The sequence below is a fragment of the Taudactylus pleione genome, unplaced genomic scaffold (genome assembly GCF_031769625.1).
Source record: "Taudactylus pleione unplaced genomic scaffold, aTauple2 ptg000329l, whole genome shotgun sequence".
Taxonomy (NCBI): domain Eukaryota; kingdom Metazoa; phylum Chordata; class Amphibia; order Anura; family Myobatrachidae; genus Taudactylus; species Taudactylus pleione.
This window is the reverse complement of record NW_028284730.1, coordinates 2,099,307-2,243,485: the sequence shown is the minus strand read 5'-3', so window position 1 is coordinate 2,243,485 and position 144,179 is coordinate 2,099,307. Positions and strand designations below refer to the sequence as shown.

The following is a 144,179-nucleotide window of genomic DNA, read 5'->3' as shown; positions in this document are numbered from 1 at the left end:
TTTTAGAATCCAAAACCCGCGAGAATCCGACAGCGGGATGATGACGTTTTGCCTCGATTTCAGTTACGAGCTAGGTAGGAAAATCCGAGCCCGATTCGGTTCCCGGCATGGATCGGGGGGCTCGGGGGGTTCGGAATTCGGAAATCCGAACCCGCTCATCCCTATTTATTACCAGTTATTTCACAGCGCTTTACAGAGAATAATTAGCCATCCATATCAGTCCCTGCCCCAGTGGAGCTTACAGTCTATATTTCCTACCAAATGCTCAGAAACATACACACTAGGGTACAATTTTTTGTTTGGAGCCAATTAACCTACTAGTATATTTATGTATTGTGGGAGGAAACCCAGACAAGCACGGAGAGAATGTACAAACTCCACACAGATCAAACCCAAGACCTATTCTATGAGGCAGTAATGCTCACCACTACACCATACGTGCTGACGTGATCATCCAGCACTGCTGCACATTTACCAGCTACTGATACTACATATCAGGAGCTTCTCCAGACATGTCAGACCCTGGTGGATACACTAGATCTACCTACAGTTTGATACCAGCTGGTAGCTTTTATTTTTGGAGTCTCCACTGATGTGCAGGGACCCCCTGTGTGTGATGGCCCAGGGGTGCTAGTAATCTGGCACTGACTGCCACCTAGCTGCTCATGGCTGGGTGGAGCCAGGATCTATCTGATAGAACAATGCCTGACAGGGGTGGCTCAAGGTGTGACAGAGCCAGTGGGTGGGGGAGCGGGGCTCCGGGCGACAGCCTTGAGCTACCCCTAACTGCACAGATTACCTGTATAGTGTCCACCTAAAATCTGTCTGCAGATTGGTCGCCAGCGCGTACACACTGCAAACTGTTTGTGATACAGGGGCCTATTCATCATACCTAAACTTTCTCTGGAGGTACTTAGGTTTAGAACTCGCATGGAGTTCTACCTAATTACCGGAGGACACGGGAGGAGGCTGAGAGACACAGACTGGGAGGCTGAGAGACACAAGGTGAGGGACATAGAGGGGTAGACTGAGGAACACAGGGGGCAGGAGGCTGGAAAGACAAGAAACTGGAGTGAAGGGACAGGGGGCAGTAAGCTGGAGAGACAGGGCAGGAGGCTGGAGGGGATACAGGGGGCATTCAGCGAAGTGCAGTCAGGGTGGCAGGGGAGGCAGAGCTTCCTCTGTCATAGTCCTCATATTTGATATAAAAATGATTAGAATAATACAAAGAAGATATTTATGACGTATAAACATCTTCTTTGTTTATTGTAATCATTTTTATAGTTAACGCTCACCAGCTCTTTGGAACTCCCTGAGTCTGCAGGGAGACGAGAGATGAGGCAGCAACAGCTTAACCTCGCTTCTGTATAGTCAGACACTGCTTGCAGAGCTGGGGACGGGGCCACACCACTGGCAGTAAGCTGCACAGAAAGAGAGCTAATAAAGGCATGCCTCTGAGTATGGGGGGCGTGCCTTGAGCAATGATGGACACTTTGTATGTGTCATGTGACCACGAAGTGCACTGCAGTATTTAGAGATCAGAGCTAAGGGCCTGATTCAGAGCCGTTCGCAAGCGGCCGCTCTTTCGCTCCGAGCGATGTTCGCACATCTGCGCATGCGTATGGGTTGCAATGCGCATGCGCCAACCAGTCAGTGCGGTTGGAAATCGTGGGCTCGCAAAATAGCGAATGCCTGCTAATTTGAGTGACAGAATGAGGCGTTTGTGGGTGGTAACAGGGGAAGGTGGTTGAAAACGGGGAGTGGAGATCCGAACGCAGGCGTGCCAAACGGTCAAAACGGGCGTTTTAAGGGTGTGCATAATTAACAAAGCAGCGTCATCGACCACGTCACTTGGTTGTCTTTTAGCCTGAACTGTTCGCATGATTGCGGTAGGAAAATGCTACCACAAGCACTGCGAGCAGTTCATACGCCTTTCGATGTACTCGATTAATCTAATAAATAGCGGAGATGACGTATGATGCGAGCGGCCAGGGGGCGTCTTTACAAAATAGCGAGCGCATGTTTCGTTCGCTCGTTCAGACATAGAGGCGTCAACAGACCGCAAAGAGCGAGCGCTCTATTTAAATATCCGGCCCCTTTTTCTGAACGAGCGAGCGCAAATAGCGTCCGGCTCTGAATCAGGCCCTAAGTCAGCAGCAGCAAGAGAAGACTCAGTGATACAGGTAGGAGAATCAATGAACACTGAAGCTTAGTGTAGTGAGGGGAGAGTTACAATGAGTAGGGGGTGAGACAGACTCCCAGCACTCAGACCCATCTCAATGTGTGCCTCCCCAGCCATTGACCTCACCGCACGTGACTGGGGGCAGTAGGTGACATGGGGTACGAGTCTGGTTGAACCTCTGTTGTATGATAATGGCCACGCCTTTTTGTTTTTGGCCAACGCACATACAGTACATCTAACGCATTTTTTCTACTTGCACCACTGAAGGTACCGTAAGGTCTGGCAAGGGGTTGGAACTGAGACCACCCATTACCAAATCTCTAGTTTTGCCAGTCAAACTCCCCACAAATACGTGGCCTCAGTGGCAAATGTAAATCTCAGCCTGTGCACAAAATAGCTTGTGCACAAATGCTAGCAGTGCTCTCAGGACACAGGGCCGGTGTCACATAGGGTACATCGAGCACTAGAGTCCTCCGCTTTTCCATTCCTTATCTAAATGCCAGGGACCCCAGCAGTACAGAATATCTCACCTCTACCCGTACTGTCCCAACCTCTGTCCTCCTAACTAGCAGATGGTATGACACAAACAGCATACTACGGGCTGAATAGAGTAAGATATAGCATGTAACTGTACATCTTGGTAAACCCATGCGGTACTGCAGGTGGGGAAGATTTAAAATTTGCAGAGAAATTTAGATCTAGGAGGGGCATGTCCAACCTGACATCTAAATTGCAGTGTAATAATAAAGCTGCCAGTATGTACCCTACATGCAAAAAAACAAATGTATGTATTTGCGTCCCTTGCATTGCTACATGGTTTGTCCAGATTCACAGTTACTTGATATTTATATTCCCAAATCTGAATCAGGCCCTTAGTTTCTGTCCTAAGACACCATTCTGATATCTGTGCTTGGACCTAGCACAGCACTGTTTGGGCAGGAGATGTTACAGTTTCCTGTACCTAAAGGTCTTGGTAGACACTTAAGCTGGGTACACACTTTTGCGATCACTTGGCTGATCAGGTAAACGCTGCTGATCTGTCGAGTACTGTGAGCCCCGTACATCAGGCTTGCCGACTTATACATTTTCCTCCCCGGGAAAAGCCTGAGGAAAAGAAGCTGGTGGGCGGAGTTGGAGGCGGTGCTGTCCGGGTTAATCATTAAGCTCCACCCCCTCACATGAATTCGCAGCGAACGGCAGATATTTAAAATAGGGGTTGGGGCTAAATTACGCAATTCTCATTGCGTCATTAGGTCCTGCCCCAACGCATGGACCTGCTGATCCCCGGTAATATTCTCACCATTCTTCCCACTTCTCTAGGAAGTGGGAAGAGTGTGGAAGAAGTGCCTAGCCTTCTGGTGGGTGCTGGCGGGTTACCCGAAAATCGGGAGCCTCCCGCGACTTCCGGGAGGGTAGGCAGGTATGCCGTACATATTGAGTTAGAAATAGCTCAGTGTGTATGGGCTTTTATGGGATCAGGAGGTCCTGCAACTTTCAGAACGGCAGGTCGCATCTTATGTGCTGTTTAATATTTTAGATGCTGACCTCTCGATCCCATAGAAGCCCTTACACACTGAGCTATTTCTATCTAAGGGGCCTAATCATCAACACTAAAATATCAATGGAGGTTATTAGGTTTAGAAGTAGAACTCGCATGGAGTTCTACCTAATTACCGGTGGTATTCATCACTCCTCCTCTCCATAACTATTCAGAAAAACTGTCACTTCTGCGATGACAGCTTTTCAGAAAATAGATACTTTTCCCTGCCTGCTCTCCCTTACCGCAGCTGTAATCAGTGCTGCGCATGAGCCATTACGTTCACAAAAGCAGCACATGTGCAGCCCTGATTACAGCTGCGGTAACTCTGTGTCCGTCCGCACCCCTCCCCCACCTACCTGGCTACCAGGACCCCGACAGGCTGCATCCGCGGACTCCTACCTCCCGCCCGGCTTGCTGAAGATTTTTTTTTTTTTTAACTTTATTGTTTGTTTGTTTTTGTATTGTTTTAAAACTTAATTGTGGGGTTTTTTTTTTTTACTTTACTGTGTTCTGCCGGGAGAACACAGTGTCAGAGCAGCAGCCGGAGGAGGGACCAGGGAGCGACAGAGGGAGTAGAGGTGGACCTGCCCACGCTGACAGCAGGTAAGTATATCCCGCTGTATACCCCTGAGAGTGGCGTATAGTAACACCATCAAATTCCGAAAATACATAATTTCTGAATTTGATGAATAGCCTAATTTCTACATCTAATGTATGGGGAGTGTGGAAATTAATGCAGTCGGACTTAACCAGGAGATATCAGTGATATCTCCTGCGTTAATGAATAATAAAATAACGGTAATTAAGGAAAATGTCCTTAAAACAGTTATTTTAGCATTGATGAATAGGCTCCTCAGTGTGTACGAGGCTCAGGGGGGTCAAGCTGGCTACACAGTACTCGGCTAATCAGGAGAGCTTACCTCACCAGCCAAGTGATCGCAAAAGTGTGTACCTGGCGTATAATGTGATCTACCGATCTCGACTGTTGTGAGTCATTTAGCGGCTAAGGCTCCTGTATCAGTCCTGCATACGCACTTATACACTTGTTTACCCAGCATTAATGTCACAGTGTGACAATAAAAATAAGCGACATGACACAGGGCAATAGAACGACACGAGAGGGACAAATGTAATAGTAGCATGCAAGTGCCAAGATTTTTGTGCTTTAGCCTTAAGATTTACCTCAACATTGATGTCATATATTCACCATTTGTATCACCGCAATACACAGTATGTGTGCAGTGTGTTATTTATTTCATAAATACTGGTACAACCTGACTAGTATATACCGGACAGATGGACATGAATAATACTGAAAATACATAATACAAAATAAAGACATATATCACGCACACAACATAGCACACGCATATAATAAATGAAACCATGACACAGTGACACAAGTGACACACTGACAGACACACAAGAGGTAGTAAGAAGTGTCTGTAAAACGCTTTCCTAATCTCCCTCATTTATCTTAAGTGGCTGGGTTATTGCTGGGGGACCCCTCTCATGCGTGGCACTGTGTGTGCAGTGGGGGGGCTAGGCGGTGAGCCCCCTCTCTCCCAGAGGAAGCATCCAACAGCAGAAAAATCTCATTTTCCAACAAATAGTTTGTCAGGAACTGCAGGACCGGTCATAAATCAAACAGAGGGAGGAGGGGAGGGGTACAGAGACGGAGACAGCTTGTGTGGAGACTCAGAGAGACAGGCAACCCAAGTACAGCGAGAGAGGGGGACAACTGGCGTTCCTGCATCTCCTCTACAGGGCAGAGAGGGCTACACATTGGGATAGAAGATGCACCACATCCTTACAGAATTCATATTACAAATTTACAATTTATTATTAGACTGCTGGTAATTCTTGGTACAATATGAGAGCATATAGGATTATGATCACAACCACATAGAGAAAATACAGAGGTTCTTCTTTGTCAGAGTTTTCAACAATCTACCGATATTTCATTTCTCAACATTCCAAACTGAAGAATGTTATTTATAAATGTAGTAAATTCTATGTCACCAACCAGCACTCTGAGATCTCCTCTGGTCGTCCATTGTTTAGTACATTTCTGCCCCTCTGATAATGGCAGGACAGCAGCCAATGGACAGAGCCAATCTGTATGTACTAGACATACCTGAGAAGTTTGATATCATTTTTGTAGATGTAGATCTCATCACTATTATTTAATACAAATTGAGTAGAACTGTGGGCCTGATTCAGATCCGGACGCTAAGCCGCGATCGCTCGCTATGGGCGATTGTCACCCGTCTGCACATGCATATACGTCAAAATACGCATGCGCGAACCAGTCACTGCGCTCGTAGTATACAGACTGGACGCTACTTTGAGTGACAGCGCCATTTGTGGGTGGTAACAGGGGAAGGTACTTGTAAAAGGGGGAGTGGTGCTGTGAACGCAGGAGTGTCTGGCCATCAAAACGGCGTTTAATGGGCGTCCATAATTAGCATGGAAGCGTCATTGTACACGTCACTTGGTTGTATTTCAGCATGCACTGATCGCAGTGCTTGCGGCGGGGTAAGGTCTACCTCAAGCGCTGCGTGCAGCTCCGATGGCTCTCGATGGTACTGAATAATAATCATACACTTCCTGGAGATGACGTGTGCTAAGAAAGAAAAGTGGGCGTCATTACACCGGCGTGCGCTCACTCTGCCGCCACTCTCTAAGACATAGAGGGCGTCCTTTAGCCTGGCCGTGCGATCGCAGAATTTGCATATCCCCCCTCTGATGGCTGCGAGAGAGCGCTGCTTAGCGTCCGGGTCTGAATCGTCCCGTCTTACTTGAAAATACACCAAACCGAAATCCATGCAGCTTCAAATGAGCTCTTCGCAGAGGAAATAATTAGGAGGACCGCATATGCAGTACAGAACAATCCCACTTGAACTCATTCTTAACTGAACCATTAATTGAAAGTGAACAATTAACCCCCAATCCCCCAAATGTCTTGGATCTGATATATTCAATAGAGTCACTTCAAGACCCAAAACAAACAGGTCGTATAGTTCAGAAACAACAGTTGACCAACATTTTCTATCCTGTCTAATCAGTTCTCTGTGTGGTTTGGTAGCCCAAAATTGAAAAATAGTTTTTGAATAGTTTTCAAATATTTATCACCAACACACAAAGACAATCTATTTGTTTATTAAAAATTATTTTTATCAGGCAACCAAATAAATGGAGGGATCATGATTTCCAAAAATTTGTTTATAATTAAAAGCAGAATTCTCAAATTTCCTTTGTTGATGCGTTTTGAACATTACAAACAAAATGTAACTTTCAAACATTTAAACAATGAGGCAATGGAAGTTTGCTCACAGTGAGCATCAATGAACATACAACACCTTTTCGATACTAGTAGGCCTTTGGTAATATGACTCACCATACTTAGACATGCGCAGAAAGATAGCTTTGTGAATTAAAATTACTGGGTTCCATTTCCCCTAAATTTCCCTTTAAATGTTCTGAAACACTCCCATGATACACCCGTAATGAGTCCTACAAAGACCTACTTCTTATTACATTATGTGTAACCTGCCCGTAATAATTGCTGCAACCCTGGCCCATTAGTGCTCCTGCATCTCTTCTATTGTGAAAGAAGAACTCCACCCAAACCTAAATTTGCATTGCAACCCCACTAAAACAGTGGGGGTATGTTTTTCAGGACCTCCAACACTTGTGTGATACTGGCAGGCTGGTTAATGGTCTCTGCCAATGGTCAAATCTCCTGTTAGAAGCTTGAAAAAAAGACACTGACACCTTTTGTGAGGACACTGCCCATCTATGCACCAAGTGACACTGACAATGGGCCCAAGCCTTGAATGTCAAACCTCTACATCCGCCTCCAGAAAGGGAACTGTCCTTTGATCAGGGCTGGGGGAAGGTTTTCTCCTAAATGGTGGGGGCCAGTCCAGGACACTGAACTCCTGTCGCTCTTCTAAGTGTGGTTGGAAAGATTTACACTCCAATTTTAGTTTTGGGTGGAGTTCTTCTTTGAAGTGTGTTTCCATAGTTGTAAAAAGTAAGAAACATCACGTGATCAATAGCACAAAAATAAATAATATGAGCAAATGATCAGTGGTATTAGCCTAAAAGGACAGCCAGCCTTCCACCCCCAAATACCCCTTTCCTTTTGCTCTCTGTCACTTCTCTTGTTTCCTAATTTCCTAGACCCTCTCAGTACATTCCTTATAGTCCTATCACCTTATCCCCCTCTGCCGGCATCCTCTTCTTGTTCCCCGCCCAATCTCCTTATACGTATGGAGACTAATTCTATAACTGTGACACTTCCAGACTTGTGGGAGACTAATGTCAGTCAGCCCCTTGTGACCTTGAACAAGTTTAGAACTTTATCTCCATCTATCCCTCAGATAAAACAGGTAGCCGGCAGGGGAAATGGCCTGAAAATGTCTAACAACAATTAATACATGGTGGAAAGACAAAGAGAAAGGATGACTTGGTACCAAAGAGCTTACTATCTAATCAGATTTACCTCTGGAATTATACATCAATAAACCAGGATTGTGCAAAAAAAACAGGGCTGCAGCTTTGACACTCTTATGGTGGGTACACACTGGGCGATATTACTGAGCGACTGCACGATTACGACATCGTAATCGTGCAGTCGCTCAGTAATCGTGCACTGTTATGTCGGAAACGACCAGCGATGCGCACTCCCGCTGGTCGTTTCCGACATTGTCCATCGCCTGAACATGCAGCACAATCTGATGACCTCGTCAGGTTGCTGCATGTCAAGGAATGGGGGAGAGAGCCCGGCGCTGAACGATATCGTTAATGATATCGTTCAGCGGCTGTGCTCAATGTCATGAACGACATTGAGCACAGCCTGCCGGGGACACACTACACGATATCAATAAGGGAGCATATCGTGTAGTGTGTACCCACCATTACTGTATGTGCAGCAGACTATTGCGGGACTATGGGGTCTATTTACTAAGCAGTGTTAGGAGACAGAGTGAAAATTGATAAGGTGCCAGCCAATCAGCTCCCAACTGTCATTTTTCAAACACAGCCTGTGAGATGACAGTTGGGAGCTGATTGGCTGGCACCTTATCAATTTTCACTCTGTCTCCTAACACTGCTTAGTAAATAGACCCCTACATATTATAATTATCGGTGGCCAATAAGCCATCGATGATGAATAGGCCCCTTAGTGCACAATATCTATGACACATGGTCAGTAATGCACAGCACAGATACCATATATAAGTACTGAGCTGCATTGTTTATATATAGTAAGCAGCTCAGACCAAACAATTATATGCAGTGCGCAGCATGTCCACTATTTGACTGTATTATATTGTTCTGCGGGTTGTCTGTACCGCGAAGCCTCACATGTATTATGGTGGGACAGGGTGATACAGACTCCGCCATGTAGCGGTTATGTTATATGATTTTTTTCTATTTGGTTTATTTTATGTATATGTACTGTTTGTGTTTGATATATTGTACCTGGACTTGTGTGCGCACCGGCGGGAGCACAGCCGGAAGCTGTGCCGGAGGTCGCAGCAACATGGTGAGGGGGAGCACCTATTTAGGCTTTGTTTTTTCATTATGTATGTCTCCTGAGTAAAATGCATTGAAACGTCGATTTAATTGACTCCTGTGTCGTCTCTTCTTTCAAATCCCTGAGTGCCGCCATTATTGGTATCGTATACTATATATATGTATAAAAATATATATACATAACAGTCAGGCGGCACTCGATGTAAATATATATGTATGTGTGTGTCACGCAATATTTGATTAATTATAAATACATGATCATAACATGCTTCCAATGTGGATTTACTCTTCTCCATTACAATCTCTCTACCCTTTGTCCCTGCAAATGGTCACTGCTTGTATCCCTCTTCCATATGCTATCAGCCACAGTGTTCCCCACACTAATGTCTTCAGGCCCCTCTGGACATCTCCTTCAGACCAGAGGATCCCTGACATCAGACAGCGCCCCTAGTGGTGATATGGGAAGGGAGAAGGTTCAGGCTGTGGGAGAGGAGAGAGAAAGGAGCCTGAGAACTAGGGGGAGGCGCACAGCTCAGCTGAGGAGTCAGGATTTAATTCAATGCATCATTAACTAGTCCTCTGTATGCACTGTCCCCGATATATCATCCATGCTCAGTAAACAGCCGCCTGACACTGCATTAGCCTGGAAATGAATTCTCACTTTTATAGGGAAATTGCAAATCCGCCAAGAAGAAACAAAAGAGGAGAAGAGTGAGAGAGAATAAGAAGGGATCGCTATAGAGAGAAAGAGAGCGAGAGAGAGAGAGAGAGAGAGAGAGAGAGGCACTAGAGAGTGGAAGAGATGTAAGGAGAGAGGGGGGTTAGGACTGAATAGAGATGGAAGGTGAAAGTGAAAAAGTGAGGACTGGTAAAGAACTGGAGGCAGTAGAAACAACATGAAGAAGTGATAGAGTGAGGGAGAAGGAGAGGGGGATAATAGAAAGGGAGAGACAGGCAAGGAGAGAGAGAGGAAAGAAATGGGAAGGCAATTATCGAAATCATTAGGCGTGGAGTTTCTCCTCCGCGCGCCACAACACTTAATGTTTAACTCTTTCTTCGCTTTCAAGTTCTTCGTACAAAGGTTTTTCCCAGCTCACATTTTCCCACATACCTGCCAGCAGTGTGATCATATTTCCCCTTGGTTGTCCCACGTCATTTCCATCTGCTATAACCGGGACAGAATGAAATAATTGATGTTTAAGATATTTAAACACCAATTCATTAATCCATTCAGACCTAGTTAGTGCAATTGGGAAATAAATGGGAAATCAGGAGCAGAATAGTATCACACTGTGATGTGGCAGGCGGCCTGGCGGCTGTGCTTGTACAGATACATTGGCTTATGTTCTATTGGGCCCTGGTAGAGTGAGCTGATTTTCTTTTTTATGTTTGTTTTTGGTTTTAAGTAGTAGTGACCCGTTCGCCTACCAAGCATTTATAATGTGATACAATTTATCTTTTGCGCAGGCCAGGACTGGGGTTCAAAGAGACATGAAAGAGTATGACCTGACACAACCCTTTATTTTTGTTTTTTGTATAGACCCCTAAATCCCTACTTTTCGGCTTAATGACATTGCAGAGTTAAAGGAAAGTCTTTAGATTTAGGAAGGTTTTTACTATTTCTCTCAGGGACAGCAGTTAGGTGTTACCTGATGTTATCCCTTGTTCCCTTCATTCAGGTGTCATTTCTGACACATTGTGAAGCTCAGACAAAAGGATTTTTTTACAATGTCTGCTAATTAGTGAGATCTAATTAGTGATATCACATCCTAATAGTGGTTCCTACAAAAAGTAAAGTGAGTTCCACAGATAAGAGATCAGGCGCGGAGATAAGAATGACAAACTATATAAATGTGATGTATTGCAAAGAAAACCTCCTCATTGGGCTTTAATCTAAAAAAATGGCTTGAACCTGGCGCACGCACAGGGATACAATCGTCCAAACCTATGATTGGAAATAGTTAGTTCTGACACACAAATATTCACTGATCGCCTTATTGGTCCCTGTCAGGAGTTTCACCATTGACCCTGGCAGGTCTGCCATCAGAAATTGTGGGGCCCAGTGCTGATAAAACAGGCAGGCCCCCCCCGCAACCAAAGGGGGAATAAAAATGGGTGGAGCTACATCAGAGGGTAGGACACCAATTTGTGCGTAAGCCAGTATAAAAATTCTCAAAGTTTGTGCTGTGGTTATTATAACATGTCAATCTATCATATAAAATGTGAAACTATATGAGAGACAACTACTGTAAATTCACACACAAAACCATAATCTATACTAAATATATAGTATATATATATATATATATATATATATATATATAAGCTGGAACCACAGCATACGAAAAGGTCAGATCAACATAAATTACATTGAAAAAGCCAGACCCACATACAAAGCTAGGGAAGGCATGCTGGACTAGGAGGGGGGGAGGCACATGGCAGAGAAGGCATGCTGGACTAGGAGGGGGACATGGCAGGAAAGGCTGGCTGGCTGGCTGGACTAGGAGGGGACATGGCAGGAAAGGCTGGCTGGACTAGGAGGGGACATGGCAGGAAAGGCTGGCTGGACTAGGAGGGGGACAGGGAAGGCTGGCTGGTCTAGGAGGGGGACAGGGAAGGCTGGCTGGACTTGGGGGGAGCACAGCTGGCTGCGTATGGCACTGGCAGTAGTGCAGCAGCGCCGCGCTGTACCGGTGGCGGCATTTCAAATATGATTGGCTGCAGGTCCGTGAACTCAGACCGTCACCATAATCGTGTCGCTGGCATTGTATCAATTCTACCTGCCGCGCACTGCACCCGGGCCCCCCTCTCTCTCTGGGCCCGGGACTCGAGGCCCGGCAGGTCCCCCCTGATGGCGGCCCCGGACCCTGGCACTGCCGTAGGCAAATGCATGGGGGAGGGTGAGTCCGGTTGCCTGGTAACACCCCTCCACAGCCCACACCATGATGACCACAATATGAATAGCATATAATACTAAAGTTACATGTTTTTAAGGTCCCCTCTTTGTCACTAATGAAATAATTACCACCACCTGTTGATCTTTTAAAATGTGTGAACCACTCATGAATACATTTGTGCCCCAACTAGGAGACCATCTCTATAGGGTCAATTACTAATACTGTATAATAATATACTATCCAGTACACATAAGGAGACAAATCTGTACATATATGTCCAGAGCAGTGCAAGGTTCTTGCTCAAATGACCTGGAATGGAGCCCACATGTGAAATAAAACCACTCATCTCAGGCAGGATGGTCCTACTTCCGCATATAAGTGAATACTGTGATTGCTGGTCCTGTATAGGTCAGAATTATTACATACACTATACTTCATATGACGTATATTAGAGCTGGATAAGTGCTAATGATGCCCTCTTCATGGACTGGCCACACTTGCTTTCAAACATTTGGAAACCCCCATCCAGAAACCCTGTGTTTGCCACTGACTGTGCATGCTCCCTGGCAGATAGAAATCTATGTGAGTGCACACTCACAGACCAGTGATGACAGCAGTGAGTACAGTATCTTCTGATCATAGGAAAAATGGTTTCTTGTGCCTCGTTGATTTGCGTCTTCTTACATCTGGAGAGTGTATATAGGTGGTGAGTGCAGGCTGTGTACAGTAAAGGTGAGTTCATGTTATTGTGACACAATTAGAGTTGGACACATCCACAAACATACCCTTCAGGAGGCGTATCACTCGCGGGTGCTGGAGGGCTGATGCGACGATACACAATGCTAATGATTATTACCACAGTCAAAAACCCCTCTAATTGGTAGATAGTGTATCGACTCCTCTGGTTGATAGCACTTAGTGCCTGACTCAGATGAACGCTATGCTAAAGTTTACACAGTTTAGTGATTATCGGTGGTCTGCGCAATTGTTTGAGGGATTGACAGTCAGGGACCATTTGTGGGAGACATTGGAAAGGTGGCGACTTAAACACAGGTATGTCGCCTCTATTTTCAGGACATGTCTGCCTGCGGCTATGATTCTGTACTCAGACAAAATGGCTCCGGTGTATCAGTTCCCATGCCCCCATTCTGCACAATAATAGACTTACTCAGAAGTCCGATAATCGACTGATCTGCGACCGAGCTACGTCTTTGTGCACAGCCGCTTGGATTTGCGAAGCCGCCGGTGGCAGTCTCAATACAAATAGCAGCAGCACCGACATTTGCATATTTTTGCACAAGTACAAAATCTCGGCCGTGGCAGCATTAGTATATAACTGTGAATCAGGCACTCAGGAGCTCATTCAGACCCGCTCGCTAGATGCGTTCACTCGCACCCAGCATATACAAATCCAGCGCACGCCCAGCAAGGCAGGCGATCGCACGGCAAGGCATTAGCACAATGCAGGTAAATGCGTCTTTCTACGTTTCTTTTAATTTCCCTGCTTGGCTCTGAGTGTATGTTGTAAAGTGTAACGAAATATGCTGGTGGTATATAAATTAATGTTGGTAACACAATTAAAAAAAATGCATCCACCTCTAGATGAGTCCCATAGAATACAAGGCATTACGTACAGTAGGATGTAGTACTGTACATCACAAGCCTGACAGTCTGTAAATCCGGTTTTCTCTATTTATGAGTGCAGCTTTCATTGCAGTATTGTTTTAGTGTACGTTGTATACTGAGTACTCAAAAAGTCTCTATCCATAGGGAAAATACCATACATAGGGAAAATACCATACATAGGGAAGGAAAATTAACAGTTTTTAACAGTCATCACTTGATGTATGTGGCCGTCCGTTTCTCAGTTGCTCTGTAACAGTCCAGCCTTCTTGAATGTCTCAATAAGTTTGGAAACAGTGTTGTTCATGTGTGATGTTCATCATGTTTCCTGTTAAAAGTCCATTGCAACCTTGTGCCAGCTTCCTTATGCGGCCAACAGAAGTTCTTCTTATGACAAAGGCATTCTCTAAGGGTATCTGCGTTTTGTGAATAAAGTATTTTGTGAATAAAGTTACATTTTGATTAAAAGTTTTAATTTTCCCTATATATGGAATTTGTCACAACCAGGGCTGTCTGTGCTCAGGGGCAGCGGACTTTACCTGTCCGGACGTTATGGCGGGGTCCCGCTGGTGGAGGTGCGGGCACTTGGAGATCTGCGCTGCATGCCAGGGGGTTCCGGAGACATACTGTCCTGAATGCTTGTGGTGAGTCTGGATCAGGTTTGGCAGCACGACATGGGCGCTGACATCTTGGATTTCATCATGTGACACATTCCAGCCAATCCAGGCAGAGCATTCTGGGAGTCCTAGCAACCAAACCTGCACTTCCTCCAGGTATTTAAGGGCTGATCTGTAGTCCTTTCATTGCCAGTGCAACGTTATTCCCAGCTCATGCTGGGTGCTAGTTCTCTGTGCTCCTTAGCTGTGTTTCCAGTCCAATTTGTCGTTACGACTCTGCTTGCTTCAGTTGCCAGCTATCAGCGTTATACCTCTGTATGCAGCAGCGCTTCTCCTGGCTTTCGCTCCCAGTTGGGATCCCTGCTAAGGTCCATGACATCAGCATCCCCTCCGGCAATCCAGTTACCTATAGTCGGTACCCACGTGCCTTCCTGGGTACACGGCCATCTGAGTCACTCATAATCTAACGGGCCACTCATGAGCAGTACTCAAACCAGTGTCCTTCCAATTCCAGTAGACTGTTCATAAATCCACTCCTGATTCCACTCCGAGTCCAAGTCTGCAACCATCCTTGACAGAATTACCCTTATGTATGGAGACTTTTGGATACCACTCCGCCACCCCTTTATGTTGCACAAATTCTATGATGATGATGTTGGTTTTATGTATTAACAGTTTATTATATAGCGCAGCATATTCCGTGCTTTACACTTCGAAACAACATTAATAGAACAAAGTAAAGCTGGCCATACACTACACCAACTTTCATCCAACTAGGTGATAGTTGGAATGAATATCTGGTAACCTATGGGAGTAACTGATCATCAGCAATTTGCTCCCAAACGCCGGAAAACAGATGAAAATGGTCATTCAGACAAGTTGGTTAAATGTTTGATTTAAACTATTTGTTTAAACAACAGTTTTTGTCAGTTTTCAAGGGTTGGGAGCAAATTGCTGTTCATCATTTACTCCCATACCTTACCAGATTTACATTCCAACCGCCACCTAGTTTGATGGTTGGATGTAAGTTGGTGAGGGGGGCACAACCGCAGGTGGGGGGGTGCAGGTCCTTGTGTAATTCTGACCAGACTGGAGGGATAGACTGTCCTCTTCTACCTCTCAGCTGTTGCCAGGCCAGTGACAGGGATCCCTCATTCCAGGCTGACAGGGGCAGCACAGCCGGCAGACGGCGGTGAAGTAGGCAGACACTAGCGGCCTGTGTCCACCTACTTATGGCTCAGTTGGGGGGAAAATTCCCCCTACACTAAAACGATTAGTTGGTGAAAATCAAACATTTTTGATTTTTAACAACTGGTTGGAACGACCGATTCCTGACATTTTTCAGCGTGTGGGAGCAAATGGTTGTTGATTTTCGTTTAATCCCACAGCCTGGTTGGAACAATATTGTCCTGGTGTGTGACCAGCACAAGACAATGCAGGACAAGTACAAGGTATATAAACATTGCTGCAACAGCAGTCTTATCACTCAAATAAGCAGTAGGGTGCTAGAAGTCGAGGGTTAGGTGCCTGTTGTAAGGAGTATGATAGTATAAGTAAGGGAATGAAAAGCACATGGGGAAGAGGGCCCTGCTCATGAGATCTTACATTCTAAAGGGATGGGGCAGACAGACAGGGGTGACACAGAGGTTTAGAATGAGAGCTGGAAGACTTTGATGAAAATGTGGGTCTTGAGAGCCCGTTGAAGTTTTGTAAAGAGGTGCTTATATACATTACTGCCCTTCCTTCCTTTACACAAACACTTATAGAAACAGAGATTTCCATTTTCTGCATTCTACAGCATTATAATGGCTGCGGACTGTCCCTGATTTCAGGGAACAATGAATGTTTTACACCTCTGGGAGGAGTCCGGAGGGGAAATTATTATTATTATTAACATTTATTTATATGGCGCCACAAGTGTTCCGCAGCGCCTTACAATGTATGAAAACAAATAGGTGACCAAAGACTTACAGTGCAATACAATACAGGACAAGGACATGGATAATATACATTGCCACATTAGCGACCATAATACCCAGATAAGCAACAGAGCTTAAGCAACCAAGTGTTAGTTGCCATAGTGGGGTGTAAGAAGTAGATGAAAGTAAACAAAGGAGAAGCACAAGAGGGTAGAGGACCCTGCTCGTAAGAGCTTACATTCTAAAAGGGTAAGGCAGACATACAGGTGTGACACAGATGGGGTAGACGGGGAGGATATACTCACGGCCAGGTCACCAAGTTCCAGCTGATGAGAGTATCCAGGATATGACTCCAGATCGCACTTTGTTACTATTGCAGTTAATTCTGAAAATTTTATCAGCTCAGCTCCTATTATTTCAATACATAGCTTTAAGAGATGCAGGCGACAGTTGATGGGTGCGAGTTCTTTGGGTCATCATGCCCCGTCTTCTCACAGTGCAATGCCTTATATCACAGGTCTATGGAGAGAAGGCAGTACCAAAGTGATGCGATTCTCTGAGAGCATGCCCAGTGTGAAAACATGCATCCATACTTGCCTACCCTCCCGATTTGGCCGGGAGCCTCCCGATTTTCGGGTGCCGCTCCCGGGCCTCCCGGGAAGGCAGGCAAGCCTCCCGCAAGCCGCCATCCCTCCCTAACCCCTGCAGAGTTACTAGGGAAACCCCCGCAACGGGGAGGCCCGGTGACGCGATTCGCGCTGAATCGTGTACTCCGGCATTGTGATGAGGGGGCGGAGCCGCGATGACGCGATCTTGCGGCCACACCCCCGGCCCGCACTGGCCACGCCCCCGCAACGGCGTTATCGTGCGGCCATGCCCCCCGCTGTAAGCTGACATTCAGCCCCCTCCCGGAAGGAGGGAGCTGAATGTCGGCAAGTATGCATTATACATGCTGCAGTCGTCAGTCCCATTGTGTGTAGTTACTGGGCTGCACTCACAGATGACCTGACTTTATTATTTAACTTAGATTATTTACCAGAATATTGCTGGTGCATCTGAATTAATGGGGTTAGCTGTCATATGCCGAATAAATGAAGGTTTACAATTATAGGGGTCTATTTTTACAAAAGAAGGTGAAAATGAACATTTTCACCTGCAATTGTGAAAATTAAGTATTCGGGCCTTTCATTACAAAGGTAAAGCTGAATCACAGATGTCTCCTGCTTATCTTCCTTTGTCAGGATGGCCCGCTGTTCCCATATACTGGTATGGGGACAGAATTCATCAAGCTCCGAAAATATAATAATTTCAGAGCTTGAGTGCGGGAGCATTCGCCATCTTCAGATGGTGACTGCCCCAGATACCCACTCCTTACCTATGGGAAGGAGTCCCGGGTCGCGAAGAGGGATCCTTTTGGATCCTTCCGCCGGACGTTGGGGCTCTTGTGTGCATGTGTATCCTGTAGGTTGTGTATGCGCACTACCGTCACTGCTCAATGATGAATTACTCTGGAATCCACAGCGAGTTAGAATGTTAATTATAGGGGGACCCCGATAATTAACATCATGAATAGGCCCCTTTGTGAGAACATCAAGTTAGTGTGTCCACAGGCTTCTGGTCGCACTGGCGATGGTCGCGATGGTCAAACCCATCGCGACCATCATCCTGCACGCTCGTATGTGCTGTGGGTGGTGACCCACAGCTATACGAGCGTCCAGGAGGACGCTCCATTTTTATGGAGGACGGCCCTCATTCAGAGCGAGCGCTCTGCTCAGAGCGTCCGGCTCTGAATGAGGGCCTATGTATTTACTATTAACCATCTAACCTTGGAACCTGATAACTCAGTGCTATTCGTATATTAGTGATATCTTTGATTTTTGAAAATGGTGTATTTCACTAATTCTTTCTATTTCACTCACTTATTTTCTAATTGCAGTAATTTTAGTGAAATATGATTTGCTTGGTATGTAGTCATTAGGTTGACATTGATAATGTAGACATCAGAACCGTAACAGGGCTTTAAGGTGCCCTGTGCCGGCCATGGCCACCCAACCACATGACATCATGATGACACGCCATGGGGGTGGGGCCGCCAGCGCCAGTAAGTGCAGCAGCACACTGGGGCACCCTCAGGATGCTCTGTGGTGCTGTACAGGCTGCAGGGTGCATGTCTGGAGTGTCTCCGGCAGTGATACTGATTGCAGGATGCTGTTCCAGGCACCCTACTAGCCAGATGCATGAACCGTGAGGCAGCATCAGTGCCGGCCAGAGATCCCTGCGTTCTGAGAGGCGGGACTGCTCACACAACACTAGTTACAGCCCTGGTCAGCACCACAATGTCCTCAGTTATGATACTGCCATTGTTAGTAAATCTGGTATATGATGTGTTATGATGCGCTGTGTATATTTCTAAAAAGTCTCAGTTTTTTATGGTAAAAAAAAATGCACAATAAACCTTCACCAAATCAGTACATTTTCATACAGTTAAACTAAGTACCCGGCTCAGGGGCATAGCTAGACCCATGGGGGCCCCATAGCAAAATCCCCCCCCCCCCAAATTATATTATACAAGATAGTCATTTCTGAACAGCCAATAACTGTAATGAAATAGGTCTAATTTGGCTACAAACTTCATTCAGTTAAAATCTATTCCATAAAGCTCATCTTGGCCATAAGAGAACATTAACACTGTCAAATTAGTAGAAGACGCTGCAACTTTTTTATAAATGTTATGTGCGAGCTTAGCGCAGTTTTCTGGAAGAGCTCTGTCTCCATAAATGTTGGCTGTTGCCAGTTTTATAAAATGTCCGGCACACCGTTATAATTATAGAGCTATTATAGTAAAACGTGGGTGCTGTTATATCTGGAAGAGGCTTTGTTCAGAGTCATTATTTAGGTAAGACAAAGTAGAATTTTAGAATTTTCCATGATAATTTGGGGAGTAGCACAACTGCTTTAGGATAAATGGTAAAAGTGCAGCACTTTGTGCCGGGGCCACAATAATGAGATTTCAGTTTACGTTTCCACCTAGTGAATAGGAGAATGTGTAGAAAGGAGGCAACAATTATCATCAACTCCAAAACTGGGTACAAACTAAGGGCCTGATTCAGACTTGGGGCTCTAATTACTACAATCCGCATTTGTAATGCAGATTGTAGTGTGATATTATCGAATTAATTCGCATTGCGAATTCAGGCAATATCACAGGGATTTACTACACTTGCGATAAAGCTCTGTCCCTGCAAATCCCCTCCGCACACTAGTCACGGTATTATCGCAATAAATACCGTGACAAAGTGCCCACGCATGCGCCGACTGGCCGCCGCTGCTACCCCCCGGCGCTAAGCCCCGCCCCTGTCATTAAACCCCGCCCCCGCAACCCCCTCTCCCTTAATAGCACTTACCTGCAGTCATCGGTGCTCCGGTGATGTCTTCCATACGTCCGGTCAGCTGATATCCCATACTGCACTGGGACCCGATCACCTGATGACCGGACCGCAGTGCTCCATGGGAGACCAGCTGACTGGAGGGAGAACATCACCGGAGCCCCGACCACCGATCCCTGGAGTCAGGTAAGTAAAAAATTTTTTTTACTTTTTTTTTTTTTAACAGAGATCAGCTTGCGGTCTGTTTAGACCACACAGCTGATCACTGGGACCGCCTCCGGGCTCTGCTCTCCCCGTTAGAGCAGGGCAGGAGTCTGATAACCGGGGCAGACCCTGGATATTTTCACAGGGCATTCCCCGGTATTTTTTTACAATTTATGTTTAGTAACTTTGGTCTGATCACATTTCCCATTACAATTATGGGAAATGCGATCTGCTTACTAAAAATAAGTGATACTAAAATAATGTGCAAAGGGTGTGAAAACACCCCTTTTCACTTTATTTTAGTAAAAATAATGTTAATAAATAGAGCCCTTGGGAACAGAGGGCCTGATTCAGAGCCGGACGCTCTGACCAGAGCGCTCGCTCTGAATCAGGGTCCTCCTACCTAAAAATGGAGCGGCCTCTTGGACGCTCGCATAGCTGTGGGTTACCACCCACAGCTTATGCGAGCGTCCATGATGATGGTCGCGATGGTCAAGACCATCGCGACCATCGGGCTTGCGACGAGACCCTGCGGTAGGGTCTCGCTGCCGCAAGCCCAGGAGTGCTTTTGGCTCTATCAGAGCCAAAAGCACTCCCACTGACATCACTAGTGATGTCAGTGGGGCCAGCTCCAGACGGAAGGCGTTCCCATGGGAACGCCTCCATCTGGGCAGCAACGCCCCCGGCACGCCCACCAAAGGGGGCATGCTGTCAATCACCATCGACAGCACGCCCCCTTTGGTGCGAGACCCATAGCGACAGGTTGGCTGTCGCTTTGGGGTCTCGCGCATGCGCACGACGGAGCTCCCTCCGTCGTGCGCATGTGCATTAGGGCACCATCGACTCGCTTGCGAGCGTCCTGCGCTCGCGAGCAGGTCTGAATTAGACCCAGAGGGCCTGATTCAGAGCCGCTCGCAAAAAGCGAGCGCTCGCTCTGAATCAGGGCGGGCGCATGTTTTTTTAGTTGCGGCCTTTTGTACGCTCGCATAGCTGTGGGTTACCACCCACAGCTATTGCGAGCGGCCATGATGATGGTCGCGATGGTCAAGACCATCGCGGCCATGTGGCTTGCGACGAGACCTTTGTGGTAGGGTCTCGTGGCTGCAAGCCCCAGAGAGCTTCTGGCTCAAATCAATGTCAGTGATGATGTCAGTGGGGCCGCCCACAAACGGTAGGCGTTCGCATGTGAACACCTCCGTTTGTGAAGCCACCCCCCCACCACACCTACAAAATGGGGCGACCCGCCCCTTTTGTAGTGAGTCCCGGAGCGAGTGCTTTTTGCACTCGCTCCGGGGCTCGCACATGCGCAGTGTGCACACAGCGCGTGCGCAGTGTGCACACAGCGCGTGCGCAGTGGGCCACCATCGACCAGCTTGCAAGCGCAATGCGCTTGCGAGCGTGTCTAAATCAGGCCCAGAGTGAGATATCTCTCTCAACTGATCATCTTGGTGAAACCATGCTGCACTGCAGGTGGGGCAGATTTAAAATGTGCAGAGAGATTTAGATTTGGGAGGAGTGTGTCCAAACTGACATCTACATTGTAGAGTAATAATAAAGCTGTGCAGTATTTGTGAGCTAAATGCAAAAGCAGCCAGTATTTACCCCACATGTAAACAAATTTATGTATTTACACCCCTTGCATTGCAATATGAGTTGTTCAGGTTCACAGTTGAGAAAGATATCTCAATCTGGGCACCAGCCTCCCGATTTGACCGATTGGAACAGCGGGACATTACCGCTGAAATCGGGATGCTGGGGAGGGGTGCCGTACTCTACGGGTGGCGCCCCTGTGCGACCGCACTGGTCGAACACTCCTAGAGCCCGCCCTGGTTAGGAGCAGCTCGGTTACATTTTAACATATAACCGATAATGCAGCTTTAACGTCACAAACGGTTAAGTAAAAATAAATTAAAATCTAATGTACTGCTGTATTTGTCCATGATATAAATATAATTATAAAAAGTTATTATATTTGGTATCCTTCTAGAAGGGGAAACTACTTAGTAAGGTTTGTGGGTAAGCTAATGCGGTTGATCTATGCGTGAACGTAGCCTTCTGCTTCATTTAAAAATAAAGTTTTATTTTCTTCCTGTATAATACAAAGAAATGAAAAACATACTTATTCTAATGTTACCAAACTAAATTCTAGTTTGTCCCCCCACCAAAATAAATAATTCTATAATACATTCTAAGCATTCGTGGGAACAGTTCAAATAATTGTTACCACTGGACCTGAAGCATCTACAGTAAAATACCAGAAAATGGGTAAGGTATTGAGATATAAAACACATACAGTAAATCTGGTATATGATCTGCTACGAGTGGGCGCTGTGTATATTTCAAAGAAGTTAAGCGGGGTACACACTGGAGCGATGTCGGACTGATTTGCCGTTTCCTAACAACAAATCGCCTACATCACTCAGTGTGTACGAGTGATTGCGCACTACCGCGGTCGCTAGCAACAGTCACTGTGCCGTACATCAAACCTATCGCTAGCGACCTGTAGTAAGTTAATGAAGAACGGAACAGTGGCCCTGATTCAGAGCCGGACGCTCTGAGAGAGCGCTCGCTCTGAATCAGGGCCATCCTTCTTGTTTTTCAGAGCGGCCTCCTGGCCGCTCGCATAGCTGTGGGTGGCCACCCACAGCTATAGCGAGCGGCCAGGAAGATGGTCGCGATGGTCAAGACCATCGCGACCATCGTGCTTGCGACGAGACCCTTGTGGTAGGGTCTCGTTGCCGCAAGCCCCAGAGTGCTTTCGGCTCTAATAGAGCCGAAAGCACTCCCACTGACATCACTTGTGATGTCAGTGGGGCCGGCCCCAGATGGTAGGCGTTCCCATGGGAACGCCTCCATCTGGGAAGCCATGCCCCTGGCCCGCCCACCAAAGGGGGCGTGCTGTCACTCAACATCGACAGCACGCCCCCTTTGGTACGAGACCCGGAGCGACGGATTGGCCGTCGCTATCCGGGTCTCGCGCATGCACACGACGGAGCCGGCTCCGTCGTGCGCATGCGCACTGGGCCACCATCGACCCACTTGCGAGCGCATAGCGCTCGCGAGCGGGTCTGAATCAGGCCCAGTGATCGCTCCGTCGTTTATTAACTCGTTTCAGTGTGTACGGTAATTCCCGTTCAAAGGCATTCATTCTGATGTCGAACAAATGCCCATCGCTCCAGTGTGTACCCAACTTTATAATTTTTAGTTAATAAAAATGCACAATAAACCTTCCCCAAATAAGTACACTTTCATACAGTTAAAGTTTAAACTAAGTCTCTTGACTTGCTCTATCCATGTGGCTTAAATATGATTTGTAAACACAATTTTTAATACAAGGAAAGTCGCTAGGATGACCTTTACCCCTTTCCAGTGGCCCTCCTTCCACCCTTTCCTTTTGCACACACTAGTGGCCGCTGGGTGCAGCATCCATTCATAGCTGCTGGGCTCTGCAGACCTCTCAACTGCCTGGCTATGAGATCCAAATGGATCCCTCTTTGCACACCGGGGCTCCTTGCCATAGGGAAGGAGCAGAAGTGCGGGAGCAAACGTCATTTGAAGATGGCGAATGCTCCCACAGTCAAGCTCTGAAGATATACTGTAGTATTTTTGTAACTTGATGAATTTAACAGTGGGCCACATCGGGAGAGACAGGTGTGATATCTCCTGCATTACCTTTATGATGAATGGCCTTGATACTTAATTTCTACAAAAGTAGGAGAAAAAGTTAATTTGTGATAATGATATCCATCACAATCCGCATCTCAGATGTGATAAATTTGCCCAAAATCGCAATTCGATATTTGAATACCTTGCAAGGATATATCAAATATCGCTTGTGAGAAAGCTCTGTCCCTGTGAATTCTCCAGGGCACTACTCAGGGGTTTTTTTTTTGCAAAAAATATCCTGACAATGTGCCCGCACATGTGCCGCTGGCTGACAGGCAGAGCGGAGCTGGGAGCCGGCGTCTGTGATCAGCATTCTGTGTCTACATAGACCACCGGCATCTCAGTTTACAGCACAGAGCAGCTGACCGGGTTCACTGAGGAGCTCACCGGATCACCAATCACCGGGTGCAGGTGTTATTTTTTTTCTATATTTGAAATAATAAAGCCATCTCCAGGTGGTAACCCTACGATGCATGCGTTACACAAGTGTTGTTGCAATCGGGACAGACGGAATTAGAAGTGTTTTTCGGAAAAGTGATGGCTGTTCCTGGTGGTGACTGGCCAGAAATGCACGCATGCGCAAAGCCGCCGGGGAAGTAGTGAAGGGGAGGCGGAGGGATCCCTCTTCGCTTCCCCGGAACTCCTTCCCATAGGAAAGAGCGCGGATCAGAGAACAAGTGCCATCTGAAGACGAGTTTGCTGAATATCAGGTGGTCCTATTCGGACCCTTGATGATGAATGGCCTGGTAACCTAAATATACGGAAATTAGCGTTTCCGCATGGTTACCGGGCCATTTATCGTATGATGAATAGGCCCCTCTATCTTAGTAAAAATAATATTGATAAATATTCCCATAAGTGTTAGATACACAATAGAGACAGATGTACATCAGCTGGAGGGGTCAATAACCAAACAGCCATTCAAAAGGCTACATAGTGCTACATCATTACACCACATTTACACTAGGCCTCTGGTACCCTCAAAAGACAAAATCCCAAAGTGGTCTATGTGGATATATAGCCAAGTCCCATTATGTTGCGTGCTATATGTATCTCCAATATATATATTAGGGCCACACATTCTGTAGTGACATATATGACATACACAAGAACATAGGGCCTGATTCACTACCAATTGTAACTGTAGATTACGCATGCAATCGGCCGATTGTTGCGTACTGCACATGCGAATGCAGTGCAGTGCGTGTACTGGCCACTGCGATCGGGATTGTGATTGCAGTGATTACGCAGACCCATCGCAGAGTGATTGACAGGAAGTGCCGTTTGGTTTGTTGGTGGTGACGGGGGAATGGTCGGGGAAACGCAGGCGTGCCGGTGCCTTTGAACGCGTTGCATAAATTATCCACTGCAATGCTGTACGCAGCCTGAGGACTCATAGGGTGTGTGGAAGTTAGCAATTCCTGAGTAAGGTCAGAGCTTGTGCGAGTGTGGGCGTGAGGCTGTGATTGTACCGATGGTTTTGCAGTCTTGCTAAACATTACGGATGTGTGTAAGGTAAAGTGGGCATCCTTATGTAGTGCTGCCATGGCATAGCGATCACAATGCATTAGCATACTATCGCAGTGAGACTGCGTACGTAATCACTATTGCAGTCGCCGTTGCGATTGGTAGTAAATCAGGCCCATAGTAAAATAAGCATGGGTACAATTAAGCAGAATAATAAATGCATGGATGTAATGAACAGACCAAATCTCATGGTATACAGAAAAGAGACTGAATAGATTATGAAGAAAGGGCCTGATTCAGTACGATCACAACTGCGACCAAAGCTGCGAAATCGCACGCAACGCAGCCGTGATAATATGCTAATGCCCCAGCTCAGCCAGCATTTAGATGCCCCTGCTGCTTTCTCACAGTGGCTAATTTATGCACGCCCATGCAACGGCGTTCAAATGGAAAGCCACGCCTGCGTTTCTCCGACCACTTCCCCGTCACCACCCCCAAACGCTCACAGCCTGTCACTCACTCTGCAATGGATTCCTCTGTGCCTTCGTGATCTCAGGGCCTGATTCAGAGCCACTCGCACGATGTGTATGCAGAATTGCGCAGGCAGTGCTGTCGCACAGCAATGCATTAGTACGCCCAGTATTTCTTAGAGAGCGATCACATAGTGTATGCAGACACCCAACAGCCTGTTTTAAGACGCCCACTTGTGCACGTCATGTCCAGGAAGTGTATGCAACCATCGGTACATCGGGTAACATCGGATGCTATCGCAGCGCTTGAGGTTGACTATACCCTGCTTGCAAGCACTGCGAGCACTTCAGTGTAAAAACAAGTCAGGTGACGTGTACTATGATGCTGTCTTATAATTATGCACACCTCTAAAACGCCGATGAGATGCTCAGGCATGCCTGCGTTGCACCTCCACTCCCCCGTTTTTAATGGCCAGCCCCTCTTACCACTTACAAACAGCTTCCCCTGTCACTCACTCTGCTGGGCTGTCTATGCGCAGCGAGCAAACGCATTGTGAACTTTCACTAAGGTATGTACATGCGCACTGCAACACATGCACACACTGCATACACAATGCATACCATCGGCAGCAGTGAGTGTGTGCATCTTAGCGAGCGGGTCTGACTCAGGCAATCAGTGCGATCGCAGAGCACGCACAGTGCGGCTTATACGCTTGCTCAATCTGCGTATGTAGTTGAATTTGCGATTGCTGCTGAATCAGGCCCAAAGTACATACAAGAGACAGACATGAGATAGAAGATAAAGAGGGGAACAAAGAGAGATAGTAGGATCAAGTGGGACAATTTAGTTTGGGGTATGAACCATGTGATGTGGCAGTGTGGCTATGTATAAAAGGCAATCAGCAAAGATCAGGGAGTAATAGAGCACTAAGGACTTTGGCCCTCATTCAGACCCGGTCGTAAGCGCTGAGCGCTCGCAACTGGGTCGATGTTAAGGCCCTGCGCATGCGCAGCTGCTGCACTGCGCGTGCGCAAGCCCCGGAGCGAGAGAGAAATTCTCTCGCTCCGGAGCTCACTACAAAAGGGGCGGCTGTCGATGTTGATCGACAGCTCACCCCGTTTTGTAGGCAGGGTGGGGGGGGTGGCTACACAAACGGAGGCGTTCCTGACTGAACGCCTGCCGTTTTGTGGGCGGCCGCACTGACATTAGCAGTGATGTCAGTGGGGAGCTTCCTGCTCGATCAGAGCAGGAAGCTCCCTGGGGCTTGCGGTTGCCGAGACCCAACCTTAGGGTCTCGTCGCAAGCCCCAATGGTCTTGACCATCGCGACCATCAACCTGGTCGGTCGCTAAAGCTGTGGGTGGTAACCCACAGCTTAGCTAGCGACCAGGAGGCCGCACTGACACATACAAGCGGCCGCCCTCATTCAGAACGAGCGCTCGCTTCTTGCGAGCGCCTCTGAATGAGGGCCTTTATTCATCATCACTTCATTTGTACAAAAGCAGGTGAAAAGGAACATTGTCACCTGCTATTGTAGAAATTACGATTTCGGGCCATTCTTCAAAAAGGTAATGCTGGGGATGTCACAGATATCAATTCAGCAAGCTCCGAAAATACAATATTCTCAGAGCTTGACTGCAGGAGCATTTCCGTGTGTCTGGCTCACCTCTTGTACCACTAAGAAGCAGCCTGTTCCGAGACAATACACGTTGTCTGTTTACGCTTTTGTTTCATCTCTTACCAAATGGCTTTACAAAGTGTCCGGGTTATGTGTCCAGTTATTATATATCTGCATTGCTCTAAGGTCTTTATAATGATACAGCCGGGACTCTACTGGTCTCTGCAGATGGTTGGATAAAGTGTCTATATTAATTAACTCCCAATTTCCTCCCTTCTTCTTTATCTTTTTAATTAGCCCTTAGTCTTTCATGTGCTGGCCAGTTGTGGACTAGGGGTCAGATGGTCATCAGTCACTGGCCAAGACACAGGGACCTATTCACTGTTCTCTCCCATGGTTTCTAATGAGGCCAATTAACTCATTCACTGCTGGGAGCTATCAGTTTACTCCATCATAACTCATCATCAGAAGATTTGGTTCCTGGAGGATTGGTTTCACTTTCTGCACCTGACTCTCTACTGAAATAGTTATTGCTGCTTTTTAAATCTCCATTTCATAACAAAAAAAGTGGCTGGAAAAAACAAAACTAAAAATTACTCCAGCCAGCCTGAGTGATATGTTCAGGTACAGCTTGTCCCACTTATAATCCAATAGTTTTAAATGATCATTTAATTTATCGAACGTAAAAAGTTATCCAACACCTATTTCTTGAATGTGAAAAATGAATTGTCCCCTCCAATGTAGTGACTGGTTGTGCCACCTTTAGCAGCAACAACTGCAACCAAATGCTTCTGATAACTGGAGATCAGAATTTTGTCAAACTCTTCAATGCAGAATTGCTTTAATTCAGCCACATTGGAGGGTGTTCGAGCATGAACAACCAGTTTAAGGATCTGTTACAGCATCTCAATTGGATTAATGCCACTATATAAGTATAGAATATATATATATATATATATATATATATATATATATATATATATGCAGTATGTAAGTATATATACATATATTCAGGGGTCTTTTCTGTTAATGCTGTCCCGCAATAATTCATTGGGTAAGCCTTTATATGTGTAGCAGGGCGGGCTCCAGGGGTCGGAGAACCCTATGCCGGCTCTTTACAGTGCACCCCAAAAGCGATCGAAAATGGGGGCGTGGCCTAATTACCATAGGCCACGCCCCAAATGTGATGTTCTTTGGAGACGTGCCCGCATGGCACGCCTCCAAATAACGTCAGGCTTGGGGAAGCCTCACTCGCTGGGCTTCCCCCAGCCCTCTCCCTTCACTGAATGGATTCCGCACACATGAGCACAGCATCCATTCAGACTCCGGGGTCCGACACCGCCGCACAGCTGCAGCGGTGGGGGTCCCCTACCTCCCGATAAGACCACCCGCGGGCCACTTCGGCCCACGGGTGGAACAGCGGGACAATACAAATCGGGATGTTGGGGAGGGGTGCGCCCTCTATGGGTGGCGCCCCTGTTCAACTGCACTGGTCGAACACCCCTAGAGCCGGCCCTGATGTGTAGGGGTCAGCAAAGAAAGCTGTATCCCCTGTGAAACACTCATTTTTGCAGACAATAAAGCAAATTAACTAATTTCTAGAGATCCACAATGCTTCTACCTCAGGTACAGCTGGATTTGTCATGTGAGATGCCCAATCAATGTATCGGCTTAAACAGGTGCTTGTAAGAGAGGGGCTTATCTACACAAGAAGAAAACAGTGCCATATTTGAGGGTGCCATATTGGGTACCTCTTGGTAAGTTAGCTCTCTATTTAAAAAAACACATTAACGTACAACCCTATATAGGGGCTATCATTCTCTAGAGTTAGGACCACTTTTAGCAGAAGCACCTTTATGTGGTGAGTGATTATCATATATTTGCAAATGTCATCTGCATTATATTTGCATATAGAATGCTGGCCTTTTTGCTGGCCTATTGCAGTGTGCTAGGAGATATTTTTTGTGTGTGTTTTTTTCTTGCTCAGATAAACCCCTCTCTTACTATCTGCTTGAGCCTTCAAAGTAATTGAGCGACTTGCATTTTGTATATCACTGTAACATACTTTCCTAGTCTCCAGGAACAGCTGGGAGGCTCCCGAAAATCAGGTGGTGCTTCTAGCCACCGGCAAGAGAGGGCAAGTCTCAATGAAAGGCCACCGCTAAAGATCTCCCCCCTCTCCTGGAGCCGCATGTTTACTGGGTGGTGCAGGGGGGTCAGATGACGCGATTCACGTTGAATTCTGTCATCTTAGCCCCCCCCCTGATTTACAATGCTGGTAATCTCGCCATTGTGTAGTGGTGGTGGTGGGGGGCCACGATAGCGCCACCACGCCCCCGCACTGCCCACCATTGTTGTCGTCACGGGAATGTATGCACTGTAACCATCAATGGCTTACCCAGGTTGCTGAAAAACTGTATTTTGTTTTTACGCAGGTTGTCTTTGTCTTCTATTCTATATTGTTGCAAGATTGGAAACAGTTAAGTTTGAGAAATATGCGCTACCAATTGTTAGTAAATGTTACAGTTGTTTGCCAAAATGATGCAGGGCCCAATCAGAGAACTGTTTATTTAGTAAGAGACACACAGGGGCATATCCAATTAGGCTCGGGGCTTACCACGCGGGGAAAAGCTCTGGGTTTAATGTCCGGAGCTATTCAGTTATTCTGCATTTTCCCTGCGTGGTAACCTTCGAACAATGTGTGGCAACAAATAGATTCCGCGTAAAATAGTGGAAACTATGGGTTTCCACGCAAGTTAGATCCCAGAGGCTGCGAGGAATAGTGCATACTCTGGGGCTTGAAAAATGAGTTAGGAGCTGATTGGTTGGAACTCTATCTCCGTTCACTTTATCTCCATCCAAGGCTTAGTAATTAGACCCCTAATTCTTGTAACTCCTCCCATTACTCCAGATAAATAATAATTACTCCTGATAACACCTAAGCAGTGAGCTTGTGGGATCGAGTTATAAACAGTAATAGAGATATCAGGTTAGCAACTACTATTGGCCGGTAGAAATATTATTTATTCTGTTTTGGAAATGTTAAGTTTGAGGTGGTGAGATGACAATCAAGATGAAATAGCAGAAACACATTTAGTAACTTGGAACACACACGGCATACAGATGATACTAAAATCCAAAAAAGCTGATAAGTTTGCCAAGAGTTGTGGTATAGATTGTGAAAAGCAGGGGAGCCTTGTGGTACCCCAACTGTTAGATAAGCAAGGAGGAGGTGGAGTCAGATAACCAATTCCTGTAACTCCTCCCATTGATCCAGATACGATTTCAGTAACTTCTTTCATTGCTCCTGATAACTGATTCCTTTAATTCCTCCCATTGTTCCAGATCATACTTGCCTACTTTGAAAAAGCATTTCAGGGAGATTGTGAAAGTGACACCTATGAGCGCGGCGGTATAGTGGGCGTGTACTGCTACATATGAGAGGCGTGTCATATATTTTACTTACATCCAAATGTACATGAGCTCCAAAGCCGTTAGTAAGATCTACCTGTTAATGAAGACGCACTGATACTTTCCAGGGCTTGCTCATGTATTGTGCTGTACAAGGGGTTCCATATAAGTGCCAAGAGAAACCTTATATGAAAATGCATGTAGCCATAGGGATCATTGTGCCTTAAATCTAATGAAGGGAAATGGCACTGATTATACCATTTGAATGTATATATCTGATTCAGGGGCGTTCTAGCTAAGAGAGGAGGGGGCCCGTGTGCAGCCTCCGTTTGGGCCCCCTCCTCTCTGACGGCGGCTCAGCGGCACTGAGCTCTTAGATTCTGGCTTCATGCCAGAATCTACAGCGCATGCGTGGGTCTCTGGGAAAATGGCGCCTGTGCCTACTTTCCCGGGGGCATCTTTTCTGCGCATGCGCAGATCACTGGGAAAATGGTCACCGCCATTTTCCCAGTGAATGTTTGCTGCTATACAGCGCCGGTCCGGTGCTGCGGAGCAGCAGTTCGGGAATTGGCGGATAGGCAAGTATAATTACCTCTGGGTGCAGGGCGTGAGGTGTTGGCCCCCCTGGATCCGGGGGCCCGTGTGCCCCGCACACCTTGCACCCATTATAGATACGCCCCTGCTCAGATTTATTTTTTTCCCAAGTATATAACAGCTACATAATGGTGGTTAGGTGCAATCAGGGAGATTGATAGACTCTTCAGGGAGTCAGGGAGATTGCTACTATTTCAGGGAGTCTCCCTGACAATCAGGGAGAGTTGGAAAATATGCTCTAGATAACAGATTCCTGTAACTCCTTCCATTGGTCTAGATAATTTATTCCTGTAACTCCTCCCACTGCTACAGATAACTCATTCTTTATATATCTCCAGATTTAAAAAAAATCATATAACCTTCTATTGCTCCAGATAATTAACTCCTGCACCTTCTGTTACTCCAGGTACCTTCTCCCTAATGTGCAAACGCTGGCAAATTCTTACCACTCTTTCTCATTTGCGATCTTTTAAAATAAGCAATTTTCAGTATGTAAATGCATATTGCCCCCTGGTGACAGTAAGGAGAACTTCATCTTCCAGTTGGTACGTGCCATGCAGCCATTCCCGGACATTACAGTACTGTGAAACGAGTCATCTCTTTCGGCAACTGCCCTTCAGTTTGAAACAACTGCAAAGAGAGTCAGAGATGAACGCTATGCCGATACTTATGCAGTTGAGTGATTATCGGTAAAGTGCGCATGCATCTAAGTCGCACTTTGCATGCGTCAAGGTACAATACTGTCTTCGCTTGCAGCCACCTTTTACCTGCAGTGTGATTGGCAGTCAGGGAGCATTGGTGGAATGTAACAGGGGTGTGGCGTCATCCCGTACGCAATAAAAATGGCTCTAGCATCTCAGTACATGCAGCCATTCTGCGCCACCATAGGGTTACTCAGAAGGTCGATCATTAAAGGAACAGCGACCGATGCTGCGTCCTTGTATGCAGCTGCTTGGATTGGGGCGTTTCATTACAAATCCCGAAGGCTGTAACATTTGCATATTAATTCGCACCATTAGCGTACATCTCTGAATCAGGCCGAACATCCATAATGCTTAGCAGAATAGCAAAACCATCGGTACAATCGAGTACCATCGGACCCATATGCACACCTGCACAAGCATTTCCGATCGCAGTGCGAGTTCGCGCATGCTCACAGCGATGCATACGCATGCGCAGAACGCACCAATTGGCCAATTGCGTGCGTAAAAGCAACTGCGATCCTTGCTGAATCCGGCCCATGGTCTGGTTAAGGCTCTTCACACCAGTAACATTGCTAATTGTCTTTTTGCTCTCCATAGAGTTGTGTAGGCAAATTATCAGTATCCTAACATGATATGTGCAGGCAAACATATTAGCTAACCTCTCCACTTATGTTACAGTGGAAGTAATCCTAAAATATAAAAACAATTACAATTTATACAGTATAAGAGTCATTCATAATAGTGGACGTGGCAATGTGGCATTTTATACTAATACAAAGTAGACTAAAGCTCAATGTTTGATGCCTGGGGTCTGACATAATAATGTATCTCTGAATGCATTTGTGAGTAGGATATACTGAGAAATTAGAATTAGCATTGTATACTGGTCACCAGATTAGTCTCAGCATTGTATAATGATCACCAAATTGGGTACAGCATTATATAATGGTCACCAGATTAGTTTTAGCATCGTATACTGGTCACCAGATTAGATTTAGCATTATATACTGATCACCAAATTGGGCACAGCATTGTATACTGGTCACCAGATTAGACTCAGCATTGTATGCTGGTCACCAAATTGGGCACAGCATTCTATACTGGTCATCTGATTAGGCTCAGCATTGTATGATGGTCACAGGATTAGGTTGAGCATTGCATGCTGGTCACCAGATTAGGCTCAGCATTGTATACCGGTTACCAGATTAGGTTTAGCATTGTATAGTGGTCACCAGATTAGGGTGAGTATTGTATACTGGTCACCAGATTAGGCTCAGAATTGTAAATTGGTCACCAAATTGGGCACATCATTGTATAATGGCCATCAGTTTAGGCCTCAGCAGTGTATGCTGGTCACCATTTTAGGCTGTTTTGCATGCCGGTCACCAGATTAAGATCAGAATTGTATACTGGTCACCAGATTAGGCTCAGCATTGTATACTGGTCACCATATTGGGCACAGCATTGTATACTGGTCACCATATTAGCCTCATTATTGTATACTGGCCACCACATTAAATTTAGCATTGTATGCTGGTCACCATATTAGACTCAGCATTGCATACTGGTCACCAGATTAGGCTCAGTTTTATTTACTGGTCACCAGATTAGGCTCAACTGCTCAACATATTAGGCTCAGCATTAAATACTGGTCACCAGATTAGATTAAACATTGTATGATGGCCACCAGATTAGGCTCAGCATTGTATGATGGTCAAAAAATTTGGCCCAGCATTGCATGCTGGTCACCAGATTAGGCTCATCATTGCATGCTGGTCACCAGATTAGGTTCAGCATTGTATACTGGTCACCAAATTAGGCTCATCATTGCATGCTGGTCAAAGATTAGGCTCAGAATTCCATGCTGGTCACCAGATTAGGCTCAGAATTCCATGCTGGTCACCAGATTAGGCTCAGAATTCCATGCTGGTCACCAGATTAGGCTCAGCATTGTATACTCGTCACCAGATTAGGTTTCACATTATATTATGGTCTCCAGATTAGGTTTAGCACTGTTCTTAGATCAGGACATTAGGCCCAGCTTTATAATTACCAAACATTTAGCTGGAGATCCGGCTGACTTCCAAACTACCCCGAATGGCCTGCAGATGCACAGAGTTGTGTAATCTGCCCCGTGAGAATGCACTGTGTTACAGATACAGATACAGCCACTTTGTGTGTGGCTTTGTTTCAGACCCTTATTGCTAGATTTACTAAGCAGCAGGTTTGAAAGGATTTAGAAACAAATGACAAAACATCAGTATTTATTAAAGGTTGTTTTGACCTTCTAAACAGAACCCACCGTCCATCCTTTTCGATTTCTAAACCTCCGATCCTGCTATGGTTACTGCATAGATCCCTGGTCTCTGTGAAGACTTCTATGACATGAGGCAGACGGGCCCGCTGGCACCTATAATGCATCAGTAAAACGAAAATTAAAACAAATGATAGGACACACTTGTTACCTGCTAAACTTACTGACACTGCTGTATTGAATTTGTAACTAAGAACTGTGCCGTGTAAAACCTCATACAGCTATCTAATACTTTCCTCTCGTATGATGTCTTATGTCATTCTGTATTCTCTACATGAACGTGTTCTGCACCCATTTTTGTTGTACGGCTACAACACAATACATGCAAGCTAACAGCTTGTAGTAATTTGTCCTGCAGATTCCTGAAATCAGGATTACTCCACTAGATGGCGCTCTGGGACTTTTGCTAAAATCAACAATTTGCTTCAATATTTGCATTCAAACAAAGTATTTTTCATGTTGTGTTTATATCTTCAGTCTGTTACTGGAATATAGATTTCTACTTTAGTTGATTTGCAAAGTTCATTTGCATCTGTTTATTCTTTCCTTGGCAGCGGAAAGCAGACCTGCCAACCAGAACTATTTCCCAGGCTGGTTTGGGCTGAAGTAATTAATTGGTGTGAAACATACCCTAGACAGAAATATAAAAGAAAGTGGTGTCCCTGGATCTGAGTAAAGCATTGTTTGAATGTTATCTGATAATTTTACATTATTGCAGATTATCATTATTGCAGATTAGAGGTAATACTTTAAGAATGTTGCTATGACCACGCCTAATCTCAATCCAGATGATCTTCTGTGGGGACAGGTGAGGTTACTCCAAGTACAAGTTCAGGGTTGTAAAGGAAAGAATAGAACTACTTGATATACAAAGCATGCCAGCTCACCTATGTACCTATCAGGCTTCTGCCAGCCCAGTACTATGAGACATATTTACTATTGGTGGCAGGGGCCCCCTAAAAAGGAATCATTTCTTCGGGGCTATTTTTCTACATTCTTTTTCCAGTACAGTGGCTTCCATAACAGTCCCAGACTAAAAAGGTAAGTAATAACCAATAACCGCCCTACACTATCACATTACTGCTAGTTTCTGGCTCGTCTAACCTATTACGCAGCTCATGTGCAAGTATAGGCTGGCGGGGGGTGAAACAATTGTGATATTGCAGCCTAATAGTGAACACCACAGTACCCACTGAGAATTACGGGGACTGCGGTATCCTGTGTTACATAGTTGAACGCAGATCCTGTATTCAACCTTTGGTGAATAGCAGGGATGCTTACATTCTGCAGAAACTGCTATTGCATCATTTAACGGGCAGATAAGAATTGATAAATAGGCCCTTAGGTACAGATCACCCAATGTCTGAAGACTGCATCTCTTTTATTAGATGGGGAAACTGAAACATTTGGGAGCTCAGACCACCTCACTAAGGGGCCTTTTTATCATTAAATATTTACGGTATATAAATTGTTTTGGGGGGATACCCACAAAGATCAAGTATCATCCCAATGAAATTATATCTGATGCTGTCCCTCCATTTGCATCAGCCAGAGCCGTAACTAGACTTTTTGTTGTCCTGGGCCAGAAAGTGCATTGGCGCCCCCACCATCAAAAATTCTGGGGCCGATAGCTCCCTGTGTAAGGTGTCTGACTGCCATGTGAGAGGTGATGGGTTTGAGTCCCGTGTGTGACAGTATTTTGAAATGTGTGTGTAAATAAAAGAGGATGTGACTGAAGGTATTTGGAGAGGTGGCCACATGGAGTGGGAGTCAGCCAGCAAGGATATACGGGTGGCCAGGAGATGCCGGAGATAAAAGAAGAGGAAGCTACTAGTGAGAATGATTATAAACAAAAAATTGACAGGCCCCTGCCCTGGCACATGTTGCACCGCCCCAGTTACGGCCCTGCCAACAGCAGCAGCAACCCACATAGGTTTCTATGAGCGTTGCAAAGCTAGCAGATTTACCAAGCTCCGGAATTCTGCGGTCCCTGCAGCTAACTGCATCTGAAATGGCATTAGCCGCTGTAGCCTGTGGCTACACTTCGCTAATATTACCAGGTGAGGGTTCCTCCAGAACCCACCCAGTCAATGGGCACCGCCCAGGCGTGGCCAGTAGACTGCGCTTGTGCAGAAATCCATGATAGAGGAGATGCGGGGTGATTATAGCTGCATAACTTCCGTGTCACCCACCCTCGTGGCAATGCTAAAGGCCACACAGTGTGTCAATAGAAAACCTCCTTCTGAATGTCTTTATTGTGCCTATTGATCTCTGGGGGGCTTTCTAGAACAATATTTGATATAAATAAGTTAATTTAAGGTTCAGGGGTTGGAGGCAAGTCTGATCTGAAGCAGTGGGTACATTTATAAAACGAAACAGTGTCGTCATTAATGCGCCAGTCTGCGCCAATGCGATGCAGAGAGTGAAGCTAGTGACAAATTTGCATGAAGGGTCACAAAACGAGTAAGAGGACTGATTTCCTGGATATACTAGAAATGCTTAGTTTGTCTAGAATTCATGTTGTTAGGTGAACATTTAATAAAACAACTTGTCTGTTGCAATATGAATAAAGTGGTTTTTGTTTGCGCAAGAGCTGACACTTCACATGACGCCTATAAGTCGAGCCAGCAGCTGCAATTCTTACTTGTTGAGTAAACCACTTATTAACCAAGCAAGTTTACAAAATCTCTTTAACACCACTAATGATTACCCACACAAGTAATTCCCACAGACCACTTGTATTCTCTATTAATGGAAATGACAATTTGTAACATTTTCTAACAGTGAAAAAAGGTTTGTAATTCTGAGGAAACATTAGATACAATACATTGCACTAAAGAATTAAGTAGCTAATGTTCACTTTATTTCAGAAAAACAGAACTTGTATATTTGTATTTATGGGTTGGGTACGGGGTCCCGACGGTCCAGATGCTGATGGTCAGAATCCCAACAGAATTTTGTACATATACTAACCCTTGCCCTAACCCTCCTCCTAACTCACCTTTCCTGCAGCCTAATTCTAACCCTCCCACCCCCCCATCCCCCCCACAGCCTTACTCCCTAACCCTCCCCTCCCACAGCCTAACCCTACCCTCTCCCTAGTGCAAATCATAACCCCTAACCCTAAATCTAACCCTAACAGGATTCTGGCAGCCGGCATCCTGACTGCCGGGATGTAACTACATCCCATATATATTAGTGAATGAGAGATGCTGTGTCTACTGAGGTTAATGGAATGTTATTGGTTCATTTAGTAACATTGCATTTGGGTATAACATTTGCACCAATGAGCAAATACAGTAGCTTATATCTGTCTAGTGCAAGTTACACAATGGCAGTCATTATCTGATTGGTTGCAGGTGCAAAATTTGCACCTAAATGCATTAACTTCCAACTTTTCAAAATACAAACTCAGGACATATTGCGTGCACAACGGGGAATATTGTGTGCATGAGAACTGGGCCACCCCATTATCTCCACTAAGAACTCCCATTCATCCCAGTATGCACGTACTCACAACTTTCCACAAAATGATACAAAGTTGCCGATGGTTGGTACAGTGGGAAGTAGATGAACCGCACAGATAAAGAGATGCGCCACCTAGTGGCTAAATGGTAGAAAACACCATAGAGTCAGACTTAGAAGACTCACTGTTTGACTCATTGGTGCAATGTTTTATCATGTCCCTTTAAAATCTATGTTTCATAGAGTTTCTGTAAAACTATTTATTTAAGAAGGGTAGCATGGTTGGTGTAATGGCTAGCATTATTGCCTCACAGCACCGAGATCTTGAGTTCAAATCCCACCATGGCTCCAACTATGAGGAGTTTGTATATTCTGCTCTTAAAGAAAGCAGGCAGGTTTTCTGTCACGTTAACATGGATGCATTCAGCCGTGGAGCACAATGTCCCCCTCAGCAGCTGAGAACTGACTATACTATGCGTGGCACCGCAAAGTGGTGCTGTAAACAGGGACAATGTCCCCCTCAGCAGCTGACCCGGGCTCCTGTCTGTCCACTAACAAGCCCGGGTAATTATTACCTGCCCCACCCCCTTTCAGCACTCCTGGATGTACTCTATGGACAAAGTCATCAGTATTCGTATAGCTTATTGTCAGTAGTGTGACATCATACACAGGGGTCTATTCAGCAATGATTTTTTTTTACATAAAAAAATGCGGAAATCATAATTTTCGCATTTTTTATGTAATTCTTCCATTCAGCAATGGTATAATGGAGAAGATAACGCAATTATCTTCTCCATTAATTCCCATCTGACAGAGTATCGCACTGTAGGGATCAGCCATTGATCTCTACAGTGCTTTAACGCTTTTTTGCTATTCAGCAAAGCAAAAGTGTTAAATTACTCGAAAAATCTTTACTGTATACAACGCCATCTCAGAATGGCGTTATATGCAGAAAATACTTAAATATCCCGTAAACTGCAGGGACAGAGGGAAATTTTCCCATAAGTCCCTGCAGCATCTTGTAACTCCGCCCAGTCTCCGTCCCTGCTCTGCTGTGACCGTGGACAGGTAATTCACTCTAGAGCCTGTTAAACCTGCCGAAAGTGATTGACATGTGTATACAGACTTTATACTAGCCTGTATACTTCTATATTTATGTGCTATTATATTTAACATTTATATATATATATATAAATGTTAAATATAAAAGCACATAAATATACATGTATACAGGCTAGTATAAAGCCTGAATACACATGTCAATCACTTTGTACAGGCTGGAGATGCACTTACCCCTCCGCGGTCACCTCAAAGCCGGGACGGAGACTGTTCGGAAGCACATGACTGAGCATGCGCAGTAGCAGTAACAGAAGGTAGTGTTTTCGTAAACCGTAAATGTCTTCTGTAACATCGCAGGGACACTGTGTTACCGCAACAACCACTGTCCCTGCATAAAATATTGCTGCATAGCTTCCAGAAATATTTATAATTGGCAACATCGTCCCTATTGCTGAATAGACCCCACAGTGCTGTACATGGAAATGCTAATTTTGTCAGCCATCTGCAGTACAGCTAAGATTTCTTGTTTGTATTACATACAAGTCCTTGTAAAAGATAAGGAAAGCAGCATGGTGTACTGTAGGTCTCTATCTGTCCCTCGACTTCACTGTCAATTGCCTTGTTTCTCGTCTCACTGGGGGCACGGCAAACACTCCGGCAGCTGCCCCCAGCCTCTCCCGGGACAGTGCAGATGACGCATGCATGGTGACAGGTCCCCCTAGCGCGGGACATTGTGGCCTACGTGTGGAACAGCGGAACAGTGCCCGAAAAAGTGGGACTCGCCCGCTGAAATCAGTATGGTTGGGAGGTATGTATAAGCAGACAGCAAGGCATATGAATGTAGGCTTAGTATCCATCTATATAACCTCACTGGCCGATCCACACCTGTATGTACAGGGTTTATTTCTTAAACCGTTTCACACAATGTTTTTGTTGAACTAACAGGGCTACTGAGGGTGGAATCAGTATGATTTACCACCGACAGCGGCAGCCCGGCAAAGGTGAAAATCCCGATAGTCAAAAGGTAAGTATTCACTAACCCTATTCTACCCCCTAACCCTCTCTTAGGGGGTGCTTAACCCTAATTCCCCCCTAGTGCCTAAACCTAAGTCCCCTGAGGTGGGTGCCTAACCCTAACCTCCCCCGGGGGTGCCTAACCCTAACCTCACCTTCCCCTAACCTAAACCTATCCTCCCGGGGGGGGTGTGCCTAAACCTACCCTCCCGGGGGGGATGCTTAACCCTAAGTCCCTCCCGGGAGCCCCTAATTTAACCCTCCCCCCCGCATTACCTTCGATCGGTAAGCCGGGTGTCGGGCTCCCGGCGTACGTCTAATGACAGGCATCAGGATTTTGATGCCTGTCATTAGTACCTTACCGGGATTTGACAGTCGGGAAGCCGGCGGTCGGGATTACATCCGTCGCCTTCCCGTGACCAAATCGTGGCAGGTGTGGCCACACCCACTATACACTGTAAAAATAGCTTTCTCACGCAGAGGGCACCGGGGTCCACACAGGAGGATATTTGTCCCTCTTAGCAGCTGACCCGGGCCATGCCCCCGCCGGGCCCTTCCAGCAAGACCGGGCCTGGGTAATTAGTACCCGCTCCCCTCCCCGCGCACATGACCATACTGCAGTTACCTCCAATGTGGTGGTATATGGACAGATGTTTAAGGGGAGGTGGTAGACAATCAGGCAACTGCTACAATAGTTATATATATATTATTGATTACTGTGATAAACTGTTTTTTTCGTTACAGCCACAGGAATTGGTAGAACATGAAATACAGCAGGGTCCTTATCAAAAATCAGTTTTCCAAAACAATGCGTCACAATCCTTGCTGGTAACATAAGAGTTGCCTGGCCTGAAACACTGTGTGCATACATGAGATGTTTGCTGAACACTTCATAAGAGAAGATTTTGCAACCTTTTTCTAAATACCAGAGTACTTGAGAGAACAGTGTAGGAGATCTCATACTGCTTTGTGTGTATAGTGGGGGCTAATGACTATGGAGGGGGTGGTGTAGGAATTAGGAGGGGGTGTGGGGATAATGACTAAGTAGGGGTCTATTTTGTGCGGTAGCAATATTCATGTTAATTTTATTTATGTACTGTTGTTTATTTATACAGCAACACTATATTGTGCAGCTCTGTATAGAGAATATTTAACCATACACATCTGTCCCTATGCCGTTATAGCTTATTCCCTAACACACACACACACACTAGGGGGCTGGTTCTGAGTTGGGAATTAAAAAAAAACAAAAACAGCAAGTAACTTTGTATCTGGAATAAACCATGTTGCAATACAAGGGGTGCACATACATTTATTTCTTTTTCTACATGTAGGGTAAATACTGGCTGCTTTTGCATGTAGCCCACAAATACTGAACAGCTTTATTTTTACACATTTTAGATTTCAGTTTGGACACACCCCGCCCAGATCTACATCTCTCTACACATTCTACATCTGCCCCACCTGCAGTGCAACATGGTTTGCTCCAAACTCAGAATCAGCCCCTAGGATCCACTTGATTCAGAAGCGTATCAGTATCTTATTGGACTGTGGAAGGAAACCATAGCAACTGAAGAAAATACATACAAACGCCACACAGATTGGGCTCTGGCTAGTAAACAACCCATGGCTCTCCCTCTGTGAGCAGCAATGCTAACCACTGTGCCACTACCATCAGGTGCTATGGTGCCTGGAGGAGATCCTAATGCCAGCCACCGGCCCTTGCACTGGTCTTCTGAGCATGTGTGGGGCTTCATATGCACAACTAAGCCCTATTTGGGCCCCTGGGTTGGACCATCTTTGAAGGCATCTCCCACCTTTCCCCCTTACAAAAACATAGCTAGGGGCCAAGTAATGCAGCATTACAACACTGATGCAGTCTATTCACTCACTAGGACTAATGGACTAGGAATTTGTGTCTCATTGTTGTCACTAGTTCCACGTGAATTGAGAGGTTGCATTCGCATAAACATTGCATCATCCCACAAAATGGCTGCTTCAGAGATGCCAATGATTTCAAATGATTTGATAGGCTACATTCAAGTGCCCACAAAATGGCTGCCTTGCTGGTGTGTATGTGATAGACAGGGACAAAAAGCAGACGAACAAATGTGTGTGTTGAGTACATTATGCATTATAAGACTATACCTACACCTTAAATAACCTGTGTGTAGACACAGTTCTGCCACTGCATGCTGTAGACATAAAGGACACCAGTGAGGCATGTACAGTAGTGAGTGGGTCAATATGCAGGAGTAGCAGAGAGGTGCAGGATGAATGTGTGGTGACATAACTTTATCAGACGTATAATAAAAACAGTCCTGGGCCAGTGAGGCCAGTGGGAGTGGTGCCTTAAATCTGGGAGTGCCGTGTGCATCTACCACCCCTCCTGCCCAGGTATATAGAGATAGCAGTTAGGGGACAAAGCCTATTAAACCTAAACATGGAAAGGACACGCTTGAGCCTGTTATGTCTCCTGTGTGTGATTGCAGGTGAGTGGTTTCTCCTTATCATAGGATGTAATGCTGGAGATTTGATTTGACACACGAGCAGTGTTGCAATGAGGGAGATGGGCGGTGTCCTCAGGTTACAAGGTTTGTGGGCAGAATACTGTATTGTAGTAATGAGTATCGCTCGCAGTGCACAAGCATACATATTGTAGGACCATCACAGATTTATCTGGAAGACTAAGTTCACCTCTTGCAATTAACTTAAAGTTATATTGAAATAAGACAGGAAGGGGACGCTGCAGAGTTGAAGACCAATCAGATTTCATACTGTGCATTCTCCCCCCATTCCATGCACCCAATGTGGGTGTATAGCTTCCAGTTATGTTACTTTATTTATTTATTAAACTTGCAAATATTAGTACATTTTATAAAGGGGTTTCTCACTCATTTCAGCATTATTATCTTGCATCTCCCCTTTGAGCCAAATATATTACTATTGGTTGTGAATGGCCAAATATTCTCTGTACAGCGCTGCGGAATATGTGTGCGCTATATAAATAACTGTTAATAAATAAATAATAATTGTCTGTGTCGACTGCAGAGTCTCCACAGCATAGAGACTAATTAATCTGTGTGTAGGGTAACATCGCCCCAGTAGAATTCCGTCGGTGTGAAATAGTCCTTTTTGCGCTGTGCTTGTGCAGTATACAACAGGTATCTGTATTATCACCGATTAGCCAATAGTGCTGTCTGTAGAATGAATAGATTAAGAACTATCACCAATAAAACCTGCTGCACAGGACTCTCTTAAATACATAAGGGATATGAGTATATAAGTACATTACTTGCAGATTAATAGAGCTGTCAGAAAAACATTAACGTGACATTGCGAAGTAGTACAGCTAATACTGTATGTCAGTATAAATAGCACATTATCACTTCCTATGACATGGAATTTCAATATAAGTAATTAGATTTAGTTGTTTCCCTAACTTCATTCTCATGATCTATTTTTTAGATTTATTTTCTTTATTTAATATTTACTGAATATTAAAATGAAACCCTACTAATATATAGGTTGTATTATCCTCTTTAAAATCAGTCCTGCAGAAAGTGATCTTATATCCCCATATCTTTCATAGTTAAAGTATAACTATAATATAATGCTGATTAAGAGACATTGTACATCATCAGCCTTTTCTGACTGGGAACTGCAATTCATTGATCAAAGGGCCTGATTCACTACAGATCGCAATATAGCGTACGTACGCAGTTCAACTGCGATAGTATGCTAATCCATAGCGATCGCAATGCCACCGCACATTACATAAGTGCGCCCACTTCACCTACACACACATCCGTAATGTTTAGCAAGACTGCGAAAACATCGGACAATCGAGTACCATCGGACTCATGCGCGCAGTTAAGGCAGGTCAGACCTCACTCAGGAATTGCTACTTCAGCACACGCCATGAGTCCTCAGACTGCGTACGGTATCGTAGTGGATAATTTATGCACGCCCATGCAACGGTGTTGAAACGCACTAGGACGCCTGCGTTCAGCTGACGTGTCACCACCCACAAATAAACACAACCCCCTGAGCCTTCGTACACCACTTTGTTACATACAGATCCATAGGGCAAGGTCCTCCTCGTTCCTAAATAGGCATCCAGGGTAAAAAAAACATAATGTACAACACGGCTGCCTATTATGAGGCCCCAACGCTAATGGAACATCACTTGTGGGCATTGCCATAGCGATGAATGAGAATGATCTAACTCACAGGTTCTTAAACTCGGCCCTCAGAACCCCAAACAGTGCATGTTTTCCAGGTCTCCTCACAGGATCACAAGTGAAATAATTACCTCCACCTATAGATCTTTTAAAATGTGTCAGTGAGTAATGAGTTCACCTGTGCACCTGCTGGATGACCTGGAAAAAGTGTCCTGTGTGGGGTCCTGAGGACCGAGTTTTAGAACCACTGATCAGAGCATGTTGCTATTACTGTGGGGTTCATATTCTATTGTATATGGCGTCTTGAAATTCAACGGGAATTCATAGACTATCACAGTACCCCATACATTTCTTTCACTACCTTTTATATTATTTTATTTTGCTGCTTTATACTTAGACTAGTCCCACCTGTGTAGCACGGTATTGGGTGTCTTTTCTTTGTCTGTATTTATAATTGCAAGCAAAAAGTCATGTAGACAGCACCTCCACTACTGACTTTTAGGTAGGGGTAAGCAACTTACTCCCTTCAATACTGTATATAAAGAATAAAAGTTAGCGGCTGAATTCATCAAAGTACATTAATGGTGCGATTATTATATCTCTTATTTTATATGCTACTGTAGCTGCGTCTGGAAAGGTCCTGGTGAAGGACGTATGTGCCCAGGGTCCAGAGTTCTGGTGTCAGGACCTGGTGACAGCCGCTCAGTGTGGAGCAGTGGATCACTGCAAGCAGAATGTATGGAAGGAAGGAGAGGTAAGACCTGAACAAGGACTGCACCAGGGAACCATGTAATGGGTTACTTGCTCAACACTGTGGAAAGTATTATCTACATTTTCGCCCTGCATTATACTGAACAGCGCCGGCCAGGTAATGTATTGGAACTGCAGCCCTGGCGTCATATACTCATACACGGCAGTACAGCCCGTACAATTATAGCTCTATAACTACAGTAACCCAGGTATCTTCACATATACTATGTATATACCCTCACCTCTACCAATGTTCCCCATTACACTTCTAGTCTAGTACCTAACCTGTGCAGTTTTCCATATACCACATACACATCCTCATCTCTACCAATGCTTCTCATTACACTTATATCTCTATACCTAACCCATCTAACTTCCTATATGCCATGTGTATGACCTTATCTCTACCAGTGCTCCCCATTCCCAATACACTTATATCTATGTTCCTATATACCATGTATAAATCCTGCAACCAATGCTGCCTATTACACTTATATCTCTATACCTAACCCATCTAACTTCCCATATACCATGAACGAATCTTTGTTTTTAAACATAGTGAGTGTTCCATTTATTCTTATAACACTGCACTGTTACATTTATATCACTATTGCTAATCAAAGTAACAAGTACTATGTACCAATGTGCACTATACATACTCAGCATTACATACCGATTCCCTATATGACACCCATTAGAGTATTACATCATGGGGCAAGCTGCACATTAAGGGGTCTATTTATCAAGCAGTGAAAAGCATGGAGAAGTAGACCAGTGGAGAAGTTCACAATCTCCTTCAGAACACAAGGGTTCACCCTCCAATCTCTTTGTCTCAGAGGAAAAGTGCTGTGATGTACGCTATCCCTTACATAAATATATATAATCTGTCTCCATTATTATTATTATTATCCTTTATTTATATGGCGCCACAAAGGTTCCGCAGCGCCTTACACAGTACATAAATGAGCACACAAGAAAAACAGTTAATAGTAATACAAAACAATGCAGGACAAGGACAAGGTTATAAACTCAGCTGCAAAACACAAGCAGCAGGACATGAGCAACCAGGTGTTAGGTGCCGTTGTGGGGAGTTAGGAGTAAATGATACTATAAGTAGGGGGAGAAGCACGTGAGGATGAGGGCCCTGCTCGTGAGAGCTTACATTCTAAAAGGGGAAGGGCAGACAGACAGGGGCGACACAGAGGGGTAGATAGTGAAGAAGGAGCATGGAGCAGTGGGTTAGGATATGTGCTGCGGAATGTGTGTGTATAAGACGACCTGATATGTAAAAATTAAGTCATTCATACATCTATCTCTATGATAGAAAATAGATTGTTTGTGTTATTTACATGAGAGATGTACAAAGTAAAGTAGAAGCACTTTAATTTGTGTGTTACATTTTAGCATCTATATACAGCCTGACAAGAAATGCAGCTATTATGGGACTGTCCCGCCATCCTAATACAGTAGTGACTACTTTAGTTCCAGCTGCTGGGTGCTATGCCATGCTCCTGTGAGTGGGTGCATCTCACATGCTAGACCCACTCACAAATGGGTGCAGCCATACATGATGTGGTCCCACAGGATGTTGCAGTACCCGGGCCCAGAATTTCTCTTGGCAGCCCTGGAGGTGACAGACAGAACGAGGAGGGAATGGGGCTTAGTAGTGGGGTAACAAGACCATGGAGGGAGGTGGTTGAGAGTGGAGGTATAGGAGAGGTGGGGGAAAGAAGCAGAGGGTTGGAAGCAGACTGATGAGAGAAAAAAAGGAAGAACAGCAAGTGGAGGAAACAGGAGGGGGAAGAGAGGGATGGATAAAGTATTGGATTATGTGGACATAGAATATGGGGGTTGTGTGAAGTAAGGGTGTTCATGCTGTGGACAAGGTAATAATTGAGATGTAAACTGGAGTGGAGGCTGTGAGATATAGAGTCAGTGTGGATTAAAGTTGTTGAATGTTCAAAAATACATGTAAAGAACAGTGCTGCTAATGTATGAGCGCAGCTCCAAAAGTGATATATAAAGGAGAGGTGTGTGAGTAGTGGGTGCAGGAATTAGTTTATAAACAAATGGTTAAAGTGGATAGATGTGACACAATTGGAAAAGGCAATACAAAATGAATGAGGACAAAATTACAACGTACCCGAGCTGATCCAGTCCAAAGTGTTCTGATCAACAAAGATCAATCAACAAGAGCAGTACACAGACAGGGGAGCACTTGCAGTGTCCAAGCAGTGAGTGCAGTAAGTAGTTGCCTGGATATGCATACAGCAGAAGATGTTGATTTTGTTCATTCACATAAGTATGTTGCTTCTTGTTGTTCAGAAACTGTTCTGGTTTTGAGTTTCTTTTCCCTCAGTTTTCCTCCAGCGTAACTCCGACTTAGTTATCAAATTGTATTTACACTTATAATCAGAACACTTTGAATCTTAACACAGACTATGGCAGCCACTGGCTATGCAGCCTGTGGGAGCAGTAATATCTAAAGTTACAAACATGTGTCTCTGTGCTCACTGATTGGGACCCCACCCCGAAAGCTCGAACACACACTAAATTGGGATGCAATAAAGTCTAAGATAAACAATTTGTGAGAAGGGGGGTGGCCAACACAGATTCACAACACATTCCTAACTTCCTTTAGATAAATTGCTCTTAGTATAGCAGTAGTTGTAATTTACCCAGTATAAATTTTCAAAACTGTGCTGAGGCAATCACTAAAACAGCATCTGATGGGAGCAGTAGTTGTAATTTACCTGTGGAATGCAGAGAAGAAGTCACATCAGTCTTTGCATGGTGCGCATATGACAAATAAGATCTGCACCTCACTCACCCTGTCTCTCTGTCTTTTTCCCTGAACAGGAGACCCTGTGTGACCAGTGTAAGCAGATTGTCACAGTTCTGCTGAACATGGTGAAGTCATCATCTATCCAGGTAACAGGGACAATTGAGCTGTAAATAGCAACATACAATCTATACTTTAATGGTGCATACACACGGTCAGAGTTTTCTTCAGATCTGAACGATAACGATTTAAAAAATCGTTCAATCATTCATATCTGAAGGAAAATCTGATAGATCTGTCAGACGAAGGATTTGAACGATGCACGTTCCCGATGGTCAGATAACGATATCTGACATATGATGTGTTTGCAGCCAGACTTGGACGATTCCATTCATTTTAATGCAGTCAAAAATCGTTCAAATCTTTGGTAAAATCGTTCAATCGTTCATCTGACAAATCTGACCGTATGTATGCTCCATTAGCTGCATACACACACAACGATTTTTTTTAACGATTATCGTTAAATGTTATCGTTTAAAAAAAACGTTCACTTTCTGAGTCAAATGATGAACGATTATCGTTCATGCGCGTTCACGTTTGTAGTTCAATCAGACTTGTCAACTCAACGATTTTCATTAAGGGAATATGCAAAAGTCGTTTGTAGTTCAAAAAAATCGTTCATTACACTTTAAAAAATCTGACAGATAATCGTTCATAAAATAGTTAGTAACAAAATCGTTCTGTGTATGCAGCTTTAGTGTATGTTTTTAAAGCCCCTCCTGCTCCCCCCAACAAAATGACTACACTGCCACCTGTATGGTGTTTGACATAAGAACAACATGGTAATTTAGCTGGCCCAACTTGGTACATTGTGCTATGGCAGTATACAGTATTGTGCAGTGTTAGAGACTTGAAACATGTATTAAACATCTGTATCATGTCTGCAGACGTCTATCAAGAAGTTCCTGCACAATCAGTGCACACACATTGCTGTGTCCGTGCTCATTGATCAGTGCTTCCAGCTGGTGGATCAGTATGAGAGCGTCCTGATCAGCATCCTGGAAAGCCAGATTGTAAGTAGCAACCATCAATGTATTCCTTTTATTTATTGGACATGTGAGTGTAACACTCTAGGGAGGACAAGGCTGGAACAGCCTGTAGCCAGACCAATCGAAGTTTAACTGGATTAGACCATCCACAACAAGCTAATAATATAACATATGTATGAAAGTCACCTTTTGTTATCTAGTCAGAAAGTGTTGGTAGGTGGTAGCTGAGGAAGTAGGAGCATGGGGCTAGTGTATTTGACCAGAATTCTGTGTAACTTTGGAAAAACAATACAGAGGGAAAAAAGGATGCTGTCCATACCAGCCAATCAGAGATTTGCTTTCATTTTCTAACTCCGTACTACAAATATGAAAGCTACAATCTGACAATATTGATAGCAGAGTTTACAAATGTTATGTTGCAAAAAAAAATAATGTAAGAACAGAAGTAGTAATTGTAATTATGTGCTGCTTTGCAGAACCCCACTTCAATCTGCTCTAAAATCACCTTATGTCCTTCTGACCAATCCACTGAATGGAACCCAGAGATGCCAACCAACCTCAACTTGGAAACCATCTTTCCTCTAATCCACGATAGCATTCAGTCTATCCATACAAAAGCAACCCAGGTGAGACAAACTCATATATACAATATTGGTTCAGCCCACAAAATGGCTAACTCCACTGTGTATAAACACAGGTGACTGGTGCATGTATGTGTGTGTATGTTTGGGTAACTACAAATTTGGAGCAGGGATAAGTGTTTTGTCTGTAGTTTGAGCTGAATTTATTTACCCTTGTTATCCAAAACAATTCACATATAGAAGGGACGTGTTTAACATGCACACACTAACACTACTGCACGTGCCATGTTACCACCCCTGATCTGCCTCTCCCAGCACAAGATATGGGCAATAGATGTATTTTTACATTGCACAATTTACATGCAACTTCAACTCAGGCCCAGAGATTCTAATTTCATCCTAACTAATAGTTTCCTAGGATGGCGACATCCAAATTAAATTTAGAACGTGTACATAATCCACACCTAACCAGCTAAACTAAGATTATTCATTATAACTTTCATCATTGATTACATAGACCACAGGCAGTCTAATTGCTGTATTACTGCATTTTGGGTACGAGTTGAATAATCTCATTACATTGCTGTATTACTGCCTTTTGGGCACTAGTTGAATAATCTCATTATATTGCTGTATTACTGCGTTTTGGGTACTAGTTGAATAATCTCATTATATTGCTGTATCACTGCATTTTGGGTACTAGTTGAATAATCTCATTATATTGCTGTATCACTGCATTTTGGGTACTACAGGTTGAGTCTCCCATATTCAAAATGCTTGGGACCAGGGGTATTTTGGATATCGGAATATTCCGTATTTTGGAATAATTGCATATTATAATGAAACGTCTTGGAAATGGGACCCAAATATACACACAGAATGCATTTATGTGTTATATACACCTTATACACACAGCCTGCAGGTCATTTTAGACAATATTTTTTATAATTTTGTGCATCAAAAAAAGTTTGTGTACATACATGAAATTCATTTATGTTTCATATACACCTTATACACACAGCCTGAAGGTTATTTTATACAATCTTTTTAATAATTTGTGCCTTAGACAAAGTTTTGTAAATTAAACCATCAAAAATCAAAGGTTTCATTATCTCAGTCAAGCTGAAAATATTCCGTGTTTCGGAATATTTGGATATGGGAGACTCAACCCGTAGTTGAATACTCTCATTATATTGCTGTATCACTGCATTTTGGGTACTAGTTGAATAATCTCATTATATTGCTGTATTACTGCGTTTCGGGTACTAGTTGAATAATCTCATTACATTGCTGTATTACTGCCTTTTGGGCACTAGTTGAATAATCCCATTATATTGCTGTATCACTGCATTTTGGGTATTAGTTGAATAATCTCATTATATTGCTGTATCACTGCCTTTTGGGTACTAGTTGAATAATCTCATTACATTGCTGTATTACTGCGTTTCGGGTACTAGTTGAATAATCTCATTATATTGCTGTATTACTGCCTTTTGGGTACTAGTTGAATAATCTCATTATATTGCTGTATTACTGCGTTTCGGGTGCTAGTTGAATAATCTCATTATATTGCTGTATTACTGCATTTCGGGTACTAGTTGAATAATCTCATTTTATTGCAGTATTACTGCGTTTTGGGTACTAGAAATATAAAATTTGACGGCAGATAAGAACCACTTGGCCCATCTAGTCTGCTCTTTTTTACCTTTTGGTAACCACAACCCTATGTGATCCTCAATACTAGTTGAATAATCTCATTATATTGCTGTATTACTGCGTTTTGGGTACTAGTTGAATAATCTCATTATATTGCTGTATTACTGCCTTTTGGGTACTAGTTGAATAATCTCATTATATTGCTGTATTACTGCCTTTTGGGTACTAGTTGAATAATCTCATTATATTGCTATATCACTGCGTTTTGGGTACTAGTTGAATAATCTCATTACATTGCTGTATTACTGTCTTTTGGGCACTAGTTGAATAATCTCATTACATTGCTGTATTACTGCCTTTTGGGTACTAGTTGAATAATCTCATTATATTGCTGTATTACTGCGTTTTGAGTGTTTACCACTGTCTGACAGAACATGAAGGAAGACTGGCCCGTCCCGAAGCCAATGTGCTGGATGTGTAAATCGTTTGTGTCAAAATTTGAGGCAGCAATCCCAAAGGTAAATATCCTTCCTACCAGCACATACAAATGTCCTCACCACATAGATATCTCCCACCAGACAAACCTCCATTCATCTTCCTCAATAACCATCAGTATTCACTTATCAACAAATGCCCTGCACACTTTCCTAGCTCACGTATCGCTATGTGGCGCCCACAGGAATGTGACAGAAGATTAGACATGATGGACACATCATAAGGAGAACTGAATATACAGTACATGTGCTATACCATAACTCATACAGAAATGACAATGTGTTTTACATGATATCTCCATTGTAGATGTGCTGCTTTGCAATTGTGCCCCTATCTTAACAGAGCCATTTAAAAAAATGGAAGAACCATAAAGCTATTACTAATAAGGTTACTTCAGTGATGTTCTAGTCCCTCATATCAATTTTATTCTCCAGGAATAGGGTAACTGAAGGCCTGGAGTCCATTTAAACTCCACTAAATTATTCTCGAACATTGGTTGAGCCCAAAAATTGTCTCCACTGAGTATGGGTGACTGGTGCCCAAAAAAAGTGGCTGCAGTTGCGCTATAAAAAAGCAATGTAATATTATTCCTGAGATAGGAGTAACCCTTACTGTGACTGTAATGTGACATGTGCTGTTTGTAGGATGCCATTGCACAGGGTGCATCAAAACTATGCCTAGTCATGCCTGGGGCAGTTGCCGGGGTGTGCCAGTGCTTGGTTGAGAAGTATACTGTCATTGTACTGGATACCATCCTGGGACTACTGGGGCCAAAACTGTTGTGTGGACTGTTATTCATGTGCGCTACAGAGGATAACTGTGCGTCCGGTGAGTACTGTTTATTCCATATACAGAGTTACACACATATAGCAGTCTTGTCAGTTATTACATTATGGGGGAGATATGCAGGGGTCTATTTACTAAACAGTGATAAGAGAGAGTGAAAAGTGATAAGGTGCCAGCCAATCAGCTCCCAACTGTCATCTCACAGGCTGTGTTTGAAAAATGACAGTCGGGAGCTGATTGGCTGGCACCTTATCACTTCCCACTCTGTCTCCTATCACTGCTTAGTAAACAGACCCCTAAGTACCAAACAATCAGCTTCTAACTGTCATTTTACAGGAAGTGTTTGAAACATGACAGGAGCCGATTGGCTGGCACTTTCTCTCCAAGCTTTGATAAATCTCCCCCTATGTCTTCAAAGAGCGCTCAAAAGTTCCATCAGTATTACCTAACAAAACTACAAAGTACACTCTGAAAGTGAGGTCGATACAGTGTACACAGATCGTCTAGAGCCCATATTTTTTCCCATAAATAGGGCCAGTGGGTTAAAATAAAATAAACACACAGCTTTGGTAACAACATCTGACAATATAAAAAGCTACAAGAAAGTGACGTCATGATGGCGGCACTCCATGATCAATATTCATAAGTCGCTGGTTCCTAATAAACTGGTATGCTAAATTCTACTTCTTAACTATAATAATCATTAGAATAATGATTCAACAAATAGAGCATTGAGGACAGATGCCCTTTAAAGATTAAAAGGACCAGTGCCACATTACTATTAGGCTAATTTACACAGACACCTAGAGTGCCAATGCGCACTGAGTGACATTTTGACCCTATAAGGAGCACCAGCTGCGGACATGCAGGAAAAGCAGTTGGTAGTTTCTAACCTGTGAAGTGTGGTGCTGTACTTGTCTATGATGTAACAACCCAGCGCCACACTCCCAGCTGGAGGAGCTCCATCTCCCTCCTGCTAAGGCACTGAGATGGGCCGTGACATGTGGTACTGTACTTATCTATGATGTAACAACCCAGCGCCACACTCCCAGCTGGAGGAGCTCCATCTCCCTCCTGCTAAGGCACTGATATGGGCTGTGAAGTGTGGTACTGTACTTATCTATGATGTAACAACCCAGCGCCACACTCCCAGCTGGAGGAGCTCCATCTCCCTCCTGCTAAGGCACTGATATGGGCTGTGAAGTGTGGTACTGTACTTGTCTATGATGTAACAACCCAGCACCACACTCCCAGCTGGAGGAGCTCCATCTCCCTCCTGCTAAGGCACTGAGATGGGCCGTGACGTGTGGTACTGTACTTGTCTATGATGTAACAACCCAGCGCCACACTCCCAGCTGGAGGAGCTCCATCTCCCTCCTGCTAAGGCACTGAGATGGGCTGTGAAGTGTGGTACTGTACTTATCTATGATGTAACAACCCAGCGCCACACACCCAGCTGGAGGAGCTCCATCTCCCTCCTGCTAAGGCACTGAGATCGGCTGTGAAGTGTGGTACTGCAATTGTCTATGATGTAACAACCCAGCGCCACACTCCCAGTTGGAGGAGCTCCATCTCCCTCCTGCTAAGGCACTGAGATCGGCTGTGAAGTGTGGTACTGCAATTGTCTATGATGTAACAACCCAGCGCCACACTCCCAGCAGGAGGAGCTCCATCTCCCTCCTGCTAAGGCACTGAGATCGGCTGTGAAGTGTGGTACTGCAATTGTCTATGATGTAACAACCCAGCACCACACTCCCAGTTGGAGGAGCTCCATCTCCCTCCTGCTAAGGCACTGAGATCGGCTGTGAAGTGTGGTACTGCAATTGTCTATGATATAACAACTCAGCGCCACACTCCCAGCAGGAGGAGCTGCAAATGCCGTCTCCATCTCCCTCCACCTGCTGAGGCACTGACATTGGCTGTGAAGGTGTTTTGTTGCATTGTCCCATCTGCTGTACATAAATTGTGATGCATCTCTCTGTTGTACAGGAGTAATTCCAGACCTGAAGTCTGATGTGACGTGTGACATGTGTCTGGCAATAACCTCCATTGTGAAGCCTACAAGAGGTGTAAATGTGACGCAGGAAGAAATAAACGCTCTTTTGTCCAGAGTGTGCACCGACTCGTTGGATTGGAAAGAGGTGGGAAATGGAGTGACGTGTCCTGGCTACATTTATTTATACAGACAATAGGACATCTGCTTATGACTACTAAAAGGACTTACCAGTTTGTCGCTTTAAAAAGTAACCAACAGTAGACTAAAAAGTGACTTAAAAAAGGATTAGTTTAGCTGCTAGTCATAATTTTAGTCAGGCAAGTTAAATATATGATGAAAAAAGTAACATGGCGACAGGGATTCACATCCATTCAGCCTCAAGTCATGTCAGGCACTGATGTTGGGCGATAAGGCCTGGCTCTCAGTGGGCATTCCACTTCATCCCAAAGGTGTTTGGTGGGGCTGAGGTCAGGACAGGCATATTCTTTGACTCAAACTTGTTGAAAAGAAAAGGCCCTTCCCAAAGTTGTTGCAACTTAAATGTAAGCACGGAATTCTCCAGAATGCCATCACATGCTGTAGAATTATGTTTTCCTTTCACTGGAACTAACGGGCCCATTCTGGGAGCTTGTGTGTACTACTGTTTTGCAGCTGTTGTTGCTGCCTGACACTCAAAGCAGTTACAGTGACCGGGGCAGCTCCAGCAGGGCAGAAATGTAACAAGGTGATTTGCCTTCTTACATGGATAGGCTGTATGCCACAATTATTGAGACAGTCCACAAAATGACATCTTCCATTGTGTATAGGCTCTTTAAACTAACAGCAAACACCTCATTAGATACTGTGGTATGATCGGGGTAGGGGGTCCCTCTCCTGGGGTAGATGGACACATCCTTACACACAGCAGCCAGGAAATAGCACTCCAGTCGTGGATTTTTGTGCAAGCTGGTCAGCACCAGTTTTTATTGTGCAACATCAATAATCAAATAAACAAACATAAAATAAATCCTAGCCCATCTGGGCTCTAACTAGACAGTAAGTTCCCTCACTAACCGAACACTAAAATAAGTTCACGTCCACAGTACCTTCTGGTTTGTAGCAAACAGTGTCTCAGAGCAAGCTAACCTGCGGGCCTGCTCTTCCAGGTATGAGACACTCAGCCACAAGTAAACCTAGCTTATCACAGCCATTTCCAGGTGCAAGCCCTAAGGACCTGCTACCAGGCTGAAAGACCCAACACCCGGAGTGGCCTGTGGATGGAGCCCTCCCTCTCCTCACATCCACACCCCCAGGACCCATTCAGGCTTTTCACAAAAGCCGACATTTCTAGTCTGCTTTGTCCAACAGACTTCTCCTGGGGGTTTTAAAACACATAGGACAGGAATCTGGGACAGATATAGAAGCCATTCCACACTTCTCCAGTGCTTCTATCACAATACCCTACAACAAATGAGGTAGAGGATGAACGAACAGCATTCAGTACCGAATGCATTATTTCTGCTGCAAAGTATAAACACAAGTTTTAAAAGTAGAATATCGGCGTAATGGTTAGCATTACTGGCTTACTGCACTGAGGTTGTGGGTTCAATTCCTACTACAGCCCTATCTGTGTGGAGTTTGTATATTCTCCCTGAGCTTGTGTTAGTTTCCTCCGGGTGCGCCGGTTTCCTCCCATACTCCAAAAATATACTGGTAGGTTATTGGCTACTGACAAAAAATAACCCTAGTATGTGTGTGAGCATGTGGTAGGGAATATAGATTGTAAAGCTCCACTGGGACAGGCACTGATGTGAATGGGCAAATAATCTCTTTAAAGCGCTGTAGAATATGTGTGCGCTATATGAATAACTGCTAATAATAATAATATTCTTAGTTCATTTCTCGAATGTTCAGTAAAACATCAGAATAATCCGGGATCACCTTCAAATTGGCAAATTAATAAAACAGTGTACTGCTGTTCTGCAAGACTGACCAAGCAAGAAGACACTATTCGTAAATCCAAATGGTCAAACATCTATGAATAGCTTTAGAACAAAACCTCGCCCAGACTATGTACCAAATAACCACTGCTTACAGAATACACAATATTTGAGTATAAAGTGCCTTTAATATACAGGATCCTTTTCTGTGTTCTCAGTGTCATGTGTTCCTGCAAGAACATCAGAGACAACTATCTGAGCTTCTCCTCAAGCCTTGGGATAACAAGATGACCTGTCAGGTACGTAAAGGAGACGGAGATTACGTGTACATGGATTAATGAACTAAAAGGCAAAAGCATGCTAGAACTTGTAGTACCACAACAGCTGGCGAACCAAATCAGCATAAGCAGGAGGTACTGCATCTTATTATTGTGGGACAGCACAGTACAATCCTTATTTCTACCTCCAGGCAGTAGGTGCTTGTCCAGCCCCATCTAAAACCGCCCTGGAGGATTCTGGGTGCACAGCTGGACCGACATATTGGTGCCAAAGCCTGGACACTGCAAGAGAGTGCAAGGTGGGTGTGGAAAGAGCGCATATATATAACCGCTCTAATACTTGGTGAAATTCTAACTTAAATGCTAAAACAAATATATATAAAATACTAGATGATAATTTTTTATTTTACGTTCCAGGCTATTGGACACTGTCTGGCCCACGTATGGCACTAAACCACTGTGTGTTGCAGATCAGTCTATGAAAACACCTTCATCTACAATAAATCACTGTCTGTATAAATTCAGTTTCCACTCTTATGTTAAAATTAAAGCTGGCAAGAAACATATATAACTTGTGTTTTGCATTACTGAGCAATCCCATCTACAAAAGTGATAAGATCCCATTTAACCAGCTGTTTGTTTTTTCTTTTCCCAAGAAGGGAGTCAAAAAAAAAAAAAAAAAAAAAAAAAAAAAAAAAGGGAATGGTTGCGTCACACGCTGCTAGCAGAAAAGAACCCATGTGGGGTAGAGCGTACAGACTATAAGCTCCAATGGGGCTGTGATTGATCTCAGTGATGTAATATGTTCTGTACGGCACTGTGCAATATGCTGGCGCTATACAAACATTGAATAAAGACAAGCAAGATGAAATCTTAACGATATTAGAAATGGCTACTGATATGGGGTATACTTGGTCACACCTTCCCATAATAGACACTGGGGTGTGTGGCCCCATTCCACGCCGGGGTGTTCCAGGTATCGCATGGAACAGGGTCAGGTGAGTGTCAGCTTACGGCATGGAGCTACAGTAGTTCTAGTAAATTGTTGAGCACCCTGAGGGACATATGGAAACTGTTGCAGGCGCTGCCATTGAAACCCTAAAACAAGCAGTGCCTCTCCTGCAGTCACATGTGGAACTTTCTGAATAATGTCCCCCCATGTATTACATGGGGCTTACAAGTAAAAGGAGGTCATTAATCCTCTTTAGTGTGCATTTAGCGAGCAATGTATAAAAATAGAGAACAGCCAACAGGATGTAAAAAATACAACACAAAATAAAAATATCCACTGTGGCAGAAATGGGATTATAGTCATTTTATTTAGCCCCTCCCCCCCCCAAAAAATGACAACAAAATATAATCATTTAAATAAACGACACCTAATCTACTATAGTGATTTACACACTTCTTCCCCCAGCGTTGGCTGACAATGACAGGTGCTTCCCCTGCACACGGGGTACGTTCAATCGTACACTGCTCAAAGTTATATCCCGTTGTACTTAATCACTGACCACTTCCTCTTAGTGTTGGGTCCAGCAGCGGAAAGGGATTATTACCAGCAATAAGGGATTTTCTGGAACATATAGAAAGTGACAGTACACTGCTACCCAGGGGGTACGCTATGCAGCTTAGACAAAGTGTGTTTGGTGAATCCAGAGTCTAACAAACACTTCAACAGCAATGTCTGTAGGAAGTGTCTGTGAAAAAGCAAGAAGTCACTAAATACATTGGGTTAATCGGTGCTAGATAATTCCAATAATTACCGTACCTGATTACTAAACAGATTCACACTGTAACCAGCAACTGAGGCAATCCAGAGAATAATCATCACACCGACAAGAGACGTATCTTGGAGGAAACAGGTTTAATTTAAAAGGAAAAACAAAAACGTATAATCCATTGTTACTCCTTGTAGACTTTATCTATAAAATGTACACACAGTCACACAGTGGCAAGGAAGAGCAATCTGATTGGAGCTCTGCAGAGGACTGTAAGGATGGAAAACAGGGAGCTGATGTCTCATTGGTCCTGGGTGCGGAGCCATTGTACAGCGCGATGGTTATTAGTGTCACACACAATATCACAGTTTCTCTCAAGTGTGTGATTATCTCCCCCCAGAGAGAGAGAGAGAGAGAGAGAGAGAGAGGTGTGGGGGGTTTTATCACGCTCCCTCCTGGTTCTGTTCACCGTCTTCACGTCTCTTCCATATCTGTTGGTGATGAAATAATAATCATTACCCCTGCGGGTCAGAGATGTTCGGTAGGCGAGGACACGGGAACAGATTTACATCCCTTCAGTTTGCAGTTTCAGTGAATTGAGGAACCAGCCGCTGAGGGTATCTCCAGACCTGGGGGATCTCTGGGCACAAGGACGCCTGTAGTAGTGTATGTACGAGTGGCCAGGCAGAAACACTGCAATATTGTACGGAGGCACTGGGGACAGACACCCAGCCAGGCAGTGTCCTCTTACATGATCCCCCACAGAAAGTTTTACTCAATCTTTTTTTTTTTTTTTAAGAATAATATGGGTCTGTAGACAAATAAGATTTGTTGTTATAATATAGCTGGAACTGTTACACAACAGGCAGCACTTCTCAGGTAACCACACTTTATGTTCAGCTCCTTATACCACAACCGGGAACACAGGGTGTATATTCATGTGTAGGTTCTGTTATACAGGATGTATAATTGCTCGGCAGCTTCTCTGAGACCTATTACCCCAATCATGTGCTCTACTGGCTCAGCACCTACACCCCTTAGGGGGCTTCACTTCTCCCTCACAGGTTGAAGTATTGATTTATTCTCTGGTGAGGACTTGGCAGCCCCTTTCCTCATTCTATAGACATTACAGGAGAAGTAACCTCTCCACTTCTAAAGTGTATGAGCTAATCACAGTGCGTTTGCCGCGTACACTACACCTTATAATGTAACAAATATAGGCAAAGCCGTACCTGAATATAGGCTTCTGACAGAGTGATCATCTGGGGCAGGATGTCCGTTACTTGCAAGTCCTGCATTTCATACCATTTCCCGGTGCCCTGAACACAGACATTGTTATAGGTTGCAGCAGATAGTGTTACAGAACACACATCTCCTTGTCTTAGTAAAATCAGCACAATTAGGATGGCAGCAGAATTATTAGTATAAATGGCACATCTGTTGTCAGCCCGTCTCATTACTTAATAACAGTGCCTTATGTACAACACCTCCCTGCCCCCTTTACACTCCTATTCCCTGTTGTGTATCGGACAATCAACCAGACATCTAGTACAACCAACCTGGTGAAAGCCCCAGTTTCCTACATGATGGAGACCTTTGGCCACCAAGAAATTGTCTGCATGTGAGCAGGTCTAAAGGTGGGTACACACCTGACAGATATCGTTCACAGACATATCAGCTGTACACATTGGCTGACGGGCACATGATATAAATCGACCGGTTGATATGTCGGCCAGTGTGTACCCAGCATTAGCCAAGCTGCTAATGACAACAAAGTATATGTCACTGTCATTCAAAATCTCCAAACCTCTTATGCTGGGTACACACTGGACGATATATCGGCCGTTCAATCAAACAACAGATATATTGCGAGCATGTCGGCGGGTATATACCCTCAATATGTCAGACATATCACGTCAGCTGTGCAGCACAGCCGATGGCCGATATATCTGCATATATAATAGACACTTCTGGCTGCGTTTATGCCCAGTTGCAATGTCAGTACTGACAGCGTAGACACATCCGATGATTGGTAAGCATGTATGCACTTACCAATCGTCAGTTTGGTCGGGCCGTCAGCCAAGTGTGTACCCGGCTTTAGACCTGGCAGCTAAATAAGCCACTGGACCTAGAATTGTGGGAGGGGGGGGAGGGTGTAGTCAGAAGCCTTGACATTTATATTAGAGATATGGGCACATGGAAATGGCCATGATATGAAGCCTCAATGGGAGTACTCACATGGTGCAGAACATGAATACGGTACGAGCCCTCGTTGGGTTTCCCATCATGCACTATGTTAGCGATGAGATCGTACGTTGTGCTCTTGTGCACAGCCTGGAATTCCTCGGCCAGATACTCGCGTAGATCCACATTCCTGAGATAGGGCGACAAGAGGCGTAATACAGCCAATGACAGAATATTCAGCAACAAGGGAAGGAATCATCTACTGGCCTTAGACACTCATATTGGAGCCATATAATAAGGCATTTATTCACGTCTTTGAAAACGATACACTTGATGCTAGCTTGAATCAGTATATGTGTGCGCTATATAAATCACTGGTAATAGATAAAAAATAGTGTTTATTAAGGGGCATAAAAATAACTTCTACTAGATACACAATTAAACTCAGCTGTAGTGTTGCCCTTTTGTATTGCACTCAGTAAGGTTCTTCAGTAAAGCTGTGATTACACTCACGTGATGGGGAAATTCACAATAGTCGGGTTTTTCTCCACAAAAAAGTTGTTCTTGGTGAAACGTTTGATGCAGAATATCAGGTACGGTGGCAGCTTAGTCAGCTGGAAGCGCTTTAGGAAGTTTTCTTTGTAGGTCTTGTACTCCTGTAGGGACAGGCTCACATTACCCTCCACCAGTCTCCATACATCAGTTTATAACAAATAACATGGTACAACCACTAGAGGGAGTAGGTTCATCATCAGGAAGGCTTGTAGTCTAGCATAGGTAATGCGATCGTCACATAGAGCAAGGGATCTTCACAGACCGTTATTACCAGGACACCACATCCTATATCATCACACAACACCTAAAAGGTCATTGTATATATGGAGTATGTGCAATCACTAGAGATAATTAGTACGCACTATATAGGGTCATTTGCCAACTAGTGGCTGGAACTTAATTTAAAAAAATAATAAAAGCGATATTTGGATGCGGATGCAGTATAATGGAGCCAGTATTACAGCGCTCCTGTCACCTGTACACAGTGATAGAAAGCCGCAGCTCGTCTGTATTTGCTGCATTCCTCTGACTGACTGCCTATAGAACTAGGTTTCCTGCTAATGAACACTGGTCAGTCCTTAGAACAGGGGTGATCCCTCTGTATCACTGTGTGCCTCGCTGCTTCCTAAACAGCCTACCTGCATGGCCTATGGCAATAACAAGGTGGCACAGATACAGTGTACTGCAGCTTACAACCCTGTACCTTCTCAGTGATGCCATTGAACTTGGCGAGGATACTGAAGAGCGGCACTTGCGGGATGATGAGCTGCTCCTTCTCATCCTTATAGAGGGGGGCAGTCGGCAAGTCCAGCGTCAAGTACATGAAGGGGGACTCCAGGATTTTCTCCTGGTACTCATCATTGTGCAACAGCTGCTCCTTCTCCTCTGCAGGCTGGGGACAGAACACAACGGTCACGTGACTCACCGAGAGACGGATCCGAGCACTGAGCCACCGTCTCCCGCAGGACACAGATACACAACACTGACATCATTAGCTAGGTCACTTCTGCTGTATAAATGATCATAGGTGACTAAGGTGTCTATGTACTAAGCAGTGATAAGTCTATGATAAGGTGCCAGCCAATCAGCTTCCAACTGTCATCTCACAGGCTGTGTTTGAAAAATTACAGTTGGGAGCCGATTGGCTGGCACTTATCACAGACTTATCACTTTTCACTCTGTCACTTATCACGGCTTAGTACATAGACCCCAAAGAGAGAAAGGCGGTCATAAGAATTACAAAAACCATAATGTGTTCTGGTGAACAGAGAAAAGGTGCTGTATCTAATAGGTGCAGAGCAAATCAGTTGTGCCAACATACAGATATACCTGCTGCATTTATATAAATGAACTATATGATGAGGACAACAACTCAAAGAGCAACATACAGACATCACAATATGGACTGCTGGCATTGACCATCTTATAGCCGTTGCCAGAGACAAGCGGTATAAAATTAACATTAACACTATAAAAGAGTAAACTATAATGCCCATAGGCTTCCTCAGTCTTAACACATAGTGATCATTCTAGGTCCGGCGCAGGGCAGGGTGCCGGACCATAAAGAGGACACTAGCGTGCGCCCGAACAGTATGCGTGTCCTTAAGACGCACCCCTTTTCATTACCGTTGCGGGCGCACGGCATCTATTCTCCAGCGGCGAGCGCTGCACCGCAACTTAGCCCAGCCGCAGGACACTGCGGCCCTTGGGTGGGAAAGTCAGTGATCACAAAATACGCGCTATATCGCGATTTTACATTCTACAGACAGTGAAGGACTCTTTAAAACTGGAGTGGGTCCTGCGGGACGCGGAGCGAGTCACTGACTTGTGTGCACTGCAGCAGCCAACAATAATTGTCAGCATCTCCCCAACCAATCACCTGCGGACAGCAGCTCCTTGTCCAATCACCACCCAAGCACTGTCGACCCCCCTTCCCGTCTCCTACCCCACGACGGCCGCTTGCATATATGACTGTGGGGACCCCGCGCTGCCTCTCTCTTTGGTGAGCCAGATCTGGGAGGGGACCTCAGCCTGTGTGACCAGTGGCTGCTTGTAATCACCCCCGCCGTGTCTGGCGACCCTTCTCCCAGCCTCCCCTAAGCTTTGGTGTGACCACAGGCTGTTAGTGTAGCAGGAAAGGGCAGTGAAAATAATCGGATGCAAGGTCTGCCTCCTGCAGGGTCCCCTGGCGGCCGCTCCTCACACTGCTATTACTGGATATCAGTGTCATCGGGTGGATTTGCTGCCCGCAGCAGCTCTCCCTGGAAGCCATTCCTAGAACTGCTATTACTGGATATCAGTGTCACTGGTTGGATGTGCTCCCCGCAGCTCCTCCTGGTTGCTACTCCTCGCACTGCTATTACTGGCGGTATAGCTGAATGTCCGTGTCACTGGCTGCCCCTGGTGGCCGCTCCTCACACTGCAGCGCTGCTGGAACCCAGAGGATAACGCAGAGGGATATGGACTCACAGAAACATAAAATTTGACGGCAGATAAGAACCACTTGGACTCATTCAGTGCTTTACATCCCTCTGCCAAGTGCCGTCGGGGGCTTCCCTCATCACCGGCCCCATACGGTGTCCTACAGGAACCAGCCTCCAGTTCCAGTCCCTACACCGGCTGTATACTACATGCCCTCCAGCTATCTACCACCCTTAGCCCCTCCCTACCCCCAGTGCTGCCTACCCCTTCAGCCCCTCCTTGCCCACCCCTCCAGCACTGTTATCTGCTGTCTGCCCTTAACCCATCTACCACAAGCTCTACCCCAACTTCTCCCTGCCTCTACCTCAAGCTCTACCCCAACTGCTACTTGCCCTTAACCCCCCTCTACCCCAAATACTACCTGCCCCCAGCACTGGCCAAGCTGCCACCTGACCCCAGCATTGTCCTAATTGCTGCCTGCCCTCATCCCCCATGATTTGTGATGGGACCCAGAAACCGTGGTGTAGGACCTCAATTTTTTAAAGTGTAGGGCCCTTGGGACCCACAAATTTTTCACTCAGCGCCATCACTGCACGGCACATGGCAGGCTGTTTAGCAGGGTGCCGCCATAAGGGCAGGGCGTATTTTGACATTTTGAAATGGGCAGGGTGTGGCGCCCTGCTAAAAAGCCAACATAACTGGCATAAGTTTTCCCAAAGAGAGAAAGATACAAGGACATATTTTATTCTTTATATTGATACACACCGTACACTTAAGAGGATTTTGTTTTATTTTCCAATTCAAGTTCAGTAAAATGTAATTATTTCCCTACATAGTGTTCTCTCTCTACATGTTTGCAGGGGTTGGGTATGAGATGCCGACGGCTGGGAAGCTGTCTGACTAAATACCGAAGCCGCAAACTTGAACGCTGAAGATCCCGACTGGGGCTATTAAATACTCTAACCCTCCCCTCTCCCCCCCATAATCCTCCCTTAGTGGTTCCTAACCCTAACCTCCCCCGGTGGTGCCTAACCCTAACCCCCCCTCTCCAGACCCTAAACCTGACCCTCCGGGGTGGTGCATAACCCTAAGTCCCCCCGGGGGTGCCTAAACCTAACCCTTCCATCCCCCACAGTTAAGCGGTAACAGTGCCCGGTTTACCTTTGTTCGGGAAGCCGCCTGTCTAGATTCAGGCGTTGGGATATAGATGGGCGTCAGGATTTTGACGCTTGTCTTTAGTCCCGCGTCGGGATGTAGACGCCGGGATTTAGTCAGACCGCTTACCGGCCATTGGCATTTTGAACGCATCCCGTTTGCAGAGATATCTGCTCAAAGAATGAATAAAACTTACCAAATCAGGATGAGGCAGCTTCTTTGTGAAAATCCTCATTGATCCCTGGAACACATCAGTTACAATAGCTGAAAAAAGGAGAAAGCATTGGATATAGCACAGTTCAATCCACACAACTAATGAGTTACACTTCAGAGTCGTTTTATTTTGGAAAATAAGGGCACAGACAAACAACAAAATCAATTCAAAAAGCCCACAGGTTCAATACTAAAAGACCGTACAAAAAGAACTAGATTTTTGTAACGAGGACAAAATATTTCCTGTAAATGACTTATTAGCATAGAATCAGAGAGTGCATAGGTCACCTGATAGATTTGCAACTACTTTTGGCTTAATCATAGTTTCATAAACCCAGCTGCTTGATTTGACAGTCTAGTGTGCCCACTGCTATATAGTTCCTCCCTAACAACAATAAGGCTCAATATTAATTAAAGGTTATTGGGCCCATACATCAGACATCTACCTGGGCAATTCCCCAAATCAGCTGATGACTGGGTCAGGTGATCGGCAAAATCTAATATGTTGGACAATCTCAATTCACCGATTTCGACCCAAAAATTATCAGAATCTATAAATCAGGGTTTTAAAAATGTAATATCAGAATCTGAGAATCAGGGATTGGCCCACTTTGCACTGAAGCACAGACATCAATCGGGAATGTGTGCACATTAGCCAAGTGCTGATTGGTTCCCATGGTTTAGTGTAAATTTTTACCCTAAATGCAATATTAATACAGGAACTGTGACATTTAATATTGACTTAAGGAATAGCAGGCATGACTATTTCAAATGTCCCATTGAATTATCTGTTTGCATAGGTTATGGTATGGCTGCCTTTAACAGCCATGAAGAAATTCAAACCATATATCCACCTCATGTACAGAAATAAAAACACAAAAACAAAATAAGGTTTTGCGATGTCACACAGCACCAGTATTCGTGGCTTATGCACAGGAAATTCCAAAATCTTCTCCAGCCCAATTACTCTTTGCACCTGCTGTGATACAATTTCTTAAATTGGATTTCTGTTCATTCTTTTAATACTGCCTTCATATTGTAAGCTAGTTTATCGATTTGTCTTTCTTAGTCCACCTCTCTATTAAATGAGCCAGTGTCCAGCACTGATCACTTGGCCCACAGGAAAACAGCACCTTGATAAACCTTAAGCTCCACCTCCGCTCTATGGCCTGATGTTAAACCCATGTTTTCCTCTCCCCGAGTCTGGCAGGTCCCTCCTTTCCTATATAAAGCTGAATGAATGGAACACAACTCGGAGATCTGCTGGCAAGAGCGAGAGCAGAATCTCCTCCAAACATGTGGTAAGTCTCTTACTTTGCCACACGTGTGTGCGTGTGTGTATGCACAAACAATAAAGTTGTACAGTTATGTCTGTTGTAGGTGACAGTACAACAATCTTATTTCCACATCAGAAAGAATATTGTAAAGAGACCAATACACGAATGTGATCTAATAATACAAAGGGAAGATATAGAGCATGAAACTGAAGTACATTTATACTTTGAACAACCTCTTTATCCTATCAGGAAAACGGAAGTTTTAAAGCATTGCTTTTTGCAGCATTAAACATGGAGGATGAACATTTATATTTATGCCTGCAGCCATAGGACCTGCCTTTTGGAGACAGTTTCCATTAATCCCTTGTAAGACTATCCTTAGTGCCTCCCTTCTATCCCCTTCCTAAGAAGTATTAGAACGGTGGTTACTTACTTTTTTTCTTTTTTGTACCTCCGAGAGCAGAGTTTAAAGCGTTTAAGAACCAGGAGAGAAAGTCCACGCCATCACCTACACAAAATGTACAGATGGGAAAAGATTTCAATGTAAAGCTGCATACACACGTAAAGATTTTCTGTCCAACCATCCAACTAGTTGATTGGTTGGAATGAAAATCTGGTAAGGTATGAAAGCAAATGACAATCAGCAATTTGCTCCCAAATGCCGGAAAATGGACAAAAACTGTTGTTTGTTAAACGTTTGATCTAAACAATATGTTCAAACTTGTCTGACGACCATTTTCATCTGTTTTCTGGCATTTAGGAGCAAATTGCTGATCATTTACTTCCATACGTTACCAGATTTTCATTCCAACCAATCAACTAGTTGGCTGGTTGGACGTGTGTACCCAGCCATAGAGTGACAATCTCAGACTCTGGAATCAGTGAAGCCACTGCGGACCAACTTCTCTCACCCTGCTTAGTGATCTGGAAGTTCTTCTTGCTGCACAGGACCACAGCCTGCAGCATCTCATGGGGGGAAACATGGGCCTTGAAGTTTCTGGGGTTCCACAGTTTGCGCATCAGCTCTCCAAATCTCTGCACCAATAGGAACATTATATCACCTGGTGGGCGCTGGATGGTACGGTAATTTTCTTCCTCCAAAAAATAGTTCCTCAGGGGTGGAACATTGGATAATGCCTGGAACCGGAATAAGGATACATCTAGTAGTCTGATTACACATGAAAAAAGCCAGATAGTTCTGTATACACCGCACTTTCAGACATAATAGTGTATCTGAAGGAATGTTACTCATTCAGACCCCACCCCCAATTTCCTTACCTGTAACACAGCATTGGCGTAATCATTCGCTTTGATGTTATTGAGACCCACAATTCCTGGAAGGTAGGTGGTCCCATCATAAGCTCGGGAGAGCTTGGCCTGTTTATCCAAATTTCTAATTTGGGCTTGGGTGAATGTTGGCTTCAGAACATACTGAAAGTATGAGACAGATATACAATGAGTTCATGGAGCATTAAGAGCAGCAAGACACAAATACGGAGTGAGTAAAATAAAGAGTTGGCTCCCACAGGAGAGGCCCAACAATGGGCAGACGGCGCCTACAGGAGAGGCCCAACAATGGGCAGACAGCGCCTACAGGAGAGGCCCAACAATGGGCAGACAGCGCCTACAGGAGAGGCCCAACAATGGGCAGACAGCGCCTACAGGAGAGGCCCAACAATGGGCAGACAGCGCCTACAGGAGAGGCCCAACAATGGGCAGACAGCGCCTACAGGAGAGGCCCAACAATGGGCAGACAGCGCCTACAGGAGAGGCCCAACAATGGGCAGACAGTGCCTACAGGAGAGGCCCAACAATGGGCAGACAGCGCCTACAGGAGAGGCCCAACAATGGGCAGACAGCGCCTACAGGAGAGGCCCAACAATGGGCAGACAGCGCCTACAGGAGAGGCCCAACAATGGGCAGACAGCGCCTACAGGAGAGGCCCAACAATGGGCAGACAGCGCCTACAGGAGAGGCCCAACAATGGGCAGACAGCGCCTACAGGAGAGGCCCAACAATGGGCAGACAGCGCCTACAGGAGAGGCCCAACAATGGGCAGACAGCGCCTACAGGAGAGGCCCAACAATGGGCAGACAGCGCCTACAGGAGAGGCCCAACAATGGGCAGACAGCGCCTACAGGAGAGGCCCAACAATGGGCAGACAGCACCTACAGGAGAGGCTCAAGAATGCCTGGTCAACACATACCGTAATATCCTCCAATGAGGAGTCTATGATCTTGTAGTTATCTGGAAGGCAATAGAACCTTAAGGTGTGAAGATTCAGGAAAACATGGTGACTAAACTGGACACTGTGAATGTAGGCATGAGATTTCAACCCGCGACCTGCAGCCAGTTAGAAGAGAAAAAAAAATGATATCAGAATTACTCTGTTGCTCTCTCTAGCATGTAGATCAACAAACAATACTCCATTCCCATTACTCACCCTGGAAGTATTTTCCACACACCAGACATGCGTATACATTGATGTGAGACAGTGAAATAGAGCAGAGCTTTTCAAAGTCAAAATCCAGGACACTCCTGTTATCGAGGAAAGAAGCAAAGAACTAGCATTAGCCTTCTGGAACTAAACCATGTGAGCAGACACCTACCTCACCTTCACACTTACCTATTAATAGTGTCCAAATAGGGGCAGTGGCGGCTACGTCTGTCTTCTGGCTCATTACGCCAATACTTTGCTGAAACTGAGAGAACACATACCACAAGGTCATACCATGTAGGAAGTCACCGTGCAACATAATCACTCGTACAAAATATTTTAATTTCAGCTACAGTAAACCAGCTATCCATAGATATAAATATGGTTTAATTGAGACTTGTAAACAATAGTTGTGCTGACAGTTATTAATCCATGCGATTCTTACACGTCTGCCAGGGCACCTACAGTCTGCGCTAGACTTAGGGGGAGATGCATCAAGTCTTCTAAAGAGAACAAGTGGGAGTGTTACCTAAAGCAACCGATCTGATCATTCCTATCATTTTACAGAATGTACTAGATAAATGATAGAAGCAGATTGGTTGCTATGGGCAACACCTCCACTTGTCCTCTTTAGAAGGTTTAATACATTCCCCCCCTATTAGGCCACTGTGGAACTACAATGCCACAGTCAATTAGAATGTAAGCTCTCATGAGCCTCTAACCTCTTGTGCTTCTCCTTACTTATACAGTACTTTCATCTACGCCTTAGGGCTCTATTTACTACAATCCGCATATTGAATGCATATTGTAGTGTGATATTACCGAGTGAATTCGCATTGCGAATTCAGGCAATATCACAGGGATTTACTACAAATCCCTTACAGGGACAGAGCTTGCGATAAAGCTCTGTCCCTGCAAATCCCCTTCGGAGCCTTATCACGGTATTTTCGCAAAAAATACCGTGATTAAGTGCCCGCGCATGCGCCGACCGATCGCCGCTGCTACCCCCCGGCGCTAAGCCCCGCCCCCGCAATCACGGACCCCCCCTCCCTTAATAGCACTTACCTGCATGCTCCGGGCCTCCGGTTATGTTCTCCATTCCTCCGGTCAGGTGATCTCCCGTACTGCACTGGGGCCCGATCACCTGATGACCGGGCAGCAGTGCACTGTGGGAGACCATCTGACCGGAGGGGAGTCATCACCGGAGGCCCGATCACCGGTCCCTGGAGTCAGGTAAGTACTTTTTTTTTTCTTTCTTTTTTTTACAGTAATCAGCTTGTGGTCTGTTTAGACCACACAGCTGACTACTGGGACCGATTCCCGGCTCTGCTCTCCCCGTTAGAGCAGGGCAGGAGGCCAGTAACCGGGGGAGACCCTGGATAACGCCACCTCCAGGTGGCGTTATTATCACAGGGCTTTCCCTGATATTTTTTCACATTTTATTTTTAGTAACTCTGCTCGGATCACATTTCCCATTACAATTATGGGAAATGCGATCTGCTTTACTAAAAATAAGTGATACTTAGGGGTTGGAGTAGAATTTTACGAATTCTACTCCAATTGCCCTGTAATAACTATAGGTGATACAAAAATAATGTGAAAAGGGTGTGAAAACACCCTTTTTCACATTATTTTAGTAAAAATAATGTTGATAAATAGAGCCCTAAGTCCCTACTAGAGCTCCTAACACTTGGTTGCTTACTCTATTCCTTATTTGAGTGTTATGATCGCTAATGCAGCAATGTGTATGAACCAAGTTCTTGTCCTGCATTGTATTGTACTGTATGTTACCAGTTTCTTGATCACTTATTTATGTACTTTGTAAGGTGCTGCAGAACACTCGTGGTGCCATATAAATAAAGAGTAATAATAATAGTAGAGAATGCTGGGACATGTAGTTAATCAACAACTGTAGATTCATTGGCTACCCCGGGTCTTAAAAATAAAGTGCACCAGGAGTCCTCAGAGGGGCCTGCAGGAAGCAAATACCCTGCTATTACCTCTGCATAACAAGTCACTGCAGGCAGGGCATTCAGGGATGTGAGAGCAGATAAGTGGCAACGTGCAGCTGGCAACTTGGATGTACAGGATCCAAGTTGACTGGAAGGAAGCCACAGCTTTATATACATCGGCAGTGCTGGGCTGCTCCATTACTAGGGGAGACGTGACACAATGTAAACAGAGCCTGCCGCCACGGGCGTGTAGCCAGGTACCCCGTATGGCCATTGCAGCGAAGGTACAGGACCCACACCCCAGTATAACGCTTCCTACCCTCCTCGCCATCCGGGTTGTCCTCCGCTTCTCGTTTAAGCCGCTTCTCCGCACTCATGCTGCCTACACACCGCTGGTTCTGCTGCTGCGTACCGAGCCTCCCTCCCGTCGCAGGCCACACCCCTTTCCCACAGAAACCCACGATTGGCTAATACGGAATCCAGAACGAGGCTTGACACGCAGACATATGTTGGCTTCTCATTGGCTCCCCGTGATGGAGTCTCGGGTACGAGTCACCAATCAGCGGTAGCCGCAATCACAGGAGCCAATCACTGCGGCTTGTGCGTCTTAGTAAGCGTAGCTGTTATTTTTTTTTTTTGGCCAATCAGTGAGAGTGGGTGGGGCGTTCGCCGCCGGTACGGAGGACGGGAGGAGGAGGCCTGGGGCATGGAAGAGGAGCAGCGGGGGAGAGCCGGGCCTGGCGGGCGGCTTGACATGAGCCACGGATTCGTTCACCATATCCGCCGGAATCAAAAAGCGCGGTGTGTGTTGCACTGATTGTAGCCGGGGTCAGTGAGCCCCAGTCCAGCATGGATGGAGGGTGTTGGGAACCATACACACACATACCGGGACTACAGGGTAGGACAGACCATGGATCTGTAGAGATTGGGTACTTGTGATGGGGCTCTGGTTAAAATGGGGCTCTTGGCACCAGTTTTGTCATGTTGCAATGCTATCCGCTGTGCTACTCTGCCATCCACTGGCTGTAATGTATGAGAGCCTGGCCCCTGCAGCATACGGCTCCTGTGTCTGTGCTCTGCTTAGTGGTTGCTCTGATCTGAGGCCGCGTCTGATACAACTGGTCACTGTAGCCTAATAATTGACTGGTTTTCAGTTATTATTGTATATTTATATGGCACCATAAGTGTTCCGCAGCGCCTTACAAAGTATATAACCAAAAAAGTGACTAATACCCCTTTTACACCAAAATCCCCGGGTCTGACCCGGGATTTGGAACATGTTTCCAACCCGGATCAGACCCGGGGCAAACCCCTTTCACACTGCGGCGCCGACCCGGGCTATGCCCGAGTCGGCACCGTTCACACCTGGCCCGGGTCTGAACTGACCCGGCTGCCCGGCGATGGCGAGCAGCGCTTTTCCCCTCCCTCCCCCCTCCGCGACCTACTTACCTTATCCTGCAGCGGTCCGGTGGCAGGGAGAGCGGGTGGGGTGCGCGGCTTGCAGTAGCCGCTTGGAGATGATGTCATCTCCAAGCGCCACTGAAGCCGGCCAATCAGGCGGCATGCGGCGCGACCCGGGTCATCGTGAGCCGGGCCGCGCCGTTTACATTGCAGGGTGACACGGGAATAACCCGCGCTCAACCCTGCAATGGAGCAGGGTCGGATCCCCGTCTCACTGGACCCGGGTTGATCCGTTCACACCGACGAAATTCCCGGGATTATGCGCTTTCACGTGCATCAACCCGGGATATTTCAGTCGGTGTAAAAGGGGTATAACAGTACAATACAAATACAATGCAGGACAAGGACAGGTATAATATACATTGCTACATTGGTGACCATAACAACCAAATAAGCAACCAAGGGCCGTATTCAATTAGCGGCAAAAAAGTTTTGCAGATGACGTCATTTCGCCAGCGGAAACTTATTCCCTTATTCAATTGTGGCGACTTTTCTCCCCGGTGCAAAAGCGCAATGCAATGTATCCGGCGGAAAAGTTTCACGTATGAATAGCTGTCGGAAAAAAGTGCAGAATTGCGGTTTTGGGGTGCAAAGGTGGGGAACCCACCCTGCACCCTTAGACCGGGTCCCCAACCTGTCAAAAAATCCTAAAAAACAAAAAATTACTTTGAAAAAGGGGATGAAAAGGTTCAAAGTTGGGGTATAAGTATGGGGGAGGTGTATTTTTGATTGCAGGTGCTTGCTGAAGGTATGGGGAGATAAGCGGGGACGCGTGCGATACTTTTTCGCATGCAAAACCAGCGGAAGTGTAGGTGAAAAGACTGGCATGCGAAAAGTACGGGACTTTTCGTGGCTAATTGAATATGCCCCCAAGTGTTAGGTGCCCTAGTGGGGAGTAAGAAGTATATGAAAGTAAAGTAAGGAGAAGCACAAGAGGGTAGAGGGCCCTGCTTGCAAGGTTGTTGGTATCTATTACTGGGAAAATGAATCATTACACCTAAAACTTAATAAGTGTTTTTTTTTTTTATCAGAGATGATTATGACAAGGAAGTAAAACAGGCTAAAGAAAAACAAAAGAAAAGGCACACCCCCGGACCCTCCCGACCCAAGAAACCAGACCTTCAGGTGTACCACCCGCGTCAGAAAGGTGAGATCACACCAACCATACGTGTGCCAGAGCGGTAACTAGACTTTTTGGTGCCCTGTGCCAGAAAGAGAATAGACCCCCCCCATTTTTCAAATCGGGGCCTAAGAAAGTGCACCCAGAAAAAGGGTCATGGCCTCATGGGGAAGGGCCAGGAAAGAGATAGGGGAGGCCAGGAGATGCTGGGGATAAAGAAGAGAAAGCTACAAGTGAGAATTATAATAAACAGGAAAAATGACAGGCCCGAACAGCGCCCCCTGCCCTGCGGTGCCCCTGTGCCAAGGCACTGGTCGCACTACCCTAGTTACGGCCCTGCCCGATGCTCATACAGGAACCATGGTGTGAGCAGGGATTCACCAGATGTTTGCGTTAAAAGTGAGCCCACATGTAATCTGATTCTCACGTTCTTGGATATTGGGGGTCGTTTTTGCTGTTGAAATGCCCTACCGGTCTCTTCTGATACTGTTTCTTATGCCGTATGTAACAGCCAGTTGTTCCTCATAGTTCACACTATTAAGATGAAATCTACTTGTGCTGCAGATTGACATTCTTGTAATTTAGGTAACGTGATGCAGTATTCCTGTTCTTTTAGAATGGATGCACTGTAAATGATGGGAGCATCCAGCTTTTCTCTTATGCAAAGTGCAATTTGGTCCCTTGATCATTTAAAAGGTATATCTGGCCAAATGTATAATGAATTGTTTATTTTGGGGGGGGGGGGGGGGGGCAGCTATATTGTCCCCTTCTTATCCTGTTATGGCTGATAGTCCCTTCAGTTACAGTGCAGGTGTACAGGCAGAGTAACTCAGATAGAAAGCAGGCTTCTCTGTCACTTGTGCCAGGACTGTATCTGCGACTACCCTTACATTGGGATGCAGTCAGGAAGCCGACGGTGGAGATGCTGACCACCGGCTTCCCGACTGTCTAATCCTGGCAGGGGTCTAATGATAGGCGTTCGAAATACGGACGCCCTATCGCTATCCCTACGCCGAGAGCCCGACGCCCGGCATACCAAACGAAAGAAAGCCGGGCAGCGCGTGCGGACAGCACCCCCGTGGGGAGATTAGGGTTACCCCCCCCCTCTCCACCCCCCTGGAGACTTAGGTTTAGGCTGCGGGGACAGGGGGGGTTATGTTTAGGCACCTAGGGGGTGTTCGGGTTAGGCATTAGGGGGGGAGGTTAGGGGGGGGCAGGGTTAGTTGTACTTGCCTATATCACCTATCGGGATCCTCACTCCTGCCGGTCTTCGGGCATCAGGATTCATACTGATTCCCTTACATTATAGAACTGCAGTGAATACAATGCTGGGTCTTGCAATGGGTGAGCCTTCACTGCCATAACCATCTCATCGTCCTATTTGAGATGCTGGGAGTTACAGGAGTGAGGGAGATAGGTTCTTTCTACACACACAACTGTAAGCTACATGTTTTGTTGGCAATGCTGTGTAATTAGCAAACACAACCACATATGGAGATAGACACTTCTTCAATAATACCCCTTTCACACAGAAATGCAGATTCCCGGGTGAAGCATTTGATCTGGTACAGTGTAATTTGTGGATAAACACGGGTCCTTTCTCTGTGTGAAAGGGTCAACCTGGGCCGAAATTCCCGGGACTTCGCCCCTGGTTTTTACCAGAATCGAAGTCCTGGGAAATGCAACCCGGGTTGACCCTTTCACACAGAAGTAATACCCGGGTTGAGCCGTAAATTACCAGATCCAAATGCTTAACCCGGGAATTTGCTTTTTTGTGTGTGAAAGGGGGGTACAGGCTGAGACTAGAGAAATACTTGTGCATCAGATGCCTTGTAAAAGCCGGGTTCTCTGCTTTTTTCTGTGTGAATGTGGTATAAGTGTGTTGCTTGTCTTTAAGTTATGACTTTTACATAATGAACCTTTTGTTCATTGTATACCAGCTATATTCCATCCAGAGCTACATCCTTTGCTAGACTTTGACCTAAGAATGTGGCCTAAAACTCTGCTCTGCAATCTTTAATTCAGTCAAAATGCAGTCAAATTCATTTCTTCATCGAATGCCACCTTTTTATGAATACAATCCAATTTTTCTGTTCTTCAAAGTCATCCCCTCTGGCACACAATTGCATTACTGGCTTCTAATCCTGCACCACATCTACTTGTCTGTGTTGAAGCCAGTCTCCAGACACCTTAGCGGTACGCTGAATCAGGACTGCAATCCTTTCTCTGCCATACGGAGGCTCCTGTTGCCTGTTAGGGATCGAAATGATTTCTTCTACCAATTAAAACTCTGTTTTTGCAGTACTACTTAGGAAAAGCGATGTGAGTTCTTAGTTCAGTTTATGCCCTATCCCTGGTAACTGTGTGATCAATTTATTTTCAGTCTATTTTTTTGTAATTTACAGGACAGGTATTTTGACAGTTGAAACAGTACTTCACATAAGTGCTGTACTTTGGCCTTTGGCCATCGATTAAATGAGTTTATGAAGTGACTAACTTTAATATTAAGCTAGTAATCTATAATCTATCCTGTACATGCTATGAGCAAATACAATAGGTTGTGTTTGCTACCTGATTTGTCAAATTTCTGGTCCTTTTCATTTTAAACCTGGTGACCCTGTAAATCATACTTTACGATGTGATTCATATCCCTTCAGATATTGTTTGGTGATAATCATGCCTCAATATGATTGACAAGAGCTCCATGAGGCAAAGAAGTGTCGGGAGGAAAAGGATAATACTTAAAAAAAATATATATATTTTAAGGAAGAACTGTACTCAGATTGAAATGCACACATATTTATAGGTAGCAGATATGTAAGATCTCCTGCCCATGACCCCCTACCTTTGGAGAGAATGCACATCAATCAGGAGAGATCTCTTTTGACCAGGATTAAAAGAATAACTTCTAACCTTTTCATAGACAGCAATAGCAACTGTGTTGCTGGCATCGGTGACAGGATGGATGCCAAATTATCTATATTAATGTGGTCAACAAGTCCATCAGTCCCTCTAATGAACAATACTTTTAACATAACCAGTAATTATTATGTTGTGCTTTGTGTTCTATAACACTTCACAGTACTGAAATGAATTCTCCTGTCTCTCCTCAGAAAGGGTGCACCACAGTTCAGACCTGGTTGATGATGGGCTGAGTGATAGCGATTCCAGTACAGACCCTGAAGAGCTGGGAAATCAGCTCTTCTGCCTGGAGTTTGAGGCGGATGGAGGTGAAATCACGTCCATTATTGTGTATGAGGTGTGTCATTCTTACTGTAGCTTCAAGTGGTGAAAATTGTTTTCGATTTCTGATAACCATGATTGTATTGACGTTATCACCAGTGACAGTACAATAGCATTCTTGCGTGTTGGTAATAGACGTGAGCATGAGTTTTTCAGGAAGCCGTGATCTTTACATTGATCTACTTCATGGGGCTTCCTAGTTTAGTCTCTTGAGTCTGAAGCTGGTTGGCCAGGCTCCTTCAGGTTTCATGGCAGCCAGTTGGGAGGAACAGACATGGTTTAGAGGTTTAGTCAGGGGGTTGGTTGATGCCTTTTTGAATGTCCTGAATACTTCTCGCGAGCTTAAGTGTCCACCGGTACTTCTGGCTTGGGTAGAGTCTAAGGGGTAAATTTACTAAAGTGAGAGTTTTTAGAAGTGAGTTTTAAAAAGTGATGTTGCCCATAGCAACCAATCAGATTCTAGCTATTATCTTCCAGAACAGGGGTTCCCAACCACGGTCCTCAAGGCAGACTAACAGTCCAGGTTTTAAGGATCGCCATACTAGAGCACAAGTGACTAAATTAGTACCTCAGTTATTTTGTTTTAACCATTTGTGCACAATCATGGATATCACTAAACCCAGGACTGTTAGTGTGCCTTGAGGACCGAGGTTGGGAATCACTGTTCTAGAAGGTGCTAGTTAAATGTTAAGTAGAATCTGGTTGCTATGGGCAACATCACTTTTAAAACTCACTTCTAAAAACTCTCACTTTAGTAAATTCACCCTTAATACTGATGCTTCTTTTCATGAGGAGGGCGCAATGCTTGGTAGGTTTCCTTTTAGGTTGGGTATGAGATCCCAGGTTCTGGAAGTGCTGCAGTCCCACAGTGTAGATGCTGGAATGACACGGGTGGCTTATCAATTGAAGGCAAGTCTAACTCCACTTTTTGGGGGGGTTCCTGTTCGACACTTGACTTCAGACTCAGAAGACAAGGAGCCTGATTCAGCAAGGATCGCAATTGCAAAGTTACACACAGGCAGCTTTGCAACTGCGATCCTTGCAATAATGCAAATGTAGCAGGAGGTGTATGACTGGTGCTGGGATCACCATCGCGACCATCGGTGGTCAATGGTCGCGATGGCTCCAGCCAGCTGAGTAAGCCTCAGCTTACTCAGGCTGGGCGGCTTGCGAGCCTCGGACACTGTGTTGATCAACGCAGATCCTGGGCTAGCCACTCCCAGAAAACGGGGCGTACATGCAGTTTCAGATCATATTAAATTAGAACAAATTTCCCCATCATCTGTACAGGTTATCTGTTTATTCCCACAAGTACCTTCATTTCACGTCCCGTGGTTGAGGGCAGAGAACCTCAGTTGAGGGCAGCCCTTCAACATTTTGGTTTGGACGCTGGTGATGGCGGATGCCGGCCTCCCCAGTGTTCCCTATGTTTTTTTTTAGTTTCCCCTAATGTCCTCAAAGAAAAAAATGTACCATATATATTAAAAAGAAATCTTTTCGCTTACTATGGTGTGTAACAGCTGCTAAATTTATAGTCCATATCATGTCTACACTGCATGTTCAACAGTATACGGACACCACATGCTGTTTGGTCCTTTTAGTTGCAGTGAAGGGAAATGTTAATTCCACAGCATACAATGACATTGTAGGAAATTGTGCGTTTCCAGCTTTGTGACAGGCCCTGTCCAGTTTCAGCATGATGTTACCTCTGAGCACAAACCATAATCTATCAAAACATTTTTTGCCAATTCTGGTATGGAAGAACTACAAACCTCTGACCTCAATCCCCTTTGCGAGGAATTTGAATGCTACCTGCGAGCCAGGCCAGGTCGCCTAACATCAGAGCCCCCACCTCACTAATGTGGCTGAATGATTGTGAATCCCCTCAGCCATGTTCCAAAATCTAGAACAAAGCCTTCTCAGGAGAGTGAAGGCTGGAATAACAATAAACTGGAAACAGACTCTGTATTAATGACTGGGTTGATGTTTGCGCATCCACATACATTTGGCCATGTATTGTATATAGAATATATAGAGAAACAGTGTAATAAATCATATTTAATTTTATTTTTAAACTTGATCATGTAGGATGATGATGCTGAGCAAGTGGCAACAAAAATCTCAATCCAAAACCAGCTGGAAGCCAGGATGAAGGAGGCACTGAAAAGACGTATTCAAGAGGAAATCACCAAGAGAAGGGTGCGCCGCTGAATATGTTCCCCTTACAGCACAGAGTGCAACAGTTTCAGCTCTTGTCCCACAGTGCTGGACATTGTCATGTTCTAGATTGTGAATGATTAAAGGGAAGACAGTGGATCATATGTGGCTCTATAGTACAGAGAACCCATATTACCCCATAGCTCTGTGTCAGTCTGGGAGGTGGCGGTCTCACCAGCATTTCCTGCTACGAGTGCAGTATAATAACTTGCTACTGCTTCTTGGTGACACAGGTCTTGGGGAGAATAAGGGGTTCGGTGCAGTAGTGACTTAAGTACGATCTATGATCCTAATGTTTTTACTTTGCGGTGACTTTTTGTTCTTTATTAGAAGTATTTATTGTTCTGCTGCCAGTATTGTGTATCATTAACCCAAAATACCTGATATGAACTGAGGGTTTCCATACCACGTAGAGAAAGATCAGAGACTCTACAGAGGCAGGCACTGGGCCTGCTGGGAAATGCATCTCTACAACAGCTGAGATAATACAGATTCCCGATGCCTGAAGAGTTATTTAACAGGTCAAAGCTCTACATAAACTTCAAAAATATAGTCTAAAGTGGAAAACCTGCTGAATCTGCAGCTTTCTTTGTCCGATAGTGCTTACAGTACATAAGAACAAAAATCCAAGGCTTTTTAAAGTGACAGTTTCACGTATGATTGCCACATCCGTGTATACTGAAGGGGGATCACCAGTTATTCTGTGATATTCCTATTGTGTGTATGTATATATCTATATACATACAGATACCAGAACCTATTACTTGTGACCGATGTAGGGTTGTCCTGCAAGGCAAGTTTTGTTGTCTACTATTACAGCGTACCTTTTAAAATGACATTTTATTCTCTGTATAATAGGTACCTGGTGAGTTGGGGAGGCGTCCTGTAATCAGACTTGTGATGTCTTGCCATTGGGGGACACTAGAAACACCATGCTGGGTGCAGTGTGGGCACTGTAAAAGCTTGGGCTCCTCCCCCTCTGTACCCTGTGGCTGGCTCGGAACTTCAGTTTAGTGAGGAGTCCTGCAGGAGCCTGTTCTCATTAGTATCTCATAACTAAACTCTGTCAGTGTTATATATTTAGAATGACTTGTAATGGGCCAATATTACAGAGCTGTATCTGTGATGAATTGTAAAGAAATGTAGTTCTGTCCTACTGATCAACCGAAAACATGGAGCCATGTGAGCTTCAGACTTCAAGGAAACCTAAAATGATTCTGCTCTCAGGAAAGTTTTTGTTTAGGTACGGTGTGAATAAAATCATGAACTTTGTAGAGATGTGACTGTAATGTATGTGTTTTATTTAGCTTTCAAATACTACTTTTATATATAACCTACCTTGTAGCGATACTTTGTTAAAATATATCCAAAGGCTTCTTCCTCCTCTAGACACCGTATGAGCTACATTAATGAATATATAGGACAGATGGGCTCTGAGACAGTTATGAAGTCCCAACGCTTCTGCGCCAAAATTTTACAGCTCAAAAAAAAATTTGAGTTATTTTTTTACATTAAAAAAAAAAAAATGTCCCTATAGGAAATGCCATTGGAATGAAAGACAGTATGGGTAAGTTTCCTGCTATATCTTTCTATAGTATTTCTATTGGTGTTTATTATGTGAAATGTATGGCTATGTGTGACAGCCACAAATGTAACTTTACATATCTGTTTCTAGGTTAAATCAGAATTCAAGGAAATGTCTCTATCAGACAGTAGAAGGATAGAGCAGAAAGCCATTGGTTTGAATTAGCTTTACAAAGGAAAACCTGTACTGCCTGCTTTGTTTCAGGATTGCTCATCTACGAATCAAATGAGTGGATTTAGAAAAACTTCTACAAAGGACAATTAGAGGTGTTGCCCATAGAAACCAATCAGATTATAACTATAACTTCCTGGAGTGTACTACATAAATTCGTTTTTTTTTTTGTTTGTTTTTTTCCCCTCTTCAGGTTTTTCGTAAACCCCTTAATGTTCACGTTTTAGAATGTCCCATTCATTGCTGGGATAAATTTGGGAGAGCAGAGAACCACTAGAATTTATATAACATTCCATCAGTAGATAGATAGCTATGACCAGATGTGGTAGAACTTCCCACACAAAAAATTAACAGTTCACAGAATTATATGCAATGTTTCAGCTGTTTTTGTCAGAGATAAAAAAAATCAAATGAAATGTGCTCACCTCAAATACCTCCAACACCATGTGCCCAAATTAGTGTGACACACATTAATGACTTCATCTACATGGGACAAGAAACAACATGAACAAAAACTAAATAAATGCATAATGTTTCTAGTAGATTAAAATGGTGGAAGAGATGCCCTGTGATATACTTAGTCATGTAATATGAATGGTATGATACTACATGTTTTCTACTCTATTGATGTAATACTTATCTTAATACACCATGGGCCTAAAAAAAAAAAATCTACTCCTGTGACAGATGGGTCGCCGTTTTCCTAATGCTGGGTACACACTGTACGATATATCGTTTGTCAGCTGTACGAATGTTATAACGTTCAGTCTGTCAGCCAGTGTGTACACACAATATATTTGTGAATGACATTCACAGTTTTGGCGGCCGTGCAGCACGGCAGATGCGATATATCATTCAGCTATATCGTGCGCTTCTGCCTGTGTGTGCGGATGACTCACCCATAACCACTGACAATGAGGTCACCATTGGTTCTTATGGCCAGACAAATTGGTCGGCCGATTGGGAAGTGTGTCTGCACAGGCAAATACTTTAACAAATCAGCTGGCTGACCCAACGGCAAAGTATGTACCTCACGTAAGAGAGGAGACTGTGGGGGTCATTCAGACCCGGTCGCAAGCACCGATGTGCTCGCAACCGGGTCGATTGGTAGCCCTGCGCTCGCACAGCGGCCGCACTGCGCGTGTGCAAGCCCTGGAGCGAGAGAGAAACTCTCTCGCTCCGGAGCTCGCTACAAAAGGGGCGGCTGTCGATGTTGATCGACCGCTCGCCCCGTTTTGTAGGCGGGCCAGGGGGGTGGTTTCCAAAACGGAGGCGTTCCTTAACGAACGCCTACCATTATGTGGGCGGCCGCACTGACCTCATCAGTGATGTCAGTGGGGAGCTTCCTGCTCGATCAGAGCAGGAAGCTCCCTGGGGCTTGCGAGTGCCGAGACCCAACCTTAGGGTCTCGTCGCAAGCCCCGATGGTCTTGACCATCACCCTGGTCGGTCGCTATAGCTGTGGGTGGTAACCCACAGCTTAGCGATCGACCAAGAGGCGGCACTACAAGATGCAAGCGGCCGCCCTCATTCGGAGCGACCGCTTGCATCTAACGACCGCCTCTGAATGAGGTCCTGTGTGCTTAAAATGCAAGTCTATCCTAAGACAGACACCTAATTGGGCAGATTAGTGTGATTAACTGCTGTTAACATTCAGTGGGCTCTCTGAGGCTCTACTCGCTCCTGCACTCATGAACTTCACAACATGTGGGGAAACATAAAATGGTGGCAGCAGAAGAGATGGAGTGATGTACGCTACACTCATTGCATCAGCTGACTGACCCAGTATTTATTTATTTTATATATACTGGCACAGACTCTAGTTCCTGGATGAAGTGTTGTGAGCTTAGCCTTATATGGCTCCCTGTGCCGTATAGAAACACATAAAACTAGAAGGGCATATTAATTAAAGGCTACATAGAGATATATTGATTTATGGGCCTGATTGAGAGATTTATGGAGAAGCACAGCTGTGACATCTTTCTACGCAGTGGCTGTGCTAAAATATGCAAAAGCTGCAGGAGGCGTCTTAAGGACCAGATGTGCACATGCCCTGTACGGCTCCTGCACAGATCAAATAACATCAGAGATCTGAATCAGGTCCTGTAGGGCCTATCCTTGTGTACCAATGGCTGTTTCCATATAGAATGTAAGCTTGCCAGCAGAGCTTTCTTGCCTAGGTGTCTGTCTATTTTTACCCAATCTTGTTCTATTAGTGTTTGTTCCCAATTGTAAAGCGCAACGGACTATGTTGGTGCTATATAACTTGTAATAAATATACTACAGATAGGGAAGGACATTGGAAGCCGATGGTTAATAACCATCGATGTTCCCAATTTGTTGGAAGTGCTTTCACCATCTAATTGCGGGTATTTGATGGTTGCAAGCCATCGGATGCTGCTTTCCAATGCCCATTTGCTGGCTGAATGCTTTTTTACATTTGCGGACAACCAGAAATTCCTATACCAGTGGTCCCCAAACTTTTTTGAAATCCGGCACGAGTATCCGCATTGTTTTCATGGCACCCCTAAGCCAAAAGATTTGTTATTGAGAAAGTCAGTCAGAAAAAAAATGATTAAGTAAATTGCCTGTCATCCTTAGACTCAGTTATGTGGTAGAGGACAGGTTTATGCTTCTGTTTGACCACATATTTACATTACATTGACTATAAATCAGTTTGATTTGGTGTTAGACCACCAACCTCAGGCACCCCTGCAAGTGTCTCGAGGCACCCCAGGGTGCCACGGCACACAGTTTGGGAACCACTGGTCTATCCCAATAAATATGACAGCTACTGTCTACAAAAAGCCAGCACAAATGTATAGAAAGAGAAACAGCCTTTCCATAGGCAAAAAGTTACAAGTAGAAAGTATGTTGCCTCGTTAAATGTAGCTACTGCATTTACTGTATATTGAGTTTTGACTTATCATGCATATTACATATTTACTATATAATTTATACTATACTGAAAATGTGTTTAATTGTAAATGCTCTCTTAAAACCCCTCTTTTAGATCTTAGTTTAAGACCCCCAAACAGCAGCGACGGATTGCTGCAATTCCCCAATCCTCAGATGCCGGGGTAAGGTCATCGGTGAAATCCAACATCTTTGGATTTCCCTGATCTGGGATCTTTAACATGAAGAATTTCCCCGACAGCCGCCAATCAGCGGTTTCGGTCGAATCGGGGAAACGGCCACCTGATGTATGGGGCCTTTTACTCCCACCTATACTCCTAATGCTGCAGCCTCACAACTGTACCCATCTCCACTCCTCTTGTTCAGCTGTATCCACTTCTATTGATAAAGTTACAATCTTATATGAAGGATTCTTCCTACCCGTTGTTTTTAAGTCTGCATTTTTTTTCCCCGCTTTTTATGTCCCAATATGCCCTATTTTCCTCACTGTCCACTACTGTGGAACTGTAAAAGTAAATGACAGTATTGATGAGGATCATTTTACTGTTTTGCTCGTATCTAAAACATTTCACAATAAGCAGTGAGCTGTGAAATATCATAGCGATACAGGATGCAGTTTCTCTGCTATTTATCAATCTGGAGTTCCCTCCTGGTGGTTTGCCGCTGGATAAAATGAGCAAGCCACCGTCCCCATTGAGGTCCGCCTCGATGGCTGTAAAGTATGGAACGTTGATAAAAAGTGAAATCTGATATTCCTCTGGAGTTAATCCTTTGTTAAATAGGAAGTAGTGGTGCTTGTGCCTAGGCCAGCGATAACACCTGCAGGATAGCTGTTCATCACTTGATAAATACAAGAGGCCTTATACTGGCCGCTTGCTAACGTTCCCTGCTATCTCACTGTAAATGAGAATTTCAGGTTGCAAGAAATTAGTTATTATTATTACTCTAAGTGTGGCACATGTCTGTGGAAAGCTGTGTCCTCTCCGCTTGGTGCTCAGGGCATGACACTAATATTGGGACATGCATGCATGTATGGTTACATGATAGTATGTGTGGTTAGGAAGTTATGGTGCGTACACATGTAGCGATCTGCCAGCGATATGATATCGCTGGCAGATCGTTATGCACCCTCCCTGGTATGCTGGATGATCAATATTGATCATCCAGCACACCAACTACTTACCGACGGTAATTTACTCGATATCGAGCAAGTTGACCAGCCGATGGCCAATATCGCTATCGTCCGTACGTGGTCGCGCATCGCTGGTCGATAGTAAGTTGCAGGGTCCATTTAAAAGAACGATTTGAAAGATAACGATATCAACATCATTGAAAACATTCTTTTAAATCGCTACGTGTGTATGCACCATGAGGCACGTGCCATCACAGTATGTGACCGTGAGCTCATTTTGGATGGCGGAGTTGTTTTGTCTATATACAATAACTTTTTTTTGTATTTGCTGCTATAATACATACACTGAAAGCATTTTGTTTTTACTATAGTGTGCATGTTCCTTATTCATTTTTACATTTAATAGATTTTTTTATGCAATGACTATCTAACCTACTTAAATACTTATTGTATAGCGTTTTTGCTCTACTAAGAGGCTTCTAATTTGATCACCTATTACTCTCTGGGCCATATTCAATTTGAGGCGAAAAGTCCGTTGCCGGACTTTTCGCTGTCATCGGAGGTTTTGCAAGTAAAAAGTTATCGCGCACGTCCCCGTATTTAATTTGGAATGTGCGAAAAGGTAATCTGCGAAAAGTCCTGTCATTTTTGGGGAAATCAGCCTGATCCCGCTCAAAAGATGGTTTGACATGGGGGATAACTATGCGTACCCCTGAATAGCCCTGCTAAAGGTATTTGGGGTTTTTAAATGGTCTCAATAGGTGCTTTTTAGTGCCTTTGAGATAGTGGTGAAGAATAGCATTTAGCAAAAAATTTTTTGGAAAAATAACTCGTCCCATCAAATTTGGGGTACATGAAAATGGGTGCTAGCATATTTTTAAGTGGCTAAAGTGAAAATCCATCTGCCGCAAACACCTCCAATCAAAAAAACACCTGGGGCATACTTGGGGACCCTCCCTGGAGTGTATTTTGCTAGTTTAAAAGTGTGTCCCCCATTTTTTTATTTTTTTACACCCCCAAAATGAAAGTACCTTTTTTTTGGGGTGTCCTGTGGTATTTTTTAAAAATGTTTTGACACAGAATAACCTTTAGGGGCCTGTCCAAGGGGTGCACGGTGGTTTTTAGAAGTCTGCACCTGAATTCTGCATTTGTTCTCGCCACCTATTCAATGGGGATACTTTTTCGCTGGGTTCAAACCTCTGACTTTTCCGCAACTGCGAAAAGTCATCCAAATTGAATACGGGGATGTGAGAATTGCGAAAATGACGGCCAATAACGGGTTCTCGCAACCTAATTGAATACGGCATGGACCGAGAACGGCTTTTTCTCTCCAAATTGAATATGGCCCTATGTCTACATTAATAAACCAGTGGATAATCATGGGGATAATGACAAACTGTTTTACACCTCACATGTGATTTTAAGGTGGGCCAGTGACTGACCCCACATTAAAACCACGTTTCAGGTGTAAAACAGTTTTCAGTGTTTTAGTGCTGTCTCCATGACTACAGCTGTGTAATGGCTGCTGCCGGCCTGTGTATGTGTCACGTGTCACTCCTGGAGGCGGAGGAGGGGGGAAGGGGCGTTACATAGGACGCTGTTTACACTGAGCCTCAGCAGCACGCCCTGTGACGTCAGGTGCGACTCCATTCCAACATACCTATGAACGTCAGGACGTTGCTGCCATCCTCGTTACCTGTTACCCTACGCTCTGCGCGCGGGGGCTGCCGGGTAACGCAGTCCCCCTCTGTCCTGTGCGGCCATAGCGCGCAGCCTTCTCTACTACAACTCCCGTCAGCCACCGCGCACTAAAAGGCAGTTTAATGAGTTGAAGGACTGTTCGGCGAAGGCTCCGGGGGACCAAGGGGCAGCGGGGAGCGGGTGTGTATATACCGGTGGCGGGGTGAGGACGGCGTTGTCATTGGTGTATGAGTGTGACTGTGTCTTGCAGAGAGTGTGTGTGTGTGTGATCTCGCTGTGCTGTGTATATTATTCTGTGTCACCCCTGTCAGCATTGTGTGCAGCGTATATGACCTGCAGAGTGGCATGTACTGCTGCTGCTGCTGCTGCTACTACAGGTGTATCACATGTATGTGTACGGAAGCATGTACTAGTTGGTGTGTTAATACAGGATTAGCCCAGTTGCCTGGCACACAGATGGGCACATGGGGTAATCTCCTCCTGCATGGTGGCAGAAAAATGACGGAACATTAGCACCAGGCAGATGCATTCCCCGGGTTCTCTGCCTTGTGCCCAGCGGTGTGTACACTATTACTACATACATACATACATACATACATGATGGAAGCCCTCTTACTGCCCATCCTCCCAGAACACATCTGCTAACTGCTCCCCCAGCTGGTGGCTATAATGATCATGTGGGTTTTAGGACACAGGCAGCCCTTCATAGAGATCAGTAGTGATGTGCACTCACTATTAGCAGTGTGATACATGGGGCCACACTTGTGTCACAGGACAGGTTGCATTAATATCTGATGCACAGTAATGACATTTTCGATGACCATCCGAAGGGGACCTTTGCTAATTGGTCTTACACTCTATCTGTCGTGACAACATCTAAAGCTGTGTACACACCTATGCAACCATTCTTCAGAGGCGGTGGTAGTTATAATTCCACTTGCGATTGAAAGTCCCTATGTGTATGCAGATTCATGCGTACACACCTTTTTACAATCTCTAGGAAAATCATCTACTGAAATGATTGTGACTCTGTTTACGCATCGGACAGAACAGTGCACGCTTCCTAATTTGTCTGACACAGGACCATTGCGTCTGATAAATTTTAGAAAGAACATAAGTTCTGTTTTCTTGCGATAAAACCTGATTGTAGGAGCATACACACACGTACAATATCTGAGGAACAGGTCGGGAGTCGCAAGATTGGCCAGATAATTGTATAGGTGTGTTCCCAGCCTCAGTCACTAGTGTAGTCTAGGCTTTAGATACCTTCAATAGGTATTAAATATCTGTCACTATCATAAAGGTGAGGGCAAGGTTGTTCACTGCAGGAAGGCTCCATGTACAATAGCCAATAGCAGTGGGGGGATATTCAGGGTGTTTTAAATGACAGTAATTGTGTCATATGTCATCATTAAATTATAGTTGATTCATTCTCCATTATTAAATCTCATATAATGAAATAGGTATCCCCGAAACCACGACCGCTATTGTAATTAATTTACCAGTAGGAAAATGTAGCGCTGCTGAATATATATTTCCTATTATCTTTCTATTTGTGTATATGTTCAGCATAGCCATATTCTATGGTTTTCTTTTTTTATTACACCCTCTATTATTGGTTATCCGTAAGAAAGAATATGAATTTTAGGCACGCACTGCCAAAAATATAATCTTTTTTTGTTTGATCAATTGCCAAAAACTCGTTCTCTCGTGTCTCTGAGCATACGTCTCTATTCTCAGATCATACAGTGCTGATTACTATTACGCAGTCGAGTTACATATTTTCGTAAGTTCCTCGTGTTTCTGGTACCCCTTTTACACCAAAGTCCTGGTTCTGACCCAGTATTTGGAACATGGCTCCAAACCGTGACAGACCCTTCTACACTGTGGCGCTGACCCAGATTATTCCCTGGTTGGCACCATTCACACTGCACAAGGATGCTGTGGAACTGTTTTCTAAGCTCTGGGAAATCCAGATCAACCCCATGCTTTTAAATAGGACCCGGGTCAGACGACCTGTGTTTCCCGGTTACACAGGTCGTTCCCATGTTAAACCCTGCAAGCTACCCGTGTTGGATTGCTGGGTCACTTGACCCGGGAATCCAACCCTGGCCCCTTTTACACTTAACAGCAACCTGGGTTAACCTGGAAATAACCCGGGTTTTAGCTGCGATGTAAAAGGGGTATAATGCTTCATATACATGTAAATTAATATCTTCCTGGTCACACATACCTTTAATAAGAAAATGCACATCTTCTATATTTCAGTTGCCGAGTGACCTTTTCATATTACAGTAAACTGACATTTCCTTACATATGTAACACTTTCATCTGAGCAAATGTTTAGATGTAACATACAGTACACCGTATTTATTTATTACCAGTTATTTATATAGCGCACACATATTCCACAGCGCTTTACAGAGAATATGTGACCATTCACATCAGTCCCTGCCCCAGTGGAGCTTACAATCTATATTCCCTATCACATGCGCACACACATACACACTAGGGTTAATTTGTGTTGGGAGCCAATTAACCTACCAGTATATTTTTGGAGTGTGGGAGGAAACCGGAGTACCCGGAGGAAACCCACCAAGCACAGGGAGAATATACAAACTCCGCACAGGTAGGGCCGTGGTGGGAATCGAACCCATGACCTCAGTGCTGTGAGGCAGTAACGTTAACCATTACATCATCTGTGCTGTGTCATAGCAGTTTATACATGCAATGACCACAACGTCTTGCATAGTTTGGTGAGGAATAGGGATATGGCTCCAAATGAGTGACCTATGCAATGTTCCTGTACCTGCCAACTAAAGATGTTTATGGATTTTCTCTCTTTGTATAATCATCATGGTTCTTCACAAGTTTTTGCTATTCAATTAGACCTCGGCTTTACGTTAACATGGCTCTTAGTTTGCTGCCCCTGAGTAGAATGTCAAAACTTGTTGCAGAACCTCTGGTGCACCCACCCTAAGCCTGTCCTATGCCCCAAGAATAATAAATACATAATATCTTTTATTCCAGTACTCCTATAAAAACTACATGTCACGTGATCACCATGCCCTGTGCAAACATACTGTATAGAAAGACAAACAAATATGATTTGCGCTCCAAGATTGGGAGTGCAGCCACATGACTCAAAATATGGAGGTTACTTTCTCCAAAAATGAACTAAGATAGATAAATAAACAACAAGTTGGGCGCTCTCCACTAAGTTACAATCAAAGTCTCTTAATTACTGTCCCATGTGGAACGTCTTGTTCGTTCATAAGTAAAAATTCCAATTGTCATCCATCAATGTAAGTAAAAAGACTGTTTATTCAATCATAAGGCTCACAGGAACCGCACATAAAACAGAAGAAAACAAAAGAAAAAAATATATAGTGAAGTACAGTAAATGTAAATATGTTAAAACAATAATCGCCACGATTAGTGGGAATGCAAATGCGTACCAGAGGTAAAGGTGTAATCAGTACACCAGCATGCGTGTGATATAACCGATTTAAATTCGGACTAAAAACCTGTTCCAGCACAAGCAAGTGCGGATACTCCTCCAAGATGTTCCCCTCTGGTATAGCTGCTCCCTCCTTTCTCCAACGCGTTTCGACTGCCAGGGTCTTTGTCAAGGTGCGGTTATATCACACGCATGCTGGTGTACTGATTACACCTTTACCTCTGGTACGCATTTGCATTCCCACTAATCGTGGCGATTATTGTTTTAACATATTTACATTTACTGTACTTCACTATATATTTTTTTCTTTTGTTTTCTTCTGTTTTATGTGCGGTTCCTGTGAGCCTTATGATTGAATAAACAGTCTTTTTACTTACATCGATGGATGATAATTGGAATTTTTACTTATGAATGAACAAGACGTTCCACATGGGACAGTAATTAAGAGACTTTGATTGTAACTTAGTGGAGAGCGCCCGACTTGTTGTTTATTTATCAAACATACTGTATAGATTCCCCTTCTTCCATTGGTCATTTTTTCATATATTCACTTATCTGTGTTTTTTTTTTTTTAATGTTGAACGTTCAGTAGTAACAAGCTGCTGTCATTTCTGTGTAATACTTCCCATTGGTTAGTTACTGTACTTCTCTTCTCTCACACAAGCCGTCTGGGAAATGTCCCTTGCCATGGTTGTTAGTGCCTGCTGATGGTGTGCTGGGGAGATTTCTGTGTGGCCTGCTCGTCCCCCTCCCTTGACCCCTGGACCTTCCTCACTAATGACTGGCTGGATTGTCCTACCTATCAGCCTGACCGCATTTTCCATCCCTGGGATATGGATAGTGTAAGTAGGCATTCATTCAGCAGATGGGCTCATTTCAGTGGTTTATTACCATGTACATAGAATGGCTATATGTAGCAGGGAGGAAGTAAAATGTACACGTGTGTGGACTTACAGTATTCAGATGTCAGCCACCCCCACTATAAGTCATTGTGTCATGAGTATAAACTATCAATAGGTGGATAGCTATTGCGTTATGTACTATGAGTAAACCAATGAGCTGGGTCATGGGGCTGCAAGTGCTATATTAAGAGGGGTGTGGTGCAGTTATGTGATTAGTGCATGTGTTTTTACTAGACCAGCCTTTAGTATTATGTTACTGGGTGGTATCGAACAACTGACCCAATACTGCAAATGCTGTGACCACACAATGACTGCAAAACATAGTAATATTGATCATTATTAGGCATGTTGGTAAATGCAGTCAGGGGGTCAGTAATGAGCAGGCAGCGTTACTGGTTAGAGAAGGAGCTTGAGATGTGTGGGTAGGTATAGTATTACTGTAGAAGATTAGCTGTGCTTACTTTTGGTCTTGTTTCCCCCAGGTACGCAATGGCTGTGGTGAACCATCACGTGTGTCCTGTGGAGAACTGGTATATAACACACTTACATACAACCTTTATCTATTACCCTTGGATATTTATTCATTATCTGTCCTTTTCCAGCAGTGATATAGACTTGGAGTGCTATTATGGCATCCAGCTCGCTGGCATTCATGCTGCCCAATTACTGAATACAGGGGATTAAAAATAAATAAATAATTTCATGTTGGTGCCTCAGCAAGTTGAAAGCCAGAGAAGTCGCCTTTTTACCTCATGGTATAAGGAGTCGCCAGGCTTGTACTCCATGTTCCTGCTGGGGCCACACCTTTGTGAACATGGGTGTTGGCTAATTCACTTTCTACTCCCAGGTTGAGAGGCAAGTTGCAACCTTGCCAAGCTGGGCAGTTGGCATATAGTTTGGGCTGATTATCATGCTAGTTGCTGTCCAGGCTGAATCTTTCCAAGGCAAGACAATGGGGGAGATGGATCGATCCTTGGAGAGAGATAAAGTACTAACCAATCAGCTCCTGTCAGTTAAAAATGACAGGATCTGATTGGTTGGTACTTTATCTCTCTCCAAGGCTTAATACATCTCTCCCCCCCCCCCCTCCTTAGTCCCTTGTGACATTAACTATGAACAAAGACAAATTAAATACTATCTAGAGTCACCCTTATAATCAGACACACCGCTCAGGCATTGGCTGGATCTTGTCATTTTTATTGCTCATTACACACTATGGGGGGAACCCTTTATGCTCCTCCATTGCCCACCTAAATCAAAGCTCCATATATAGTACAGCTGCTGTGTAAGCAGAATGGGAGCACTGGCACCAGACTTCCGGGTGACAGTGTTGTCTGACTTAGGAGGTGTAAGTAGGCAGCATAATGCTGATAAATCATTGGTTGAAAAAAAGCAAGCCTAACTCCAGCTAGAGACGTACTGTAAGGAACAGAGGCGTGCCTGCTGTTCAGATGTACCCATCTCTTACAGGTCATACAATGTGACGTGCTCCGATGACAACACGAAACAGGGGACACCTAAATCTTGCTGCACCTTAGAGGATGTCCCTCTCATCAGGTGATTTCTGACTCGGTCTCTGCATCTTAACTACCAGCATCTCTACTATTACACATTGTGTGTTCTTCAACCCTTTTTTTGCCATGTTTTTTTTTTTTTTTTTAAACCTTTAAAATGTATATATGTTTCTTGTACTGATATTATCTTTGCCTGTGTAATCAGTAAGTGTGGGACATACCCGCCTGAAAGCTGCCTCTTCAGTCTGATTGGAAATGTCGGAGCTTTTATGGGTGAGTTGTCCCCAAGAAATCTCCAATTTCTTCATTATCCTAAGTTTCCATCAGTGTTCTTCCCTACTACCCTCACTGACATCCGTTCCCTGTCCCCCCTCCTGCCACACTTATATCCTTCCCATTGCCATCTTTCCTCCCAATCCATCCCCTGCACCTCTCAGCCCTGTGTCCTCTGTCCCTCCCTTCTCCCTGACTCTCCTTTCTCTCAGTGGTGATGATCTGCTTGCTGAGATACAGTCAGGTCATCGAGCTCAGCCACAGTTCCTGGCTGAACACTGTTGCTTTGATCGCTGGCTGCACCAACGCGGCAGGTCTTGTCATGGTGGGAAACTTCCAGGTAAGAACACTGTACTACATGGTCTTCCTATATGTATAGCTGTTTTGTTGTTACATCCATGGGTTCATGTATTATGTATTGTGCTTCTTTAACTCTTCTGTTGTACATTAGGATCTAGATTTCAGTCACTGATTTGACCATGTGTGGCAGGTGGATTACGCAAAGTCTCTCCATTACATCGGTGCAGGAGTGGCTTTCCCAGCTGGTTTGCTGTTCGTATGTCTCCACTGCATTCTGACCTACCATCTGGCTGCTAGCGCTCTAGACTACTGGGTGGGACACCTGCGTGTAAGCCTGACCATTGTGGCCTTAACATCCCTTGTCCTGAGTATCCTTCACAGAACCAGTATTTAATGTCTTTTGGAGAAAAGTAAACAGGCAGAACAGGCAAATTGTATACTGTATATTGAGGTATGTTTTATGCTGAGGAAGCAAAATGCGTTGCTATGTGTGTGGCTATATAGCACAGACTGAGTAATTGGCTGTTTGCAGGGTAAATTGAGGTGAAATGCGTGGTGTCATGGTGATTTACAGCTGTAAGAATGTGTATTGGGTTGGAATAGCTTTCACTGATCGCACTTCTAGTGTATTTCCCTTAATTCTCTGCTCAGGTGGCGTATTTTTCATTCATGAAAGCTTCCTCCTTCAGCACTTGGCTGCAATCTGCGAGTGGATCTTCGTCCTGGACATACTGGTCTTCTATGGCACCTTTGCCTACGAGTTTGGCTCTGTTTCTACCGACACGATCATGGCCGCTCTTCAAAGCACTGCTGCCCGCAGCTGCAAGTCACCAGGAAGCAGCAGCACGTCCACTCACCTCAACTGTAATCCCGAGCGGATTGCCATGATTTGAGGAGGATAGAGTGTGGGCCAACGGCCCACCAATCCCTGACACTCAGGATTATTTTTAAGACTTTTTTTTTTTTTTTTTTTTACCAAATATAAAGAATTGTAAGCCAATTTTAACTCCTTAGTCAGACAGGCATATAATAGTCTTGACTGGGAACAAATGGGTTATATAAAACAAAAGTATTCACAGATACTCACTTTTATTTTGTCTCCATGTGTGTTTTCACGTCTAACACATAAATGGGGGGATTTTTTTTGTACTTTTTTTTTTTTTTTCTACAATTGTTTTTTACTTTCTTTTGACTGGTGGGTGTATTTTAAAGTGCACTGGTCGTCTACGCACACAGAAGAAGCAGCCACTTTGTGGGCTGAGCCGATACGCATTACATTGCAGTATATTTCACTAGGAGGCAGTGATTGTCCGCTTCCTGTGAATTGGTGCAGCTCACTCAATGCTTCTGTGTGTGTGTGTGTGTGTGTGTTCAGGCCACTGTTGTATCTGAGGGTTGTGCTATAGGGAGACACCATGTGGTTGTTCTGAATAACTGCAGGACTTCAACTATACACATAGGGTAAAACTACCGACTTTTGGTATTGAAAATAATGGTGCTACGCACAAAGTACCTCTGGATTTCTGGTGATGTGTTTTGTATAGGGATGCTCAGTGTTCATACATGGATGATGTCGTCATTCTACACAATGATACAGAGATACTAAACAACTCATGCTACAGAATTCAGTAAGATGGTGCTATTGGCTCGTTATTAAGAATCGCAAACTGGCTTTTAACCATATACTGCAGGTAAAATGAATGCATGTAAATGTGTGGTTTATAGGAGTACGATAATGATGCAGAGCACTTTTGTTACCTCACAATTACCATGTTCTCTTAGCATTTTTTTAATGTAGGATATGGGTATTTTTATATGTGCCATTTGTTTGTCCAGAATAAGTACGATGACATCTCACACACAGTATTTTGCAATAATGAAGCAGCGTGCAGTACCCCAGATCAATCACAAGGTGTAACAATGCGATACTCAAGCAGGACAGGGACAATGTACTGTTAAGTCACCCACCTCAGGGTCGTGTATCCACAAGCCTTAAAGTTGTAAGCGTACGTACGGCTTTGTTTGGATTTGTTTTCTTTTCCTGGAGAGTGACTGAGCTGTCTCCGCTGGGTGGGCAGGACTCTTCCTGTCTGACACGGTTACATTTCCTCACTGCCACTTATCACATACAGGAAATCTTACTTCAGCAGGGCCAGAAAATTCTCCAGCATCCCAGGGGATCTACACAGTTGTACTTGCTGCTCTAACAGTGGATGTTGCATTACAGGATAGCGCCAGGGTATTATAAATATATTATTTTTTATGTGATCCTCAAGGTTTTTTTCTTTTTTTTTTTTTTTTTAATTGTTAATAAAAGTGGAATTTTAGCAACTTTGGTCTGGACAATTATTTTTGTAATTTCCGAAATGTTGCTAAGGTAAAGTATGACTAACTGGTCTTTTTGAGGAAAAGGATGGAACTATGACCGACTAGGGTGCAGTCTGCATGGAATTTGTCTGTTATCCCCATGTATGTATGGTTTTCTTACCATAGACCAGTGGTTCCCAAACTGTGCGTCGAGGCACCCTGGGGTGCCTCGGGACACTTGCAGGGGTGCCTTAAGCTGGCCACACACTAGAACAACTTGCATCCAACCAGCCAACTTGTTGATTGGTTAGAATGAAAACCTGGTAACGTATGGGAGTAAATGATGATCAGCAATTTGCTCCTAAATGCCAGAAAACTGATGAAAATGGTCATCAGACAAGTTTGTTAAATGTTTGATTTAAACTATTTGTTTATACAACAGTTTTGGTCCATTTTTCAGCGTCTGGGAGCAAGTTGCTGATTGTATTCCTTACCAGATTTTCATTCCAACCAATCTACTAGTTGGCTGGTTGGACAGATAATCTTTAGATGTGTGGCCAGCTTTAGGTTGGTGGTCCAGCACCAAATCCAATTATTTATGGTCAATGTAATGTAAATATTTGGACTACTGAAGCGCAAACCTGTCCACCACCACATAAGTAAACCTAAGGATGACAGGTCAGCACAATTTACTTCACTTTACTAAAAAATATCAGAATTTTTCAACGACAAACTTTTGGCTTAGGGCTGCCGTGAAAACAAAGCTGATACTCTAGGGTGCCGTGACTCAAAAAAGTTTGGGAACCCCTGCCATAGACCAAAACCACTCTGGTATGGTAATTGCCATATGTATGCGCCCCTGGTAAGGAGAAAAAAAAAAATATCTTTTCCTTGAAATACTCTATAGCAGCCATCAAACTGGATTAGCACTTTAGGGGGGATTTCAGTTGGTTTTTGGGTGCTCTAAGTAATGGGTGCCCGATGGAGCAATTCAAGTGTTGCTTCGATCGGCGCTACTGCCGTAGGCGCCCGTTACTTATCTTGCTTGTTGTACCCAGAAAGCACAAAGCGGCTAAACTAGCGTTTGGGTGCTGAAAATGCCGACTTTTACTGGTCTGGTTAATGGTCCATACCGATAATCTCCAACATATAGAAATGTAGTTAAATGATTTGAGTCATGACCATAAAGCTCTTCTGGCCACCACTGCAGGATGAATATGCAGCTCCATACAAAAGTAACCGCTTTAGAAACTGAAGCCATAGCTGTGTTAGGCTTGACAATGTTCCTGAAGAAATAACTCTCCTAATTACCCTATTTTCCTATCCATTGTATCCTATAGTGGATCGCCATCATCTAATGCACTTGTTCTCAACTCCAAGGGGTTTAGTTAGATTCTAAAACCCAGCGCTTCCAATTGTGTTTATGCACAAAATTTATAAGGACAATGATTTTACTAGCAAAACACAGCTAATAAAAGCATTGCCCTTTTTACATTTTGGGCATAAACCTAATCGGAAGCGCTGGGTTTTAGAACCTGATGCTTGGTAAATAAACCCCCGAGCCACAAGTGATATCTGGTTTAAAGTCTAGTCTTAATAGGTCAACAGGTACAAAAGGTTGATAGTGCAAAGGTTTGATAGGGATAAATAGTTTACACATGTTTTTTCAAAATTTTTCAGGTTGGAGTGAGTGTTAGGCTGCAGTAGGGGATGCTTAGGTTTAGGCATTTGGGGGAGGGTTAGGCTTAAATAAAAAAAAGTTGACCAGTTTTGTGTCAACCTATTGTCTGTCTACTATCTGTTGTCGATCTATTGAATGTCTATCTAGACACTCGTTCTTCTATACCACACCTGCCTCATGGGCCACCAACAGTTGATGTTTTAAGGATTTATCTGTGGAAGCAGGTGGGATAATTACTGACATAGCACCTTAGCTCACCGGTGCATGATTACAGAAACCCACAAAGCATGACCTGTTGGGGGGTACTTGAGCACTGTTCTAATGTAATAGTTGTCCTAGAGACAGACCATCCACAGGTGCATCAATTTTAGTTACTGAACTCCACTTAGAAGCTTATTATTCCTGAAAGGATACATAAGGTTAAACAGGTGTCTTGGCATGCAGTCTATTTTTATTTAATGCTGAGATCTGTAAGCAGCTGGTGTATTATAAACACTCCGGTTTTCCTTTCCCGGCCCCTATAAAGTGCATCTCTGAGATAAGCTGAAATTGTAGTACCCCAATTTCCTCCAGCTCATTACTTGAAGAATCAAGCTCCAAAACAGACACCGGGTACTTTCTTGCACCAGAAGGACCATTCTGCGTTTCCTCTATGCCCACACTTATGCTGGGTATACACGGCCAGAAAAAATGAAATGAAAATCTGGTAATGTATGGGAGCTAATGACAATCGTCCATTTGCTCACAAAAATTGTTCAGACAAATTGGTTAAAACACAAATTTAATCAATTTGTTTTTTTTGTCCCTTTTCCCTTGTTTAAGTCCATATGATCAACTAACATTTGCTCCCATACATTACTTGCCCAGCATTAGAGACATTTGTCCTGTATTGAAGCCAATACCCAGGCAATTATTTCTTAAATGGTCAAAGGACTTCAGTGTGCCCCCCTTTCTTCTAAATCCCCTTCCGCCACCCGCTCCCGTACCCCGTTGCTGGTGGCCAGCCAGATCCTCCTCTGCTTCAGCGCTAGGTCTGTCCTGTCTCTTCCACAGTGGGAGCCGTTGGACGGGCGGTGAGTGCCCCGGGGCCCTCTGCGGATCCTTGTTGGAGATGGACAGACCTTAGAAAATGAGCCCAGCTTTCTTTGGGCTTTGTGGCACAGTTTATCACATTTTCCATAAACACACTGTTGAGTTGAGTAAGTTTTCCAGCAGCATCTTCAAAAGTACCGGGAAAGGAAGTACATTAACTAAACAGACTAGATGTTTATCTGTCGGCCGTCAAATTCTGTTTCTATGTTTAAACCATAGGTTCCCAAACTGTTTAGAATCACGGCACCCTAGAGTATCAGCAGTGTTTTCACGGCACCCCTAAGCCAGAAGTTTGTTATTGAGAAATTCGGGGAAAAAAAATGATTAAATAAATTGTGCTTACCTGTCATCCATAGGTTTAGTTATGTGGTGGAGGATAGGTTTGTGCTTGGGTTTGTCCACATATTTACATTATATTGACCATAAATAATTTGATTTGGTACTGGACCACCAACCTGTGGCACCCCGGCAAGTGTCCTGATGCACCCCAGGGTGCCACGGCATACAGTTTGTGAACCACTGGTTTAAACCATTAATTCCACTAAATCACCTCTGAAAAGTGGTTACCTAGGCACTGTGCTTTCAGGGAAAGGTTGTAGAGCTCATCCTAGCACCCAATTTTTCTGCAAAGCAGAATTGCAGTGAGTTCAGCTGTCTGGGGGTCAGCACAGTTTCCATCCGATTGTTCCTGCTAGCACACCTGGAATTCTGATGGGCTGGGACCCGGGACCAGGTAAGTATAACCGTGAAATAACAAATAAAACAATCAGCAATTACACTGCATTCACATACGCTTGCCTCACTTTAGGTGCCAGACAGGAAAAAGACACAGAAGGGAAGGAGGATTCACAGTGTATATAATCCTGGTATGTTTCTTTTTCCTGGCTCTAGTCAGCTGGCCAAGATGTTAACCCATCATTGGATGGCTGCCATTGTTGAATAGGAAATTAAAGTGTAAGCCTTTCCGGGGAGCAGGGATTGATCAGAACGAATAGACATTCTCGTTATAGAATACTGGCACTTTATAATTAAAACTATATGCATTTTTTTTTCCTGATTATTTGACGTCCATTGCTCAGTATGGTAACTTGCACTCAAATGAATGCTGATACAAGCAGGTTAAGTGTTACTCATATGTTTCATTTAAGTAGAGAAATAAACATGGTAAAATTAGTATATATATTCTATTTAGCTAGGCACATAATAAGCCACACAAACTACTGTTCCATGTCACCTCCGTTCCCTTACCAGTAACCTAATAAAGTGGAGACTGAACTCACTAACGCCCGTGTGCAAAAGCTCTAACATTACATGTGAGTAATTGTATTTTTAAAACGGACAAATTAGTGGAGACCCTGGCCATTCTCTGTTTAGACCTCTTCCAGGTTACATAGCTGGGTTCTGGTATAAAAGATAGACAGAAATTAGATACAAATGATCTATATAGACACCAGATGTTAGACAGGCAATAGGTCGACATAAAAGAATGTCGACAGGGACAAAAGGGCAACACAAAAAATGGTTGACACACAGATGGTCAATACTAAATTTTTTTTCTAACCCTAATCTTCACCCTAACCATCCCTCCTGGTGCCTATCCCTAACAGTCGGGGTAGGTGCCTGACCCTAAGCGGCCCTTCTAGTGCCTAACCCTGGTGCCTAACCCAAACCCTCCCTCCTGGTGCCTAACCCTTAAAAAACACGTGTTGACCATTTGTACCTGACGATCCTCTGCCATGTCGACCTATTGTCCCTATCGACTTATTGCCTTTCTAACATCTGGTGTCTATCTAGACACTGTTGACATTTTTACGGTCTATCTATAGTCCTGATACCACATGGCTGCGCACACCAGTATCTTCCAACCTGACTCCCAGATACTCCTATTCCAATGAGGTTTTCCAGTATCACCCAATAATATTCAACTGAAATAGATCAGCACTAACACTGACCTTATTTTGCGGCCACAAACTGGATTAACAAGTAACAACTATTTTGTGCCAGTCTATTAAAAACCAATGGTGCTGGCAAGGTGGTGGAAGATTAAGATTTCTCACTGAAAGTTATTTCCATTCACTCTGCTTCTAAAGGTCTTCAAACTAGGGACGTATTAAGAGAGGAGGGGGCCCATGTGCAGTCTCCCTCCCTCCTCTCAAGCCGGCTGTGCAAGTGAGTAGACTCTGTCTTTGGCATACGTAGGTCTCTAGGAAAATGGCGCTGCGGCCATTTTCCTGGTGCCTTTTAGAGGAAACTGCTGAGAAAGTGACCCCAGCGCCATTTTTCCAGTGATTTGTGCAGCGCTGCCAACGTGAGACTTGAGAGGTAAGTATTGAAGAACATTGGTACAGGATGTGTGGGGGTTCCCCCTGGACCCAGGCACACCCGGCACCCATTATAGATGTGCCACTGTTTCAAGCCAATGTTTAGAATTAGGGTAAAGGCTACAATTGCAAAAAATAGCACCCATGTATCTATGTTGTGTATTTAACACCCATACCTTACTGCAAATCACGGGCCAACACAGAAGCTCTATTATTTGTGACTCCTATTTTACTATGGTATTGTAGGGTTAACCTGTCTTCCTTCAGTAACCCATAGCCTATTCTCCTGGTTACTCAGTCTGACCACATATACAGCCATGGCCAAAAGTTTTGAGAATGACACAAGTATTGGTTACTTTTTACAAAATTTGCTGCTTCAGTGTTTTTAGACCTTTTTGTCAGATGTTACTATGTTATACTGAAGTAACATTACAAGCATTTCATAAGTGTCAAAGGCTTTTATTGACAATTACATTAAGTTTATGCAAAGAGTCAATATTTGCTGACCCTTCTTTTTCATGACCTCTGCAATTTGCCCTGGCATGCTGCCAATCAACTTCTGGTGCCACATATTGACTGATATCCGCCCATTCTTGCCCAATCAATGCTTGGAGCTTGTCAGAATTTGTGGGTTTTGTTTGTCCACCAGCCTCTTGAGGATTGATCACAAGTTCTCAATGGGATTAAGATCTGGGGAGTTTCCTGGCCATGGACCCAAAATTTCAATATTTTGTTCCCCAAACCACTTAGTTATCACTTTTGCCTTATGACAAGGTGCACCATCATGCTGGAAAAGGCATTATTCATCACCAAACTGTTCCTGGATGGTTGGGAGAAGTTGCTCTTGGAGGATATTATGAAATGCTTGTAATGTTACTTCAGTATACCATAGTAACATCTGACAAAAAGGTCTGAAAACACTGAAGCAGAAAACTTTGTGAAAACCAATACTTGTGTCATTCTCAAAACGTTTGGCCATGTCTGTAGACAAAAAACTAGCCATGCAGGCTGATCACTCATTTTATAGTGATCCACAATTTATCACATAGCGAACTCAGTAAAAACAATATTCGCCTGGCTGTATATATAGAGGTTTGGGAAGATTTATTGTTGAATTTGATGGGAGTGTATAAAATGCTATTTTGAAAGTCATTTCCCTGTAATGTTGAACAGATTGTATCTGCGCCACATAACATAAATCAAATTGATAATGAGACAAACCATCTGCTATTATAAATACAAATCTATTTCACAAAGAGAAGAGTAAAAAAACAAAATAGGTTGTTGGTTTTTGGCTAGTGCTGGAGCCTGTAATTCAGGATGGAGCGAGAGGCGCAGCCCAGCAGTCCGCCCCAGCAGTGCAGGGACTCGGACCATGTATAAGAGTGTTCCATAGGATCAGACAGGGAGGGGGAGGGGCTTCCGTCAAGTATACATTGCTCCATGCAGATCTTCTAGCCTGTGCTCCCTCTGCTGCCTCCGTGCCTGTAACCACATACAGAGGGACATATAAGCACAGATAGTGATTGGCAACAAAAGATTTAATCTAACTTACTCTTCTTACATATGAAAGAGAAAGAAAAACTAAATAAAATGAAACAACCCTAATTTAACCCTAATGCAAGAACATATAATAGAGAGTCTCAGAATGAACTCGGACAGTATTTGTATCAATCCCCTTCTTGAATCAATTTCATCTGATTAACCTAAAATTGTACGTGCAATGAATACTAAAAAGTCTTTATAGGTTATTTAATGAAGAATATAAAATGGATTTGATCTCACACTCAGTGGGCACTTTATTAGGTACACCTTTCTAGTACAGGGCAAGACCCCCATTTGCCACCAGAACAGCCTGACTTCTCTGTGGCATGGATTCACTGAGGTGCTGGAAACATGGTATTAGACAGTCTGGTCTATGCTGGCATGATAGCATCACGCAATTGCTACAGATCTGTTGGCTACACATTCATGCCGCCAATCTCCCGTTCCACCATATCCCAAAATTGCTCTATCAGATTGGGATCTGGGGAATGTGGAGGCCATTGAAGTAGACTGAACGTACTGACATGTCCGTGGACCCAGCTTGAGATGACGTGTGCTTTGTGACATAGCGTGTTATACTGCTAGAGGTAACCATTAATAGTTACATAGAAAGTTGGGTAGACTGTGACCATAGAGGAATGCACATAATCAACAACACTCAGGTAGGTTGTGGATCATATACAATGCTCAATACATATTAAAGGTAATTATATGTTGTAACCGCCCTTTACTCTATAAAGGGACACCAGGTTACCAACTGCTCTGGGGAGCTGTAAGGGCAGCGGTGTGACCATCTGAAGCATCCTAAGGACGCTCCAGGCAGCACTGCTGCATAGATTCTGGCTGCAGGGTTCCATTCTGCGAGCCTTATACAGCCCCTGGGCCTGAGGTTCCCCATCCCTGCCTTAGAGACTGGCAATGACTAAAAGGATCCAGCACTATTGTTTCCTTTAAATTTCTATGTGCTCCCCCCAGGGCCGGAGCTTCCATTAGGCAGTTGCCTAGGGCGAAGGCCACTAGAGGGTGCAACTGAGTCCGCCTACCAGTGGTCAGGGAACAGGGGTAAATATGAAATTCCTGGGGGTAATGGACGGACAGCCGGGCATGCATATGAACCATTCTATAATATAGAATAATTCATATGCATGCCTGGCTGTGCCGCAGGGACGCTCTAAGCCGGACGCCCGCTGTGATGTTATTACCAGCGGGCGCCCGACTCCTTCCCTGCAGCGCCGCGTTAGTCGGAGGCTAGCGTTCTCTTCTGAACTCCAGCTTCCGCCTCTCTCCATGCGCACTATGGGAGAGACGTCATGACGTCTTTCCCATAGTTCCGAGGAGAAGCCAGGGCGGACAGGACGGCGGCGGATGCAGGATCGGGGATTAAGGTAAGCGGTTTTTTTTTTTTGTACTAGCGGCACTACAGGGGCATAACTATGAGGGCACTACTACAGGGGCATAACTATGGGGGCACTACTATATGATTTCCTTCCTTTCAAATCAAGGGGGTAACGACGGCGTATATAAATATATTTTGGCGTAAAAGGTAAAAAAGTTCCCTGACCCCTGGCCTACCATAAGCATGTATTTGATGGAGACATACAGTACTTCATCTCCATGATGCTGGTGGCTGCAGCGGGTGTTAGCAGATGCAGTCGCTGCTGCTTTCCCCTGCTCTGCTCTCTGGGCTAGCCATACACATACGGCTAGCACAGCCAGCAGCTCCCAATCCCTGCTGCTTCCTCCCCCCCTCACTCCCAGCCAGGCACAGTAGCTCCGCTCCCTAGATGAGACACTGAGCCGAAGAGCTGGCATGTTCTGATGGGCGGCCATCAGTCAGTTCTGTACCGTGCTGTCCACCCAAGAGTTCAGCAGCTGCAATTATTTACTTTTGTTTGCGGAGTTTTACAAACACATCTGTATCACTCCCTACCCCCTCCCTGTTGCAAGAGGAGGAGAGGTGAGTGAGGCCTAAGGGCTTCCAAACACAATTAAGCTGGGTACACACTGACAGATACATTGGCCGATCAGTTGATCGGCCAATGTATCTGCTGCCTGTCGGGCAGTGTGTACCCACGATATGTCGGTGAACGTCGGCATTCACCGACATTTCACATTGGCTGTGCTACACAGACGATGGACAGATATGTCTACAGACCACCCGTACACAAAGAGCGGCAGCCGCAAGGAGGGGGGCGGACAAATAGGGATCTGGACAATGGAGGGTATGGATCATATGTAGGTCACTTCATCTATACTACTCTGCATCTCTCCTGCTGTAAGAGGTCTTGGTAAAAGGACACACAGACATCCTGAAATGTCAGCCTCCTCCTAGGTGAGAACTTGCTTAGCTAAACATTTACAGTATGCTGTATTATATATATTATACTAAATAAACTTATTTCTTTTATTTTTGCAAATCCTCTGCTGTGTTTGTTATTCTTATAAACATATTTTCTATACAAACATAGTGTGTCTGCATGTGTGTGTATGAGATACAGTATATGTATATACAGTGCATCCGGAAAGTATTCACAATGCTTCACTTTTTCCACATTTTGTTATGTTACAGCCTTATTCTAAAATGGAATAAATTCATTATTGTCCTCAAAATTCTACACACAATACCCCATAATGACAAAGTGTAAAAAGTTTTTTGGTTTTTTTTTTAGATTTTTGCAAATTTAATAAAAAAAAAAAAACCTAAGAAACCACATGTACATAACTATTCACGGCCTTTGCCATGAAGCTCAAAATTGAGCTCAGGTGCATCTTGTTTCTACTGATCATCCTTGAGATGTTCCTACAACTTAATTGGAGTCCACCTATGGTAAATTCAGTTGATTGAACATGATTTTGAAAGGCATACACCTGTCTATATAAGGTCCCACACTTGACAGTGAATGTCAGAGCACAAACCAAGCATGAAGTCCAAGGAATTGTCTGTAGACTTCCGAGACAAGATTGTCTCGAGGCACAAATCTGGGGAAAGGTACAGAAAAATATCTGCTGCTTTGAAGGTCTCAATGAGCACAGTGGCCTTCATCATTCATAAATGGAAGAAGTTCGGAACCACCAGGACTCTTCCAAGAGTTGTCCGACCGCCTAAACTGAGCAATAAGGAGAGAAGGGCCCTAGTCAAGGAGGTGACCAAGAACCCGATGTCAGAGCTATAGCATTCCTCTGTGGAGAGAGGAGAACCTTCCAGAAGGACAACCATCTCTGCAGCAATCCACCAATCAGGCCTGTATGGTAGAGTGGCCAGACGGAAGCCACTCCTTAGTAAAAGGCACATGGCAGGCCGTCTTGAGTTTGCCAAAATGCACCTGAAGGACTCTCTTTGGCGTCAATGCCAGGAATTATGTTTGGAGCAAACCAGGCTGTCACAACCCTGGCTAGTTTTTCTCTTTTTGCCTTGAGACTTACCCCTGCCGGCTGTCCCGTGGATCTGTATGTGTGCTTCACCTGGGAGATCTCTCCTGATCATGCTGGCTGCAACACTTCTGTGTATACATTTGGACTGAGCTCTCCTCTCCACATTGATTATTCACCTGGATCCTTTCCTGTCTGTGAACACTGCTAGCCTTGATTGGGATCGCAGGTGTAGGTCTGACTCTCAGTCCTGCAGAGATGATTGCTCTCTCTGCATATTGTGCCCTCCACCATTCAGAGTGCTACTACCAGACCACCTGATCGTATCCACCAATTCCTTCCAGACCCAGGGTATATACATCCTCCTCTGATAGCACTCAGTGCCTGAACATCTCGTTACTTCTCGTCGTGTATTGTTTGAGCTTCGTCCATGTACAAGTGTATTCCAGGCTCCTGCTGATTGCTATACCTGGCGCGTCTGGAAATCCTGCTGGTTCCTGATCAGTTCATTCGGCAATCCGGCCGATAGCTATACCTGGCGCGTCTGGAAATCCTGCTGGTTCCCAGACTAGTTCTATCAGTAATCCTGCTACACGAATATACCTGGAGTATCCAGAAATCCTATTGGTTCCCAGGCCAGTGCATAATGTTCATTGCTGTTGCATGACTTATGATCCTGAGTTCCCTGTGTGTTACCAGTGCTTTCCAGCACAGGAAATGATACTCCAAGCCGGAGTGATATTCCGAGTCCATTCCACGATACTCCAGTCCGGAATGATTTTCCAAGTCCATTCCACGATACTCCAGACCGGAGTGATTTTCCAAGTCCATTCCACGATACTCCAGACCGGAGTGATTTTCCAAGTCCATTCCACGATACTCTAGTCCGGAGTGATATTCGAAGTCCATTCCATGATACTCCAGTCCGGAGTGATATTCTTAGTCAATTCACACTACTCCAGTCCGGAGTCAAGTTCCAAGTTCATCAGTTCAATTCACATTGCTCCAGTCCGGAGTCAAGTTCCAAGTTCACCAGCTCAGTCCACTTTACTCCAGTCCGGAGTCCAAGTCCAAGTTCTTCAGTCCAATCCACATTATTCCAGTCCAGAGTCAAATTCCAAATCCTTCAAGTTCAAACCTCGTTACTCCTGTCCGGAGATCCAGTACCAGTTCACTTAAGTTTCTAGTCTACAGTTTCTTTTCCAGGTTCAGCGATTATTCGAAGACTCTTTCCTTCAGTCTATTCAGCTAATCTTCCTGCCAGTCCCAGTCCGGTTCCTCCAAGTCGCCTACTGATATCCTGTCCAGTTCAGCAAGTCTTCCTGCCGGTCCCAGTCCGGTTCCTCCAAGTTTTCTACTGGTTCCACTCCAACGTTACAAGTTTCCTGTTCCTGTCATTTATCACCAAAGGCAGTTCTCACTGCTATACAACTCTTTTGCAAATAGAGCTATTTACCTCAACCAAGGTTCCAGTCAAGCCGGTCTCCGCTGAATCCACTTCAACACCTGAGTCAGGTAATTCTCAGACTCCAACCGTAACAGTATGTTCAGGCCTAACGATGGTGGTGGATCAAGCATATAATACTGGACCAACTGCTTTCCATAACCTGCTCGCTCGCTTGGATTCACAGGAGGCGGTACAGAATAAAGTGCTACAGCTTCAGCAATTTCTGACTAATCGGCTAGATGATACTCAAATCATACCTGAACCCCTAACTACCTTCCATCAACTGCTAGAACAGCTACAAGCTCTACTCCTCAAAATTTTTCGGGTCATTCCTGAATTTCTTAGTACTACCCCAGACGCAACTAAAACCTCTGCCTTGGAATCCCTAAGAACCAAAGATCCTACCATACCAAGTAATGTGAGACGTCGAAGTTACCTGCGCCCCAAGCTCTCTGTGGCTGAACGCCAGCGGTACAAAGATTTACAGCTCTGTCTCTATTGTGGGGGTTCTGACCACTTTATTAAAGACTGTTCGGTTTGCAATTCCAACACTAATACCAAGTGTCAACGTATCCATGCCCGTTCTGGTCCCAGCTCGGATTCTGCCCATTCCGGTCGCAGCCCGGATTCTGCCCGTTCCGGTTCCAGCCCGGATTCTGCTTGTCCCAGCAATGGACTCCAGTCGGCAATCCCAGGAAGGGTCTCCAGAGTCCCAGCCCCAGGAAGGGTCTCAAGTCTTGCACCCCAGGAAGGGGTTTCAAGTCTCACACCCCAGGAAGGGGTTTCAAGTCTCGCACCCCAGAGGGGGCCTCGAGTCTCGTACCTCAAGAGGGGGTTTTGAGTCACTCACCCAAGGAGGAAGTCTCTGTTCTCGCATCCCAAAAGGGGGGTTCATGTTCCATACCCTGAAAGGAAAAGCCGAGTCAGCTTCCCCAGAAGGGGATTTTAGGTCCCATACTCCAACAGGGAGTGTCAGGTTCTGTACTCCCGGAGGGGACCTTGAGTCTCTCACCCCAGGAGGGGGTTACAAGTTTCGTGCCCCAGGAGGGGGCGTTAATTTCAAGTCTTTTACCCCTGGAGAAGACTGTAGTTTCAAGTTCTACACCCCAGGAGAGGGCCTTCATTTCAAGTGTTATGTTCCAGGAAGGGGTCTCAAGTCTCATACCCCAGGATGGGATTCCTAGTGCTATTCCCCAGTAGGGGAATTAAAGTGCTTCACTCCAAGATGGAGCTTCAAGTGCTATCCCCCAGAAAGAGATTTCAAGTATCCTACCCCAGGACGGGAGTCCAAGTATCTTACCCCAGGATGGGGTTCCCAGTGTTATACCCCAGGAGGGGAATTCAAGTGTCTCACCCCAGGATGGGGTTCATAGTGCTATTCCCCAACAGAGGCTCTCAAGTCTCGTACCCCAAGAGTGGGTTTCAGATTCCAGTCCCCAGGGAGGAGTGTCTTGTACTACTAATTCTGATCATGGTTCCTGTTCACCATCTCCTGAGAATATTGTTCCAGTGAACGACAATCTCTGTAGTCTGTTTTCAGCTTTGGTTGTTGATCCTACTGTCTCTAGCTCCTCTGGACTCCTTTCAGTTCCACCAATTGGTCCAAATACCGAACATCTGTCAGCTTCAGTTATTTCAACCCTCCATCAATCGGAGCATCCTCAAGTTTCCTCCAGCCCTGCACCTGAATGCGCTTCACAATCCTCGAACACACAGGATTCGTCGGATACTCCAGCATGCATTTATTTTGATGGGGACTCACAATACTATGCATTATTGAAACAATACTCTGCCATCAAGGAAACAGATCCAACTTGTGGTATTACCCCTACCAACATGGTTAAGTTCCTTTTCATGTCCTTTAGAGGTAAGGCATTGGACTGGGTCAATCCTATCATCGAAAAAGGGGCTGGCTATTTAAATTAACCGTTCGCTCTTTGCGGTCTGTTCACGCCTCTATGTCTGAACGAGCGAACAAAACATGCGAACGTAATTTTGAAAAAAACGCCCCCTGGCCGCTCGCATCATACGTCATGTCCGCTATATATTAGATTAATAGAGTACATCGGACGGCGTATGAACTGCTCGCTATTCTTGTGGTTGGTTTTTCCTACCACAATCATGCGAGCAGTTCTAACCATAAAACAACCAAGTGACGTGGTCGATGACGCTGCTTTAGTAATTATGCACACCCTTAAAACGCCCGTTTTGACCTTTAGGCACGCCTGTGTTCTGATCTCCACTCCCCGTTTTCAAGCACCTTCCCGTTTCCACCCACATACGCTTCATTCTGTCACTCAAAATAGCAGGTATTCGCTATTTAGCGAGCACACGATTTTCGGCCGCACTGACTGGTTCGCGCATGCGTATTAAAATCCGTACGCATGCGCAGTTGTGCGAACATCGGTCGGAACGAAAGAGCGGCCACTTACGAGTGGCTCTGATTCAGGCCCTCTGTTTCCAGAAGAGTGTCCTCATTTTGGGATTACTAAAGACTTCCTAGGTGATGAAGGTTCCACATGTAGTGAGGAAGAATGGTCTACTTACTCTGAGGATGAAGATGTCTGAAGAGATGTTTTCAAGTCCCTGTGTTTGGAGCTCCTGGAATTTCATATTGGAAGACAGTTTTTCTGGTGTATATTTTTTGTTTTCTCCTATGTATTTATTTGGGTGTCCGGAGTCCACCCATAAAGAGGGGGGTACTGTAACAACCCTGGCTAGTTTTTCTCTTTTTGCCTTGAGACTTACCCCTGTCGGCTGTCCCGTGGATCTATATGTGTGCTTCACCTGGGAGATCTCTCCTGATCATGCTGGCTGCAACACTTCTGTGTATGCATTTGGACTGAGCTCTCCTCTCCACATTGATTATTCACCTGGATCCTTTCCTGTCTGTGAACACTGCTAGCCTTGATTGGGATCGCAGGTGTAGGTCTGACTCTCAGTCCTGCAGAGAGGATTGCTCTCTCTGCATATGGTGCCCTCCACCATTCAGAGTGCTACTACCAGACCACCTGATCGTATCCACCAATTCCTGCCAGACCGAGGGTATATACATCCTCCTCTGATAGCACTCAGTGCCTGAACATCTCGTTACTTCTCGTGGTGTATTGTTTGTGCTTCGTCCATGTACAAGTGTATTCCAGGCTCCTGCTGATTGCTATACCTTGGCGTGTCCGGAAATCCTGCTGGTTCTTGATCAGTTCATTTGGCAATCCGGCCGATAGCTATACCTGGCGCGTCCGGAAATCCTGCTGGTTCCCAAACTAGTTCTATCAGTAATCTTGCTACACAAATATACTTGGGAGTATCCAGAAATCCTACTAGTTGACAGGCCAGTGCATAATGTCCATTGCTGTTGCATGACTTATGATCCTGAGTTCCCTGTGTGTTACCAGTGCTTCCCAGCACAGCGAACGATACTCCAGTCCGGAGTGATATTCCAAGTCCATTGCACGATACTCCAGTCCGGAGTGATTTTCCAAGTCCATTTCAAGATACTCCAGTCCGGAGTGATATTCCAAGTCAATTCCACGATACTCCAGTCCGGAGTGATATTCCAAGTCAATTCCACGATACTCCAGTCCGGAGTGATATTCCAAGTCAATTCACACTACTCCAGTCCGGAGTCAAGTTCCAAGTTCATCAGTTCAATTCACATTGCTCCAGTCCGGAGTCCAAGTCCAAGTTCTTCAGTCCGATCCACATTATTCCAGTCCAGAGTCAAGTTCCAAATCCTTCAAGTTCAAACCTCGTTACTCCTGTCCGGAGATCCAGTACCAGTTCACTTAAGTTTCTAGTCTACAGTTTCTTTTCCAGGTTCAGCGATTATTGGAAGACTCTTTCCTTCAGTCTATTCAGCTAATCTTCCTGCCGGTTCCTCCAAGTCACCTACTGATATCCTGTCCAGTTCAGCAAGTCTTCCTGCCGGTCCCGGTCCCTTTCCATCAAGTCTTCTACCGGTTCCACTCCAACGTTACAAGTTTCCTGTTCCTGTCATTTATCACCAAAAGCAATTCTCACTGCTATACAACTCTTTTGCAAATAGAGCTATTTACCTCAACCATGGTTCCAGTCAAACCGGTCTCCGCTGAATCCACTTCAACACCTGAGTCAGGTAATTCTCAGACTCCAACCGTGATACAGGCACCGCTCATCACCAGGTCAATACCATCCCTACAGTGAAGCATGGTGGTGGCAGCATCATGCTGTGGGGAAGTTTTTCAGTGGCAGGAACTGGGAGACTAGTCAGGATAGAGGGAAAGATGAATGCAGCAATGTACAGAGACATCCTGGATGAAAACCTGCTCCAGAGCGCTCTTGACCTCAGACTGGGGTGACGGTTCATCTTTCAGCAGGACAACGACCCTAAGCACACAGCCAAGATATCAAAAGAGTGGCTTCAGGACAACTCTGTGAATGTCCTTGAGTGGCCCAGCCAGAGCCCAGACTTGAACCCAATTGAACATCTCTGGAGAGATCTGAAAATGGCTGTGCACCGATGCTTCCCATCAATCTGATGGAGCTTGAGAGGTGCTGCAAAGAGGAATGGGCGAAACTGCCCAAAGATAGGTGTGCCAAGCTTGTGGCAACATATTCAAAAAGACTTGAGGCTGTAATTGCTGCCAAAGGTGCATCAACAAAGTATTGAGCAAAGGTTGTGAATACTTATGTACGTGTGATTTCTTAGTTTGTTTGTTTTTTATTATATTTGCAAAAATCTCAAAAAAACTTTTTACACTTTGTCATTTGGGGTATTGTGTGTAGAATTTTGAGGACAAAAATTAAATTTATTCCATTTTGGAATAAGGCTGTAACATAACAAAATGTGGAAAAAGTGAAGCGTTGTGAATACTTTCCGGATGCACTGTAGGTGTGTGTGTTTGTATGTGATACACTATCTGCGAGTGTCAGGCCCTCTATGCACGTATATAGGTGTGTCTGTCAGTCAGACCCTGTGTGTATGCGAGACACTATGTGTCAGACCTTCACTGTATATATGCTTGTCTGTACACTTAACTTATGTGCATGCGTCCTGATGGTCTCATATGTGAACTGTATGGATATCCAGCCGACGTCAGCTCTATGATGCGCCTTTGTGCACACCACGGTGGATTAAAGCTGCTGTCGGTGTGTGTCACCATAGACAGCCCATCGGCTGCACCATTAGCATCATTTCGCAGTAGCCCCTACGACAAAACTTGCAGCTGCTACTGCTTTGCGTCCACCTCTCTCAGACCCGCTACGTATGTGTGTATGTTAGTGTAAGTTAATATGGGGTCTATTTAGTAAACTAAAATAAGGCTTTTCTCAATCATTATAACTTATCACATAATTTACATTTTTAGTATACAGAAAAGTGCTGAGATATCACAGATTTCTCCTCCTTTTCATTCGGCGATGCACGGCCCTGCAGCCCCTGCAGCCCCCTAGGTGTCAATAGGAATTGTGCACAAACAATATTTCTAAAGATGAGAGAAAATAAGCTTCTCTCAAAACCATAACTCTATCTCTGGATGGCGTGATGTCTGTCGGCAATGGAGAAAAGCAGACAGACAGACACTGTTGTCTTCCTGCTTTCTTACACAGTGCCTTCTGACGCTGACTCCTCTGGCGCCCGTTGTGTGCATACGCCAAACCAGCGGATGCACAGTGAGCAAAGAAATTGTGCAGCTTTTCACAAATGCGAAAAATGGCAACAAGGCGGCACACCGCGGGCTCCTTTTCTCCTTCTCATGACAAAGTATTTAAATACGGCGAAAAGTGACAAACTATATGCAGAGAAAAGCGCCAGTTTTGTAATCCTGCTTTTCAGCTTTATTTTTAAATATGCCCCAATTTCTGTCTGTGTGCTTATGCAGGGTCGGACTGGCCAGACGGTTGACCAGGGTGATTCCCAGTGGGGGGGCAGGGGTAGGTATATTTGTAAAATTAGTTACAGCTATTGTACAATTCTATGGGCGTCTGCTGGGACAAGGAAGCATGATTTGTACTTTATGATATTGAGAAGATGTTGTTGGGACCATTGATCTGCATTATAAAGAGTAATGTGTAACAAAAAAAGTGTTGATAAAAATAATAATAACGGACAATACAGTACACAGCCATGAGAACATTAGTAGCTTAGTACTGGGATTGTATATCTGTCTCCCATGCCATTTCTACTAAACAAACAACTATTAGAATCACATTGTTAGTGACTTCTGAAAGTGCAGATTTATATAAATGTTGTTAAAAATTAGTAATATTTTTCTACCTGGATGGACATGTACACTAAGTGCCAATGACAAGTGCGACTGTCACCTGCTATGAGCAAGGGGTAAAAAAAAGGTTTTGAAGAAACTTATATTCCTCACCAGTCTGGTTGACTGGTGGTGACATTCAGGCAGCTGATAGGGAATGTATTGTCCCATCACTCCCATAATGACACTGGCATTCACATTGGTACCCTTGTTTGAAACAGGAGAGTCTCCTCTCTCAAAGGATTAGCATTACCATTAGCAGCTATTGTTTGGTGATCACCAGATGATATGACCCAGCTCTACAAAAAAATTACTTTTTCCATAGATGGGGAGAGGGCACACCGTGCCCCCCCCCCATCTCTCCCATACTGTCCTACACACACATGTGGGGGTATATTTGTTTGTTTAAAGGAGGAGACTCCCCTTTTTCGATGTGCCCCTTAGTAGTTATTACCTGGTGATCAGCAGACAATGACTTAAACAGTACACAAACAGTAAAATGTTCCATAAGTGGGGGATCTAAAGCCTAATTCTCCTAAATTTTGTGTCGAAAATGGATCCCCTCACTTATTGGGGTTGCTTTCCTAGTTTTTAAAAATATTAGGCTTTGTTGGGGTGCAATATTATACCTACATATAGTGAACATTTAAATTGAGATTACAAACATTTGCAAAAAAAAAAATCTATATTATTTTTAAGAGTAGATTTATTTTTTTGGCGCAAAACCGCATGTAGAATCCTGTTGGTTACAATTATAGAACAATTATTAATGTCAGAGCTGTAACCACAAAGCATTTATTTGTGGTGTCTATAAAACAGTTTATGACAACTCTTACCAAATGGCTGGTCACACCCCTTCAGTGGGCCCGGGAGGCAATCGGGAAGCCGACTGCCTAAATACCGGCAGCCGGCTTCCCGACTGTCTTATCCCGGCAAGGGTGAAATGCCGGACGTCTAGATGTAGACGCCCGCATTTCCCCGACGCCGAGCGGACAGCCGCGGGGGGGGAGGGTTAGGTTTAGGCACCCCCGGGGGGGATTTAGGATTAGGCACCCCCCCGGGGGACTTACGATTAGGCACCCCCCCGGGGGACTTACGATTAGGCAGCGGGGAAGGGGTGGTTAGGGTTAGGCACTTAGAGGGGGGATTAGGGTTAGGCACTTGGGGGGGAAGTTAGGGTTAGGCACCCCTAAGGAGGGTTAGGGGGGTTAGGTTAGTGGCTACTTACCTATCCACGATCGGGATTTCCAGCGCTGTCGGGCTTCCGCTGCGTCGCACTCTGCTCCTGTCCGGCTGCCGCTGACGGGAATCATGGGCCGCATTTCCCCGACGCCGAGCGGACAGCCGCGGGGGGGGGAGGGTTAGGTTTAGGGCTCCCGGGGGGGACTTAGGGTTAGGCACCCCCCCGGAAGGGTTAGGGTTAGGCTAGGGGGAGGGAGGGTTAGGCACCCCCGGGGGGGATTTAGGATTAGGCACCCCCCCGGGGGACTTACGATTAGGCACCCCCCCGGGGGACTTACGATTAGGCAGCGGGGAAGGGGTGGTTAGGGTTAGGCACTTAGAGGGGGGATTAGGGTTAGGCACTTGGGGGGGGAAGTTAGGGTTAGGCACCCCTAAGGAGGGTTAGGGTTAGGGGGGTTAGGTTAGTGGCTACTTACCTATCCACGATCGGGATTTCCAGCGCTGTCGGGCTTCCGCTGCGTCGCACTCTGCTCCTGTCCGGCTGCCGCTGACGGGAATCATGGGCCGGCGGTATTTCATACCAATTCCGTGGGCCCCTGCCATTGTATTTCCCTGGTGGGCACTACGTGCCCCAGTCCGGCACTGCCTGAAACCTTGCACCGGCCTTGGCTCCCCATGCTCTTCCTTATCACTATAGTCTGCAGGATTTAGTGGGTAGTTTATTACTGTCCTGATAAAACAGGTCCCTTTGATACTTATGCACCCTCCTCTCTGTGATATTGGTAGCAAGCCATCGGCCGTGTGAATGGACAGTGTGGGATAAACTACTCAGTGCTGTCAGAGCGCTCTGGCAGACAACACTCTGCTCTGCTAATTGATACACCTATCCTTTACAGCTGCAAACCTACTCAACTCTCCTTCTCTAGTCAGTGGCTGGGCGTGTGCAGTGTATATTACTCACTGCATCCACTAGTGCAGAGTAGGGATGGCCATCGGTGGGTTAACCATCGATGGTACTATCGTTAGTCAATATTGACGGTGTGTAACCATCAACATGAAACCATCAATGGTTTTGGCCATCGATGGTCAGCCCTACTCTGTTAACCAGCCCTGCTGTAAGAGCCAGCGTGCCAATTTGGGGGTGGGGCTTCATGGGTAGTGCCAGGGGTGGAGCTATGCTCAATGTCCTGGCACCAAGTAGGGGAGAGAAAAAAACATTGGGGAGGCTCTGTGCCATCGATGGCAGAGAACCATTGGCTCTCTGTCATCGATGGAAAAGCGATTGACGGTTTGAAATCATTGATTGTCGATTGCCATCCCTAGTGCAGAGCCTCCGCTGACACACAGCCATGACTCCCTTTGCACTGCCTCCTCCTGCTGGCTCAGGAACACTGGCATCTCCAGCAAGGCAGGGTGAGAACCGCTGCTCCTACCCCCTTCCCTGCTCCTTCTGCTAATCCACCCCCCTGCGCCAGGCAGCCTATCCACCGCTCAGCTGCCTCCCTGGAAACAGGGGGGTGAGCACTGGATCCGTAGACTGGCATCTCAGCTGTGCTGTTATCCCCCACTTTCAGACCGGACCAACTTTCTCTGATGGGAACCAACTCTCTCCCAGCTGTATCACTCCGCCCCCTTATTTTAAATAGTGTATGTGTATCCCATACACTGGGGCACATCCTCACCACAGAAAGAAGTACCATACAAACTCACATGTAGACACATGAACTACATATACCTGTATACATAAATGACTTCAATATATATTGTTAATATAGGCCTAGACATATTTTACCTCAGGGAAGTGTACATTTATGAATTGTACATATATAGTACCGGTCACCCTCAGGATTTGTCACGTATATATTTTTATGAATTACAATGCACAGTTTTAATAATATCTATTAATGAATTATGTAACACATATTTTTAATATATATATATATATATATATATATATGTTTTACTACCATTCATTCCATTTTTAAAGGACATCCTTGTTTGAGTCCAGATGGTTAATCAAATTGACTGAGAAACTAATTAAGTTACCTGTGCTCAAACATGGATATCCTTAAACTTGGACTGTTATGGTGGAGTTTGGGAAACTCTGTGCTACAGCATACTATGAGATTATAGAGAACTTCCAACTTTGTGCCAACAGTTTGAAGACCCTGTTCTGTTTCAGCATGTAAATGCCCCTGTACACAAAAGTGAGGTCCATCAAATAATGGTTTGCGTGGAAGAGCTTGACTGGCTTGCCTGCGCAGAGCCTTAGGGCTAAGACACAGTTTTCCAAATCCGACAATCATCAGCTACTTTGACCAATAGTTTTAAAAGTGCAATAGAATTACATGCTAATTTAGGCTTGCTCAGCATGTATTCCTAGGCTTACCCTACTATCCCTTTAAACCGGGACACTAATGAATTACGCAGATTCTGTGGCTGGCTGACTTCAAGCCTGTACCTCATTTGATGTTAATCAGTCACAGAACCTGTGTAATTCACATGTGTCCCAGTTTAAAGGGATGGTATGGTAAGCCTATTTATTCTTATTGCCATTTTAAAACGATCGGTCAAAGCCGCCGACGATTGGCTGCTTTGATAAACCGCAGTTTAATAAATCTGCCCCTTAATCTCAACCCAATTGCACATCTTTGAGATGAATTGGAGCGTAGCTGTAATCCAATCCTGATAGACCAACATTAGTGACCGACCTCATTAATGCTCTTGTGGATGAATGGATGCGAATTCCAGTAGCCATGTGGCAAAATCTGGCAGAAAGCCTTTTCACAAGAGTGGAGGCTATTAAAGGAGAAAAAGTGGGACTAACTAGTAATGCCCATGGTTTTGGAATAAGATGTCCCAAATGGTGCCATGTACGGGAGTCCACATTTTGCCCATGCTGTGAATTTATTATATAGTAGAAATATTAAATACTCTTAATTTTATTTGTATCTAAATTTAATTTTGTAGTTTATAAAGTTTATTAAAAATTTGATTTTATTTATTTTATAGTTTAAATAGATAAAAAAATAACATATACATAGAGCCTTTTAGGATTCTTATAATATTTTCTTAATAATTATCTGGTTTTATAATTAAAACAGTCCCATGTTTATCAGACAATGGGTGGGTTATGTAATGCTATAAAAGTAATTTCCGGGGATTGAGAATGGTGATAGGTGAATTTCTGGTATCCTGGCGGTCATTGAATAATTTCATTGCAACTTTGCCAGTAAACAATAGCCTTGTGATACAAAAGTTTAGAAATTAATCTTCGTTTCTAAAGCTGGGTACACACTGGAGTGACGGGCATTCGTTCAGACATCGGAACGAATGCCCATGAACAGGGACTGCTCGTACACACTTGAACGAGTTAACGAAAAACGGAGCGATCACTGTTCCATCCTTCATTAACATACCACAGGTCGCTAGCATTATCGCTAGGTTTGATGTGCAGCACATCTAACCCAGCTACCGTCGCTAGCGCTCAATTGCCCATACACACAAACGGCAAATCGTCCCGACATCGCTCCAGCGTGTACCCACCTTAAGTCTGTTTTTGTCCTCTCTGTTATCCTTATCCCGGGATCACTCAGGCGTTTAGTGTAAGGTGCATATCGTGCCGGTGAGCTCAGTGCAGTTCAGTAGTAGACAATACACCAAATCACAAATCTAAGTCTAAACCTCCTACGTTTAAGGGTGTACTTAGCCTGTGTCCCGAGTAATGATACTTTCAGTTATGTCTTTACAACTTAAACCCCACACGCTTATTACCTTGTCCTGTTTGTATTCCTCATACTCTGGGCTGTCTGTGGGTAATTCATCTCTGCAGAGAGGACAGGAATTTGTCTGCAGATGAAGAGAACATGTCAGCAATGCATTAATGTACTGGGGGGCACACTCAGCAAAGCTGGTGCACTACAGTAACCATACAGATACAGATGTACACTTCCATTTAATAAATGACATCTGATTGGCTGGCTTACAACACTTATTATAGATTTTTTGTTGAAGTTGGCTCTACACAAGTTTTTCCTGATTGTCCCCCATCATGTGCGTATAACAAGCAAACTAGGAAAAAGGGAAACCAATGTATTACCTTCCCGAGCCATGGCAGAATGCAGGCAGAGTGAAAAAGGTGTTCGCAGGGTAACTGCCGCACTGTTTCGCCCTCTTCAAACTCCAACAGACACACTGGACATTTCAGCGCAGAATCTGTAGACGATAGTAAGACATGGCACCAATAATGATCCCCTCCCCATGGACCCTGCAAACAGTTATTTTGTAGTAGGCCCAATCAATATTCATGAAACTGCAACCTGGATGTCATTGGCTATTATTATATTAATAAACTGCATTCCCAGGCATATTACTTAACCCTAGAAAAATGGCTGACTCTGCACTGCGTCGGGGACAGACACACTTTAAATACAGGTTCTGCCTCTTACCTGCTTGCTTTGCTGTCACAATAACTTTTGGCAGGTTTTCAACCACTTTTTTGGATGCTGGTGGTGGAAGTCTCTGGTCCCAATCTGTGAATTCCATAGCTCCAAGATCTATATCCATCCCACTGAGGAGACTCCTAGGCAGAGATAAATATTTTAAAGCCCAACGTAACAAAATACCATGCAGGCTGCTCCATTGTCAATACAGATCTTGTAACATTCACCGATGTATTGACGATGCATTATCCTTATCACTCAAAAACCAATATGTACACTTTGGGGGGGTATTCAATTAGGTGCGAGAATAGCAAAAATTCTGCGCCTGCGGGGTTTTTCCTGCAGGTGAAAGATATTTGCTATTCAATTAGGTGCTCGGTTTTTAAGTTGTTGAGTGCTGGGAGGTTTCTTTTTTTTGTGCACGACCAATTTTTCCTAAAAAACATATTTTAAAGAAAAAATAGTTGGGAAATGCTCTGGGATCCCAACGACACCCCCCTGTGGACTAATTAAGCAATTGGAAGTTGGAGTGTCACACAGACCCTGTTCTGACCTCTCCTCTCTCCATCTTTGTAGAACATATTGCTCAACAGGTCAGTTATTGTAGTTAAAAAAAAAAAATCACATAGTAAATGAACGCAAGCCATGCGATGAATTACTAAGAGATAGGAGGATGCACTTTACTGGATTGGCAATCCCAAGTGCCTATATGATCCCTAAATGTAGAAAACACAAACCTATATAGTATTACCCAGGTACTGTTATGTCTTGAGTTTGGGAAGAAAACATTATTATATTATATATATCTGCACTATTGAGTGTGTGTGCACATTATATATATATATATATATATATATATATACACACACACACACACACAAACACACACACTTTTATCCATTTGTTTCAATGACCAGCTGACTAAACTTTAGTCATATCTAATAGAATCACAGATATTAGACCTGTACATAAATTAGGATACCAGATACCTACCTGAACCTACTCAATACAAGATACTTATGACTTTTTGCTATGACCAATATGTACTTAGGTTCAAAATGGGAGTTGTTCTAGAACAACTGTGATAGATATAACATTATGAAGTCATCATTCACACTGTCTAGTTCTACTTTATTGCTTTGAAGATTTTCGCCTCTTTTTATACTCCTCCTTGGACACATCTTAGTGGATGTACACATTCAATAGAAAGTCCATATACAGTAGGTATTGTTTTTAGTGATTCTATGGACTCACACTTTCCAGAGAGATATCATTTTAATTGACATAAAGAAAAGTTACATTTTAATTTATATAACATAACATACAAGAGTGCCCCAGAAAGAGAGTCGTCTTCCCTCTCCACTATATGTACGTATTCTTTGGCTCTAGGGAGCACCACCAACTTGAGTGAACTGAACCCTGCAATAGGTAGATATATGTCCTTATGTTGGTTAATACAATGTGATCACTATACAAAGAAACCTTTTCTGTGTGGATTCCTCTCCCCCTTTCCTTCTTTACCCCTTCTAGAAGACAATAGCTGGAATATGATTGGTTACTATGGGCAACATCTCCACTTCTACAAATCTGCCCTTTAGTGAATATACTAGAGCAGAGGTTCCCAAAGTACACCATTACAGTTGCAGGAGGTACCAGGTGCATATCCAGCAGGTCAGTGCTGCATTCTTTAGCTTCTATGGGATATGGGAGCAGAAGACCCACCAGAGTGCCCCTGTTAACACTACAAATCTGGACACAGTACCTCACCTGGGCTTGTGTTGTCGTTAATTGCACCATGGAAAACTGGCAACATGTGGCGTGGTCCAATGAGCCACGGTTCCAGTTGTTTCAGGCTGATGGTAGAGTTCGGGTGTGGCGCAGACCCCATGAGGCCATGGACCTCAGTTGTCAACAAGGCACAGTGCAGGCTGGTGGTGGTTCCATAATGGTGTGGGGTGTATTCACGTGGCACGAGTTTGGTCCGCCAGTCCACCTGAACACATCATTGACCGGTAACCGGTATGTTGCATTGCCTGATTCGCATCCCTTCACGGACTTCATGTACCCCCACAACAATGGATAATGCACAGTGTCATCGGTCCCAAGTTTTCCAGAATTGGTTTGAGGAGTATTCTGGAGAATTCCGACAAATGGTGTGGCCACCATGTTCGCCCGAATTTATGGGACATGGTGGAGTGGTCCATTTACACCCAAGATCCTGCACCTACAAATATCAGGAAGCTAACTAGACAGCATGGGTCAACATCTCTCCAGAGGTCTTCTGTCCACTTCTGTCGTGTTGCTGCACTTTGCCGGACTAGAGGGGTCCTACATGATACTAGGCATCTATAACATGACTTGTGGCACTTCAGTGTAAAGGAGTCAGATAGTAATAAGATATAAACTATTTAATAAAAAAAGAAAAACAAATCTCAGCATATAACTTTAACATAATAAGTTACCAGCTTTAAAATTTAACAGATAATATAGAATTATATAACATAAAGCAGTTTAACTGTCCACCACACTGAATGCCAATTTTTAATATATATAGTATAACATATCCAAGTATTAGTGCACCACAGAGCTTATGAGGCAGTTTATTTGAGCAGTATATTCGGGACAGCATCCCCAATATTAGGAGAAACTCCATATGGATGTGTAAACTAACTTTCTATTATAATTAGGAACACCAGGTGGGCTCTCTAGTGCCTTGTGCACACTGGTATCATTTCATTCCATAAATCATGGATTGCAGCTGTACATGAATGAAGATCTGCACCAGTCTAGATCTATATTTAACGCAATGGATTAACAGGCGTATAATTCTGCTGTGGTGTGTTACGTGTGCCGATTTCTCAAGTAGGTAAACTATTGGTCACTAAAGGTCTGTGGTTTCCAGACACTCCTGAGTAATCATCACAAAGCTGGCCACACGTTTATTATCATCGACAAACACTTATGTTTGTGTCCACACAAACACATCCAGCAGTTCAGGAGTCTGGTCGAATGGACAAATCGCATCACTGAGGTCATCCTTAGGCTGGGTACACACTGGAATAATTAGCGATCGCTCCAAATTTACTGACTATTTCCCTTGACCCCAGAACAAGTGATATTGAACATACACACACTGCAATCTTGTAAACAACCAAACGATATATATCGCATCGTTTGGTCACTAGCAATTTATCGTTGCTCCTGTACACACTAGAACAACCATCATTAGCATGAAGGCGACGTCAAATTGGTCCCACATATCGTTTGTGATCCATTTTGTCGTACACACTGCACGATAGGCACAAATACTTACTGTCGGATTACCGGCGGTCGGGATGCTGGTGCCGGGATTCTGACGGGTGTCGGGATTCTGGCGCTGGCATTCTGAGTGCCGACATCCCAACAACCGGGATAATAACTACATCCCATTACAGGCTAATGGGAAAATTTACATCAACCTATATTTTACAGTACTTCTTTTATATACATGAACTTGTTATTTAGTGACCCTTAAACTCTGTGTTAAACATAGATTTTACTGTCTGCAAGTACAGCTGAATCCTAATCGGTTCTAAAGGACAAAAAAAATATTTTACTTTTTAATTAGAATAAACTTGTGCCAAATGATTTGCCCTTGCTCCTGCCTCCCCCCATTGTACAGTGCTTCAACAGGACCACTGTTTTCCCATGCTGACTCGGAGGTCATCTTCGGCCGTACGGTCATGTGAGCCAGCACAAAGCCGGCATTGTGATTGGCCGCACCTTCCTGATGCTGTACCAGTGAGGAGGGGAGCAGGGAACAGAACTGCATAGCTGCAGGGCCCATCATGCGCAACACTGCAGGGATATAATAGCAGTTCTGTGATTTTGTTACAAGACTGTTAGTATGTGATGACTGTTTCACAGCTACTTTATATAGGTTACCTTTATTTAATATCTGCTTTTAGATTAAATAATATCCTCAACCCTAAAAGACCTGAAGAACGGTTTTTACTTTAGAGGAATTAAAATAACTACAATATATGCTATTATATTGTCACTCCTTGAGTGTCTCCATACTGAGCTTTGGTGCTGGCATTTTTTCTGTAAATTGACTTTTTGAGATAAACAACAAAGTCACATTGTCACCTCGATGTAAATTTGAATTGAATATCACACATGCCCCCTATCTATCACTCATGCTGATCTGGTTACCTGTAAGCTGGCCAGGTCACGCTGCATGGCTCCAGTGTTACTATGTGCATGCCACTGAGCAGTATGTAATATTTCACATATATATGGCCATAAATGACTGACCTGGCAGAGACAGCAAAACAATAGTGCAGCTGATATTACTGCTCCAACTTTTACCTGAACCTAAAGGCGAGTACACATTAGACGATATGCCGTCCGATCCCGCGAATCAGAGTTAGATATCGGGTACATCATCTAGTGTGTACTTGTGATGTGCGCATTCCTGCGAGTCATTAGCGACATCACCTGTCGGAACTACTGGCGGGGGAGTTCGCTAACGATGTCACCCCCCCTCGGTCGGACCCGGCATCAGCAAGTGTGCCGGCGATATCGCGCTGGGTACAAATCAGCTAATGTGTACCCAGCTTAATTCAGTACAGTATCAGGTCAAAAAAACATTGGGGTCCGGATTTGCTGATTTAGCAATTTTTTTTTTTTTTATTGATCTGTAGAGCCTCTTACATTGATATGTGCTATAAAGTATATTTATTCTAAATTTAATTACAATGCATGTACCAGTCTGGCCATTCTCCTCTGAAAGCTGTCATTAACAAGGCGTTATTTCACCCACAGTACTGCCACTCACTGGGTGTTTTTGTTTTGTGTACCATTCTCTGTATACTAAAGAGTCTGGTGCGTGAACATCCCAAAAGAGAAACATAAACCACCCCATCTGACTCTAACAATCATTCCACATTCAAAGTTACTTAGATCACATATCTTCCCCATTCTGCTGTTTGCTCTGCACAACAAGAATGACCATGACACCATGCTTTCATGCATTATATTATCTTGCTGAGTGATTTTTCTATTACACAGCCTTTAAAATTGCTAGGTACTTTAACTATAGAGTATTTCATATAGTTTTAAAATCTGTTCCAAGGCAGGAAATGACTCTGTATCTGTGTTTGTGGATTGTCTCTCACCATTTGTTTATTTGATTGCTGACCCTTTGTTGTTTGAGGAGGGTGTTAGGGGAGGGGTAGAATCAGTGTGGACACCTGGTTTCAGCCATACTTCTTACTTATCTATAAGGTTGCTTTTGCAAGAGTGCTTAGTTTAATTGAAGTTGAAGTTATTCAGGAGTTAAACAGGAGGAGAACAGAAGGAGAATTTAACAAATCAACAATTCCTGCTATTTAGACTACTACTTTTTATCTACCACCACATTTCTACCATGCCTATGGATTGTGCCTGCACCTGGATCTCCAATGCTGCCCACATTCCTCCTGATCTCTCCATGCAATCTGCTTATCCACTCCAACTATGCCATACCGAACAAAGCAGCAAGATGATCCCTCTAATGGACTTTGGCTGTGGCCCCCAAATCTTGAGACTTGGGCCCTCATTCAGAGCCACTCGCAAAAAGCGAGCGCTCGCTCTGAATGAGGGCGGCCGCTTTTGCTCTGAAAGGCAGCCTCCTGGCCGCTCGCTAAGCTGTGGGTTACCACCCACAGCTTTAGGGAGTGACCAGGTGATGGTCGCGATGGTTGAGACCATCGCGACATGCGACGAGACCCTTGGGGTATCGAGACCCTTGCGACGAGACCCTTGGGGTATCGCAAGCCCCAGGTAGCTTCCTGCTCTAACAGAGTAGGAATCTCCCTACTGACATCACTGGTGATGTCAGTAGGGCCGCCTACAAACGGCAGGCGTTCCTTCAGGAACGCCTCCGTTTGTCCGGCCACCCCGCCTACAAAACGAGGCAAGCTGTCGATCAACATCGACAGCCGCCCCGTTTGTAGCGAGCCCCGGAGTGAGTGAAATTGCGCAGGCCCTCACCATCGACCCACTTGCGAGCGGGTCTGAATGAGGGCCTTGGTGCAATTTTGCTCAACTCATTGTCTTTTCCTCTTAAGTTTAAACTAACCTTTCCATAAATGTTAATTACTGTGACCCTTGTATCCAGCCCATCTTTGTCACCCCTGTCTGTTTGCCCCCTCTCCTTAGAATGTAAGCTCTCACGAGCAGAGCCCTCTTCCCTCATGTGCTTCTCCTTCACTTAATTATACTTTAATATTCATCAGCACCCAACTCTTGGTTGCTGACACCATGCTGCTTATCTAAGTGTTATGCAGCAATGTATTAATCATGTATCTATCCTGCATTGTTTGTACTGTTAATAACTGTTTTCTTGTGTGCTCATTTGTTATGTACAATGTGCGGAACCCTTGTGGCGCCATATAAATAAAGGATAATAATAATACTACCATATCATTGGCTGATTAAGTATTTGCATTGTCAAGCAGGTGTACAAGTGTACTTCATAAACTGGTGCTGAGTGTATAGCTCTTTGTATGTACTGATGGGAGGAAAGTGCTGAATCCCATGCTCAGTACCTAGGCTGCATATTTCTGGGCCCTGCCTCCTCTCCAACTAAGCCGATTTATACCCATACTACTGGGGTGACATCAAATTCCCCCACCTCCCCTCTTACGTTCCTCTCCTCCTTTCCCGCAATTGAACTCCCACACAAAACCAATCAGTCCCAACACCACAGGGTCATTCCACACCAAATCAACACAGGGTTTCAACCTGATCGTTTCAGATTCTGATGAAACTTGGTAAATTAATTGATGCCTTGGGTGTGAAGATAAAGTCAAAATGGGCTGACATGTGCACTGGTTTTGCAATTATATGCCTTTAAAGCTGCCATTTTCTAACGAAAAATTTGCTATTAACAGTTTTTTAAATTGCTTTTGCAGCTCAACTAGTTGAGTTGGGCATGGGTCTCATTTTAAACCTATTTTTATGGGCTTTCACATGATATATAATATAGCAGTATGTTTCAATAAAAATGTAAAATTTTCTCAAAAAGCCATTTTTTTTTTTTATTTAAAAAAAAAAAAAAACGCCCTCAAAAATTGTTCATACAGTTGTTAATAAATCCCCAAAGTTTTATTTTGGGATCATGATGGGATTGTCTGTTACAAGAGGTTTCACTTTGGACTGTTAGTTCTCATTTTCATTATTTTAACAATCTAGGCCTGTTCATTGCATTTAATTTATCTCCTCAAACAAACCCTTTGATGTATATTATGGGGATGTAGTCAGGAAGCCGACCGCCAGCTTCCCGACTGTGCAATCCCGACAGGGGACTAATGATAGGCGTAGAAATCCCGACGCCTATTATAATCCATACGCCGGAAGCCCGACGCCCAGCATACCGAACGAAAGTAAGCCAGGCGACGGGCGCGGACGCCGCGGGTGGGGGCGGGTTTGTTAGGTTTTAGGGCTCCCGGGGGGACTTAGGGTTAGGCACCCCCCGGGAGGGTCAGGTTAGCGGAAGGGGGGGGGTTAGGCATTCCCCCAGGAGACTTAGGTTTAGGTTGCGGGGAAGAGGGGTTAGGTTTAGGCACTTGGGGGGGAGGTTAGGGTTAGGCACCCCCCCCCAGGAGACTTAGGTTTAGGCTGCGGGGAAGGGGGGTTAGGGTTAGGCACTTGGGGGGGAGGTTAGGGTTAGGCAACCCCCCCCAGGAGACTTAGGTTTGGGCTGCGGGGTAGGGGGGTTAGGTTTAGGCACTTGGGGGGGAGGTTAGGGTTAGGCACCCCTAAGGGAGGGTTAGGGGGGGAAGTGGGTTAGTAATAGTGAAAAAACTTACCTGTAGGAATGTTCTGTTGCCAGTCTTCCGGCGTCAGGATTTGAAGCGTGTCCGGCAGTGTTTCATATCGATCCCATATTATGTACAATGACACAGAATGTTAATATTAAAATAATTAAAACTTTTATGCTAATTTTATGTTTTTCACATATTTTAAGAAAGCTTACTACAGATCATTGCCATTTGGTGCTGCTGCACTGGATAGATGGTGGTACTTGATGGGTTGGAACTGGTTTCATTTGTTTTTACTATTTCCATTTCAGAAAGGGTGTACATACCACCTTTTGGAGTTAACGGATTCACCTTACACAGAACATCTACCATAGGAATCCATAAAACATCCCGCTTCCCTTGGTATGAAAAAGATGGTGATGGAGCAGCTGGATGGATGAATGCCACTTACACTTCATCAATATTTTCATGTTTCCCCAAAATAAATGGTCCCTATGGGACTATGGCGACAGCGCTAGTTGCTTAATCAGAGCGCAGGGTGCAGTGCAGCTGCCAGGTCAGTCATCAAAGCTGTTTTGACTGTCCCAGCAGCGGCTGCAGGAGGGTTATTGGGGTCCAGCAGTTACTGGGGCAATGCACTACTGAGAAATAATTCCCGTAACACTCTGCTGAGGGGTGAGAAGAGCATGTGCTGAGCTCCCATTGCAGGAGCCCATCACATGCTCCTCTGACCTGTGGAGATCAGCAGCAGTCCCATGAGCTGTGCCTTCTCTTATCTGCCTGGCCGGGTGACTGAGGTTTCTTCTTATGATTAGAGCATTATTCTCAGTCTGCTGCTTCTCTCCCTCCCAGCACCCTTACTTCAAGTTGCTGTTCCTTCCTGCTCCCAGTCTGACATTCCACTGTAATTAAACATTCCGCATTTTCAAATGTGACATAAATGGTCCAGGGACAGGTTAGGTTTGGGTGGGATTAAATACGGACCAAGGGCTTTTGTTCACTAATTAAAGCCCACCCAAACCTAACCTGTCCCTGGACCACTTGTAGTGATGCAGGGAAATGTAAAAGGCAGACATATTCAACATAATTGAAGTGTCTTTCCACATGGAGTATCTTTCCACTTAAGGAGCAGGTGCTGTCTGTAGAATCTCGTCCATAAACACACCTGAAGTGGAGCGTGCTTCCCTCTAATGGAGTAAACTGGTAAAAAGATTGTTTTGTTGATTTTCTCAGACGTGTAGTGCCTCAATAAATAACATTTTCATGAATCACTCAAAAATGAAAGCTTTTATAGCAAGTGATCCTATCATGATCCCAAAATAAAACTTTGGGGATTTATTAACAACAGTATGAACAATATTTGAGAGTTTTTTTTTTAAATATTGGCGTTTTGAGAAAATCTAAATTTTGAAAATGTTTCATTTTCATTTTTATTAAAAACATACTGCTGTTATATACCAATTATTAACACTGGAACTGCAGGAGGAATGCCTAACCCATATATCATCATGAATGTCAAAACATCACTGAATCAGCCTCATACAATGACTAGAATAATTCTACTATGTATTTTTGTATAGACAGCTATCTGTCGGCTCCTAATCTACAACTTTTTGATTGAAAAAAATCGCACTCAATACAAAACAATCCTTTCACAGAAATGAACTGAGCACAGTCAAAAACAATTAGTGATAAGATCAGGAGGTGACAGATACTGTATATAAAATAACTACAAACAAACCCGTTAATATGTGCATTTATGTAACATGTCTCAGGGAGATGGTCATATAGGGCCCAGACATCTACGCCCACAAATGAACAAGACATGGAACATAATTAAAGAGGATGCCTGCTTTAACTGCAACAATAATAACAACAATAATAATAATTCCTGTGTGATCAGCCATACATACAGAAGGGTAGCCACTGTCCTAAGAAATGTATTGCATTAAGTCACCGACCTTGCCAGCTCCAACAAGGCATTCTGGCGGTACTGCTCTTCCGGCACTGTGGGCTCACAGTTATGTTCATCGAAGTACGAGGCCATGACCGATGAGGAATAACAATGTGCACTCCTATAAAGTAACAACGGTAAACCTGTCAAAAAATATATACTGTACAAAAATAATATGTATAGCCATAATTTACCAGTGCTAACATTTGATATGTATAATATAAGTAAAAGAGACCTTAAAAATAATAAATTATACAAACTTTTTCATTTTAATGCTGCTTTTTTCAGGATGTGGTAACAACAAGAGGTCCATGTACTGAATATAGGGTACATGAGAGAGAGAGTGCAATAGGCTGGATATTCAAGGTGGCAACTGTCCAAATGCTAGTCCTTTTGGTTTCTGTCAATGACATTAGTACCAATGGGTATATATGAAGATATCAACAAGGTGTCACTTTTCATACTGGAAGAATTAATTAGAATTTTCACTGCTGAGTTAATTATAATGATCTTCTTTACTGTGTTTGAGCATCACGGTACTACATGGATGTGAAGTACTCGGCTCCGGGGACACCACCGTTTACCTGCATACCGCTACACATATTACCGGCTGGTCCTCTATATGTCTCCACATTACCTCTCCTACCGGTATTTATAATAGTGAGTACGGCTGTACATCTGCATATATAAATAAACCTGCAACCCTAGTTAAGAGTCACTGGCCCGAATTCAATTCAGCGCGATGAATAGCCGCGGGAGGAAGCTCCTGCAGCTATTCAATTCACTGTGCTGTTTGCCTTGTCGGGAGCAGGTAAGTTTGAGAATGCCGGTTCTCGCGACTTAACTTAGGTGTTAAGGCGCGGTAATCGACATTCTCCAACTAAAGTGCCGGGTGCTGCTGTTACCGCCGCGCTAAGCCAGCAAATAGCTGCGCACTCGGCACTTTTGTCGGATTTCTCCTCGCATCCCCAGGGGGGTGCGAGAAGAAATCCTTTAGCCGCCCAAACAGCGCGGTGTATTGAATAGCTTCGGGAGCTCCCTCCTGCGGGCCGCGGCTATTGAACATCGCACTGAATTGAATTCGGCCCGCTGCATGGCCCACTTTATAGGCTGATTCTGCTGGTATTTACTATTGTGGCATATAGTGTATACCACAATATTACACATATTAACTCCTCTCTGGGGCCAGATGGATGGATAGAGACAGACAGATGTTAGATAGGGAGAATGATAGATAGATAGATAGATAGATAGATAGATAGATAGATAGATAGATAGATAGATAGATAGATAGATAGATAGATAGATAGATAGAGTGTGTGTGTGACAGACAGACAGACGGTGTGAGTGTTACCTGCTCTCCCGGTATAGGGACACAGTGCTGGAGCACAGAGTAAGGGCAGATGCAGGAAGTCTCTCTCCAGTGACACAGCTCTCCGGGCAGCAGAGGTCACACTTTCTGTCTCAGCCAATCACAGTGTTAGGATTTGTCCCGTTCACCAATCAGACTGCAGAAGAGAAGGGATCAATCTGGTGGAAGCCGCATTAGAGGATACACCGCAGTCATGTGATCGGTCTGGGCGTGGCATCATTGTGCTATTTGACTGTCCTGGTCGCATCACCTCAGGAAGAGCGCTGTGTGGAGCGGAAGCAGAAACGAATAAAGTACTAGGCAGGAAGTGGCATATTGTAAGCAAATATGTATGATGTGTTTCAGGGTATTTGGGAGATGTGTTCTGCATGAGGTGCTGGTGTGTTGTGCTGCAGGGTGCATGGGGTGCTGTGTGTAATGTTGCAGATTCAATTAGCTGCAGGGTATCAGGAAGCAATTGATTAGCTCAGGGCAGAGCTGCAGTTGAGCAGCTAATTAAATCATCATGTGCTGCAGGAGGCATGGGGTGCTGTGTGATGTGCTGCAGGAGGCATGGGGTGATGTGCTGCAGGAGGCATGGGGTGCTGTGTGATGTGCTGCAGGAGGCATGGGGTGCTGTGTGATGTGCTGCAGGAGGCATGGGGTGTGATGTGCTGCAGAATGCATGGGGTGCTGTGTGATGTGCTGCAGGAGGCATGGGGTGCTGTATGATGTGCTGCAGGAGGCATGGGGTGCTGTGTGATGTGCTACAGGAGGCATGGGGTGTTGATGTGCTACAGAATGCATGTGGTGCTGTGTGATGTGCTGCAGGAGGCATGGGGTGCTGTGTGATGTGCTGCAGGAGGCATGGGGTGTTGATGTGCTACAGAATGCATGGGGTGCTGTGTGATGTGCTGCAGGAGGCATGGGGTGTTGATGTGCTACAGAATGCATGGGGTGCTGTGTGATGTGCTGCAGGAGGCATGTGGTGCTGTGTGATGTGCTGCAGGAGGCATGGGGTGTTGATGTGCTACAGAATGCATGTGGTGCTGTGTGATGTGCTGCAGGAGGCATGGGGTGTTGATGTGCTACAGAATGCATGTGGAGCTGTGTGATGTGCTGCAGGAGGCATGGGGTGCTGTGTGATGTGCTGCAGGAGGCATGGGGTGTTGATGTGCTACAGAATGCATGGGGTGCTGTGTGATGTGCTGCAGGAGGCATGGGGTGCTGTGTGATGTGCTGCAGGAGGCATGGGGTGTTGATGTGCTACAGAATGCATGGGGTGCTGTGTGATGTGCTGTAGGAGGCATGAGGACATGACTGAGAATCTGCACTTAGCATGGGGCAGGTGCAAGTTTCCCCATCTTCTGGTTCTCTAGGAATGACTGCGTGATATTAGAGGTCTCGTTCCCCAGGGCTTTGCTGCTAAAAAATCTCTGAGAAGTATCTCTGATCAATAGGAGTTAAAATGGAGGACAATTGTATTGATTATAACAAGGAAAGAACTTGTTCTCTGGTGTACATGCAAACCACATGCCAAGGGTAATTGTATTGCACATACAGGGTCTCATCATATAATCATGCGGGGAAAACAAATAGACCTGGAGCTCTGTTTCTCAAATTTTGGACACAAATATGCTGCTTGTAGGCATATGGCAGATTATACAGTGTGACTGGACACTGAAAGGGAATTCTTCCCACTGCTACAGAAAAACACACTTAGGGAGGTGGGTACAGACTATGCGATTCGTCGTGCAATCTCGGTACTTTCAACCAATCTGCTTGACCATCGTATAGTATGTACACCTATACTATTGTTTTCACCCGTCGTTTATCGCATTGTCCCATCGGATGTTTTGCACGTGAAATGGTACAATTTCACAGACGGAATGGTGGTGTTGCTTTAGGATGTAACGATATAGTGCATCGTCGAATGATGTAGCGCGTAGGAAATTAAATATATCGTTACATCACATCGCCGGGTCGTTCAGGGGTTTACCTAGCTCTAGGGTGTATTCATATTATGGCAATAAGAAAATATGTATCAGAGGCAATGTATCAAAAAAACATGCAAGGGCATGGTCTCAGGAGCCTATCCCTGTGATATATAAAATAATTATATACGTACAATCACATTACTTCCTGGTTTGGACCCGGCATAACTACTGTATATGTGCAGATGACCGACCGACCGCCTGTGCACTGATGTCTGCATGTGCAAGTGGACATTACTGGAGAGGGATCCAGAATGTACAGTTGCAGCCTAGATGCTAAATGTCAGCCAAAGTTTGTGTTTGCTATCTGGTGTCATGCTTGGAAAAGATAAGCTTTTTGCAGAATCACTGTGCCCATAGACTTCTATGGGGTCTGCTTAGCCAATCGAAAATAGAGGGACAGCAGCAGATATCTACAATAATACTGTAATAAAAACATTCTTTAATAAATATGCCTCTTAAACATTTGTTGAATACACAACAAAATATATTTGAGCAAGGTGCTAAGTAACTTGTCACCTTATACGGCGCTGCAGACCCATGAGGTGCTGGGTTAGGTATAAAAGATAGACAGGAATCGGATAGACAATGGGCAGAATTCAATTTTGGCTAGTCGGAATCTGCGATAATTTATCACCGATGACATCATTTTCGCATGTTTCTATTATCCCCGTATTCAATCACTAAAGGTTCATACACATGTAACGATTTTTTGAATGATTTAACTATAAAGACGTTGTTATCGTTCAATCGTTGATAAAATCGTTCAGTTTCTGAGTTATAACGATGAATGATTATCATCGTTCGTAAAAATATGCTTGCACCCATTTTCATGTACCGCAAATTTTGTGGGCAGTAATTTTTTTCCCCCCCAAAAAAAGCAAAGTGCTATTCTTCACCACTTCTTCATAGCCGCATTTATGCACCTGCCGCGGCTATTTAAAAACTCCAGCAATATGCAGAAGGCCAAATCGGGGGTACCCATAGTGATTTCCCATGTCAGGACATATTTTGGGGTGTGCCAGGATCAAATCTCGAAAATTGACAGGACTTTTCACCAGTGAGTTTTTCGCCGTGTCCCGTTTCCGCACCTTTTAAATTGAGTATGGGGATAAGCGGGCACGCGCCCGATACTTTATCCCCGTCCAAACCTCCGATGTGTAGCGAAAAGTCCAGCACGGTCTTTTCACTCCAAATTGAATACCCCCCAATGTCTAGATAGACAACAGATGTTAGGCAATAGATCGACAGAGACAAAAGGTCGCCACAGAAAAGGTAGACATGGATAAAGGTTGAAAGGTACAAAAGGTTGACACACACAAAAATGGTCGACACGTGATTTTTATTATGTTTTCTAACCCTAATCTTCACCATAACCATACCTCCCCTTGGTGCCTAACCGTCTGGGTAAGTGCCGAACCTTAACCGTCCCTTCTAGTGCCTAACCCTCCAGTAAGTGCCTAACCCATTTTTGTGGTGATATTTGGACCCTGTTGACCTATTGCCTGTCTAACATCTTTAGTCTTATCTAGACATTGTCTATCTAGTTTCTGTCTATTGTCTGGAACCCAATGTGCTGTAGGGTGTGGGATTTTAGAAGTGGTTGCTATGGGCAACAACTCCAATCAGATTATGGACGGGATGCAGCAAAGGGAGAAATGCAGTCAAACCCTCTCATATGCACCATGCATCCCGCCCTCTAGCCATTATCTTCTAGAAGGTGCTAGATAAATGATAATTATAATCTGAGTGGTTGCTATGGGCAACAACCTACTTCTAAAAACCTGCACTTTAGTAAATATATCTCCTTGTGGTGGCTTATGTATAAAAGATAATAATAAGAATGGTGCCAAGTCGGGCTAATTACCCAGCCAGTGAGCATGCTGCTATAATATAATGCGGGGCAAGCTATTAGTGGAAAATGTGCCACTCTACAGAATTTTTGTACAAATGTTTAAGCATAAGACAGCCTCAGTAATCCAGGATTATTTGCAATGAATGCCTCTAAAAAGCCCTGCCAGGATGCTGACACCTCTAAAGAAGGTACAACTGGCAATTGCTTCCTTCCCCTGCAGGAAATCCGTGTACTGATGGTATTCCAGCTGAGGTCAGTAAGAGGGATGGGGAGGGGGTTGGTTCCTATGTGTTTGGCTCTGTGTGATGCTGCGTTTGAAGCTGGTTCTTGTACTGAAGACCTTATAGCCCCTGTACAATATACCTGAGTGATTTCTCAGTACAGATGTGGAAATCCCCCATATACTACTTTGATGCAGCCATGGAGTTGGAGTCAATGGAATGAGAATTCCTATGGGCGACTATGATTAGTGGGCTTGATTCACTACCGTTCGCAACTGCAATTACGCACGCAACCGGCCAATTGTTGCGTTCTGCGCATGCATCTCAATGCCCGCGCGAACCGGCCACTGTGATCGCAGTGACTATGCAGGTCCATTGCAGAGTGATTGACAGGAAGTACCGTTTGTGGGAGGTGACGGGGGGTGGTCATCGAAATGCAGGCATTCAGTGCGTTTGAACGCAGTTGCAGGGGCGTGCATAAAGTAGCCACTGCGATGGCCTAGACCTACGCAGTCTGAGGACTCATAGCGTGCGTGGAAGTTAGCAATTTCTGAGTAAGGTCAGGGCTTTTACAAGTGTGCGTGAGGCTGCGATGGTACTCGATTGTACCGATGGTTTCGCAGTCTTGCTAAACATTACGGATGTCTGCTAAGTAAAGTGGGTGCCCCTGTGTATTGCTGCGAGGGAATAGCGATCACAATGGATTAGCATACTATCGCAGTTGAACTGAGTGCGTAATTGCTATTACAGTCGCAGTTGCGATCCGTAGTGAATCAGGCCCAGAGTTAGGAGATTTATCATACTTAGGGCCCCATGTAAGAACAATAAAAATAGCTAGAGCTGCGCTGAATGGAATTGATAATTATCACAATTTATTAAGACAACAATAAATAAAACAATTAATAAAACAAGTCTTCCTTCAGTATTGAATGTACAAATGTATAAGGCACATATAAAATCAATTATGGACATGCATGTCTGAAATAGCCAAGCTCACATGAAAATGAGCATACACCCTGGGCAGTCACAATCAATGTTCATAGACACCACACAGAATTCAGTTCCAAAAGGAATGCTCCAGTTTGAGAATTCAACTTTACCGGCTTGAAGAACAGTCCAACGTTATCCTTATTGGCGATGGTCTTTATTGTAAAGGTCCCAACCGCAGAAGATTCCCTGGTATAGCGCTGTTGCCGGTGACAAGATGCTGGGCAAAATCCAATAATGGACAACGTTCCAAATAGAAAGATTGGTGCTTCTGGATAAGGTGCAAAGTACCTGGTTTGGCGTGTAAGACCAACGCGTTTCACTGCCTATTGGCAGTAGCAGCCAGCAGCGGTAGTGGGAGCCAGACATTATCGGTGTCGGCTGTAGGAAGGAGGCGCAGACCAGCGCATACAATCACCCCTAATGATTCAGGCAGGTGATCAGTAGTATACGGGGACCGGGGGGGGGGGCGACCGCCCTAGTTAGCCAGTGTAGCGCCGGCCGCAGTGAGTACGGTCAGCGCTACACATTTACACAGGACCGGCGCTAGGCTTCCAGCGCCGGTCCTGTGCTGCACAGCTGAGCCCCTTACCTCCCCCTGAGCGCTTGCCCAATAGCGCCAGGAGGAGGGTGGCAGGCGGGCTCAGACTGTGCATAACACACATCGCCGCCAGCGGCGATGTGTGTGTTAATCAGCAGCCAATGAGAGTCAGACAGACTCTCATTGGCTGCTACTGCACACACTTCACCACCAAGCGGCAGCGATGTGCGTGTGAATCAGCAGCCAATGAGAGTCAGATGGACTCTCATTGACTGCTGCGCGCCCACTGCAAGAGCCGGGCTTCCGTCCGGCTCCTGCAGTGGTAATGGGAGAAATGTCATGGGCGTCTCTCCCATAATGCAGAGTGGCCCGGGAGGGTGGACGTGCGGACGGCGGCAGGAGCGTGGATACAGGTAAGTATTTTTCTTTTGTTTCATTTTAGTGTGTATTTCGGGGGGGGGGGGGGAGCGCTCTATTACAAAGAAGGGGACTACTACTGGGGGGATACTACTGTGGGCACTGCTTCAGGTGGGTGTGGACCAGTACTGGGGACTACTACTGGGTGGGGGATACTACTGGGGGCACAGCTTCGGGGGGGGACCACTACTGGGGACAACTACTGGGGCACTGCCTCGGGGGGGGGATACTACTGGGGGGAGGACACTACTGAGGGCACTGCTTCAGGGGGGGACCACTACTGGGGGGGATACTACTGTGGGCACTGCATAGTGGGGGACCACTACTGGGGACTACCACTGGGGGGGGGATACTACTGTGGGCACTGCATCATGGGGGACCACTACTGGGGACTACCACTGGGGGGGGATACTACTGTGGGCACTGCATTGTGGGGGACCACTACAGGGGGCACTGCATCAAGGGGGACTCCTACTGGGGGAACTATATAAAGGGCACTGTATAGGAGGGACTACTACTGGGGGCACTATATAAGGGGCTCACTACTGGGGGCACTGCACAGGGGGGTCCACTACAGGGGGCACTGAAAAGGGATAACCACTACAGGGGGCACTGCATAAGGGGGACAACTACTGGGGGCACTGTATATGGGGGATCACTACTGGGGGCCTGCATATGAGGGATCACTACTGGGGGCACTGTATAAGGGGAACTAATGGGCTGCATAAGGGGGACCACTAAAGGGGGCACTGTGTAAGGGGCACTGCATATGGGGGACCACTACTGGGGGCCTGTATAAGGGGAACTAATCGGGGCCTGCATAAGGGGGACCACTACTAGGGGCACTTCATAGGGGGGGGACTGTATAAGGGGCACTGCATTAAGGTGCAAAAGGAAATAAATTTTTCCAGTGACAAGAAAGGGGTGTGTGTCATGTTGACACACCCCATTTTTCAGTGGCCACGCCCATTTTTCACCACACGCGCACATAGGGGGGGGCTCCATTTTCAAATTTGCCCTGAACTCCAAATACCCTAGTTACGCCACTGGTAGTACACAGTCAGGGAACAGATCAGCAAACAGACAGCGGAGGTCCCTAGCCATCCAAGGAGGTGGTGAGCATATGAGCTGCAGTGAGTAGTACAGCTGCACCGCTCCACAGACACCTGTCAGCGAGTAGAGTACTACAGCTTACACTGACAGATTCAGTGAAGGTAAAGGAGATGGATCAGTGCAGGCTCAGTGTAACCAGGAGGTGGTGGGCACTAAAGGCTGCTCAGAGAAGTAAGACCCCTGTGACATGCAATTTTGAGCAGAGCTACCTCGGAGAAGCCAGCTGGGGGTAATGAGACAGGCGGGTAGCTGAAGGGGCTCAGAGCAGCAGCGCCTGCCAGCAGATGTGAGTGACTTATTACGCTGCACATACTCGCAGTGTCATCCTGTTATAGGGCAGACTGCATCCCTAGACCTACTGTATTTCACAGAAGTAAACAACGAAGTGACTTATAAAAGGGATCGGAAGAACCTGGAAAACCTAGCCCTGTTTAGTTTTCCATCACCCAACTCTTTTACTAATAAAAGCGAAGCAGAGAGAGTTTGGGGGAGTGGGGTGTTAGACCCTCACTGTGAAGCAAGATATAGTTTATTTTACTGAAACAAAAGTAACTTGTTAACATAGACACTTCCCATAACCATAGTTGGTAAGAAAGTAACATCCTCTCTAAATTGAAGGATGTTCCCAAATTACTCTGAGAGCAAAAGGAACATTCTACAAATTGCAAATACACAACTTTTGTCTGATGTTAGGACTCTCTAAGTAATAGGGGACTTCGCTAGTGTACTATTGCATGAACTGTAAGTTTACTTTTATTTAAGTTAACGGACCATAGCTTAGTTTTTGACTAATTTGTTCAATTAACATATAAATATCATATGTACAATGCTTGGAATGATAAAGTTGAATTTGGGTTAATATATTAATTTACAACCATCTTACTAAAGTATAAGTACTTTCCAGACTGTATCTTGTGTGTCACTTTCCTGGAGGAGCAGTGGAGGGAAGAAGTACATAATTATTCTGGTAAAATGTATATTCATTGTGTGAACCAATGTTACATGACACACCTATCATTTATAATTCAACACTTAAATTAGGGTTTTCCCAAGTAGGCCCATACCAGTTACTGATAGTTGGGTGGAGGCACTGATTTCAAAAGGAGTTACACCACTGAGGGCCGTATTCAATTAGAAGCAAAAAGCCGAGATCTGCAAAAAAGTATCGCCGATTGCGACTTTTCGCCTGCCGGAAACTTATCTCCGTATTCAGTTCCACACGCTTTGCGCATATGTGGAAAGTCAATGCTATGTAATAGGCAAAAAAGATTCGCCTCTGAATAGCAGGAGAAAAGCAGTGCAACATTTTTATTTTGGGGTGCAAAGGTGGGGAAACCACTCAGCACCCTTGGGACAGCCCCCAAAGGATAACTTCATCAAAAATTTCCAGGAAAAAGGCAAAGAATATCCCAAAAAAGTACTTTGAAGTTGGGGGTGAAAAAGCACAGAGTGGGGGGACAAATTCACAAACTAGCGAAATAAGGTTCTGGGGGTGCTCTAAGAAGGGGCCAAGTGTTTTTGGGATTGCAGGTGCATTTATGAGGGTGGAATTTCACTTTTATTAAAATTGCACTTTACAGACATTAAAAGATGCTAGCACCCATTGTCAGGTACCCCAAATTTTACAGGACTACTTTCCCCCAAAATATTGCTTTATGCTATTCCCCAAAACATACTGCTTCACCCCAGTTTTACAGTTTTATTGGGGCTAATCAGGCACTACTACATTGATCCCCAATGTTTCTGCATCTTTTTGGGGGGTTCAGGCTGATTTCCCAGATTCTGACACCACTTTCTGCCTGTTCTGACTTCGCTTGTCGCCGTTTTCGCGTCTTTTGGAATTGAATAGGGCGAATAGCGGGTACGTGCACGATAAGTTTTCGCTGCTAAAATACAGAATGTAGGCGAAAAGTCCGGCATGCGAAACATTATCGCGGGTACAGTAGACTATATGAGAGTTAGTAACCTGGTGTCTGTCCCTTTAGAGAGTGAAGGGGCACAGTCACTCCTCAAAATCCCACCTGACTAATTCCCAGTGGACATATCTGCAAATATCGATCGGTTGCGTGCAAACGCAGACCTGCGGTCCAAGATGAATCATGCCAATAATCCCAACCTCAAAATACCATAGTACAGACTTGGACAGAATACAGAAAACTACAATACCTACATGGACAAAATGCCGACAGATGAAAATCCCGAAACGTTCAAAATCCCGACAATGGAAAATCATCCCAACACGTTCAAGACCCCGGCAAGGACAAAACCCCAGCATTGAAAATCCCGACAATGTATATACACTCTATATGAGGACCAATTTTGCAACAAGAGGAAAAAAATTCCAACCGACCAACAGATGTGTCCTCGTATTCACAGTAATGACGCTATCTGCTAAAATATGGGTGTATCAGGACACATCTGTACATATTTTTTGTCAGTAACCCATATGGAGTGTAAATATATTGTCACAATTCAGGATTTATTTGAATGACGGTATTTTGTCCATGTCGGTATAGTGATCTGTTGGTATTTTTTCAATGTCGGTATAGTGATAGGTATTTTGTCTATGTCGGTATAGTGATAGGTAGGTATTTTGTCCATTTCGGTAGCGTTCCCGCTAGGCTGTTTTAGCGGGGCGCGGCGCCCTGCCCTCCTTCTGGAGGGCAAAAAGCACCATGCCCTCCAGAAGGAGGGTTATAAAAGCGCCCTGCCCTCACAGCCTGCGGGTGCTGTCTTCACCCGCGGGTCGCAGTGTCCCGTGGGTGGGGAAATGTGCGGTGACCCGGTCACCGCCAGAGAATAGACGCCGGGCATATGCGCCCGGCATCTATTCTCCCTTTTGGCAGCGCTTGGGGGCTGCCCGGCATGTCCATAAGTGCCGGGCACGCCCCCAAGGCTGACGAAAAGGGGACGCGTCTTATATACACGCCCCCTTTTCATTGACCACGCCCACTTTTTGGGTTCGCGCATGGAAGTGCCCTCTCTAGCACCAGCACCCTGCCTGCCGCCAGAGCTAGAGTGAACACTAATGTCGGTATAGTGATAGATAGGTATTTTGTCCATGTCGGTATAGTGATTTGTTGGTATTTTTTCAATGTCGGTATATTGAGAGGTATTTTGTCTGTCGGTATAGTGACAGGTAGATATTTTGTCCGTATCGGTATAGTGATAAGTAGGTATTTTGTCTATGTCGGTATAGTGATCTGTTGGTATTTTTTCAATGTTGGTATAGTGATAGGAATTTTGTCCATGACGGTATAGTGATAGGTAGGCATTTTGTCTATGTCGGTATAGTGATAGGTAAGTATTTTTTCTATGTCGGTATCATGATCTGTTGGTATTTTGTCTATGTCGGTATAGTGATTCAGAAATGGACTTAACAGCGCCCTAGAGAGGAAATATCTAGGTGTCTCAGTGGTGGCAGCTCGACAAGTGGGCAGTCCTACCCACGTACTATTATCTAAAGCAATCAGGTTCTGTGTAAAGCGCTAACCTCTGAGGGTCAGTATACATGCATGTGGTGAAATGACATCCAATTATCAAATAGGGTGGAGGATGAACTAATTCGTTATGAGGGTGTGCAATTAGAATGCAACTGTAAGAATGAAGGTATGTACCTGCTGATCTGAAATAGTGGTAAACAAGCAATCCTATTGATCATAAGGACTTGAAAAGACGTTAGTATAATATCAATCTATTTATTAGTAAAATTTCACAGGATTTGTGTGCACATTTGTAAAGCCATCTGTATATGGTGGCTGGAAGTAGAAATCAAGTGGTAAGTTATGTCCAAGTGAGTCACTTGTGTAAACCTAGCGTGCCTTGTATGGTGATGAAGTATTGTCTATAGAGATGCGGCGTCCCGCGATCTCTATGGGCTGACTGCCTGGTATCAAATGAGCAAATGAAGTGAGGATGGTCGGTGGTATAACGTTGCCCGGGATGTCTTCAGGCTAGGGGGGGAGACGCACACGGGTCTGACCGGTATGTCCCGGATCGTACTGTCCACAACGTGGATCTGTTCGGCCGTGCACTACAGTGAACGTGCCGGTCGCTTAGTCCAATCTCGTGGGTAGGTAGAGTCTTGGGAGGAAGCAACCAGCTCAGGTGTGTGAACCTGACGTTGGAAGCCATCTCCACTGGGCGGGAACTAACCTGGTCTGACTGCTCGTGAGGCGTCCTTGTGAGGCGATACATTCCGGACACACTCCTGGAGACAGTAGTTCACCCAGCCAGCAGTGGCACATTTGTTCCCCCAGACGCCAATCATCGGGATCATGTTCACGTGACCCAACACGTCCACACGCACAGAGACGGATACCAGACCGTGCTGAACAAACAACAACACTACAGAGCGCCCACGGGAAGCAAGTGGATCAGCACAACAGAGGACGGAACGGAGAGGGCTTCCGCGGAGGGGTGAGGATGCCTCACAAGCAGACCAGGTTAGTTCCCGCCCAGTGGAGGTGGCTTCCAACGTCAGGTTCACACACCTGAGCTGGTTGCTTTCTCCCAAGACTCTGCCTACCCACGAGATTCCATATCTTATCTGTATATCACTTCTCCTGGTACCCTGCCTTTTCTATGTCTGTCAGTTTGTAACACAGAGCCACCTATCATACATGTATCTTATATGTATATCACTTCCCCTAATACACTGCCTTCTCCTCTGTGTCACTGTGTAACACAGAGCCACCTATCATATACAGTCAGGTGCATAAATATTGGGACATTGACAGAATTTTCATATTTTGGCCTCTATTCACCACCACAATGGCTTTGAAATGAAACAAACAAGATGTCCTTTAACTGCAGACTTTCAGATTTAATTTGAGGGTAATTACATCCAAATCAGGTGAAAGGTGTAGGAATTACAACGGTTTCTATATGTGCCTCCCACTTTTTAAGGGGCCAAAAGTAATTGGACAAACTAAACAATCCTAAATCTAACTTTCACTTTTTAATATTTTGTTGCAAATCCTTTGCAGGCAATTACAGCCTGAAGTCTGGAACGCATAGACATCACCAGACACTGGGTTTCATCCCTGGTGATGCTCTGCCAGGCCTCTACTGCAAATGTTTTCAGTTCCTGCTTGTTCTTGGGGCATTTTCCCTTCAGTTTTGTCTTCATCAAGTGAAATGCATGCTCAATCAGATTCAGGTCAGGGGATTGACTTGACCATTAGCCTTAAAAAACTCTTTAGTTGCTTTTGCAATATGCTTCGGGTCATAGTCCATCTGCACTGTGAAGTGCCGTCCAATGAGTTCTGAAGCATTTGACTGAATATGAGCATATAATATTGGCCGAAACACTTCAGAATTCATTCTGCTGCTTTTGTCAGCAGTCACATCATCAATAAATACAAGGGAACCAGTTCCATTGACAGCCATACATACCCACGCCATGACACTACCACCACCATGCTTCACTGATGAGGTGGTATGTTTTGGAGCATGAGCAGTTCCTTTCCTTCTCCTTACTCTTCTCTTCCCATCACTCTGGTACAAGTTGATCTTTGTCTCATCTGTCCATAGGATGTTGTTCCAGAACTGAAATGGCTTTTTTAGATGTTGTTTGGCAAACTCTAATCTGCTCTTGGTCTTCCTGTTTTTGTGGCTCACCAATGGTTTACATCTTGTGGTGAACCCTCTAGATTCACTCTTGTGAAGTCTTATCTTGATTGTTGACTTTGACACATATACACCTACCTCCTGGAGAGTGTTCTTGATTTGGCCAACTGTTGTGAAGGGGTTTTTCTTCACCAGGGAAATAATTCTTCTGTCATCCACCACAGTTGTTTTCCGTGGTCTTCCGGGTCTTTTGGTGTTGCTGAGTTCTACAGTGCGTTCCTTTTTTTTAAGAATGTTCCAAACAGTTGATTTGGCCACACCTAATGTTTTTGCTATCTCTCTGATGGGTTTGGTTTGATTTTTCAGCCTAATGATGGCTTGCTTCACTGATAGTGACAGCTCTTTGGATCTCATATTGAGAGTCGACAGCAACTGATTCCAAATGCAAATGTCACACCTAGAATCAACTCCAGACCTTTTACCTGCTTAATTGATAATGAAATAACGAGGGAATAGCCCACACCTGTCCATGAAATAGCTTTTGAGTTGATAGTCCCATTACTTTTGGCCCCTTAAAAAGTGGGAGGCACATATAGAAATCGTTGTAATTCCTACACCGTTCACCTGATTTGGATGTAATTACCCTCAAATTAAATCTGAAAGTCTGCAGTTAAAGCACATTCTTGTTTGTTTCATTTCAAAGCCATTGTGGTAGTGAATAGAGGCCAAAATATGAAAATTCTGTCAATATCCCAATATTTATGCACATGACTGTATCTGCAGACTGTATAGAACAAATGTTCTGCATACAGTCTAGTCTGCATGATCCGTCGTGACTAATGTCACAACTAAGCGGGCATTTACATGCGTCTACCCAGTTGAGCTGTCAATCACCGCCGCGCGTGCAGCAAGTGTACAGGTGGTACATGATATGTCTGTGAACAACGTTGTTCACAGACAGATCGTTGGTAGACACTGGGCGGCTCACACACAATATATTGGGCGTTTGATTGAATGGCCGATATGTCGGCCACTGTGTACCCAGCATTAAGCACAGTTAAAACCTCATTATACCCCCAAAATCACTAACTCTAACATATATTATCTATACTATCTGAAGAATAGTTCAATAAAATCTATTAATGTCATCATAAGTCATATTTTTTGAGACCGTAATAGCAAGAAATGACAGATTCTGATAGGTCGTTATTCATGGAACATATGTCATAAAAGTTCTTCCATTTGTCTGTAAATGTTACATAATAATCATATATGGTTTTTTGTAGATGTATTGGGCCCTATTCAGATTCACGCGCAATTCGGCTGCACCTGCGTTCAGAGTTAGCTGCATCTTTTGGTCCGCACTGCCTCAATACAACAGCTTGTACTATCTGCGCACATTTTCACAAGCTCTGTCCTTGGTGCAAGAGATCCATCTGAACGCTCAATTCTGAATAGCCCACACACTTACATGCCCATGGAACACTTACGTTAGGCGAGAACGCCCAGTTCCAAGTGGGCATGCGTCTGAGATGTGTACGACTCTGAATCGTCCAGACTTGCTGAAAGCTGCGTGTGCAGGGTCCTACCCACACGCAGTTGATAAGTATCGCAAATCAATCTGTAGAGCAGTTCTGAGTGCCACTCTGAATCAGGCCCCTTACTAATAATGTAAATAGTTAGGATAAGTTCTGTATAACTGGAAGAAGCACCCTCACGGTTTACATACCACAGGCTTAGGATTCCTGGCTCACAGTGTAGGAGAGTGGCCGGCAGGCAGAGCCAGACAACCAGCAGTCACCAAGTCGTGTCCTGTGTGACCCGAAGCTGGAGTCTCACAAAACAGGATATGTGGTGATGACTTGAACTTTTACACCATAATACCGTCCTCAGACATTATTTATGACATGCTCTTATTTGTAGCATCCTGTTTACCATCCTGCTCCCAGAGGTTCCTTGTCACACTTTATTGTGGGGAATGGCACATTGGTCTAGGTCTTCACCAGCATTATATTCTCATGCCGCATGTGCTATGCTTACCCCTGTTCTCATGAGATTGCACACACTTTTCCCGGTCGGTCTTTGTGACCGGATGGCCACAGCCTGACTCCCGATCACAGATTGGGGTTTTATCCCCACTGGATCCTGGGGTATCAGGGATTCCCGTTTACCGTCAGTGACCGCCTGTCACTGACTGCGCCATGGGCGTGTAACGATGCTGCCACCACCAAACTCTACCATCAGCATTTGGAACCGCTTCTTAGGTACACTTAGGCTCCTACCTCCGGCGCCTGGAACCGCTTCTGCTGCGTATTCGTTGTCTAGATGCGGCCACACCTCCTGTTTGGTGTCGGCTGTTCCTGCCTGATCACTTGCAATGGTCCAGGCTCTGCACAGTAGCTGGCAGAGGGCTTGAGCTTTGGAGACACTTGGCTCAACCCAGAACAGTAGGAGAACGGAATAACATTTGGCGCAATTCTGTTGGTCGCAGGATTCAGATGCAATTGTAGTCAGGCAAGGTGTTTATTGCTCAAAGTCTTAAAAAAGACTCGTCCTTCAGATTGAAGGGGAACATCAGCATACAAAAGATGTTACAGCAGTTCTTCTCCACAAAGGATATACAAAGATGTACAATTTTACCAGGCACGCAGCCTTCTTTTATGCCACTCCAATACACATTACCACAG

At 44.7% G+C, this 144,179-nt stretch overlaps 5 protein-coding genes across 5 annotated transcripts; 3 read left to right on the top strand and 2 right to left on the bottom strand.

Annotated features, from left to right (window-relative positions):
* Positions 1-42,137: 42,137 nt before the first annotated feature.
* SFTPB (surfactant protein B) lies at positions 42,138-56,724 on the top strand. Its single transcript, XM_088443188.1, has 11 exons — positions 42,138-42,186; positions 44,502-44,632; positions 47,488-47,559; positions 48,358-48,483; positions 48,936-49,085; positions 51,128-51,214; positions 51,836-52,019; positions 53,967-54,118; positions 56,111-56,191; positions 56,362-56,469; positions 56,588-56,724. The coding sequence occupies exons 1-11, from the start codon at positions 42,138-42,140 to the stop codon at positions 56,621-56,623; spliced, it is 1,176 nt and encodes a 391-aa protein (XP_088299314.1). The 3' UTR covers positions 56,624-56,724.
* Positions 56,725-58,015: 1,291 nt separating this feature from the next.
* USP39 (ubiquitin specific peptidase 39) lies at positions 58,016-70,554 on the bottom strand. Its single transcript, XM_088443187.1, has 13 exons — positions 70,402-70,554; positions 68,320-68,395; positions 68,137-68,231; positions 67,900-68,036; positions 66,972-67,124; positions 66,605-66,830; positions 66,127-66,201; positions 64,400-64,467; positions 61,331-61,519; positions 60,586-60,728; positions 60,127-60,262; positions 59,121-59,207; positions 58,016-58,379 (listed from the first exon to the last, which is right to left on the bottom strand). Exons 1-13 carry the CDS (start codon positions 70,457-70,459, stop codon positions 58,332-58,334), a joined length of 1,491 nt encoding a protein of 496 aa, XP_088299313.1. The 5' UTR covers positions 70,460-70,554; the 3' UTR covers positions 58,016-58,331.
* Positions 70,555-70,719: 165 nt separating this feature from the next.
* Positions 70,720-79,399, top strand: CUNH2orf68 (chromosome unknown C2orf68 homolog). Its single transcript, XM_088443186.1, has 4 exons — positions 70,720-70,883; positions 72,575-72,690; positions 75,777-75,922; positions 77,995-79,399. Exons 1-4 carry the CDS (start codon positions 70,789-70,791, stop codon positions 78,115-78,117), a joined length of 480 nt encoding a protein of 159 aa, XP_088299312.1. The 5' UTR covers positions 70,720-70,788; the 3' UTR covers positions 78,118-79,399.
* Positions 79,400-85,576: 6,177 nt separating this feature from the next.
* Positions 85,577-94,407, top strand: TMEM150A (transmembrane protein 150A). The gene is made up of 8 exons (XM_088443185.1): positions 85,577-85,807; positions 89,752-89,929; positions 90,472-90,519; positions 91,460-91,546; positions 91,709-91,776; positions 91,989-92,116; positions 92,267-92,444; positions 92,728-94,407. The coding sequence occupies exons 2-8, from the start codon at positions 89,865-89,867 to the stop codon at positions 92,967-92,969; spliced, it is 816 nt and encodes a 271-aa protein (XP_088299311.1). The 5' UTR covers positions 85,577-85,807; positions 89,752-89,864; the 3' UTR covers positions 92,970-94,407.
* A 6,155-nt stretch (positions 94,408-100,562) lies between these two features.
* RNF181 (ring finger protein 181) lies at positions 100,563-129,016 on the bottom strand. Its single transcript, XM_088443298.1, has 6 exons — positions 128,797-129,016; positions 127,450-127,563; positions 117,708-117,841; positions 117,359-117,474; positions 117,034-117,108; positions 100,563-100,962 (listed from the first exon to the last, which is right to left on the bottom strand). Exons 2-6 carry the CDS (start codon positions 127,533-127,535, stop codon positions 100,903-100,905), a joined length of 471 nt encoding a protein of 156 aa, XP_088299424.1. The 5' UTR covers positions 127,536-127,563; positions 128,797-129,016; the 3' UTR covers positions 100,563-100,902.
* Between the last annotated feature and the right edge of the window lie 15,163 nt (positions 129,017-144,179).

Excerpts from the sequence above, each read along its gene's own strand:
- CUNH2orf68 (XM_088443186.1), top strand. The coding sequence starts at position 70,789 with ATGGAAGAGGAGCAGCGGGGGAGAGCCGGGCCTGGCGGGCGGCTTGAC. Across the intron at positions 72,691-75,776 it reads GTACCACCCGCGTCAGAAAG|AAAGGGTGCACCACAGTTCA; the intron begins GTGAGATCACAC and ends GTCTCTCCTCAG. Across the intron at positions 75,923-77,994 it reads CGTCCATTATTGTGTATGAG|GATGATGATGCTGAGCAAGT; the intron begins GTGTGTCATTCT and ends TTGATCATGTAG.
- RNF181 (XM_088443298.1), bottom strand. The coding sequence starts at position 127,535 with ATGGCCTCGTACTTCGATGAACATAACTGTGAGCCCACAGTGCCGGAA. Across the intron at positions 117,842-127,449 it reads GCCTTGTTGGAGCTGGCAAG|GAGTCTCCTCAGTGGGATGG; the intron begins GTCGGTGACTTA and ends ATCTCTGCCTAG. Across the intron at positions 117,109-117,358 it reads TTCTGCCATGGCTCGGGAAG|ACAAATTCCTGTCCTCTCTG; the intron begins GTAATACATTGG and ends CTTCATCTGCAG.
- USP39 (XM_088443187.1), bottom strand. The coding sequence starts at position 70,459 with ATGAGTGCGGAGAAGCGGCTTAAACGAGAAGCGGAGGACAACCCGGAT. Across the intron at positions 68,037-68,136 it reads GTGTGGAAAATACTTCCAGG|GTCGCGGGTTGAAATCTCAT; the intron begins GTGAGTAATGGG and ends AACTGGCTGCAG. Across the intron at positions 67,125-67,899 it reads CCTCATTGGAGGATATTACG|TATGTTCTGAAGCCAACATT; the intron begins GTATGTGTTGAC and ends TCATACTTTCAG.
- TMEM150A (XM_088443185.1), top strand. The coding sequence starts at position 89,865 with ATGACTGGCTGGATTGTCCTACCTATCAGCCTGACCGCATTTTCCATC. Across the intron at positions 91,547-91,708 it reads GAGGATGTCCCTCTCATCAG|TAAGTGTGGGACATACCCGC; the intron begins GTGATTTCTGAC and ends CTGTGTAATCAG. Across the intron at positions 92,117-92,266 it reads TCATGGTGGGAAACTTCCAG|GTGGATTACGCAAAGTCTCT; the intron begins GTAAGAACACTG and ends CATGTGTGGCAG.
- SFTPB (XM_088443188.1), top strand. The coding sequence starts at position 42,138 with ATGGAAAGGACACGCTTGAGCCTGTTATGTCTCCTGTGTGTGATTGCA. Across the intron at positions 44,633-47,487 it reads ATGTATGGAAGGAAGGAGAG|GAGACCCTGTGTGACCAGTG; the intron begins GTAAGACCTGAA and ends TTCCCTGAACAG. Across the intron at positions 48,484-48,935 it reads GCATCCTGGAAAGCCAGATT|AACCCCACTTCAATCTGCTC; the intron begins GTAAGTAGCAAC and ends GCTGCTTTGCAG.